A 128162-nucleotide genomic window follows, 5' to 3' on the forward strand; every position below is an offset into this window, starting at 1 on the left:
CATAAATATGTGATTCTTCAGAATTTGTATTAGTCTATGCCTGATGAAGAGACCTGTGTAGTCTCGAAAGCTTGCAGTTTGTTACCTTTTGATGGCTAACTGAAAAGCCGGTATCAACCACTGAGGACTCTCAATTCTAAATATTTCAACCACTGAGGACTCTCAATTCTAAATATTTTTCTATCTACTGGCTAACACGGTACCAAGATATATATCTTTCCTGTATCTTTTGAATAGTGTCGTCCATTTTTGACAATCAAATTTTGATTAGAAGTAGTGATGAGCGTGTATACTCGTTGCTCCATTTTATTAAACTAAATGGCATTTCAGGGTAATTTAGTTGGGATTCACTGATGTAAATGGACTAGTTTAACTGTAGAAAACACTTTACTATATTAATTTTTTTAATGCACATCCTGCTCACAAAAAAGCCTGTTGGTCACTCAGACTCTATGGAATGGTTAAATATCCAATTAACCAGACATTATTAACAACAGATATTGCACATTAACTCTTTAAAAAAAGTTTTAATTATTTCAATGATATTTACGTTTACACACATCTAAGAAAAATCATTTTCATGTCATTCCTTCTGATTTTATTTACATTTTGGCCTATTAGATGCATTGGAAAGCAAACTCAAATGATTAATACAGAGCATTCATGCTAAATCAGAATTTTTCAGAGGCAAATTGTTTTATTACCAAATACCACAGCGAAAAAAAAAATCTTAACATGCCAATGTCTTCAAGGAATTAATGCAAAACAAACTAATAAAACGGTGCTCCTTGGCACTTCTTGCATTATTTCACTCGGCTAACTTCATTGTAAACATATGGGAATGAAAATGTTGCGACTCTTACTTACAGTGAAGCTTTTGTCAGTACGGCCCATGCCGCTCATGTAAATATTTTGTATATTATTCTTTTAATATAGTAACATGTGATAATATGTACCGTTGGGGTAAAAAAAGAATAAAATTGTAAACTAGCATATCGGCCATATTTCTATACAAGCAATGTGGTGTACTCTGTGCAAGAGCGTAGAGCTTGCACACATATATGTAAACTTTTGGATATAAATAATTACACGATTCATTTATATGAACAATATTTAGCTAATACCAGTAAGAAATCCTGGTGAAGACTTCGCAAGAAGAAAAAAAAAAAAAAAGAGAAAAGCAAAAAAAATAGCAAATCTAGTGATGGGTTTCTAATTCAAGGATAGTCCATTCTCCATGGGGGGAGGAACACTCGTCAGGTGAAAAGCTAGTCACTGTGACACTTGTAGAGTCCTCGAATGGAGATGATAAATCGCCCCATGCTTTGCCCTGAGATTTGGAATTTTCTCTAGCTAAGAGCAATGTCTGATTGATTAGATACTGTGCTAGACTGAGATCCTCAGGGACCGAGTTTATGATATCAACGTCTGATCCATGATCAGCTAGCAGCTGTCTCAGCAGTGTCCAGTCCCTCTCTACAAACTGCTGATCTTCAAACTCAATATCCATTATTCTAGCTTCGGTCTTCAGCCTCTGCTCAATGCCGTCGGCAGGATCCATCTCATATATGGGAGAAAGGGACTTTGGAGGGCGATGGTCATACATGCAGGTTTGTGCCATTGAGTCAATATCATCTATGTGCCCTGAAATAATTCATAATACTGCACATTGTAAAATAGTTATGCTCTTTTACCCATAGTCACTGAAGACGAACATACGATCAATTAAGACAGCAAGGTACATAGACATTTCACAAACATAGATTTCTAAACAGCAATTTTTTTTTCCTTAAAAAGCTACTGTTTAGAAGTTAACAAGAAGCAGCAAAATAACCCCTAGCAAGCACATTTCTGATACAGAAAATGGGTTATTTGAGGAACGACAAATGGTTTGACGAAGCAATACACAATATCACAACCCTGAACTGTGGCTCCGTTCACACATTTATAATGGACACTACTGTGGACAGCAGTAATGATACATAAGTGTAATTAACTGGCACCACAATGGGTACATGGGTTACATGTTCAGCAGATAATGCTAACGGTAATGTAAGGCATTCCTAATAATGAGATCGGCCTTCTCCAATTAGAAATCTCCAGGTAACTATCTTAAAAAAAGAAAACTGTTTGGATATTAGGAAAAAGACGGGAACAAGCAAGGGTCTATAAAAGCCATTTAAAAAGGGACACCAAGTTGTAATATGGGAGCACAGTGAAAACTAGAAAGGGGCCACATAACAAAAATCTATTCAAACGAGGATTATAAAAGCTTCAACTAATCTGCATTTTCCATTTTTCAGCAATTTATAGACCCATACAATGCACGTTATAGTGGGGGAATTAAAACAGCTTTGACAAAAGAACAAAGCCAGATGGTAATTAAGAATGTGCATGACTAAGCGGTTTTAAATGTATAATTACATACTTGAATATTTTTAATTGGAGAAAGAATTATAATGTAAAATACTGAATGAATGAATTAAATTATTTAGTATCTGGGATTGTTTATACATGCATAATATGATGCAAAGTATTGCAGGACAATGACATACACAAGGCAATACCTTCTGGAATGATCTACATCGGAATAGAATACAGTTAAAGGCGTTGTCCAACTTTAGGGATAAGTTTCTTTTTGTACTTAAATGTATGCAATTGGTGCTAAAATCTTTTTCACAATTAAGTTTCATAAAGTTTGCATCATTTGGCTTTTACAGCCCCTGTTTCCCTACAGATTCAACTTTGATGTGTTCTGTGGTCATAATTCAACTGAGGAGCTTAGAAAAAGACAGACAGGGTTACAAACTCTCCCATTGGACTGCCAGAACAAGCTCACTGATTGATTCCTAGTTAACTCATTCAGAAATACAGAATATAGCTTCGGCAAGAAAAGACAAACATTTCAAAATTTTTAATGAAACTAACTTACATACCGTAAATGAATTTAGTCAAAAATAGATGTCCAAGTAAAAGCAAGTTCTCCCTAAAGATGGACAGCCGGTTTAAATAATTTTCTTACTTATTATCAATACATTATAGGTGGGAGGGTTTGACAATGGGAAAGGTCTTAAAGTGACCCTTCTACCTGGTGGCTATAGGCTACCTCCCACTGCCCAAGATTAGAGTTAGGGTAGTCCTGCACTCAAGCAAATGGAGGGCACCAGGTGGGGCAATGATAAATGTATAGTCACTGTTAAGTGCTTGGGTGGAGGGTCACTTTAAAAGGCCCCAATACACAGTAGATAAGTAGGCAATATCAGCCAATTTTGTATAGGAACTGGTTATGGAGGCACAAGTCTGCCCCGACTGATGTTGTTGAAAGAAAGTATTGGTCATGTTAAATTATTACCCCTAGATCCAGTGAGGTAAACCACTGCCATGTGGTTTCTGGAGGTAAGATATTCCTTTTTTGAACTGAAAAAAAAAACCACACATGCGTTGGCAAATTGAGCTAGTTATTTTGTCCCTTGGATCTCAGAAATGCACAAGACAGAATCTATTTTCCCTTTCCTTCTGTGTGGCTCCACTTTAGATTACCTGATGTTTTATTGTCAGCAGCCAAAGATCAGGTACTGCATCAAATACACAGTAAAATCTATAATTTGTATTGCTTTATGTATGTCATATTCCACCCTGTCCAGGAAAAAAAACACATTGGAACAATTTAAGATTTCGTTTTATGCTGTTTTTCCTATTGTGTGAGCAGTTGTGGTCATTCTATCTGAACAGAAGCTATATATACTGAACGTTTCAAAATACAAGAGATAAAACTATAGAAAAGTAATTTTAAAAAAATGAAGGCGTTACCAAAGCAAAAAGGAGATTTTTGTGTACTCACCGTAAAATCTTTTTCTCCGAGTCATCATTGGGGGACACAGGACGAATGGGTGTTATGCTGCTGCCACCAGGAGGACACTAAGTTAAACACACACAAAAGATTAACTCCTCCCCTGCAGTATACACCCACAGACTGGACAATCCAGAGCCAGTTCGGTAACAAAGCAGTAGGAGTAAACCAGTTATCAAACAGAAAACATGTCAAAGTCAACAAACACAGACTGAAAAAAAAAAAAACAATTGAGCCAACTAGGCTAACAGGGAGGGTGCTGTGTCCCCCAATGATGACTCGGAGAAAAAGATTTTACGGTGAGTACACAAAAATCTCCTTTTCTCCTACGTATCATTGGGGGACACAGGACGAATGGGACGTCCTAAAGCAGTCCCTGGGCGGGTCACCAGAAGTTATGAGTGCTGTGCGAGCCTACAAACTACATATGAGACACAGCCGCTTGTAGAATTCGCCTACCGACGGAAGCGTCTGCCGAGGCCTGAAAGTGCACATGGTAGTGTTTCGTGAATGTATGGAGACTGGACCATGTAGCAGCCTTGCAGACCTGTGCTGCCGATGCCTGGTGCCGGATGGCCCAGGACGCGCCGACTGACCGGGTAGAATGAGCCTTGATCCCCGGAGGTGCAGCGTGACCCTTGACACGGTAGGACTCTTGGATGGCGGAACGAATCCACTTGGCAATGGAGGCCTTGGAAGCGGGTAGTCCCTTCCGTGGCCCCTCCGGAAGAACAAACAAGGCATCTGATCTACGGAAAGACGCAGTCCTGGAGACATAACGTCTGAGACCCCTCACTAAGTCCAGAGTGTGGAGCGCCCTTTCCGTGGGGTGGGAAGGCGCAGGGCACAGTGAGGGAAGAACAATTTCCTCATTAAGATGGAAGGAGGAAACGACCTTCGGAAGAAAAGTCGGACATGTCCGCAGAACTACCTTATCCTGGTGGAACACGAGGAAAGGAGGTCGGCACGACAGAGCTGCCAGCTCAGAGACACGTCGAATAGACGTGACAGCCACGAGGAAGACAATCTTCCAAGACAAGAACAGCAAAGACACCTCGTGCAAGGGCTCAAAAGGTGGCTCTTGAAGAGCACAGAGAACTAAGTTCAGGTCCCATGGTTCCAAAGGCATCTTGTAAGGCGGAACCATATGAGAAACCCCCTGGATAAAGGTCCTGACCTGCAATCTGTTTGCGATCCTTCTCTGAAAAAGGACCGAGAGAGCAGAAATTTGGCCCTTAAGAGAGCTGAGTGCAAGACCCAAGTCTACGCCTGATTGGAGGAATTCCAAAATGTGAGGAATAGAAAAACGGAGGGGGGAACGCCTCCGATCCCTGCACCAGGCGAAGTATGCCTTCCAAGCGCGGTGGTAGATGCGCATAGAAGAAGACTTGCGTGCACGGAGCATGGTAGATATCACCGTCTGAGACAACCCCTTCTGCCTCAGAACCCAGGACTCAACGGCCACGCCGTTAAACACAGGGCCTCTGCGTTCGGGTGGTAAATGGGCCCTTGAGACAGGAGGTCTGCGCGATTCGGCAGCCTCCAAGGTACGTCTGAGACCAGTTGAACCATCTCGGCATACCATGTCCTGCGTGGCCAATCCGGAGCGATGAGGATTACTGGAATCCGTTCTGCCTTGATCTTCCTGATAACCTTCCCCAGAAGGGGAATTGGGGGAAAGATGTATGGGAGACTGAAGCCCTGCCATGAGAGGACGAGAGCGTCGGCTCCGAAGGCTGAGGGGTCGTGAGACCTGGCCATGAAGACGGGAACCTGACAATTGAGGCGGGATGCCATTAGATCCACGTCCGGGGTCCCCCAACGAGAGCAGATCTGGTGAAAGACTGCGGGATGAAGAGACCACTCTCCGGGATCGAGGCTGTGGCGACTTAGAAAGTCCGCTTCCCAGTTTTCCACACCTGGTATGAAAACTGCTGAGAGTATGGAATGATGTGCCTCGGCCCAACGGAGAATTAGCGTCACCTCGACCATGGCCGCCTTGCTGCGAGTGCCCCCTTGGCGGTTGACGTAGGCTACTGCAGTAGCGTTGTCGGACTGGACTCTTACCGCACGTCCGGAGAGGAACTGCTGAAAATGATGGAGGGCTAGTCTGATTGCCCGAATCTCTAAGATATTGATGGGTAGCTGGGACTCCTGCGGCGACCAGCGACCCTGGGTCGAGTGGCGCTGGAACACTGCACCCCAGCCGAAGAGACTGGCGTCCGTTGTGACAACCAGCCAGTGCACCGGAAGGAAAGACTTCCCCCGAGTCAGGGAGGACCTCTCGGTCCACCACCTGAGGGATTGTCTGATTTGGCGAGAGAGAAGGAGACGGCGGTCGAGCGAGGCGGGATTCCTGTCCCATACTGCCAGAATGGCGTGTTGTAAGGGCCGGAGGTGAAAAACCGCAAAGGGCACTGCCTCCATTGCCGCCACCATCCTGCCGAGTACCCTCATGGAGAAGCGTAGGGAGTGAGAGCGAGGTTGAGCAAGCTTCCGGACTTCTCTCTGTAGAGTAGATACCTTTTCCGGAGGCAAGAGTACTAGACCCTGAGAGGAGTCTAAGATCATGCCCAGGTAGGGTATGGTTTGGGCCGGGACTGGGGAAGATTTTTTGAAATTGAGTTTCCAGCCCAGGCGTGAAAGAGTATTTATAGTGACATCTACCGCCTCTAAACAGGACCGGAAAGAGGGTCCCTTTATAAGAATGTCGTCCAGGTAGGGCAACACCACTATGCCTCGAGCATGGAGAATGGCCACGGCAGCCGCCATGACCTTGGTGAACACCCGAGGAGCGGTGGCCAGCCCGAACGGTAGGGCGACAAACTGAAAATGGTGGCCCTGGACCGCGAAGCGGAGAAAACGCTGATGAGACGGCAGAATGGGAATGTGCAGGTAAGCGTCTTGAACATCTAGAGATGCAAGAAACTCGCCCTCTTCCAGAGAGGCAATTACCGAGCGGAGGGACTCCATTCGGAATTGACGTACACGGACGTACCTGTTGAGGAGTTTGAGGTCCAATATCGGACGTACGGAGCCGTCCTTCTTTGGTACAATGAAAAGATTGGAATAAAAACCTTGGTACCTTTCGTCCTGAGGTACCGGGATGATGACCCCGTCGTCCCATAGCGATTTTATGGCCTGGAAATACTGACGGACCCTTGCTCTGGGAGGAGGGGACTGAAAGAAACGAGATGGGGGAAGAGAGACAAACTCTATCTTGTAACCGACGGATACCAGATCGCGGACCCATCGGTCGGGAACTACCGAGAGCCACGCGTCCCGAAAGAAGAGTAGGCGGCCGCCAACTCTGTCGGTGTCCTTTGGCGTCTGCCAAGAGTCATTGAGGAGGAGACCTGTTAGATCTGGACCCCCTGGACCCCTGTTGTCTGGGTCTGCCTCTCCAAGAGGGAGAAGGTTTGTAAGATGGCTGGGAGGTTCTGTCCTTGCGCTGACCTCTCCCGACGCCAGGTGGCGCGGAGGAAGGATTAGACCAGTTGGAACCGAAACGGAAAAATCGGCCTCGGCCCTGTTGGTTGCGAAAGGGACGAAAGGTCCGTTGCTGGGGAAGGAATTTGCTCTTTCCCCCTGTGGAGTCTGCGATCATTTTATCTAGTTTGTCCCCAAACAGACGTTCACCCTGGTATGGAAGGGACGTGAGAGATTTTTTGGATCCTGAGTCCGCTTTCCAGTCCCTGAGCCAAAGGGATCTGCGGACCGTGACAGCATTGGCCGCTGCCTGTGAGGCACAGTTGGCCGCGTCTAAGGATGCGGAAACTACAAAGTCCCCCGCTCTGGCAATCTGAGTGGCCAGGTGAGAAACCTCAGGGGGTAAGTCGGCATGAAGTGCAGTAGAGGCTAAAGACTCGGCCCAATGGGTCATGGCTTTTGCAACCCATGTGGCGGCAAAAGAAGGAAAGAGAGAAGCCGAGGAAGCTTCAAAAGCCGAGCGAGCCATCTGATCAATTTGTCTATCCGTGGGATGCTTGATGGACGCGCCCTCGGAGGAAGATAGAACCGCCTTTGTGGCTAGCCGCGACACTGGCGGGTCCACGGAGGGTGACTGAGACCACTCCTTAGCAAGGTCCTGAGCAAACGGATACCTCAATTGCATAGCCTTCTGACCTGAGAAGCGTTTATCCGGACGGACTCTATGGAGATCGACAATGTCCTTGAATTGAGGATGCGTGGGAAAAAACCTATGAGCCTTTGTAGTCCGCCCAAATGACACGGGATGAGCCGCCTTAGACGGGGCTTCCTCCTCTAACTGTAGAGTCTGACTTACAGAGTCTATGAGAGAATCAAGGGTCTCTTGGTCATGACGGTACTCTGGGGAACAGGACACGCTGGAAGCGTCGTCCAGAAAAGATTCCCTGCTATGATCTGGGGATGAGTGACGAGAGACTTCGCTCTCTGAACCAGAAGGCTGATCACGGACCGGAGATATTACCCTGGACTTCTTTCTATATGAGTGAGGGCTTCTGGAAACGGTACGACCTCTGGGCCGTGAGGGGTTCTTAGACCGCGTTACATCATCCTTGGAAGTACCCTGGGTAAGGGACGGCTCACGGAGGGACTGTATCGTCCTTTCCAAGGATGCCACAGATCGAGCAAGGGAGGACGCCCATGCGGGGGTACTAGGCTCACTACATTCCGGGTCAGAGGCCGGATTATCCTGTGCCGCGGGCATTTCACAGGCAGAGCACAGCGGGGTGGTGTGACCTCGGGGCAGAGAAATCTTGCAGGAGGTACACACAGCAAAAATAACAGAGTGGGTCTTTCCAGTCCGTTTTTGCCTAGACTGTGACATATTTGCTGTGGAGTGAGCGTACTGGCAGGGGGGGGAGGCAATCCTATTGGGTGCGTCTCACCTAGGATCCGCGGTGGCTTGGCAGGGAGATCCTGAAGCTTTCCTCCTGTACTGAGCGCTGCGGTGCTGCAGAGCCGCCAGCGCACTTCCTGGTCCAAGATGGCCGCCGAGAAGTGAGAAGGGCGCTTCTCGGGAGCGAGAAGCGCCCAGGGAGGGGGCGTGTCGTGGGCGGGCGGCGGCATGCTTGTAGGCGGGCGCTGTAGTCCGACCCAGGCCTGGGAGCCGCCGAGCCCTCTCAGAAAGTAACGCTGCCCAGCGGCTATAGAGCCGCACGCTGCCCCGCGGCTGCAGAGCCACCCGCTGCCCCGCGGCTGCAGAACCGCACGTTGCCCCGCGGCTGCAGAGCCGCACGCTGCCCCGCGGCTGCAGAGCCGCACATTGACCCGCGGCTGCAGGGCCGCATTTAGAAGAGAGTAAGGGGGGGCCCCCTGCTGCCAGCTGGTCGGTCCCCGCACTTACCTTGTGCGATGGGACTGATGCTCCATCCACCTTCACCATGATAGGGAGAGGGTGGAGAGCTACTGCCGCCATGTATCAGCCACTATATTCAGTGGTGGTGCAGTGGGCGGCTGCGCGGACGCCCTGTCAATTTGTCCGGCTGTGCCCTGGCTCCAGGAGACTTAGGTGGATGATTAGTCCCCATGGTCGCCTGAGAAGGATGGAAGGAGATCGGGACGCTAGGGAACCGTCGCCACACTGAAAGGTGAGCCAGGGCTGGCATCCATCGTTGCGGGAAAGGATACAGGAGGAACGCTCCGTGTACTTGCCCGTTGTTGGTGCGGGAGAGATCAGAGCTAAAAAATTTGCCTGTCGCTCCCTTCTTTCCGTTAAATCAAAAACAAAAAATTGGTGGGGTCCTGAGGACCCAAGTGCCTCCTGAGACACTAAGTAAGAACTGGCTCTGGATTGTCCAGTCTGTGGGTGTATACTGCAGGGGAGGAGTTAATCTTTTGTGTGTGTTTAACTTAGTGTCCTCCTGGTGGCAGCAGCATAACACCCATTCGTCCTGTGTCCCCCAATGATACGTAGGAGAAAATCAAATTCTAACTTCCATGGTAACTTGGGCAATTTAGGAATCTAAAGGTCTACAGGTAACGGACAAAAGATTATAGTGGCAACTCCATTTTTATCTGTATTCCTTTTCATACAATGTTAGAGGGGGTAAGTTTTGGAAATATAATGCCATGGATGTTAGGTTAGTCGAGCGTTGTGACCGTATCTATACATGCGTATACAGTGGGGAAAAGAAGTATTTTATACACTGCCGATTTTGTAAGTTTTCCCACCTAGAAGAATGAAGTGGTCTGTAATGTTTATCGTAGGTACACTTAAGCTGTGAGAGACCGAATCTAAAAATAAAAACTAGAAATCACATTGTATGATTGTTAGATAATTAAATTGCATTTTATTGCATGGAATAAGTATTTGATCACCTACCAACCAGCAAGATTTCTGGATCTCACAGATGTTATTTTTTCTTTAAGATGCCTCCTACTCTGCACTTATTACCTGTATTTATTGCACCCGTTTGAACTCTTTACCTATATAAAACACCTGTCCACACAAAGTCACACTCCATCCTCTCCACCATGACCAAGACCAAAGAGCTGTCTGTCTAAGGACACCAGGGACAAAATTGTAGACTAGAACAAGGCTGGGATGGGCTACAAGTAAATACGCAAGCATCTTTGTAAGAAGGCACTAACTGTTGGCGCAATTATTAGAAAATGGAAGAAACACAAGATGACTTTCAATCTTCCTCGGTCTGGGGCTCCATGCAAGATCGCCTTGTAGGGTAAGGAAGATTCTGAAAAAAGTCAGAAACCAGCCAGAACTACATGGGAGGTCCTGGTCAATGATCTGAAGAGAGCTGGGACTACAGGCTCAAACATTACTGTTAGTGACACACTATGCGGTCATGAATTAAAATACTGCAGGGCACACAAGGTCCCTTTGCTCACGCCGGAACATGTCTAGACCAAGTTGAAGATCACCAATGACCATCTGGATGATCTGGAGAGGCATGCAAGAAGGTCATGTGGTCAGATGAGACCAAAATAGAACTTTTTGGCATCAACTCCACTTGCAGTGTTTGGAGTAAGAAGAAGGATGAATACAACCCCAAGAACACCGTCTCAACCATGCTTTTCGGCAAAGGGGACAGGATGACTGTACCATATTGAAGAGAGGAGGAGGATGGGGTCATGGATCACGAGATTTTGGCCAACGACCTCCACCCCTCAGTAAGGACATTGAAGATGGTTTGTGACTTGGTTGGGTGACCCAATTGCAAACAAAAGGTTTCTGTACCAAATATTAAATTCTGTATTTCTATTGTATCAAATATTGATTTCATGCAATAAAATGCAAATCAATTATGTCAAACTCATACAATGTGATTTTTTTTTATTTTTATTTTCTATCTCTCACAGTTTAAGTGTACCTATTATAAAAATTACAGACCTTTCAATTCTTTGTAGGTGGGAAAACGTGCAAAATCGGCAGTGTATCACACTTATTTTCCCCACTGTATATGGACTTGGCGGATAATAAATAAATAAGATAGTGGCACTTAACATGTAGAGAACACTGACCAGTAAATCAATGTCAACTATAATTACACAAATTAAATAAGTTAATTTATTTACAGAAATAGGGATATTTATATATAATCTCAGGTTTGGTTCAGGTAAAGGGCCAGTCAAACACCAACCTACCAAGACCTTGTAATCAGAAATCATTGACTGAAAATCAGCGATTTCACCGCATTCTATTACGAAGTCCTCGGTTCATGAAGAAGTATCTGAAAACATTTACAAGTGCCTGTACAAGGTGAAACTATTCTGTCAAGTAAATGTATTATAATCTTAAATATATTGAAAAGGATACTGATCTGTAATAATTATATAATTTCCTTATAGTTAATGAACACTGCATTGGGAAAAAAAAGTAAATTACAGCTCTATCAGTTAATGTTCATTACCTGCAGATAAAGCAGTGTTGGAGCTTTCAGTGGAAGGTGCTTGGTTGTCTCTGCCTTGGTAGTCAAGAAATTGATTCTTACAAGCATTAGAAGCTATTGAACAGCAAAACCTTTGTGCATCAGTGGGCATTTCTGTGTACAGATCTAAATGGCATGGCCGCGCCTGTGACTTAAGTTCACTTTCCGCTGATTTGTAGAAGCCCTTACATGCAGCGGATTCTTCAGTTTCTTGTCCACCAACTACATTTTCTTCCAAAACCTCATGATTTTTAGGCAAAGAGGTATGTTTATTTGCCTTCTCTGTCTTTCTACCCTCTTCATTCTTGGAAGAACCGTTTTTCTCAAATACGTCAGAAGGAGTTACTGATCCAGCTTTTCGTGCATGTGAATGGTGAGCATCCCCATCATCTGATCCTAGTTCTTCACACTCATCTACAGAAAGAAGGACAGACCTCACAAAAGGTTTGTTGGCAGGCCCCTTTTGATTTTCACTGTCACCTTCAGCCATATCGTCGAATGCTAAATTTATGATGCCCTGAAAAGGCTGCACAGGAGCATCTGGTGGACCTTGCAGGACTGCGTTTTCTGCTTCCGATCGCTCATCTTCAGTCTCATCAGCTGATGAGGAAAGGTGTTCTATCTCCTGGGAAAACTGTACACTGCTGCAAACAGCGGCGTGATTTGCACCGTGTCTTGGACCATCCCTTTGCAGCCATGGTTCGGTTCTTCTTCTAGGTCCTTCATCATCACTAGTAGAGTTGACACGGAATAACTCTGCACTGTCTTTTTTCATTTTGACATCAATTCTTAAACTACCATCATAACCCTTCAGTTCTTCCGGAGTACTAGTATCACTACTGCTTCGCCCAAGGAAATCATGACAGCGCATTGTGCTACACTTTGAGATTCCTCTTTCGTTAGAGCCATCATCATCTTGGGAGCCACCAGCATCGTAATCTTCAGACCTTGGTTTGATGTCATCAGAGGATGTACTTGCACTACCACTCTCTGATTCTGGACTCTCACGTTCATGTAGCATGCTTGAGTGATTATTCCACTGGCCTATGAAATGCATATCAGAGTTCTCATGGCTATCATTTACCTCTTCAATGACCAAATCTCTGTGATACCCAGAGACCTGACCTTGTGTAGAACAGTTGACAAAATAATCAGTGCCATTCACTGTAGGTTGTCTACTACTGGAGACACCTTGTAAACACAGATCTGTATCATTATTACGCCTTTGCATATTTGTGCTACTTGTTGGAGACGTTTCCAGAAATGCCATATTTTCTCGCTCTTTTTGTTTTGGAACTTTTTCAACTTCTTTTACAGAACACAACTCGCTTTCACTCGAACTGTCAGCACATTTCGAGTTCTCGGAGTCACATATATTTTTACAGTCTAACTTCTGCTCGCTGGACTTATTCAAAACAAGCGCATCACCTGACCCAGTCTTGTGAACATTTACCGCCTTTGTTTCATTTCTTACTTCAGTCAAACCTTTTTTAGAATTAGATCTTTGAGGAAGAACAGATGCTGGATCATTATTTTCTTGGCAATGGCAGTGCTCTAAATTAGGCTTCTGGATCAGAAAGTCTTGATTGCCCATTGAAATACCCTGACAACACTCATGTGCAGATAATGGCACATCTTCACAATGGTCTCCTCCTTCTACAATCTGACAGTTGCCAGCTTGTTTGCCTTCATTTAGTACAGACACCAGGCCCTCGGGAGCATCCGGTTTAGCAGGGTCTCTTTCAATACACAGTGCAGGCTGGCTGTGGTTGTTTTTTATTGCAGCAGATGGATTCTTCTGAGTAGGCTTATGATTCTGAATGGAAGCTTTAGAAGTGCACTGTACTTTGGCTTTGGCATCTTTGAGATTTTGAACCAAAGTTTTAATGCCTCCATGCTTATTACTTGGTTGTGTTTTGCTCGCAGAAACAGAAGTGGGTTTTGTAGTCTTTTTATTCAAGGACACATGCTTGTCTCCAGAGGGAGACGGCGTTACCAACTTTGCGTCTTGCCTAGCTTCAGGTTGCTTGGTGGAAGTAGATTTCGGCATATTAGAGGCATCTCCTGGAAAGATAAAACATGAAAATGTTTTATACTAAAAAATGAAAATGTTTTATACTAAAAAGGATGGATACACCAGAACGAGGTCCAAAATGGTGTATTTATTTAGGAAAACACGGTTTTAAATTGTGAACGGCAGGATAAAAACAGTGAACATAAATTATTGCAATAGTCTTTTGTGCAAGAATGGTGCAGAGACCGGGCTCGATATCTCCCATTCTCAGATCAAGGCAGACTGAGTAAATGCATAACAATTTATAATAGGATCATTTATTGGAGAAATAAATATGCACTTGACACTAGCCACAACTATATTAACCCCTTCCTATAACACATGTACATCAAATTGTCAGGCGCCGTCCAGGTGTATGGAACAGGCTCAGGTGGTGAGCGCTCTCCATGTACAGCAGATTCTGGCTGTGTTACACAGATTCAGTGCAGAAAATAATCTGCAGCATGTCAATTCTGTGCATTTTTGCCCTGCACTTTCTGTCATTGACTTCACTGGAATCAGTAAAAAAACGCACATTTTTGCAGCTGCATTGTTCCCGCCAATAGATGCAGAAATGGTTCAGAAATTTCACCCAACGTGTGCACACCCTTAAGTCGACGTTGTGTCAAAGGAGGAAACTAACTGTGGTGTTCCGATGGGCTGCTGAAGTTCCCCTGTCACCACCATTTTGGTACTTCTATGAAGCTCAGACGTTGGTTCGGCTTCATAGATCAGGACTTTCACCATATACTGTGATACAATATGCTTTAATTCTACCATTTAAACAAAAAAAAATGTGGTCATTCCCATTTCACATATCAAAAATATAAATAAAGGATATATTTGATACTGATGTGTCAGTAAATAAAGTAAGATCTATGAAAATCAAAAATTATTTTACCCATTCCCCATTCAATAAACTCTGTAGTGGAACAAAAGTCAAGTTACTAGAATTGCCATTTGTCACCTCATCTACAAATAAACACAAAAGGGAGGGAGAAAAAGCAGATTCTCAAAATAACCCTATATGACTATTGCTATGCAAATAGTGAATTCAGCATCACCAAATAGTAGCAGGCTGCGGATGTCAAATTCATTGATGAAAATCTCATCCTCAACACTGGCACTGTAATAAGCAGACAGACCCGAAAGTTATTGGAGTTATCTAAAAGATACCTTGCTTTTTTGACAGAGCAGCTGGGGCACTTTTGGGTCGTTGAGCAGTGCAAACGGCAAGTTTGTTTCCCTTCTTTTTCTGAAGTCCTGAATCATTGCCTCCATCAGCAGACTTTTTTGTCGAAGAACTACGAAAGTGAGAAGAAAGAAAACTAAACACAAAAATGTAGAATTTTCAGCGTATTTGTCACATTAAAATATTTTAATAACACTAGTACTATTGCCTTCATATTTTATAAAAAGAAGCTGTACTCATTTTCAAGTTAACATTAGTGAATAAGGTTTGGCCTTGCTCAAAAGTCAATGTTTTAGTATTGGTCCTCAAGGTCAGGAGGGAGGTGCAAGGTCCTAACGGTGAAGCTGAATGCATGGCATTACTATTTCTCAGGTGGACAGTATATCTGCTCTTTTCTTAGAATAGTAGACATCAGACAGAAAGTCATGGTCTCAAACTTATAAAAAAAAAACCTGAAAAGTTATCTCAACAGACCTGCTCGATTCCCGACTTTCCGCTTCAATAGTCTTGCGCTTGGCTGTGGTCCCATTGGAAATCCTAACAGTTGGCTTTGATTTTGTGCCTATTTAGAGACAAATGATACTGACGAGATTAGAAAGTTCAAATTGTCGCTTAGTTGGCATTTTTGCTTGGAAACAAAAGTATAAAGAATGCTAGAAAGAAATCATGTCAAATTGACAATACAAACAAAATGTGATCAAGCAGGAAGAGGTCAGAAACGCACTACCCAATTTTGCAAAAAAAAAAATTCAGGATAACTTGGACCTTAGTGTTTGAAACTCTTGATATTTCTTAGGAGTCCAGTGGGCGGTCCTAGTCAGTGACTCACAGTTATATCTGTATGCATGCTCAAGCAGGGGAGGGAAATTAGGAAATAAGGTACAAGCTACGCCAAATCTTAACACAAACTCATGCAAAAACCTGGTAAGCTTCACTTGTTCTGTAACTGTATTTTCATGGCGACAGGTCCCTTTAAAATGTCAGCCACAAAGCTATTATTGATCTATAAATTAACTGCGAACATCACCCTTTCTTTACATCTCCATAAAAAGCAGCATATCCTAGAAGATCACCTAGTGGCTGCAGCCAATCAGAGGCCTCAGAGATCAGATGACGGATGAATGAAGCGTCGTCCCGTCCTACCCCGATGGAGAGCACTGGAGCAGTCTGGGCTAAAGCCACAGGGATTAGAACTGGAAATATGTGCTCAATGTCACCACTGTAATAATGGCCAGTACAAGAAATTGTAATAACCAGTCCTAATATACATCACATTCCATAATCAGACCACACAAGAAGTATTTTATATGGTTTGTGTATCCATGTATGCGAGCAGACCGAGCTTATGGGGCAGGCAGAAGCAGGCAATCAATGCTTTTCAAGGGAAGGTCTCCACAAGACAATCCCTAGTTAAAGTGAATATGCCATCAGAAAATTATTTACGGTATATCAGGATTTTGTTAATTGTATATTTTTACATAGCACAATCTGCACGAAAAATAAAACTAGAAATCTTGCAGTTTTCACACTGGTTACTGGGGTTTTTGTTTAGACTCTAATTTCTTGTTTCAGGAATCCGCACATGTACATTAGCCACAATGACCCTATCTTTTGTACTGAAGCATCTAATGAGCATGTGCAAAAGTCATTGTGAAGAGGGGAAGCAGGGAAAGCTGAGATCTCGCCTATTGTGACTGGTGGATACTGTGTTGTCAGCTGTGGTCATTGTAATCCTGACTGTTGAAAAAGGTTACAGAAAAGACAAGAATTTTGAGTATAAATAAGACTTAGTGGCCACTGTGAAAATTGCAAGGATCCTAATTTATGTATTTATTTTTGTAAAGCACCACTGCAGCGGTTCTAGTGCTGGAGTGGTGCTTCTAATGTACAGTCCCTGAACCCGGTCTCATACTCACCCTCCGGCGTCTCCAGCTTTTTCCAGTGATGCTCCGCTCCTACAACGCCATCTTGTGACTAACTTTTGATTGGCTGGAAGGCACAAGTTACATCACAAGCTGTCAATGCAAGGCTACGAAAGCCAAAACAAGGCTTGTATTGAGCTGTGACACCAGGCTAGCTCCAGCAAACACTGGAGTGATCTGACAGGTCACAAGTTGCTGGAGACCAAGGGGAGCAGTGGTGATAACGTTGAAGACGGCAGTAGGAGAGAATAAAAGTAGGGTCAGGGACCTTATATTAGAAGCACCACTTCAGGGTAAGAAAAAAAACAAAAGCCCTGGAGTGGTGCTTTAATAAAACATTGTGCTATGAAAAAACATTGCAATTTTTTTTTTTTTTAAAGTACATGCAACAGAAAATCCTAATTTAAACAGGCAATTTGATGATCGTGTCTCTTTAAAATGAGTTCTTGGTTTTTAACAAATGTCCATGGGTCCAGCTTCCCCGGTAATCGGCAAGATATTGCTAGTTGCTGGCACAATAATGCGGAAGCTGAAGCGTCCTCTGGAGTGGGGGCTTCTCCATATGTTCCGTACTGCTGTGATTTACAGTTATACAGACTCGTACGAAGCTGAACTAGATGGACTCTGCTCAGCAGAATTCGATGGGTTCATGTAAAATTCCCTGTCCAATGGAAAAAAATCTGTCGCCCTCTGTCCACTGAGATAATCCTGCATGCTTAACCTAGTAAAGCATGCATGTCATCTCGTGCCATTCTGCTTGACAAATCAAGATATGTGAAAGCCAGGAACATTTTTTGTCTGAATGCAAAGTGCCAAATGCAAAGTTTGCTTGCCGTTTCTCATGGTTTGGATACACCCCCCCCCCTAATTACAAAATCAGATTGGACCTTACAAGGGTCCTGCTGCCTCAACAAACTTTACATAAATCAACAGTATAGGCCAATGAGAAACGTTATAATATAACAATATGTTAATCAGAGAAATCTGGTACTTTCTCCACTTATGAGCCACTTCTTCCCTCATTAGCTCACCAGCCACTTTTTACAAAAAACAAAACAAAAAAAATCACATTTGAACTGCCAGCACAGTGAAGTGTCAGGATACATCTCCTATTATCCTCTGTGGAGAGAGGAAGGGGCACGAAGAGTGAAGAGCACTCACTACGGAGACAGGCAGACACAAGGCAGAGAAACATGCACATTTTAGCTAATTAGCTGGGTTTCCGCGACATCATTATTGTGATGTGACGCACACGTGATGTCACGCCAGTGCGGCCCTGTCCTCTACCATACACCACAGGCTGAACAAAATGCTAGCCCCCCCCCGCCAAAAAATGAAATAAAGGGGGGGTCTCATGGCATTACAGATCTTAGGAATATTGTTGTTATCAGATATGCACATTGGTCTTTAATTTAGGGTTCAATCTCAGGTCAGTTTAAATGTCCATGGTGAGCTATTTTTAGAAGCTCTGGTTTTAACTGGTGTTTTGGCGCCCATTTCAAAGGATTTTTATTGGTGGTTATGGTTGTTGGGCAGATTTATTCTGCTATATATTTGCCAGCTTTTACCAGGGAACATCATTCCGCTGGAGAAGTGAAGAAAAGAAGAGACCCCTTTCCAGGATGGAAGAATTGCTGCAGCAGCTGATCTCCAGAGCCGGCGCTGAGGGCGGGGTTGACTGGCTAAGGAGCTGCCTCGCTATAGAACCTTATGCGGTAGCATCCGAAGCCGTCTCCCCCCCTCCCTTACCGGCATCCCAGGCTGAGTCCCCGTGTCAAGACGCTGCAGAGCCACCATTGGTCATCAGAGCTCCAGGCTCTCCGGCCCTGCCGTTACCTCAGGATGGACCGGGCCCGTCGCAGAGGACCAGACGCCGCTCTCAAGCGCCATCCAGGAAGCCTCGCGGTGCTGCATCCAGGAGATCTCGCAGCCCAGCGCGAGAGCTCACACAGCGTCCTCAGCCGTCGCCAGCCGCGTCATCAGTGAGCGTTGGCAGATCAGGGGTAAGATGCAGCCGTACAAGCGCTGCGGGAACCCCTCTGTCAGGCGCCCTGTCGGCGATGGCTGTGGCCTCCTCCAGCATCCCAGCTCCCGCACCGGATCGCGTGCTCCCGCAGCGTGAGGACTCCATCGGGTCAGGATCAGCTGGCTCGCACCGGCGCTCGCCCAACATGGAGGGCTGGAGTGCTGGCAACTCTTCTGGACGCAGCAGCGACGCCATCAGTAGGGGTGAGAACATTCATGTGCCCCTGTCTGTCTCGCACTCTGAATTTAAAAACATGATCAAGGATGTGGTTTCAGAGACACTGGGGGAGGTTTTTAAATCTCCTTCTCCCACAGTTGTCAGTTTTGACAACAGTCCTGGAATTTCCACATCCTCTACGCTAATTCCTCAAAATCACTTTAAAGAAGCTCTGACTTGTGAGCTTTCTCCCCTTGGTTTTCATCTCAGCTCAGCAACAAAGGAGCTGATTTGGAGTAACCAATACATTGATTTATTTTCTCTGCTTCCTCGCAGGGATCAGCCGGGTAGGTTGGAGAGGCGCGATGAAAAATCTGATTCGGATGACGTTAAACGTGGTCACATCAGATCTTTCAACAATTGGATACAGGCCTTTTCAATTTACTCGGCGGTCCTGGGCGAGAAATCACCCAATTTATGTAGTAAATTGTTTCAACACATTGACATAATTTTGGAGGCATACCGCAACTTTGGCGGTTTTGCCTGGATTAATTATGATGAATCTTTTAGGCAAAAGTTAGCTGTTCATCCTGACCTCTCCTGGGGTACGAAGGATGTGGGGCTTTGGATTAATCTGATGCTGCCTCAGAGACAGTCTTCAACTAAACAGGTGTCATCAGCCCTCCCTAAGAAGGGCGTCTGTTTTGCTTTTAATGACTCTGTCTGTAAGTGGAATACTAACTGCAGATTTCGACATGAGTGTTCATTTTGCGGAAATGCGCACTCTATGTCACGATGCTTTAAAAAGCAGTCCGCTCAGCAAACACTTTCCAGGGACAGCAATGCAAAAAGCCTCGACCCCAGTGAAGCTGGAAAGACTGGTGTACTGGCTAAACAAGTACCCAGATCTTCTGAGCAGTAAATTAATTTTTAACGGGTTTTCTAAAGGTTTTTTTGTGCCTTCTTTTAAAGGGATCGGTTGTAAGTTGTTAAGGAATCTTCCCTCTCTGGCGTTTAATCCCGAAATAGCTAGAGAAAAAATTTTTAGCGAGCTGGAACTTGGTAGGGTCGCAGGTCCTTTTACCTCCCCTCCTTTCCCAAATTTTCGTATTTCTCCGTTAGGTTTAGTACCCAAAAAAGATACGGGATCTTTCCGCCTGATTCACCACCTATCGTACCCCACTGGTTCATCTTTAAATGATGAGGTAGATAAAGACGTCTGTTCTGTTAGCTACTCATCATTTGATTTGGCCATAGACATGCTTAGGACTATGGGTAAGAACGCTCTTATGTCCAAATCGGACATTAAGTCGGCGTTTCGGTTATTACCTATAGATCCTAACGGTTTTAATTCATTAGGCTTTTATTTTGAAAACCAGTTTTTCTTTGACAAATGCCTCCCTATGGGTTTTTCCCTGTCTTGTTTTTACTTCGAGAGCTTCTCATCATTTTTGCATTGGATACTGGAATCTAATTCCCCCAACGTCAATATTTTGCATTATCTAGACGATTTTTTGTTTGTAGGCCCCCCTGAATCCTCAATTTGTTTAGATACACTTAATAGTTTTATTAAAATGTGCGAGTATTTTGGCGTTCCCATTGCCCATGAGAAAACCGTTTTTCCTTGTAATTGTATCGAGTTTTTAGGCGTTACGTTAGACTCGGTTAAAATGGAATCCAGACTCCCGCCGGACAAAATTGTAAAATTATCCACTGCACTAAATAATTGTCTTACCAAAAAGAAGGTGATCTTAAAGGATCTTCAATCTTTACTCGGCCTACTAAATGTTGCTTTGCGTATTATTCCAATCGGTCGAGTCTTTTCTAGACGGCTTTATGATGCTACCAAAGGATTAACGTCTCCTACTTCTCATATCAGAATTTCTTCTGAGATGAAGGAGGATGTAAAAATTTGGTTAGAATTTCTTTCAGATTTTAACGGAAAGTCTTGCTGGCAAACTGCTTTTATTTCTGCTGACTCAATCCCCTTCTCTGTTTCAGTGAATTCCACTTCCGGCTGTGGTGTTCTTTTGTCACATCATTGGTGTTATGTTCAGTGGCCATCTCATTGGTTGGATTCTCATATCACAAATAATGAGATGGTGCTGGAACTCTTTGCAATTTTTTTGGGGCTCTATTTATGGGGCTCTTTGATTCAAAACTCCAGGATTAGCATCTTTTCATTGAATCAAGGAGTACTTCTCTCCATAAACACCCTGTCCTCTAAAAATAAATGTGCTTCTTTGATTATAAGACAGTTGGTTTTAACATGCCTAAAATTTAATATTTGGATCAAAGCGAAACAAGGTGTGAGTGCATGGGCTTCAGTGGCGGGTTCACTGTGCAAACATGAGCGGTCAATTTTTTGCTTACAGGTACCCAACGCAGATTTGGAGCCAACTCCTTGCCCGCAGTCAATTTGGGAGCTGATTTCGATTTGATTCTTCAGTGTATTAGGAATTCCCTCTCTGCTAGATCATGGGCCGATTATTCGGCCGCGTGGCTTAGATGGGTGAATTTTTGCGCCCTTCATAACTTAAATTGTAATGTATCCAATGCCTTATCCGGCCTGCAGTTTGCAGTATCTCTGTCTGAATCAGGCCTCTCCCACTCAGCTATAGCTAAATCCATTGCAGGGGTATCGTTTTTTCTAAAATTAAGGGGTAACCCCCCGCTAACTAGTTTTTTTCCCTTAAAACAATTTTTGAAGGGCTTGAAGAGATCTAACTTTAAACCAGATTCAAGACGCCCGATCTCTTTCCAGCTTTTGAAGGAATTATGCTTAGCGCTCCCTGATGTTTGTAGTTCTAGAGAGGAGAGCCTTTTATTTTATTCAATATTCACACTCACATTTTTCGGTGCCTTGCGGGTTGGCGAGGTAGTCTCAACTAAAAAATCGGAACCTTCTGGTCTGTTCAGGTCTGATGTCAGAGTTGATAATTCTCAAGTAGTTTTATTTATTAGACAATCAAAAACAGACCAGATGGGCAGAGGTTCTAGGTTAATTATTAACTCTTTCCCTGAGCCGTTAATCTGCCCAGTATCTAGTTTAAGGCGTTGGCTTACTATTAGGCCAGATATTTCAGGCCCGTTATTTATTCATTTGGATGGTTTACCTGTAACTATATTTCAATTCAATGCAGTTCTAAAAAAATGCTTATGTTCTTTGAATTACCAACACCTTAGGATCACTTCCCATTCTTTCCGTATAGGAGCTGCTACCGAAGCAGCCAGATCAGGCTTAGAGGATGCTTCAATACAGAAATTGGGTAGATGGGAATCTAATAGATTCAAATTGTATGTTCGCCACGAACTTTACGATTACTAATTATCTATTTATTTTTCAGGTCCATTCATAGTGTGGATTATTGGACACTCGTATATTTTTTGGGCAGAGAAGAGGGCCAGGCAGAGAGTTTATACTGAGAATTTATCATTTAATTCTTCTCAAGTTCAGATCTTCTGGCACAGTGTTCGGGGCATGAAATGGTCAAATTTTTGTTTTGAGTTTAGAAAATGTATTAACATGTTTCCTTTTCCAGATTTAGTGATTTTTCATCTGTCCGGTAACGATCTGGGCAAAATGAGAACTTTAGATTTATTAGCTTTTATGAGGTCTGATATTTGCAGCATTAGACAGTCTTTTCCGTCTGTTGGTCTTGTTTTTTCTGAAATTGTCCCCAGAATTTTATGGTCTGATTCTAAGTTTTTATTTTTGGATAAGATTCGTAAAAGAATTAATAGGAGTATGAGTAAATTTTTACCATTAATTGGCGGTTTTTCTTTTCGTCATGAGGATTTAGAAGGGTTTTTACCAGGACTTTTTCGGAATGATTTGGTCCATTTATCAGTTATTGGATTGGATATTTTTAACTTAAATTTACAATCAATGGTTGAAAAGTGGCTGTGTGGTTATGGGGGGGGCCTCGCCTCTTTGAGGCTTGGCTCTTGGGAAAATCGCCCATTGGTATGGGCGGATTGGATTTGGTATTTTTATGGAAATATGGAAGTTGTGATTACATTATTTATTTTGTTTGTAACTGGTTTAACCCTAAATAAACATCACGGCCATTTTTCTTCCACTCAATAAATTCTGTGTTGTGTTTTTATTTATTATTTAAGGAATAGATCTTGTAATGCCATGCTAGCCCCCCCCCGCCAAAAAATGAAATAAAGGGGGGGTCTCATGGCATTACAGATCTTAGGAATATTGTTGTTATCAGATATGCACATTGGTCTTTAATTTAGGGTTCAATCTCAGGTCAGTTTAAATGTCCATGGTGAGCTATTTTTAGAAGCTCTGGTTTTAACTGGTGTTTTTGGCGCCCATTTCAAAGGATTTTTATTGGTGGTTATGGTTGTTGGGCAGATTTATTCTGCTATATATTTGCCAGCTTTTACCAGGGAACATCATTCCGCTGGAGCAGTGAAGAAAAGAAGAGCCCACCCTCCCTCCCCTTTTCTTTGTTAAGTCCCCGTCGTGATGTTCTTGTTTGTGGGAAAATCGCCCATTGGTATGGGCGGATTGGATTTGGTATTTTTATGGAAATATGGAAGTTGTGATTACATTATTTATTTTGTTTGTAACTGGTTTAACCCTAAATAAACATCACGGCCATTTTTCTTCCACTCAATAAATTCTGTGTTGTGTTTTTATTTATTATTTAAGGAATAGATCTTGTAATGCCATGGCTTTACGGGTGAAGGCCAATGGGAATCCCTACAAAAGAGTACCCTACTAAAGAGAAACATTACAAAAACAGAATCAATGTCAAAGCTTAGAACATTCTCCGAGAAGTTTCCATGGACAGATGAAAACATACATACCATTGTTATGCTTGTAGATAATTAAATGAAGGCTATAGAGAAGAGCAATCTGTAGTTATAGTGAAACATGGTAGGGGATCCATAACGTTGTAGGGCTGTTGTGCTGTCTCTGAGGCTTGTGGCATTTAACATGTTATCCGAACAATGAAATCAGAAGATTATCAGAGCATTTCAAAGCGTGTGCTCCCAAATAAGAGAATACCAAGTATAAATGGAACAAAAATCGGTCCCACAGCAGAATAATGACCCAAAGCGCATGTCCAAAACATCATAAGAGTGATTAAGAAGGAAAAAAAGAAAAAGAAAAAAAAAGGAGGCCTTATGTCAATTCAAATGGAAAAATCTTTGGAGAAAGCAGAGATCTGTTTGTGGGAAAAGGAATATTGCAAATATTCAATAGCTTCAGAGAACTGCACTGAATGAGTGGATGAAACTCCAATCAGACAGGTGCACGAGGCTCAAAGATGGCTACAAAAAGGTCTGTAGGCTGCAATGGTTGTCAAAGGTTTCCAAACACCCCGTATTTGTGTGGGTTTCCTCAAGGTTCTTCAGGTTTCCTCTCACACTCCAAAGGCATACTCATAGGGAATCTAGATTGTGAGCCCCAATGGGGACAGTGATGATCATGTATACAAAGCGCAGGAAAGTTAATGGCACCATATAAGCGAGTAAAAAAAATAAATAAATCTACCAAGTATAAGTGAAGGGTGCCTTTAATTATGTCCATGTCAATTGGTTTAATCATGCATGTAGTAATTTCAGAAGACAGGTCAACTTTTCTATTGAATGTACTTGGACATATTAAAATATTCTAATACTACACAGGTTGTTCTATAGCCACTAACTACTGAAGATATTTTTTTTTTATTAAAGTAAAAAAAGCCAGTAATAAAAAAGTAAATTTCAGTTCTTCGATACAAAAAGTGAAACACATATATAGAGCCATTACAAATAGAGTGATCTATTTCAAGTGTTTATTTCTGTTAATGTTGATTATTATGGCTTACAGCCAATGAAAACCCCAAAGTCTTCTCAGTAAATTAGAATAATTAAACACCTGCAAAGGTTTCCTAAGCATTTAAAAAGGTCCCTTAGTCTGTTTCATTAGCTCCACAATCATGGGGAAGACTGCTGACTTGACAGATGTCCAGAAGGCAGTCATTGTCACACTCCACAAGGAGGGGAAGCCACAAAAGGTCATTGCTAAAGAAGCTGGTGTGGAGGAACGGGGTCAGTGGGTGCTCTCGTCCGCTTGCCCTTTAGCAAGACTGCATGGACCAGGGCTCATACCACTGAACGTCCGCTCTATCTCCCGATGGGCAATACACTACACAGACAACACAGGGTTAAGGTAAAACAGTGTGGCAATACTTTATTGAACCACAACACACAATAGCAAATGGAACAATCTAAGCAATTACCCCAATATAATGCACATTACAGGGCCTCACCCTTCCGCTGACTCGCCGAGATAATGGTATATGTTATATCAGAGCTCCCAGGGTCGCTATTCCACCTGTGATACACACACAAAGAAGAGATAATGACAAGGGTAGGGAGATGACCAAGAACTGTCCATAGAGTCCATACAAGGTCCAAAGCCAGTTGACTTGATCATCACCACCTGGCTTATCTGAACATCTCCATGGAACCAGGCGTCCAGCGGGTCCCAACCCTGGCTTTCTCCAAACATCCATGGTTCAGAGATGGTCACCGGATCAGATCTGTGTCCTTCCAACTGGAGCCTAAAACCCCTAGGTTGTTTCCTATAGAATCATAGATCAGTGTCCCTCGTGATGGTGCCATGATGAATTGGCTGCAGTCTCTTGTCTGTTGGGTGGTTTGCAGAATGTCTGGCTGGTAGCTCTGTGTTACTTCAGACTCTCAGGATGTGATCTCTGAGTCTTTTTATACCCAAGACATGTAAGCTATTTTTAGAATTACCCAGGGTCCTTCAGTCCAACATCAAGATAAGGTAAACAATAGTGATGGGATCAAGTAGCACTATTAGGGTATGTGCACACGTTCAGGTTTTTTCGCGCTTTTTTTGCGATAAAAACGTTGTAAAAACTCATGCATTATGCATCCTATCATTTAGAATGCATTCTGCAATTTTTGTGCACATGATGTGTTTTTTTCAGCGAAAAAAACGCATCGCGGGAAAAAAAGCAGCATGTTAATTAATTTTGCGGTTTTTTCGCGTTTTTCTCGCTATTCTATGCATTGGGAAAAAACGCAGAAAAAACGCATCAAAAACGCGGTAAAATCGCATGCGGATTTCTGGCAGAAATGTCCGGTTTTTGTCAGGAAAATTTCTGCCAGAAATCCTGACTTGTGCACATAGCCTTAGCATATCAGCACACATCAATAAACAAAGCTTAACACACCCTATGTACAGTCACTATTACAGACTTACACAGTATCCTACTATATAATTGTCTAAGGGGTACTTCCGTCTGTCTGTCCCGGATATTCATTGGTCGCGGCCTCTGTCTGTCATGGAATCCAAGTCGCTGATTGGTCGCCGCAAAACAGCCACGACCAATCAGCGACGGCCCAGTCCTTTGATCCGTCACGTAGCCGTAGTATTTACGCCATTTGCGCTGATCGTCGTCGTGAATAGAGCACTTACGTTTGCAGCTATGTATCCGGCCAGCGCTGCTGCGCAACTTTCGTGACGCCGGTTCTCCTTGGCGGGCCCTGTGTCGGATGGGTTGGAAAGCGGCCACCGGTGGTGCACCCTTGGCGTGAGGATGACGGCTTCTCCTCACCAAGGAGCTCCCCCCTGCTGCTTACATGTGCGCCGGACACTTAATAGGCACCGAGTACGGAGAGAAATACGGGGGCCTGGAGAGCAGCCCCGAACCGGCGCCATTTTCTGGCAGAGGAGGCCCGGGGGGTGGGCCTATGTGTGGGTGAGATTACATGGAGAGATGGCGCAGCGCGTGCACGGCGGTGTAAATAATGTGCGGACACTGCAGGGAGGAGGCAGTGTATACCGGCCATTATCTGTACTGTATAGGGGAGGGGTGTATATATGTATACATAGTGTGTATATATAATATATACCTGGTGTAATGTATAGCAGCCACATGGTATATACCACAGGCCACATAGTACTCCTATATACTACGTGGCCTGTGCTATATACTATGTGGCTGCTATATACATACATATTCTAGAATACCCGATGCATTAGAATCGGGCCACCATCTAGTGTTAGATAGTGTATCAGTTGGCAAGTCAGTCTTCTTGTGACCCACCAGACATAAACACTTAAATTCACAAGCCAATATAAAGCCAGTTCTTTTGGTTTGCAAAAACATGGTTGTCTGGGAAATTAAGATACAATCTGGTTTCTTCACAGCTGGCTGTTCACAGAGTGCTGTATCCAAGCATATTAATGTAAAGTTGAGTGGAAGGAAAAAGTGTGGTAGAGAAAGGTGCACAGACAACCGGGATAACCGCAGCCTTGAAAGGATTGTTAAGAAAAGGCCATTCAAAAATTTGGGGGAGATTCACCAGGAGTGGACTGCTGCTGGAGTCATTGCTTCAAGAGCCACCACACACAGATGTATCCAGGACATGAGCTACAAGTGTCGCATTCCTTGTGTTATGCCACTCATGACCAATAGACAACGCCAGAAGCGTCTTACCTGGGCCAAGGAGAAAAAGAACTGAACTGTTGCTCAGTGGTCAAAGGTGTTGTTTTCAGATGAAAGTAAATTTTGCATTTCATTTGGAAATCAAGGTCCCAGAGTCTGAAGGAAGAGTGGAGAGGCCACAATCCAAGCTGCTGGAGGTCTAGTGTGAAGTTTCCACAATCAGTGATGGTTTCGGGAGCCATGTCATCGGCTGGTGTAGGTCCACTGTGTTTTATCAAGACCAAAGTCAGAGCAGACACACCAGACTCAACAATGCAGATGAGCTGAAGGCTGCTATCAAAGCAACCTGGGCTTCCATAACACCTCAGCAATGCCACAGGCTGATCCCCCTCCATGCCACGCTACATTGATGCATAAGGAGTCCTGATCAAGTATTGAGAGCATTTACTGAACATACATTACAGCAGGCCAACATTTCAGATTTTAAAATCATTTTTCAAGCTGGTGTTATAAAGTATTCTAATTTACTGAGATTGACTTTTGGGTTTTCATTGGCTGTAAGCCATAATCATCAACATTAACAGAAATAAACACTTGAAATTGATCACTCGGTTTGTAATGACTATATAATATACAAGTTTCACTTTTTTCTTTTTTCTTTTTTTTTAACTTTTTGATGACATTCTAATTCTGTGCGAAGCACCTTTATAAGCGATGTAACATTATTATAATAATACAGTTAAATAACCATTTCTCAGCGCTGAGACAACCTGGCACACATATTGGTTTGGCTAAAAAAATAAATAAATAAAAAAAATAGAGAGCTAATGTCTGAAAAGTTGTGAATGTAGACTGACTGATACAGGCTGTGCCTCAGGATCTGTACAAGATAAGTAATGTATTTTCAAACATACAAAACTTTTATGTCGATCAATTCTAGATATAAAGTGGTATTCAGAGGAGAACCTATTCTTCATGCGTGTCTGAAAATTATTAGGGAATCAATCCAACAATTTAGCATCCAACTGTGAGACAATTCTAACAAGGCACCATTTATCTCCATCATTGAAACACTAGAGAATCTTGAATCTCTCAAGATGGTTACAAAGGATGAGTCAAGACAATTATCAAGACAATAGGACACTCTAGGCTGCGAGATCGACCAAAATTTACATAATGCCTATGAGCAGGATTTGTTTGCTTCTGAGCAATCATAATGATCAACTAGTTTAAGTTCACACAAAAAAACTTGTTACATAAAATGGTCATAAAAAAAAGTTTGTTAACCATTAAATAAAATATGCAGCTATAATCCTGCAAAAATTATGTTGTGTAGAATTACAGTTCGGATGAAAGAATGTAAAGATATTTGCAACTATTCTTAAACTATTAATCATCTGTTTGGGTTTTGAAAAATAACTTTGTAAATGGGCCTTAAAGAGAACCTGTCAGCAGGAATATCCGTGTTAAACTAAAAGGTATTGGCAGAATGGCGCTGTCACACTGATTTAATACATACCTTAGTGTAAAAATCTAGCGCCTGGTTTTCGTTAAATCATGATACATTTTGGGTTTCCTCATCTCTTCGGGGCAGGACTATGGGTAGATTCTTCACCTCGGTTCTATACATCTTCGTCATTTAAATTTGGGGTTGGGGCCGTCCTAGATGTGGTCAGCGTGCTCACAGATTCAGCTGGTGGTGGTGCCTTCATGAAAATGGCGGTGGTGCATGCGCAGATTGACCTCCAGCAGTCTTCAGGAAAATGGCGGTGGAAGGGGTCACATATGCAGAATGAGATCTCTGCTCGTCATTGAGCAGAGATCTCATTCTGCGCTTGTGCCACAAGGCAACAAGCGGTCAATCTGCACATGTGCCACCGCCATTTTCATGAAGACCACCAGCAGTTGAATCTGCGAGAGCGCCGCCCACAGCTAAAACGGCGTCAGACCAAAATTTAAACGATGGAGCTAATGAATACAACCGAGGGGCCATGGCTAAGCCCTCTGAGCCCAAAACCCTACCCACAGTCCCACCCCAGATCATGAAGAGATGAGGAAACCAAAATTTATCATGATTACTAGTGTTGAGCATTCCGATACTGCAAGTATCGGGTATCGGCCGATACTTGCTGTATCGGAATTCCGATACCGAGATCCGATACTTTTGTGGTATCGGGTATCGAAACAACATTAATGTAATAATGTGTAAAAGAGAGAATTAAAATAAAAAAATATTGCTATACTCACCTCTCCGACGCAGCCCGGACCTCAGCGAGGGAACCGGCAGCGTTGTTTGTTTAAAATTCGCGCGTTTACTTGGTTACGTGAAGTCCCGGCTTGTGATTGGTCGCGGCGGCCATGTTGCCGGGACGCGGACCAATCACAGCAAGCCGTGACGTAATTTCAGGTCCTTGCAGGATTTTAAAATTACGTTCCGGCGTTGTGATTGGGCGCGTCGTGGTCACATGGGCGACGTAACCAATCACAAGCCGGGACGTCACGGGAGGCTGGACACGCGCACATTTTAAAATGCGCGCGTGTCCAGCCTCCCGTGACGTCCCGGCTTGTGATTGGTCGCGGCGGCCATGTTGCCGGGACGCGGACCAATCACAACGCCGGAACGTAATTTTAAAATCCTTCAGGACCTGAAATTACGTCACGGCTTGCTGTGATTGGTCCGCGTCCCGGCAACATGGCCGCCGCGACCAATCACAAGCCGTGACGTCACGGGAGGCTGGACACGCGCACATTTTAAAATGCGCGCGTCCAGCCTCCCGTGACGTCACGGCTTGTGATTGGTTGCGTCTCCCATGTGACTGCGGTGCAACCAATCACAACGCCGGGACGTAATTTTAAAATCCTGCAGGACCTGAAATTACGTCACGGCTTGCTGTGATTGGTCCGCGTCCCGGCAACATGGCCGCCGCGACCAATCACAAGCCGGGACTTCACGTAACCAAGTAAACGCGCGAATTTTAAACAAAGAACGCTGCCGGTTCCCTCGGTAAGGTGCCGGTTCCCTCGGAGAGGTGAGTATAGCAATATTTTTTATTTTAATTCTTTCTTTTACACATTTATATGGATCCCAGGGCCTGAAGGAGAGTTTCCTCTCCTTCAGACCCTGGGAACCATCACGAATACCGTCCGATACTTGAGTCCCATTGACTTGTATTGGTATCGGGTATCGGTATCGGATTGGATCCGATACTTTGCCGGTATCGGCCGATACTTTCCGATACCGATACTTTCAAGTATCGGACGGTATCGCTCAACACTAATGATTACTTAACGAAAACCAGGCTGCAGATTTTTACACTAAAGATATGTGCACAAGTTGAGTAAAATGTTTGCATCTCTTGGCAGGAGAAACGCAGCTGCAAAACCGAGCGGTTTTGCTACTTTTTAACCAATTTGAGTGAAGTCAATGGTGAAAAACCCAGGGCAAAAAACGCATAGAGAATTGACACATGGCAGATTATTTCCTGTACCAAATCTGCAAGTCAAAATGAAGCATTGTGTGCATGACACTTCAGGTTTCTCCATCACTTTGCTGGCATCAGGATTGTTTCAGGTTTTGCTAGCAAATCTGCATGGAAAAAAGACACCAAATCTGCAATGTGTGCACACAGCCTAAAAGGTATGTATTAAATCAGTATAGCAGCGCCATTCAGCCCATTCCTTTAGTTTAACATGGATATTCCTGCTGACAGGTTCTCTTTAAATGGTCAATGTATGTAACAGTGTTGTTGGAAAGTAATCTGCCAAATTCGAGAAATCCTTTTATGTAAAGGAACGAGTCATGTAGGAAAAATAAAAACAGCCAATAACATGCAGATTTGCACTTAATTTGCAGGTTAATAGGCTTCTGAAGCAGCCAGGTATCGCGCACTGATGGCCCCTCTGCAGGAAAAAAGTGAGCTTTATTCCTCCTGCTGGCCTCAAGCTTTCAGTCATAGGGATGGGCCGGCTATCAGTCCGTGCATAATCGCGCCCTGACTGCCAGCCGATGACTGAAACCGCGCCGACCCACACCTATGAATGAAAGCAAGACACCCAGAGGAATAATGTTAATTTCCTCCTGGCAGCGGTGCTCTCAGTGCAGGCCCTGGGCAACTTCAGAATGACATTAACCTGCAGATTAACAGTATTTTTTTTTTTTTTACATGACAGGATCCCTTTAAAAACAATGTGGTCTTAGCCACCCCCCAAAAAAATCACTCCAAAATGCTAACCGCTAGGCATCTATCTTGCCGTCACGTGTATCCAGTTTGGAGAAGGCGAGAAATCTCTATCTGCTCTTCTGTCTCTCAAGCTGCATGCACGGATAACAGAGGGGTGAGCTTCTAGTTCTAGGCAGGCCGTTAGACAAAAGCAGTAACACAGCCAAGCACTGAACGGGAATTTCTCACACCTATAGTGCTGGAAGAATGATGACAAACAACAACCCTCTCACTCGTAAAAGAATGAATTGCAAGTTACAGAGCATGAGAACTGGGACAGTGCCTGGACATAGTAGACTGGTATTTGCACCAAAAGCAGTTTTAACTTTTGTGGAGGATGAGGGCAGCCACTTTTGTACAGGTTTTGTGTGAGACGACAGCCATCCTAGAGACTAGCCTGTTTTTCTTTGGCCATATAGACTAGATACATACATAAAACAGATGAAGAATGAATGAAGCTACGGCTTTTCCTTTGAAAGCCAAGATTTTCGAAGAGACTAGATTTCCATATATTAGTTGTGTCTATTGTTCTACACCAGAGACAGATACAACTAATGCAAAAATGTGTACATAGCCGGATTAAACAATGTTGCATGCAATGTTTTTAATCTGGCTCTAGGACCAGTCCAGTGCGATAATTTGTGTGTAGAAATCTATGGCATCACTTTGCTTTTGGCATTTCATCATCAAGCCAGAAGGGCAAGTGGCCAAAAAAATAAAACAAACCCATAAAATAGTTCTGTGTAGACGTGGCCTTATTTTGCATAATCAGTTAACAGAAATATCACAATTCACTTGTATGGATTAAATAATATATACGATTTCTGCCTAAATTTAACGTCCGTAGCTGTCCTCACATCACCCCTTGCGATGCTCTGAACCAGAACGTGTACATGCAGTGATCTGAACATGATTTACTTGCGTCATCGACCATACTGTGCCTACAACAGCTGTCAAAACCATGCGTAAAATAAAGCCGTAATGCATACTCACCTACTCCTGGATCTTTTGAACAATCTAGGCCATTTTTTATAGCTTTATTGACTGGTGGAGAACTTGTTGCAGAATTCGGATGCTCTTCAGCTACATGTTCCTGGCTGTGTTCCCCTGAAGAGGAGCTTGAGTTGGGAAGTTCTCCGTTACAGGTTGCAGACTTAACGCTTGGCAAAGAACCTTTCACTGGAGAAGCTGGATCTTTGTCTGATTTCTTCAGGGACTTGACTTTAGTTGGTGGGTTGGAACTCCCATTTGTCAGTTTGAGCCTAGTTCCCATCCTTATAGAAGAAGCCGGTTTTGGTGTGCTGGCAGAATCTCCTTTGGAAGCACTGGTTTCAGTTTTGGATTGGTCATTATTTTCTATTTTGGTTTTTAAACTGATTTTTGGTCTGGCCGTGGCTATTTTTTCTGTTGATTTTGTCTCTTTAACGCCTTTTGCTACAACTTTCTTTACTTCCTTTCCTTTTCCATCATCCTCTTTTGCTTTTCCGGATGAATTCCTAGTTATGTGGCTTGTATGCCCAGAGGCGCCTAATGAATCAGATTTCATCTTCCTGTTACTGGATAGAACCCTGTCTGAAAGCCTCGTATTCTCAGTTGTCCGATATTCTCCCAACTTCACACTTTTAGATCGGTTTTGCTGTAATGAAGTAGAGGTAAATGAGTAAACACGTATTTACATATGTTAACTAGTGATTTTTTTTTTTGATTTTTTTATCAAGAGGTCAATTGAGGTTTCATTGATACCATTGGTCAACATGACATCCCACAGACCAAGACTATGACTACTGCAGTGCCACCTTGGATTTTGCTCCACTTATTAGGAGATTCTCTGTGCTATCCCTAATATTAGGACTCCAGGCACAATCTACCATGTTGTCAATAAGGCATAATCCATTACAATTGTCTTGCAGCATTTCAACCCCAGCACCTGCCTTTTTACTTTAAAGGGATGTTCCAAAACACTCCTTCCACATTTCCTCTATGCACCAAATTTGCAAGTTATTTATTTTACCCAAGATGTCACGCTCCTTAGATTAGCATTACAATTACAAGACCCATAAAGAAAATTGATGACATACTGTGAAGTTCCATTTTTCGCACTGATCCCTGGTTTTCCAGCCAGTGTTTAGAACAGGACATCTCACTGGTCACCTGTCACCAGTGTTGAGGGCAGGGCAGACTTTTTTCCACTAATTTCTAACTTGTTGAATCCTTTAAAAGATTAGCGTTTAAGGGTATATTCAATTAATGTTTTGTTTTTTTTCAGGCAAATTATGCCCGGAACCCACCTGAAAAAGCATTGCGAAACCACCACAAATAATGAACATAATGCACAACAATGTAAAAACGACACTGGTGTGCGCATGTTCTGTCCTGGGACACTTCTTTTAACCATTTTGGGGTTCATAAACCATTGGAGGCTACAAAGAATAACATGTTAATTCTTCAGGCAGCTTCCGAACAAAATCTACTGTATAGTTGAAAGTTTAGGTAAAAGGTGAAAGTGACTGGGAAGCCACATAAAATGATGGCAAAACCATCAGCAAAGCCACTTCAGGGACAAGACCACCACCTGTAACAGTCTACACTACAGCATGTGAATTCGGTCTAAGGCCATGCTTATGAGGTTTTGTTGCAGATTTTCACAGGATCCATATGCTTGGGTGCAGGCATATGCATAGGGTGCGGGCAGTCCTAAGGTCTGTGGGTAATTATAATATAACTTTTTACTATTTGTGATCATGACTTTATTATGATATGCAGATATTATCAGGGCTATTTGTCTCAGATGGAGTTTTATTATATACCCGTATGCATTATCTGCTCTACAAACATTTGATCCCGTTTTATTATATTTTCATAACCTACCTATGGATGTTGCCTTTCATGTTTTGCATTTCCCCGATTTCACTCTATACTATTTGATGTTTTTAGAATGGTTTAATATTATATTTACGGTACGTGTGACACCTTTTCTGGAGGGATATATCATTTTGATCGTGCATATTTTAGGATTTGTATAGTCCTTTGTAAATAGGTTTTCTTCCAGAATCCATATGAGACAACATCTGCGCTCATTTTAGGGCATGCTGTGGATTACTAAATGTGTATCACGTTGTGGACAGCAAAATTCACATGCGACACATGTAGATTTGTTTCCCCTTCACAAAATGTGAAAGCTAAAGTTTTTTGCTACTTCTAAAATAAGGTCCAAAAAAGTAGGAAAAAAGCATAACCCAACTGTTATAAATGTAGTGTTCTAGTAATTTAGCTTCAATTGCATTTAGTATCCACTCTACGGGCTAGCACACGATCCTCATTAGGAACCAAGACATCAATTCCATTTAACAAAGTTGAGGCCTCATTCAGACATCTTTGTTTCAGGTGCGTATTCTATCCGTGGTTTTCGCAGATAGAACACATACCCATTCTTTTTTATTATCATTATTATTATTATTATTATTTATTTATGAGGCTGTGCATATGTCTTTGTTTTGTTTTGTTTTTTTTGCAGAGACCATGTGTCTGTGCAAAATTCATGGAGACTTGTTTGTGGTTTACCGGCATCCCATATGAAATAGGACCAATAAAAGTCTGAGTCCATGAATATCAGTCCATGTAATGTCCGTGAGTAACACTACAAAGGATAGGAGAGGCTTTGTAATCCATTTGTTTATCCATAAGTGAAAAACACTGATGGTCAAAAAACGGACCTACTGACCGAACACAGATTAAACTCTGATCCAAAACACTGATGGCACTCGTAACGTTTTTTCCCCGCACGTGAACAAACAAGGACGTCTGAATGAAGCCTGATATATGGTTTTAGGAGAAAAGACGCAGGATAACCAGCATTTTACCTATTTAACCTCTGTTCATTCTGGGACTTTTCGGCCCAATGGGCGGGCATATCACTGATTGACAGCTGTCTATGTATAAGTGTGCATAGAGAGTTCGCCATAAGTTACTGATAGGACCAAACATCCCAGAAACAGCAGAGGAATACATGATGAAAACATTAAAATTATACGGAATCTTTTCTCACAAATCTATATATCAATCTGTTCAGCACCACCCCCGTTGCTTTAACACAATGCATTTTCATTGTTACAGGTCCCCTTTAAGGTTTCCAGTCAGTGAAGAAAACCATTCTAATTGTTCACTGAGAGAAGTCAATAGATTTTCCTCCATCAGGAGCAGGAGTGGAGACATTATAGAGAGACCACTAGTGCCCATTCCTTCAGAATACTGAGCACATCATACTGTTCTATTGTATTAGGACACATGTTAAATATTAAAAGGGTTTGCCTGAAATAGAAATAAAAAAATATATTGTTATGAATAATTTACTCAATACCTTGAATTCGTAAAATCAAACTTGTTTTGTTTAGGGAGGTAATCACTATAGTACATTAAAATGGCCACTGTCTTGTTACACTTACAGAAACCTGCCCTAGAATAGTAATAGAACATGTGCCTGTGAGCATGTGCAGCAGGAGGCTGTGCTGCTGTAACCTGGAGATAACCTATACTAGGTCACAACAGCCAGGCTTCCTCCGGCACATGCTCAGAAGCATCGGACCAATCCGAACATTCTAAGAGAACTTTCTATCAGTGCATAAGATGGCAACCATTTTAAAGCAGTATAATGATTGACTTCCTAGACAAAACAAGTGTGACTTAATTACCGTAAATAGTATTTATTAGGAATTTACTTATAAATTACATTTTCTTCTTCCCCCTATACCCAGGCAAAGCCTGCATAATGACAACAGACAATACTTTGCCCTACAGCTAAAGATCTGCTCATTGTACAAGGCAAACAAAAGCAAAACACTGAAGAGCTCTGGAATTAAAATTGTGGGAAATGATCACAAATTTTGCTATAAACTAACACTTTGTCCAATAAAATTACAGTGTGTGTGTGTGTGTGTGTGTGTGTGTGTGTATGTGTGTGTGTATATGTATGTATGTATGTATGTATGTATGTATGTATGTATGTGTGTGTGTGTGTGTGTGTGTGTGTGTGTGTGTGTGTGTGTGTGTGTGTGTGTGTGTGTGTGTGTACGAAATAAATACATTATATATATATATATATATATTTTATATACAAGCACATATGCACACCATTTCTGCACATTGCATCATTGGATTTTAAAAAAACAAAACAAACTGATTTTAGTCTTACCTGTGAACTTGTGAACGTGGGTTTCTTTGCGAGTCTTCTATCATCCCCTTTGTCAAACGCAACTAGATTGAGGAAAAAAAAAAAAAAAAAAGAAGACCGTTAATAAATGCAGAATAGCGGCATGAGCCAGTACCATAACTCCATCAGGTTTGGCTATGGAAATAGACTATATTTACATGTCCACATTTTCCAGAAGGGAGGCATTTAGACAAATATCCAGTGAAAACATTCCTGGAGCAGAGCCAGGATCGTCTGGGAAATCATGCACCATTTTTTCTCTCTGATGCACAATACCATGCTGCAAGCGATGCACCTCAGTGATGAAGGCGCCTGACACAGCAGCAGTCTATACCGCAGTACAGGCACATGAGTGGCTTCTACTACACCGGATTAGCTGCTGACATTTCTTCTGGGAAATCCATGCCGGAGAACGGAAGTGATAACATGAGAGTGCTGACTGATGAAGCAATTATAACCCGATTCCATAAGCCATGCACAAGGAGAATATGTGCTGCTTGCATTATATATGACATTGACGGGCAGATTTTATTTGCTTCTGTGCAGGTATTCTAAGCTACATGTTATCATTCTGCTACAAAATATCAGTATATATATATTATATGTCATATTGCTGATTTAATCTAAAAAAAAAAAAATAAAAATCATAAATGCTATTAGTAAGAGTCCGCTCATCCCGCAGCCGGAGCATGAAGGGATTACCGTACAGAATGCCGAATTTCTCATTAATGTTTCCTGACACTTGACCAGTCCTAAAACACACAGGGTCACTCTGCTGACGCTTTACAATTAACCATTTTATTTATCTTGCGTGAGACATTTCCCTACACACATCTACCCGACAGGAAAAATAAAAAATTTTTAAAAAAACAACACTAATGTACAAAGGGATGAGCAGATGCGATGCAGCTCGTACGGATCACTTTGATCGGGAGGTAGATAATTGCACAAGACATCTTTCTTTGTGCTGGTTAAAAGCTAAGCAGCAATTATGGAATTGGGTTCAGCAGCTCATTGACTGTAAACTGGAAATTAAATTGCAGCTGTACGGTAATGTATGCAAATATTGTGTAAACATCCAGATGTATAAATAAATGATTTTTACATATTGATGCAATTTTTAAAAAAAAAAAAAGCCTGTGATGGCTACAAGCACAAACACACGAGAATGTAAATCCACAAACCTGCTTGTATTTGGTCCTGATCACTTGGCCGCATCAATTTCCAGCCGTCCGTGTGCCGTACAGCAAAAAAAGACTGGACCAGGAAGCTCCACAGCTTATCACGCAGAGCCTGGATCTTGCACGTAAAAACCTATGTTCAAGCAACAAATCAGCAGCTGTTCAGAAGCTCATTTCTATGGCAACCAGTCATTCTATTCCTCGCCGGCGGAATCTACTTACTCCCCGAGCAATGTCAGTGATGTCACCGCTTTCACTGTACTGCCTACTGCTGTACCAATGGCTCCCCTTCCTGCAGCACTCCATCCCAAACCAGTGGGAATGGGAAACTGCTGGTGACAGACGGGAGGAAACGCCATCTTAAACAAACACACAGATTTTCTTCGTTGGCAGCTTTCTGCCAGCTGACTGCAAAGTCAAATCCTCCTGGGAGCAATAGTGAATGTGATTAAGAGTCCAACACTTATGTTTCGCTTATGATGCGGCAGATTTACCTACGTTGTCGCCTTCTCCTGATACCTCTACCGTAATGTAACCCATTAAATTATGTTTTTTGTCTTTTTCGTCTTTTTTTTATTTTATTATTATTATTTATTTTTTTTTTACACAAACTGGGAGAACAGAGCACACAATGCCGTCCGAATGTCTTGTTTTAATTGAATTTGATAAATCTCAATCTATTTATCACTGGAGCCTCCGGGCTGTGCTGCCATTTACTGCTCTGGCTCGCAGCATGGAAGAGGTTAATTACGGATGCTTTTACCCAGTCTCTGCAGAGCAGGGATCTCTCTATAGTGCCGCATGCCATTTAAAGGGAAAGCTCTCGTATTTTTTTATGTTTTTTTTTTACACCGATACATTTAGACAGATGTGGATTCTCATAAAGCCTAAAGATTATGGAATGTAATTATTATTTGGACTAAATGTCTACATTGGAGTTTCAAGATTTTTTTTTTTTTAAATAAAAAAGGGACACTAATTGATATGGTAATGCGAAACAGTGATAAAACTATAGTTAAACATTTGCAAGTAAATTATCATTTCATATCACTCTCACCGTTTTGCTAGTTCAAGATCAAAATCGGTCACATACATATTTATGGCTCTGGTCTGTCGCCCTTTTCTCAGTGTTTGCAGCTGGTCATACATCTTATTTTTCTGCATTGCAGTCTATTTTGCACAATGGATGCGGTCACTTTATGAAAAATAAAAAAGAAAGGACCTGGGAGCAGTGCAATTAAAAAAAAACAAAACAAAAAAAAAAAAAAAAAAATGAAGGCTGAGAAGAGGGCAAAATAGGACAAGCTATTAATATCTGTGAAACATTGTATTGCAGAATAAAATGCAGATAGGGACTCCTCTGTACACCGCACACATGGCTGTGCTGTGTGAGGCCGAGGAGAGGGTTACCACCTCCCATACTATACATTCCTGACCGGGTGTCAGCGATCCATAAAATCGCACATTCCCTACACATGAACCAGAGCAACACTACAGGTGACACAGTCAGTGCCAAGTGTATACTGACGTGCATGCATTCTCATGGACTGCAGCTGTCACTCCACAGTTAAAAAATCAATTACAAAAAGTGTGTGTGGCCCAGGCCTTCTAAAAGGCACATTGTGTGCCCTAATCGCCCACATTAACCATTTAATGACAGACACTGCTCTATTATAAACGTGAAATACATCCATGACTCAAGACACATGAAGTTTAACTTATACTGTCATTTTGATGGTTAAAGCTCTGAAACATAATATTATTTAATAATAATAATACTACTACAAAAGGGCTATATGCACACGTTGCGAATTTGGTGTGGAAAACGAATGAGATTTCTTAATTCTCGTGCACATGTTGCTTAACTTTTCTATGCTGATTTGCAACAGATTTTAAGGGTAGGCAGCGCTTTCGATGTGTTGTGCACCTGAAAAATGTTTGCACTTGTTTTGGGGGGGATTGACGCCCCATGGTCCTGGTTGTCACAGCGTAATTGCTTTCCTCACGGGGAGAGTGATGTCACGCTTGGAAGCGATGGAGGATTCATTTTTGACAGGTAATCAGCACATACAACACCGTTTTGACTCCAGGCCAGAAGGGGGAGCTCAACACCCGACTAAAGGGGAGCTGCTCTCTCTGGTGGGAGGAGGAGTTAGTTGCCAGGCAGTTGCTAGGCAGTTGGGAAGAATTAGTCAGTTAGTGCCGGACAGCAGACTGGAGCAAGTTACAAAAAAAGTAGTAAAGCCGCACCCTATAATTATATAGTCTCTATGGACATCAGGGCGCACGTCCTCACCAGGGGGTCCATCCCAGATAGAACATCCAAATCCAAACTGAAGAAAAGGACAGCGCCACACCGGATAGTGAAAAGCAGCTCACATATTTATTCTGCCTCCTGCGGCAATGTTTCGGTCCGAAGACCTTTGTCAAGGGCTTGACAAAGGTCTTCGGACCGAAACGTTGCCGCAGGAGGCAGAATAAATATGTGAGCTGCTTTTCACTATCCGGTGTGGCGCTGTCCTTTTCTTCAGTTTGGAGCATACTGGAGCAGTCTGAGGCAGAGAGACGTGTGAGGGGCCGTACAGCCTGAGGTGCTGTAGCTCCTAGATAGCGAAAGACAGAAGGAAGAACAACCTTTAGCTAACATGCCGGAGAGCGAAGCACAGGAGAGTGACAACAGGGTAGAATAGCTGCGACTGGGCTACCTCCCTGATAGAGCGCAGATACCGGTAACCAGACGACCGAGGTTGTGTCATACTCTAGGAGGCACAGCAGAAACCGGTAGGACAGCTAGACTACACGTAACCTGTCCGCCCTAATGCCCAGGAGACAAAGTGACACAGAGCCCGGGTCATGATGGAAACCCTGTAAAAAGGCTCGAATCACCTGTCATACGGGTTGGTATCCCACTTCAATAAAGGACAGAGATAACGGAGAGGACCTTGCTAAGAAGCCATAGGCAGTAAGGGGCTATAATACCACCACGCTAAGAGGAAGGCTTTTAACTCCACCTGGTAAAGCTGGACTCTCAACTCGCTCCCAAGCCGGCCGGACCCTGCCTGTACCTGTGATCTGGTGTCCTGGACTGTGGCTGCCTGCTACCATCAGTAATCCATGTAAAAACACGACAACTGCGTCCTTCGTTCTTTACTGTGCCACTCACCATCTTCTATCTATTCACCGGGAGCCCTGGGGACCTACTTCACCTGTGGGAAGTTATACCATCTGGCTGCCATAACATCACCCCAGAGGACCCCTTTAAGCAGCGTTGGTCATCCCTGACCAAATGCCACAGGTGGCATCGCAAACTTAATTTCAAAAACCCCTTTAAAGACCATCCCTTTTACTTGGGCCATGGAACGGGGGTCGCTGCCACCGTGACCACCCCTTTAATTGCGACCAGACCCGGTACCAAGTACCCCATGGCCCCAGTGGGCGTTCCAGATGCAGCACATGTCAGCAGACGGCTATTGAACGCAGGTGATTCCGCATGTGTTTACTGAACCGTGCTGATTCACTGCGTTCAATGAAATTTATGTTATGGAGACTCGCATCTCCACAAGATAAATAGACCTGCCGCGGTCTGGCCGCTTGTCCGTCTCCGCAGGTAAGCAGCGGGCATCTCTGGACGCACAGCGGGCATCTCTGGACGCACAGCGGGCATCTCTGGACGCACAGCGGGCATCTCTGGACGCACAGCGGGCATCTCTGGACGCACAGCGGGCATCTCTGGACGCACAGCGGGCATCTCTGGACGCACAGCGGGCATGGGATTTCTTGAAATCCCATCCACTGTGCTGTAACATATGGACGCTGTGAAAGAATGCAGTGACCAACCAGCAGCGATTACTGATCGTCTGCACATACCCTAAATATGCAGCGTGTCAATTCTTGCAGCGTATTTCGCCATGCTGATGAGTGGGGGAAAATTCACATGTCAAGAAGGAACGTATTTTAAATAGCATTTTTCCTGCCAACACATCAGGATTTCTGAACTCCCTGAGCCGCATCTAGCGTTGTCATGAATACAATAGGGGAAAACTGCACTAATAAAAACCCAATGCAAAACATGTGGGTTCTTTTTTTTTATTTGTTTGCTTTTCACAGATTCTCTATGCATGCCATTTGGGAAAAAATATCCTTAAAAATAATAATAAAAAAGTTGCTAAATGGTGGCATAAACTGCATGCATTCTTGGGTCTTTTTTCTAATATGGAGGGAGTGGTGCAACTTTCTACCGTGCTACTGCCAGCAGATACTACCTTGCATGTTTGGCAAAAAGTAATGTACGGCTTGTGTACACGACGTCTATCAGGCTATTTCTTCATTCAAAATAATAAAAGATATACACAGACACAGGCTTTTGAACATCTTTAAAAGACATCAGGTATCTAAAACCACTAAGTAGAGAAAAGAAGTGACCTGACCGTGAAGTTTTCTGCTCAGAAGACGCTTTGCATTTTACAAGTCAAATGGAAAATCACAACCCCCCCCCCCACACACACACACACACACCAACAACAACAAAAAAAACCTCAGGAACTGACCCCCCAAAAAAGTGACACAAAATGCATCTGGAAAAGAAACACCAGAGATTCTTGAAGCATCTTCTGCTTGAAAAACTCAGGGTTCGTCCGAGTTTAAAAGTAGTCATGTGCATAGATTTACATGACCTGCGCCTCATTGGCACATTCATCCCCCACCTCATACTTGAAATACATTTTTTTTTTAATGCATGCTAGATCCATTTTTTTGGTCCATGTGAGAAACACAGAAAAGTTTTTCAAAGCTTCTATTAACTGCTTAGTGAAAAAAAAAAAACAATAGTGAAAAGATTATGTTTTGGAAGTAAAGGGATGAGACTAGCATATTGTTGGTCGATATGCAGGCCTGTATGTCTGTATACCAAGCGGATTGCACATAGGCAAAGGAAAAGGAATGCACGGTCTTGCGTGTGGAAAAAGAAAACAAAACACGACACTGCACTACTCCGAACAGCTTTTCAGATCAGACTGCGTTAAATTTAATAGGTGTGGAAAAAACAACAACAAAAACAACCATGTGTGAAAAAAGCAGAATTTTGTGTAAAAAAAAAGAAATTAACCTGTTAATTTTGCGTAGATGAACCTGTGTGGCTTACTTTTTTATTGGCAAGCTGACGTTTAGGGTACATACTACAGTTGTTTGCCTTCTTCTGCATTTAATTTGGCCTATTGGTGCAAAATATGTAATGAAAATGCTAAAATGATTTTTAGCCCCAAACCCATGAATCTAAGTATTATAAGAAAAAAAAATGAACCCCAAAATTGGACAGCCCCTTTAAAAAGGAATAATGGAAGGGAATTTCATTTGAATTCATATTTGAAAAAGTTACAAACACTACTCACAAAGAGTTCCTAAAACGAATTCTAACCTTTTTCAGATGAATTAATGCGCCCTTCTCTAAACTCATGAATGTACATATCCAACTCTTCACTGCTTCAGTACTTTTTGCACAACTTGCTGTTCTCTAATAAACGAGCTTAAAGACAAAATTCACAACAGATGTTTGATCCATGAATCACCTAATTTCTGGGTTCAATTAGAATTGGTATTAAACAGTCATCATCATGCTGGTCACATTTTGACATCATGAGACCAAGATGACACCTAACGAATGATCAACAGTACCCGCCATTGTGAGGCTTCACGCACGATGTGCTCCAACAGAAGTGGCCGCTGAGCTCAGAGTGTCAGAAAGTCATCAGCAGGTTATAACAGCGATACAGAGACTAGAAGAGTCCCAGAAAGACAGAGAAGTGGATGTCCGTTGGCCACAGCCAACACTGATGACCACTTCATTGTGAACAATGTCCTTCAGGACCTGAGGATGAATGTCACACAAGGCCAGGTATACACACATACATGCATATATAAACTATCCAGTCATAGGCTTCATTTCATAGGAGAATATAAGTTACACTATAGATTGCAGGTATAAAACTCTGGGCGCGCTATAGGGATCCCTATTAGTGCTGAGTGAGTATCCTCTTTACTCGAGTTTCTCCGAGCACGCTCGGGTTGTCTCCGAGTATTTCAGCGTGCTCGGAGATTTAGTTTATGTCGACGCAGCTGCATGATTTGCGGCTGCTAGACAGGGAATCCCCACATGTATTCAAGCTGTCTAGCAGCCGCAAATCATGCAGCTGCGTCTACACAAACTAAATCTCCGAGCACGCTGAAATATTCGGAGACAACCCGAGCATGCTCGGAGAAACTCTGGTAAAGAGGATACTTGTTCATCACTAATTCCTATCACAACAACCAATCTATGCTGGTTCTCAATGACCAATCACACCAGTTTAACAAAAAGAGTATGTGACCAGAAAAGACCAAAGCTGCTCATGCATTGCTAAGGCTCTATAGGATCCTCACCAGGTGATGGATCAGAAGTAGTTACTCGCTTATCTTACCCAGCCCTGTATTCTCACCTTTGTTTTAGTGTGGCTAGGGTTTGCTGTAGGTGTAGTTGCAATCCTATCACTCCATACAGACACATCCCCCATTTACAGCTGCCTTCCTCTATTACAAGGTATAATGTAGTGCTGTAATTCTTCATATACAACTCAGACCTTCTTCTGTAAAGGTACCTTCACACGAAGCGACGCTGCAGCGATAGCGACAACGATGCCGATCGCTGCAGCGTCGCTGTTTGATTGCTGGAGAGCTGTCACACAGACCGCTCTCCAGCGACCAACGATGCCGAGGTCCCCGGGTAACCAGGGTAAACATCGGGTTGCTAAGCGCAGAGCCGCGCTTAGTAACCCGATGTTTATCCTGGTTACCAGCATAAAATGTTAAAAAAACAAACAGTACATACTTACATGCGTCCCCCGGCGTCCGCTTCCTGCACTGACTGAGCGCCGGCAAGTAGCAGGGCACAGCGGTGACGTCACCGCTGTGCTTTCACTTTCACTTTGCGGCGCTCAGTCAGTGTGGGAAGCGGACGCCGGGGGACGCATGTAAGTATGTACGGTTTTTTTTTTTTACATTTTACGCTGGTAACCAGGGTAAACATCGGGTTACTAAGCGCGGCCCTGCGCTTAGTAACCCGATATTTACCCTGGTTACCAGTGTAAAATATCGCTGGTATCGTTGCTTTTGCTGTCAAACACAACGATACACGGCGATCGGACGACCAAATAAAGTTCTGAACTTTATTCAGCGACCAGCGACATCACAGCAGGATCCTGATCGCTGCTGCGTGTCAAACTAAACGATATCGCTAGCGAGGACGCTGCAACGTCACGGATCGCTAGCGATATCGTTACAAAGTCGTTTCGTGTGAAGGTACCTTACACCTTAGACCTCTCTCCTGTTCTGTTCACTATACACCATAATCTGCTGCCCAGCATGAAAACCAGATCCCTCTGGAGACAATGCAGGAGGGAGAGAGCTGGGGAGCAGTGCAGATAAAAAGGAAAAAAAAGTGATCTGTGATGCCCAGTACAAAAGAGAGGGGGAGAGAAGATACAAAGATGCTCAAATTATGAGACGTCACACAATCATAGTCATGTGACTGCATGTGTAAATGGCCTAGAGACAATTACAGACACTACTCTAGTAAAACTAATCTTACTACATGCAAATAATTTGAACATAGCCTAAAAGTTATGTTCCCACACTGAGTATTTGGTGAGTTTTTGTTGTTTCAGATTTTCCACGTCTATTTGGTAAACTTGGTTACTTCTACTTCCCTCTCTTGTATCTTTTGTGTTATGATCGCGTTTGAAGCTGCAGTTTTTGTCTTTTTGGTATATCACGTTTTAAATAAAGTGGCTTTATTTGTTAGGCTATGTGCACACGATGCAGATTTGGTGCAGAATTTTCTGCACAAAATCTGCATCTTCTGGCAGAAAACGCAGCTGACAATTCCTGCGTTTTTTATGCGTTTTTCATGCGTTTTTTGCAGTGCAGTTTTGGTGCAGTTTTTAAGTGCGTTTTTTATGCTGATTTGTCAGCGTTTTTTTTAAAGCTAAATAAAGAGATAGTTAAAAAAATATATATCATTTATGTGATGTCATTTCCTAAGGTGACGTTAACCCCAGTTAATAAAGGAGAGGCGTCTATAAGACGCCTATCCATTATTAACCCCTCAAAAAAAATTGGCGTAGGCTCCCGCCCAATTTTCATGTCCAGAAAGGGAACGCCAGCGACTGCAGGCTGCTAATATGTAGCCAGGGAAGGGATCTTCCCAGGCTATGAATATCAGCCCACAGTGGTCTGCGTGGTCTTACTGGCTATTAAAATAGGAGGACCCCAGAAAAAAATGACATGGGGTCCCCCTATATTTTATAGCCAGAAAAGGCTATGCAGACAGCTGCGGGCTGATATTCATAGCCTAGAGAGGGGCCATGGATATTGCCCCCTCCCCGGCTACAACTACCAGCCCGCAGCCACCCCAGAAATGGCGCATTTCTAAGATGCGTCAAATCTGGCGCTTAGCCTCTCTCTTCCCACTCCCGTGTAGCGGTGGGATATGGGGTAATAAGGGGTTAACGTCACCTTGACATTGTAAGGTGACGTTAACCCCAGTTAATAATGGAGAGGCGTCTATAAGACGCCTATCCATTATTGACCCCAAATTACTGAACACAAAAAAAAAAAAAAGACACAGGAAAAAGTATTTTAATATTCTAAATTTTACCATACTTACAAATCCCTTGATGATCTGTAGTCTTTTCCGACGTAGTCCATTAATATCGAGTGTCCCACGACAATCTGCCATGGAGAACAGCCACACCAGGAGATGTGACTGCTCTCCACGGCTTCCAGGCGCTAAAGCTCCTTCAGTGTGCCTGCGCATGCGCGCGAGTTTACCGGAGTCTCTCGCTTTACGACACTGCTGCGTGAGAAATTTCACGGCAGTTCAATTGCCGTAAAGTGAGCTCCCGGAGTTCATTTAACTCCAGGAAACGAACGGGCAGCTCTGATACACTGCAGGAGCGATTAACTCCTGCAGTGTATCACTGGAGGACGTCGTGGGACAACCTATATTATGGATTACGACGGAAAAGATTTTTTATTTATTTATTTATTTTATTTTGGGACAAGGATGATCGTGGATGGTGGCCTTCGGTTACGTATGTGGTGAGTATGTACTACATGTAAATGTGTGTTTGTGTTTTTAACCCATTGTAGTCAGTCGCCTGACGATGGGACAACTCTCCCGTCATCACATTTCGATGGGAGAAATAGTCCCACCCGACGAATGACTACAAGGAGTCACTACTGACAGACATACACACAGACACACAGACAGACAGACACACAGACACACTATACATACCATTTCTACCATACGCCTCACATCGATCCCCATCCGACGGTACGACTCCATTTTCGCTACACTCCGCCCACACACTTCCTCCACATTACTGACGTCACTTCCTTCTGCTGCGGTTTTGACACCCAAATCCGCATAAAATCTGCAGATGGTTTTTACATCTGCAGTTTTTATGCAGATTTGACCCACAAAATGGGAGTCAATGGGTGCAGAAACGCTGCAGTTCTGCACAAAAGAAGTGGCATGCACTTCTTTGAAATCTTCAGCGTTTCTGCACGGATTTTTCTGCACCATGTGCACAGCTTTTTTTTTTTTTTCACACTGATTTACATTATACTGTAAATCACAGTGCAGTTCTGCAGCGTTTCTGCTGCAGAAAAAAACGCTGCAGAACTGCACTAAATCTGATGGTGTGCACATAGCCTTATACTTTCTCTTAGGACCTGTGTTTTTAAAACATTTCCGCAGTAGAAGTAAATGTTTGTTTTTATACCTACGGATTTTCTGCATGTAATGCAATTTTATGGAGAACATTTGCACATAAAGCTCAGCCTACCCATAAGAGAAATTGACATCTTGCAGATTTAAAAAAAATAAATAAAATTGCACCACAGGTCAGTTTATGCAACATTAATATATATAAAAAAGCAACACTTTCTATAAATCTCAACCACTTTGCTGGAACGGCAAGATGCTACATTTTTTGCGCATTTAAAATATGCAGAGTCAGAAACTCTTAACCCTAAAGATTGCAAACCTCTGAGATGGACCGTATCTTCTGTAACAAAAGATGCCTATATTTTTTATATAATTTAGTTTTAAAAGCATGACATGGAACATGCACAATAAGCTGGGGGTAGGATTTGTTCTGTAATTACTGAATAAATTACTCACATAGAAAAGTTATAATGGTGTCATGTAGTTCTCGAAAGACATTACGCGGAGGAGGAACTTTGGGCAGCTGTGCCTTAAAACACAGCATAATGGGAGCACTGACACTTACCATCTCATTTTCTGTTGCCAAATATAATAACTCATCCAAAGCCATATACAGAGAGGAACAGTTTTGAAACGAAATGTTTTTCTCAATTTCATTAAAAACATATTCCAAAAGATATGGTCGGCTGCTCATCCCTTGGGCCTAAATCAGAAGAAGAAAGGCAATGCTTTTTTTTTGTTTGTTTATTTAAAAGAAATTCAACATACAGTAGAAAAAAAATTCAATTGTATGGAGCAGAATACAGTTCAACCCAAAAGCAGTGTCAAATGTACGACAGCGGTTCCTGAGAGCATGGGGAAAAAAAAAATAAAAAATGAACGCAAAGTGACATTCGGGAAAGAGGACACAGCGACAATCACTTTGGCCACACTGGCTGTAATGGGTTTCATTTACACTACTTTTATAGTGGTGTTGGCGGGGGTATACAGAGCTCAGCATGGAGATCACCAAGATACACCGACTAGAGGGTTGAAACAAAAATCTGTAAAAAAAAAAAAAAAAAAAAAAAGGGAGCAGAAAGTGAGGGAATGAATCGGTGGAGAAAAGAAAAGGCTTTTGCAGATTCAATCCTCCCTATTTTTGTTTCAATCCTCTAGTTGTCGTGTGTTTGTGATCTTGGTGCTCCAGATTTTGAATAATTCAGCATAAGATACAGAGGAAAGATAGCTGCGGTTTTTCTTTGGTGCAGGCTTGCTGTCAAAGAAGGATAGCCAACACATGCCACCCTAACTGATGACTTAAAATTCTGAATGTTTAATGTCTGGTTATTTGTAAAAATTGGTATTCAAGACAACAAAAAGTGATTCCAATGAAAACCATTAGACACTGTGTATACGTCTGCAGCCAATTCTTGTAAGTGTTATAAAAATTAATGTATTACATGAACGTAATCAGGGCTGTCATTCTGTATTTTACATTTTATTATGGGTTTTATACTAATTACCATTTAGAAAAAGTTGGAAAAATATTTGAAAAGTTAGCTCTCAAGGCTGAACTGACAAAACATCTATGTAGGTTCTGATCACATTTTGTGCCCCATATGAAGCTGATGCTCTTATATGCCATACTGGAAATGGTTCACCTGCTATATGTAAGTGTGCACAGGGAGCTACAGCAATACATGATCCAGGAATGTATAGTTTAAAAAACAAAAAGCAATTGGACAAAAAAAAAATATATATACTATCTTACAGTATATCACATGGAATAGCCAAATATAAATACAGAATTGACTTAGCTTTTACCTGTAACAAGTGAGCAAAACTTTCACTTTTCATTATTTGGGAGAAGTTTGCCACCATAAATTTCACACATTCCTCCTGCAATTCTGATGCCAAACTCCGTGCCCTTTCTGCCCACTTCACTCCAGGAAGACTGCTGATCAGCCTGTCACTTTCCATCAACAGAAAAGCTGCATTCCTGTAAGACTGAACAACAAAAAAGATTTTGTGAAGCAACTCTGCAAGTAATTTACAAAAGAAATCACCCGGCACCATCTGCTTTGTTAATAGTGGCAGCACTAACATTTGGGGGGAAAAGAAGCAGACAATATGGCATGTCAGACTTCGCACACTTCAGTATGCGCAGAAGTGTGCCATGATTTAAAAAAATGGTAACAGAACGACTGTCAAATTATCAGACAATAGAAAAGGTGCAGAATCCTCCGCCTGACTGACAACACATTACATATTCTTACCCATCTTTATTGTAACTTAATACGTTGCTGATTAACAATGTACAGTTTAGAGAGGAATAAGGGAGGTTTCTGGAACAACATATGAATAATTATTCTTAAGGCGTCATTCAGACGTCCGTGTTGCACAAACGTGTTCTATCCATTTTTTTTTTTTTCACGGTTAGAACACGTACCCATTATAATCTATGCTGCTATTCATATGTCCATATTTTACGGACCATGTGTTCGTGCAAAACTTACAAAAGACATGCCCGTTTTTCTCCGGGATCACAGATAAAAATGCCGATGCTACACAATGGCTCCATGGAACAAAAATGTACAGCACGCAAGGATTGAGAAGCTTTGTAATGTGAGGACTTTGTAACACTGATGGCAAAGTCTGACACATGCATAATACATGGATGACAATTCTTTCAGGTACATGTTTAAACCAGGACATATAAACGAAGCCCAAGTGTTACTCTTGGCACTCCCCCAAGGAGCCGACTAAAGAGTCTGCAATGCTCTGAGGAGTGCTGCGTGTCATTCTACAAATAGAAAAATTATCTTACCTTTTAAACTAGATTAAAAACACTATTTATTAGCATCTACCTAAAGGTCCCAAACAAAAAGTGGAGAAAGGACAAAAACAACCAGATATAAACAAACTGGATATATCTGTTATGATGCATAACAGGGGTTTTACAGCACAACTCAGATATTGGATCCAGAACACACAATTAGCGCTCTACAGATATGGTTTAATCTGTGAAAAGAAAAAAAAACAACCTCCAAATTGCAAACAGGTTACAAGCAAACTGCAGTCACAAATGGGTTAGGCCTCATGCACGTCAGCTTTTCGCACACGAGTGCCGCCTTTGTTTTTTACAGATAGACCAACGTATGTGTGTGTTTTGGGGCTGCTCTCACATTTGTGATTTTTGGGCGGACTGAGTGGTCTGTACTAAATTGCGAGGACGTATCTAATGTTGATCTGAGTGTAGGATCAATTTGCCAATGAAAGTCTATGGCTACGTTCACACGTTGCATTTTTGCTGTGTTTTTTTCATGCAAATTTTAAGCTGCGTTTTACAGCATCAGCAAAGGCTATGAGATTTCAGAAATACCATGCACACATTGGTGTTTTTTCCTGACCGATTTGGAAAATTGCTGCATTTTTGCAAACTTCAGCATGTCACTTCTTTTCAGCGTTTTTTCACCCAGAGAAAGCGATGAGTAAAATCAAAAACACAAATATCAGGTTTGCCTGAGTTTTTGATGCAAAAACCTTAAAGAAAACCAATGTAAAACTGATTAAAATGATACCTGGGGTGAAGAAATCAGTCTTGTGGTTCTTGTGTAATCAGTGTTAGGCCGGGATCACACACAGCAAGATACGTCCAAGTCTCGCAGGTTAGAAACAAGCTCTGGCACCGGCACTCCAGAGCGGAGCGTGCGGCCGCATAGCAATACATGGAGCTGCACGCTCCGCTCTGGAGTGCCGTGCCAGAGCTTGTTTCTAACCTGCGAGACTCGGCCGTATCTCGCTGTAGTGTGACTCCGGCCTTAGAAGTTTTCAATTAATGAGATGCCAGGGTGGGACTGTAGGTAGAGTCTCTTATCTTCCTGCTCTAAGCCAGAGAAACCAAGTAGAGACCTGCCCACAGGCCGCCCCCAAAGCAAACATGTTCCTCATCATAGAGACAGAGAGATAGACTGTGCTTCTGGGCGGCCTGTGGACAGGTCTTTCCTTGGTTTCTCTGGCTTAAGGCCCCGTCTCACATAGCGAGATCGCTAGCGAGATCGCTGCTGAGTCACTATTTTTGTGACGCAACAGCGACCTCCATAGCGATCTCGCTATGTGTGACACGTACCAGCGATCAGGCCCCTGCTGCGAGATCGCTGGTCGTGTCGGAATGGCCTGGACCTTTTTTTGGTCGTTGAGGCCCCGCTGACATTGCTGAATCGGTGTGTGTGACACCGATCCAGCGATGTCTTCACTGGTAACCAGGGTAAACATCGGGTTACTAAGCGCAGGGCCGCGCTTAGTAACCCGATGTTTACCCTGGTTACCAGCGTAAATGTAAAAAAAAACAAACAATACATACTCGCCTTCTGATGTCCGTCAGGTCCCTTGCCGTCTGCTTCCTGCTCTCACTGACTGCCGGCCGTACAGTGAGAAGTGAGAGCACAGCAGTGACGTCACCGCTGCGCTCTGCTCTCAGTGTACGGCGGCTCAGTCAGTCAGAGCAGGAAGCAGACGGCAAGGGACCTGGACACCGAAAGGCGAGTATGTACTGTTTGTTTTTTTTGGTAACCAGGGTAAACATCGGGTTACTAAGCGCGGCCCTGCGCTTAGTAACCCGATGTTTACCCTGGTTACCCAGGTGCTGCAGGGGGACTTCGGCATCGTTGAAGACAGTTTCAACGATGCCGAAGTCGTTCCCCTGATCGTTGGTCGCTGTAGAGAGCTGTCTGTGTGACAGCTCCCCAGCGACCACACAGCGACTTACCAACGATCACGGCCAGGTCATATCGCTGGTCGTGATCGTTGGTAAATCGCTAAGTGAGACGGGGCCTTTAGAGTAAGAAGATAAGACTCTGCCTACAGTCCCACCGCGGAGCACGAGCATCTCATTAACTGAAAACTTCTAACACGGATTACACAAGAACCACAAAACGCATTTCTTCACCCCAGGCATCATTTTAATAAGTTTAACACTGCTAACCTGACAGTCTGTAGTTTACTAAGCAAAATCCTGCTGACAGGTTCGCTTTAAGGAAGTTGCATCATGATTTTTTGGGGGGCACTAAGCTTTACCAGCATGCACAAAAGACAAAAAAAATGCAGCAAATATGCAGCAAAAATTGCAGCAAAACCTGTTTTTTGGCAAGTGGCTTCTTTACTGCAGAGACAGCAGGTTTTGCCTGCAGAAAAAAAAAAAAGCTGCAAAAACACAACGTGTGAACATAGCCTATAGGTCTGTATAAAAAAGCAGGCCAGAAATCGGAAAAAAAAAAAAAAAAAAGATGAAAGTTGGTCTTCTGAGAAAATCAGTCCAACGTGTGCACGAATCCTTACACTGAAGTCTATGGAGGAAGGGATGAATGCACCTTGTGATCTACAATAAAAATCCAACGGAGATTGATTTTATTTTGCAATCCTGACAATCATTAGATACAATGTCACAATGAGAGACTGCCATCTTCATGTTGTACAGCACAATTTCGAGGGATTCTATCAAAACTTTTCTCCTTCACCGATTGGCCGCCGATAGACACCAATATAACAACCGGTGTACTAACAGTGAGGAATTATTGGGGTGTGCTATGGGATGTTAAACTTTAATTTTGTTTACTTCTTCCATTTGTGATCACCATAGGATCATCGTCCTGTATCACGACACTTGTTTGGAAACCACACCCAAGTGAACGAAAGCCTAGATGCAGGCTGAGTTATACGTCATAGCGGCTATTTCTACCATCCTGACATCTGCAGAAAGCGCATAATATAGTATTCTTGTACAGTATTTAGGATCGCTCCGAGACCCGAGCGATCACATTAACACCAGGATGACTGTCATTGCTGCACATTTTAAAACATGTCAGTCATTTGCAGACACTGGTCTCCACACTACTGGCACAGAGAATTAATTTTTGATCCTGGAGGCACTGACCTATTTAAAAACCCTTGTTAACAAAAGACAGGAACAGAAACACTGAGCTAGCAGCTAATTTTAACTTTGGTCTAAATAAATAGATTATAGATAATTCAGTTTATCCAGTGAGCGCCACATCTGCCGGGTAAGCAGAATTAACTCTGTCTATGATGTTGTACCATTCTATTAGGTTTTTTTTCCGGCTTCCGTTGAGACACTACCTTATGTTTGCAAAATTTACTATAAAAATACAGACAAAACTAAAGGATTTGGCAGCATTTACAGGATACGAGGCAAATCTCGTTAGGTTCAGGATTCACATGCATCACTGACTGCGTCCAATTTAATATATTAGAAAAACTCTGGGGTAGCCAAAAGCGACTGAGCATGGAAGCAAACGTTACTGCCCGAGACCACCAGTTTATCAATACTGCTGGACATCCTGCCATATAATAGAGATAAAGACAATTATCCAGTTATACTCACAAGTGACTGAACCAAAACATTAAGGCAGCTTGTCTGCAAGTCGGCTGGCAAATTGGCAAAGCTTCGCTCACACCAGCATTTCACAAAATACTTCTCAATCCATCTAATTTACGAGGGTGATTAAGCAAAAGGAAAAAAAGAAACATGTTATACAACTGGTAGGTTTTGCAATATTATCAGCATATGTAAATACACTTTCATCCAAGCTAAACGCAGCACAATATGCCTACAAAATACCATTTTTACATTTCCCCCTGGACTTACCGCATACATGAAGTATACAAAGGCTCCTCGCCCACAGAATGAGCAATATATAGACACTCCAACACAGACTGCTGCATCCCGACGACAGGCTAAAAACACAGGAAATAAAAATAAATGTAACTCAAAAGGAAGAGGGAAAATTACATTTCAAGTATTTCGGAAAAACAATAACGAATATGATAGAAATAAATCACGTCAGCGTTATCACCAACAAACAGTTCCCACGATCCGATGGTAAAAAGTGTTTCTGAGATGGTTTACTTCCTACTGGTACGGCTCAAGAAGCAAGTTTATTGTTACAAGAAAACAAAAGACTGTCTATAATCCTCAAAGACGGACACTCCTACAATATGTTTACCAGCGGTAAAAGGAACACAAACACTGGGAAGACGAGGTTACAATGTTTGTGCCGAAAGACCGGTTTAAAGGGACTTCTATGCGTTTTCACATACTGGACTCGCATAAGTGAAAGATGAATACTTTGTGAAATCGATTATGGGACCGTGTACCGTACATTGTTATGTGGAATAAAATAACGTACTCTACGTAGCTGGAGGCCACACATCCACATCCGGTAAAATTTCAATATTAAAGTACCTTGAGAATATACTGTAGATCTACTGGACACACGCTTCTTATCTCATGTGAAAGGCGGCGGCGTCTCCAATAAATCTATTTAATACTCAAATTATTTAAAAAAAAAAATTCAAATGGTGGAAAACCCTCTTTTTTGTTGTTGTTGGTGTCATTGGGGTACACAGGACTACTAGGGGGCAGACACTAAGCACTACTTCCCCATCAGCTATGCCCCTCTTGCAGGCATGGAGCTAATCAGATTTAGCCCAACAGTCATCTTTATTTTTTATATAGCGTTTGCATATTCCCCGGCGCTTTACAGACATTATCATCGCTGTCCCCAATGGGGCTCACAATCTAAATTCCCCATCAGTATGTCTTCAGGATGTGGGAGGAAACCGGAGAACCCGGAGGAAACCCACGCAAACAAGGAGAGAACATAATCTCTTTGCAGATGTTGTCCTTGGTGGGATTTGAACCCAGGACCCCAGCGCTGCACTGCTAACCACTGAGCCACCGTAGGTAGGAGTCAGACATAGTGGATTGGCAGGTGCAATTTTTTCTTGCCTTCTGTTAGGTTGGGAATACACAGATCGAAGATCATCCCGTTGCCTCTCTGGAGGGCAAGTAACCACACTGCTAACTATGCTACAACTAGAACAAAAACGTGGCACAGCTCAGATTGACTTCCCTGTAGCCCACCAACAATATGGTCTTTTAGAGTAATTATTTACTTCATTTAACAAATGTGGTCATTATGTTTCACAACTTCTCCTACTGCAAACTGAATAACTCAATGACAGAAGGAGGGTCACAGCTGGTAGGGGGAGAAAACGCCTAAAAGAGAAACCGTCATTTTAATTTCCATTTAATTATTTTCTTAATTTTTAAATCAATAGTACACATGCAAACTTTGTAACGTTGTAATTTATATCTTATCAGAAAAATTAGCTCCTTTCACCTCCTAGAATGACTTTTCGCTCTATTCACCGAATTCAGGTTTTCCATTGCCAAGATAAGATGATAGTTGGTGCTTTAAACATTCTATGGAGAGGAAAAGATACGAGAGGAGCTAAAGGCAGACACCGACATTCTGCTGCAAGTTCTTCTGAAACGTCAGTTACAGTTCTTCATAGAACTGAAGACAGATTTTACCCAAAAACTGAAAATTAATGATCAGTCGGGACGATCCGGAAGAAGCATATTTTTGTAATAAGAGACTAGTTGGCCCGTGCAAAATTTTCGCACATTGGTCGTCGGGGGTGCAGGCAATTTCCAAAAAAGCAAGCTGGTCAGAAGAAAGTCCATTAAACCTTTGTAACGGTCAGCTCTACGTTGTTTTTGATGTGTGCGAATACACGCTAACCTGGAACCTTCTATTTTTACATAACTGTCTACAATGTACTGTTGAAATAATTTACCTGAAGTATACTGAAACCATCTCTAACTGCTAACCGATAACAATAGTACTGCAGTTGAGTAGTGACAGTTCGTACAGCTGAAGCATGAACATTGACATGTTGCCTTCCTTCACTCCAACCTGCTTCACCACACGGGAAAAGCAATGGGTAGCACATTGGATCAGAATGTGGACTCAAGTAAGAGATTTTATGAAGTTGCCCATTTGATTTTGAGTAGATAGAAAAATCAAATTTGCCTGGTGGTGCACCGTCATAACTAAGAAACACAGCTGCCACTTCACTTACTGTGGGATCATTAGATCTGCCTGGATGGAATGCATTAGTAGTAGTAGTAAATTGTCATTGCAACTGAGAAGCATCAGGTGAAACATCTTTGATATACCGTACTTGAACATCTGTGCATAAGGGCTATGGTTTGTTAGCATGGTTTGCAATTTATCCATTAAATCTTGTCGACATTTTCTATTGGCTGGATTGTCAATACGATGCTGCAACGCAGCGACAAAAATCGAGAATGAAAAGGCCTGCGTAAGTTGGGTTAACCCCTTCAGGTGGTTGTAAACTTCCCACCATGTGATAAACCTGGCCATGTATTTTGAAACAATATGGCCCCCTGCCAGGAATATTGACAGAGTTCACTTGAACTGATGCAAAAGCCAAAGCATTCTTAAATTGCCCTATATTTATTAAATACTTTTGAGCTACATGACCATTCTTTTCAATAAGTGTCTGAAGTTGTTATACAAACATTAATGGCATGTAATTGAACCTTTCTCTTGTGGTAACAGATGGAAGCAGATTGGTCACGACCGACTTCACCTAAATAGAGCTTTGCTGAACAATGTGGACATACTTTATCCATACTCCCAACACTCTGGGTTTTAACTTCATTGTCTGTCTTCCTAGTCATCCTGCAAAGTAATTCCAAACCCAAATAATGTCAGATCTGAGCTCAAAATGCAGCTTGAAATGTACAATAGGCAGTGAATGTTTCCAAATGTGTTTGCATATGTGACTGACCAGCAGTGAAGTGTGCAATCTGTTTGGATTTGTTTGTGATGTCTGTAAGCAGCTTTGTGGTAGTGTGCTTTGGCGTAGTGTGGTGCCATCTGCAGGTCACTTTTCCTTACTGCTGGTTTATGAAAATTAATGTTTAAACTGTATTTTGTGATCACATTGAGGGTGTGTGGTTTGTTTGGCTATTTTCTTGCTGAAGGGGGCAAGTTTACCTTTCAAATGGTGTATCATTTTTGTGTGTGTGGGTGCAGTATGAACGGCGATACAAAGGAATCACGGAAAAAGTGTGTTTAGAAATAATATAGAAGGATTATAAAGTTTCTTATCTTCACATGCACTATTGATTTAGGAAATAAAACTATAATGACAGTTAATCTTCAAGTACTAGTGGCAGCCAGCTATATCTATATTCTTGTGTCCACCAATGGACAGTAAGAGAAAGTAAAAAATTAGCCAGGGGTCAATAGCAGTTTTATTACCCGTAATATTGACCAGTAATACAAGACAGAAGAGATATGCCGCACAAGAGTATTAAATGCAGGTGACTAGGAAGCATGGGAAAGACAGCAAGAATCAGAGTATAGAGTGAAAAAAAAAAAAAAGAGTGAAAGAAGAAAACCGATAGAAAGCAGACAGAAGAAAAACATTTATTAAAAATATATTCTATAAAGTTGATGCGTTGTATTAAAATGGTTTTCCCACAATTACAATTTATCACCTAAAAAGTGCACAGAAAAGGGTCTAATGTCAGCAACCCCGCCGATTACAAGAAAGCTCCATTCACTGTCGACAGAATTGGTGTCTTGACTACCATTAATCATAATCGGTCTTATTAGAGAAATGCAAATAAAAATTAAGAGTTACTCTTCAATCGTGTATGGGGGACTCAATCAACAATTTTCTTGTAAAATCCCATCCGTTGCCCACCCAGTGAAGAGGTGGTAGGTTGTAATTTTAGACCTTTAATAATTCAAGACCTTGCATTTATTATACAGATTCTAGATCCTAAACTACGAGACAAGGAAGTGGTTTCCCCATTTGCGCACGCTTATGTTAGGATATGCGCATGCAGTCTTTTTAAGAGATCAAAAACAAGCAGTTTCCTAGTGGAAGCTGCTTCAGGATACGCTTCTTTTGAGAGATTTGGAGACTTTTTCATTTCCTCAAGCAGTTGTGAAGAGTTTAAGCACGCTTTGCAGTGTTTTGATTGGACAGTGCCTAGTTTGTTGCAGATTCCATCAGGAACCACTTGTTGGGGGTATGCAATTTTTTCCCACCAAAATTTTTTTTTTTTTTTTTTTTTTTTTTTTTAAACCCGAAAATGTGGAAAGAAAAAAAAAAAAAAGTCAAAAAGGCTGAACATATGGACAGCAAAGTGATTTTACAATAATAACTAGGAGGAGTCTTTCAAGTGATATTTCAGGAATTTTCGAATCTGTGCCCAAAAAAATTCTGTGAGCACAGATCTCAACTAATCTTCACGATCAGGGCACAAGTTTAATGAGGCTGTCCGATCCAAAATCAATAAGGCTACAGTCGGTCATAAGTCTGCAGTCATCCAGTGCACCTACTGTGCGCTGCAAGAATTCGCCGGTTAAACATACTCCCGGTCAGTGGGAACAGCCTCATTCCATACACTTGTATGGAGCGAGGCCGCATCTACTGGACGGGCTCTGGCTGGGAGTATGTATAACTCATACATGCCCTCCAGTCGGGGCTCAGAAACCGGCGAATCCATGCAACATACAGTGTGTGCACTGGGGGGGGGGGGTCATAAGTCACAGAGTGACTGCAAACTACTATTTAACCATTTAGATTATTCTATTATTCACAGTGGCATCTACAAACATATTTGGCATAATGTCTGTAAAAATAATTGAGAGAAAAAATAATTTGTTCTGTTCCTGAAACGCCTAAAAGAAAAATCATTTTTGGTCATTGCACTTTCTAAAAAAAAAATTAAAAAAAATGTAAACACTGATCAAAAAGGAGATTTTTGTGTACTCACCGTAAAATCTTTTTCTCCGAGTCATCATTGGGGGACACAGGACGAATGGGTGTTATGCTGCTGCCACCAGGAGGACACTAAGTTAAACACACACAAAAGATTAACTCCTCCCCTGCAGTATACACCCACAGGCTGGACAATCCAGAGCCAGTTCGGTAACAAAGCAGTAGGAGTAAGCCAATTAACAAACAGACAACGTGTCATAGTCAAAAGACAGACTGAAAAGAACAATTGAGCCAACTAGGCTAACAGGGAGGGTGCTGTGTCCCCCAATGATGACTCGGAGAAAAAGATTTTACGGTGAGTACACAAAAATCTCCTTTTCTCCTACGTATCATTGGGGGACACAGGACGAATGGGACGTCCCAAAGCAGTCCCTGGGTGGGCCAACAAGAAGTTATAAATGCTGTGCGTGCCTACGAGCTACAGATGAGACACTGCCGCTTGTAGGATTCGCCTACCGACGGACGCGTCTGCCGAGGCCTGAGAGTGCACATGATAGTGCTTCGTGAATGTATGCAGGCTGGACCATGTAGCAGCCTTGCAGACCTGCGCTGCCGATGCCTGGTGCCGGATGGCCCAGGACGCGCCGACTGACCGGGTAGAATGAGCCTTGATCCCCGGAGGTGCGGCGTGACCCTTGACACGGTAGGACTCTTGGATGGCGGAACGAATCCACTTGGCAATGGAGGCCTTGGAAGCAGGAAGTCCCTTCCGTGGCCCCTGCGGAAGAACGAACAAGGCGTCTGACCTACGGAGAGACGCAGTTCTGGAGACGTAACGTCTAAGACCCCTCACTAAGTCCAGAGTGTGGAGCGCCCTTTCCGTGCGGTGGAAAGGAGCAGGGCACAGTGAGGGAAGGACAATCTCCTCATTAAGATGGAAGGAGGAAACGACCTTCGGAAGAAAAGTCGGACATGTCCGCAGAACCACCTTGTCCTAGTGGAACACAAGGAAAGGAGGTCGGCACGACAGAGCTGCCAGCTCAGAGACACGTCTAATAGACGTGACAGCCACGAGGAAGGCAATCTTCCAAGACAAGAACAGCAAAGACACTTCATGCAAGGGCTCAAAGGGGGGCTCTTGAAGAGCACGGAGAACTAGGTTCAGGTCCCATGGTTCCAAGGGCATCTTGTAAGGCGGAGCCATATGAGAAACACCCTGGATGAAGGTCCTGACCTGCAATCTGTTTGCAATCTTTCTCTGAAAAAGAACCGAGAGAGCAGAAATTTGGCCCTTAAGAGAGCTGAGAGCAAGACCCAAGTCTACGCCTGATTGGAGGAATTCCAAAATGTGAGGGATAGAAAAACGGAGGGGGAAACGTCCCCGCTTCCTGCACCAGGTGAAGTATACCTTCCAGGCGCGGTGGTAGATGCGCATAGAAGAAGGCTTGCGTGCGCGGAGCATGGTAGATATCACCGTCTGGGGCAACCCCTTCTGCCTCAGTACCCAGGACTCAACGGCCACACCGTTAAACACAGGGCCTCTGAGTTCGGGTGGTAAATGGGCCCTTGAGACAGGAGGTCTGCGCGACTCGGCAGCCTCCAAGGTACGTCTGAGACCAGTTGAACCATCTCGGCATACCATGTCCTGCGCGGCCAGTCCGGAGCGATGAGAAGTACTGGGATCCGTTCTGCCTTGATCTTCCTGATCACCTTTGTCAGAAGAGGAATTGGGGGAAAGATGTATGGGAGTCTGAAACCCTGCCATGAGAGGACGAGAGCGTCGGCTCTGAAGGCTGAGGGGTCGTGAGACCTGGCCATGAAGACGGGAACCTGGCAATTGAGGCGAGATGCCATTAGGTCCACGTCCGGGGTCCCCCATCGAGAGCATATCTGGTGAAAGATTGCGGGATGGAGAGACCACTCTCCGGGATCGAGGCTGTGGCGACTGAGAAAGTCCGCTTCCCAGTTTTCCACGCCTGGGATAAAGACTGCTGAGAGTATGGAATGATGTGTCTCGGCCCAGCGGAGAATTAGCGTCACCTCGACCATGGCCGCCTTGCTGCGAGTGCCCCCTTGGCGGTTGATGTAGGCTACCGCAGTGGCGTTGTCGGACTGGACTCTGACCGCACGGCCGGAGAGGAACGGCTGAAAATGATGGAGAGCCAGTCTGATTGCCCGAATCTCTAGGATATTGATGGGCAGCTGGGACTCCTGCGGAGACCAGCGACCCTGAGTCGAGTGACGCTGGAACACTGCACCCCAGCCGAAGAGACTGGCGTCCGTTGTGACAACCAGCCAGTGCACCGGAAGGAAAGACTTCCCCCGAGTCAGGGAGTACCTCTTGGTCCACCACCTGAGGGACTGTCTGATTGGGCGAGAGAGAAGGAGACGGCGGTCGAGCGAGGCGGGATTCCTGTCCCATACTGCCAGAATGGCATGTTGTAAGGGACGGAGGTGAAAAACCGCAAAGGGCACTGCCTCCATTGCCGCCACCATCCTGCCGAGTACCCTCATGGAGAAGCGTAGGGAGTGAGAGCGAGGTTGAGTAAGCTTCCGGACTTCTCTCTGAAGAGTGGATACCTTTTCCGGAGGCAAAAGTACTAGACCCTGAGAGGAGTCTAAGATCATTCCCAGGTAGGATATGGTTTGGGCCGGGACTGGGGAAGATTTTTTGAAATTGATTTTCCAGCCCAGGCGCAAAAAGGTATTTATAGTGACGTCTACCGCTTCTGAACAGGACCGGAAAGAGGGGCCTTTTATGAGGATGTCGTCCAAGTAGGGCAACACCACTATGCCCCGAGCATGTAGAATGGCCACGGCAGCTGCCATGACCTTGGTGAACACCCGAGGAGCAGTGGCCAGCCCGAAAGGTAGGGCGACAAACTGAAAATGGTGCCCCTGGACCGCGAAGCGGAGGAAGCGCTGATGAGACGGTAGGATGGGAATGTGCAAGTAAGCGTCTTGAACATCTAGAGATGCAAGGAACTCGCCTTCTTCCAGAGAGGCAATTACCGAGCGGAGGGACTCCATACGGAATTGACGTACACGGACGTACTTGTTGAGGAGCTTGAGGTCCAATATTGGACGTACTGAGCCGTCCTTCTTTGGTACAATGAAAAGATTGGAATAGAAACCTTGGTACCTCTCGTTCTGAGGTACCGGGATGATGACCCCGTCTTCCCATAGCGATCTTATGGCCTGAAAATACTGACGGACCCTTGCTCTGGGAGGAGGGGACTGGAAGAAACGAGATGGGGGAAGAGAGACAAACTCTATCTTGTAACCGAAAGACACTAGGTCGCGGACCCATCGGTCGGGAACTACCGAGAGCCACGCGTCCCGAAAGAAGAGTAGGCGGCCGCCAACTCTGTCGGTGTCCTTTGGCGTCTGCCAAGAGTCATTGAGGTGGAGACCTGTTGGGTCTGGGCCCCCTGGACCCCTGTTGTCTGGGTCTGCCTCTCCAAGAGGGAGAAGGTTTGTAAGATGGCTGGGAGGTTCTGTCCTTGCGCTGACCTCTCCCGGCGCCGGGTGGCGCGGAGGGAGAATTGGACCAATTGGAGCCGAAACGGAAATATCGGCCTCGGCCCTGTTGGTTGCGAAAGGGACGAAAGGTCCGTTGCTGGGGAAGGAATTTGCTCTTTCCCCCTGTGGAGTCTGCGATAATTTTATCTAGTTTGTCCCCAAAAAGGCGTTCGCCCTGGTATGGAAGGGACGTGAGAGATTTTTTGGATCCTGAGTCCGCTTTCCAGTCCCTGAGCCAGAGGGATCTGCGGATCGTGACAGCATTGGCCGCTGCCTGTGAGGCACAATTGGCCGCGTCTAAGGATGCGGAAACTACAAAGTCCCCCGCTCTGGCAATCTGAGTGGCCAGGTGTGAAACCTCGGGGGGTAAGTCGGCGTGTAGAGCTGTAGAGGCTAAAGACTCGGCCCAATGGGTCATGGTTTTTGCAACCCATGTGACGGCAAAAGAAGGGAAGAGAGAAGCCGAAGAAGCTTCAAAAGCCGAGCGAGCCATCTGGTCAATTTGTCTATCAGTGGGATGCTTGATGGACGCGGCCTCGGAGGAGGATAGAACCGCCTTGGTGGCTAGCCGCGACACTGGCGGGTCCACGGAGGGTGAGTGAGACCACTCCTTAGCAAGGTCCTGAGCAAACGGATACTTCAATTGCATAGCCTTCTGACCTGAGAAGCGTTTATCCGGACGGACCCTGTGGAGATCGACAATGTCCTTAAATTGAGGATGCGTAGGAAAAAATCTATGAGCCTTTGTGGATCGCCCGAATGACACGGGATGAACCGCCTTGGACGGGGTTTCCTCCTCTAACTGTAGCGTCTGACTTACCGAGTCTATGAGAGAATCTAGGGTCTCTTGGTCGTGACGATACTCTGGGGAACAGGACACGCTGGATGCGTCGTCCAGAAAGGATTCCCTGCTATGAGCTGGGGATGAGTGACGAGAGACTTCGCTCTCTGAGCCGGAGGGCTGATCACGGACCGGAGATATTACCCTGGACTTCTTTCTAGATGAGAGAGGGCTTCTGGAAACGGAACGACCTCTAGGCCGAGAGGGGTTTTTAGGCCGCGTTACATCATCCGTGGAAGCGCCCTGGGTAAGGGACGGGTCACGGAGGGACTGTATCGTCCTTTCCAAGGATGCCACAGATCGAGCGAGGGAGGACGCCCATGCGGGGGTACCAGGCTCACTACATTCCGGGTCAGAGGCCGGAGTATCCTGTGCCGCAGACATTTCGCAGGCGGAGCACAGCGGGGTAGAGTGACCTCGGGGCAGAGATACCTTGCAGGAGGTGCACACAGCAAAAATAACAGAGTGGGTCTTTCCAGTCCGTTTTTGCCTAGACTGTGACATCTTTGCCATAAAGTGAGCGTACTGGCAGGGGAAGAGACAATCCTAATGAGTGCGTCTCACCAAGTTCCGCGGTGCTTGGCAGAGAGATCCTGAAGTCCTGTGCGCTGTGGTGCTGCAGAGCCGCCAGCGCACTTCCTGGTCCAAGATGGCCGCCGAGATGTGAGAAGGGCGCTTCTCGGGAACGAGAAGCGCCCAGAGAGGGAGAAGAGGGAGGGGGGCGTGTCATGGGCGGGCGGTGGATTCCCTGCTATTTGCCACAGAATGTCCGTGGTGGAATCCGGACCAGGGACGGTAAACAGTGCCACCGCCCTAACAGAGCGCCGAATTGCCCGTGCTCCGCGGCTGCAGCGCCGCATTAGAAAGTGGATCCCTGAACGGGCGGTCCCCTGTCAGCTGGTCGGCCCCCGCACTTACCTTGTGCGATGGGGCCGATGCTCCATCCACCTTCACCTTAGTAGGGAGAGGGTGGAGAGCTTCTGCCGCCGTGCAACATCCGCTATGTTCAGTGGTGGTGCAGTGGGCGGCTGCACGGACGCCATGGTAATCTGTCCGGCTGTGCCCTGGCTCCAGGAAACTTAGGTGGATGATTAGTCCCCGTGGTCGCCTGACAGGGAGGGAGGGAGATCGGAACGCTAGGGAACCGTCGCCACACTGGAAAGTGAGCCAGGGCTGGCATCCATCGTCGCGGGAAAGGATACAGGAGGAACGCTCCATGTACTTGCCCGTTGTTGGTGCGGGAGAGATCAGAGCTGAAAATTTGCCTGTCGCTCCCTTCCGTTAAAAACAAAAATTGGTGGGGTCCTGAGGACCCAAGTGCCTCCTGAGACACTAAGTAAGAACTGGCTCTGGATTGTCCAGCCTGTGGGTGTATACTGCAGGGGAGGAGTTAATCTTTTGTGTGTGTTTAACTTAGTGTCCTCCTGGTGGCAGCAGCATAACACCCATTCGTCCTGTGTCCCCCAATGATACGTAGGAGAAATGTAGTTTTTATTACTACTATTTTGGGATAAATCCTATAGTTTGGCATAAAAAAAAGTGTTTATACAGCCTCATCGATGGGGAACAAAAAAAAAAGGTGTATGATTCTTAGAAAATGGTGACCCAAACCAGTTTTATTTTCTTTTGTCTACAAAGTTCTGAAAATGATGAATCGTTAAAGAATGTTCCAGTTTCATGAAAGTTATTTCCCCAGTAAGAAAAAACAAACAAAGAAACTGTGCTATAATCACCCAGCCTGGCTGAGTAAAGAAGATGGGAATACCCATACCCAAAGACTATCTAAAGGATTAAAAAATGACTACCTTGAGCACTACACATTTAATATTATGAGATTTTAGATGACACATTGAATAAAAAAAAGTTTAAATCTCTTGCAATACCCCCAACTCTGTGTTAAGACGATGAATATGCACACTAGCGCCAGCTAGCGCTAACTATTGCTGCTAAACAATGGGGAAAAAGTGATGCCATTAAAAAAAAAAAAAAAAAAAAAAAAAAATCAGAAGAGAAAAGTACGGTAAATAAATGTTTTAAATAAGAGGCAAATGCAATCAATACAATTCTGCAGGAAATGGATCCTCCTACAAAATCATCTGACAAAGACATTCTATTGCTGGCTACATCTTCACACTTGGATGACAGCAGATGACGCAGCAGCGCTATAGACATCTGCTCCTACATAGCACTTCTAAAAATGTTACTGCTGACACACCGCCGACGACAGCAGCCATGGACTACAGCCGGAGGAGAGCCAGTTACAAGTGCTACACGGAGAATTGGCACTCAGTGGTCTATCTACTCTAGTTATGTTCAATACTAACTGCAAACAACAAGGGTCTCCCCATTAAGAAGTTACAGCAGCTCATCCTCGCTGAAGACCCAACCTATCCATGGAGTAGACGGGCAGTGCATTGATTTTAATGGGCTCCTTGTAGTCCTCCATTGCACATACAGTGGTGGTGCTGCAGGTAAACTCAATACAGTTCTTGCTGTGGGGTTTTCCTGCAGATTACAGCAGCGGTAAAGCACCACATAAGGACTTCTATTCAGAGAATCCAGCAGAAGCAAAAAAAAAAAAAGTGTAGAAAATTGACTTTAGCATCTTCTCCAAGTTAATGATTAGTTCATCATAATAGACTTGCTCAATAACAAAGGAGCAGAAAATATCTTGCACTGACACACGTACCCACTGAGAATAGCTCCGAGCAGCTCAGTGATGATAGCTTTTAGCTGACTGACAGCGCAGAAGATCAAATTATATCCTGTCATGTCAGAACCCTCTGTCTCAGCAGTCTCTCTATATTATATAATATAGAATCATAACTCTGTTGGCTCCTATTGTCAGTGAGCATTATCCAGTCATACTGCTGCAGATCAGCAATGTGATCTAACACGTGCACTGCAGCGGACCTCCGGGAGGAGGCAGGCGAGTATGTCATGGAGAGGACCATCCTACGTGTTACATAGCCATTATACCATTACATGGGATGTGTGACATGGACCATAGATGTAATCTAACGCAAAGACGAATTTACCTAAACAGGTAAGAATAGAAAACTACACCACTTCTCAAATAAAAGTAAATACATGTACCTAGGTCATTAATATTTAGCCAAAAATTGGGGCAGTCACAACTAAAGGTTTCTTTCACGCTCTCTAATGGCAGCAGAGCAAATTTCATCATTTGAAGAGGTCAACCTTTATCACAATTCATAAGACCCCCACGAACACTAACAAAATATGACATAATGACATGGTGAAGCTCTCGAATGACAAATATTCAATGTCTATGAGGTGGACCAAAATGGTGCTGTATTCATCAGTCCCACAGATCCTGAAAGGAGGGGCACTGTGCACACGTGACCACCACGACAATCAATTTGACACCACTTGTGGAGACACAGATTAAATATTAGAAAAAAAAAAAACTTTTTGACAGTGAGGGTGATCAATGAGTGGAACAGGCTGCCATTAGAGGTGGCGAGTTCTCCTTCAATGGAAGACTTCAGAGGCTGGACAGACATCTGTCTGAGATGGTTTAGTGAATCCTGCATTGAGCAGGGGGGTTGGACACGATGACCCCGGAAGTCCCTTCCAACTCTAACATTCTAAGATTCTATGACCCTCCAGGGAAAACAAAGATTGGCGTTTTACTTAAAACTGCATGAATCCTCATCTTACCAGACACCAGTTGTCAGGAAAGTATCGGGAGACCCCATACATCAGATTAATCAATTATTAGAGGAGAGTAAAAAGATTTGTGTTGCCCTGGTCAGGTTGCCACGGAGGATTGGACTGTACGCCGGACCAGGGTAGTCTTCATGTTTGAGACTGGCATCCTGTGCATCTCTTGTGATTATAAGCCCAGCAACAACATGACAAATGTGGGGCCCAGTGAGCACAAGTGGCACCTAGTATTCCAGGCCGAAAATGCCGGCTGCCATGGAGGAGTGTCCTAACCCGCCGCCATGGAGGACTGATCCAGTGCAGCACAAATCTTTTTCCTCAACTCTTTCTAATATGTATAGGAGAAAAAGAATATAAAGGGTGATCCTACTGGAGTTGGCTCACAAAAAAAATATATATTATATTTAGAGACTAGTTACCGAATGTATTAAAAAGAAGTGCCACTTTACACACGGATTTCGTGGTCAGAGTTTAAACAGAATGATACCCAAAGACATACTGATAGGGAATTTAGATTGTGAGCCCCAATGGGGACAGCGATGATGTCTGTAAAGCGCTGCAGAATGTTATGTAAGCATAATAAATACCATCATTCACCTATTGGAATATGTCCTAGTTACTGCGCAACCAATGTGTACTACATTTTATCTTTCTCATGTAAAATACCCAAAATTAACAACAACACTAACTAAGTGTTTATGGTTACAAAAATATAAGTTAGAGCGGCAGATTTTAAGTTAACGTTTCACCTTGAGCCACCAGTCCTAAAAGGTTCTCAAGTGAGTTTTATATACTTTATCTATGACTGTTATTGGAAAATGTTGGTAAAATTATTCTTGTACGATTATTGGACAGAGATAAAATCACAAGTCAAAATAGATTGTAGATTCAGTACCTTAAGGAAAAATTTACAGTAATCTCTTTTCAGAGTGTAAATAGCGACTTCACGAAGCCCCTCCAACCCGTACATGTCAGCAACCGAGAGTATCTGACTACAAGAAAAGCAGAAATGAATGAGGATCGTCATCACCATGTGGCAAGAAATAAACCTACACTGATAAATGAAGTCAACTTTTTCAATAGCCCTTTTCATATAGTTGTGTTTAAATATTTGATCAGATATTATATAAAACCTAAAATAATAATAAAAAAGCAACTGGTTTAATGTGCCATATGCAAATAATGTAGGATAGTCAATTTCAAGTTTGGTTTTAAAATGGACAGTGGCACAAGTATAAGGCGGTGCGAAAGGTGATCAACCAAACCTAATGAACATAGATATCAAAAACCTAATGATCACAGGACATAAAAGGAGTATTTTTGTCACAGTTATCTCATTTGGAGATTTCAGTCCAGTAATAACTAGAATAACTAGAAAGTTTATCTAATCCTGCAGAGCCTGTAGAGAGGGCCAAAGGGAATTTCTGATCAGAAAAATGATCGATTGTTTAAATTAGAAATTTATGGCAAACGTGTATTTTAGTATATTATGCATTAAAAAAAAAAGCACAGAAATATTGGAAGGTTCACACTGGTCACTAGGCCTGATCCTAGATCCTGTGCAGCAGCCAAATGAACATAGGAAACAAGAGAATGACTCCGACTCCTTGACCTTTATAGAGAAACGAGCTGGACCATACAAGAGCAATAGGGTCTTATCCGATAAATCAGTGAAGATAAAGGACGCGGTATCTGTTCACCGTGTGAGGTTGTGTAACCCACAACAAAAATTAATACTTTGGGAGGTAGTCGTACCAGCTGCTGTGACCCCCAACAGGATGGAGGATCCAACATAATAATCAGTTACCGGAGAAGAGTGGGTAGTTTACAACCGTTCTCCTGATGAAGAAGTCTGCCAAACTTCGAAACATGTTGAGAATAAAACCGCATTTCGTTATGAAACTGCATTTCAGACCTTTATTGTGAACACAGAACCAGCAGCGCAGATTAACCCACTCTTCTCCACTACCTCACTGACTTCTGTAATTAGTGGAACCACATTGTGGTTCTCCTGAAGTTGGTTAAACTTTGAAAAGCGTTGAGAATAAACCACATGATCTATTCCCGCATCATATCCTCCAGATTTCTTGACTCCAGCACAGCAGACTACTACTCCTATCCTCCATCATTTGTTCTACACAGTAGGATTTCCCATCCTGAGAGTACTGCAGCAGCTGTTATACCTCGGGTTCCTCAGTTGTGGGTTAAACAATCCCAAAAGGTGAGAAATTCCGCTACCTCTCACATAGACCAATTTCTCCACCAGATAAGACCCTATTGCGCTTGGTGCCTCCGGCTCTCTCTCATTGACCTTTATGGAAGTTTACTAGACTTTTTTCTATTTATTTTTCTCTCTAAGATGTTTGAGTTGCTAGTGGACCTAGGAGGAGGTCAGTTGTGATATCACCTATGGTGTCTGGTGGACCCTGTGTGATCTACTGTACACAGATGTTACCTGTCACTGGGCTCGGACTGGCCCACCGGAGAATTGGAGGATTCTCCGGTGGGCCCAGGCACTGACACCTGCTGGCATACTGCTGGCCCCCCCAGTGTCTATGGGGCCCCTGAGTCAAGGGGGCCCACCCTGTGCCAGTAGCAGCAGCTGGAGACAGCATCCTGTCCCTGCTGCTAAAGCAAAATGAATATTCACGCTTCCCCACGCCCCAAACAAAAAAAAAGTGTCACCTACCCATTAGTCTGTAAAAGACAGCACTCATACGACACGGGTCTCATCGCTTTTTTGTATTTTGTGGACAATTTGTTTGCAAAAAAAAATAAAGCACACGCTTGATTTCGCTCCTAGAGCATTATGTGCATGTGAAAAACAGACATGTAAATGGAAACTTATGCTCAGATGTCTTCGTGAAATAAAATAAAGTCACAAGATTACAGAAATTTTTTAAATAGATAGTAATATGGAAAAATCACATAATCCATCCATCGACCTCAATACGGGCTCAGAACTGCACAGACCAGATCATCTATGAGGACGTGCACTAATCTCTAGTTTCGCATCACATATAGGTAAAGAAGGCAGCCTGCTGAAAAGCAATGCAACTCTTAAGGCCCCGTCTCACATAGCGAGATCGCTAGCGAGATCGCTGCTGAGTCACTAGTTTTGTGACGCAACAGCGACCTCAGTAGCGATCTCGCTATGTGTGACACGTACCAGCGATCAGGCCCCTGCTGCGAGATCGCTGGTCGTGTCGGAATGGCCTGGACCTTTTTTTGGTCGTTGAGGTCCCGCTGACAGCGCTGAATCGGTGTGTGTGACACCGATCCAGCGATGTCTTCACTGGTAACCAAGGTAAACATCGGGTTACTAAGCGCAGGGCCGCGCTTAGTAACCCGATGTTTACCCTGGTTACCAAAAAAAACAAACAGTACATACTCGCCTTTCGGTGTCCCTTGCCGTCTGCTTCCTGCTCTGACTGAGCCGCCGTACAGTGAGAGCGCAGCGGTGACGTCACTGCTGTGATCTGCTCTCACTGTACGGCGGCTCAGTCAGAGCAGGAAGCAGACGGCAAGGGACACCGAAAGGCGAGTATGTACTGTTTGTTTTTTTTGGTAACCAGGGTAAACATCGGGTTACTAAGCGCGGCCCTGCGCTTAGTAACCCGATGTTTACCCTGGTTACCCGGGTGCTGCAGGGGGACTTCAGCATCGTTGAAGACAGTTTCAACGATGTCGAAGTCGTTCCCCTGATCGTTGGTCGCTGGAGAGAGCGGTCTGTGTGACAGCTCCCCAGCGACCACACAGCGACTTACCAACGATCACGGCCAGGTCATATCGCTGGTCGTGATCGTTGGTAAATCGCTATGTGAGACGGGGCCTTTACAAGAGCCTTCTCCTTATCTCGCCCCAGCTACAGCTAAGCCCATACGTGATAAATGAGAAAGGGGGAATATATAATATTATCTCCGCAAACCAATTCCTTGCTGATAAGCCTGCTGAAATAAGATGCAGATTCAGCTCTTCCTGCATCATTTAATGGTTACAGGGATCTCACCATAATGTTTTATGGTCAATGTGCTCTATAATTCATGCTCATTACAGTCCAAATAAAGGGCTTTCATACACTGAAAATAAAAAAAAATGTTACCCAGCATCAGTGTTTTTTGGAAGGTCCATAATTCCTCCATATATGAAGTGCAAGATGACGGTCATGTCTGCTGGTTTAACACTGGGAAGATAAAACATCAATAAAGGCATTTATCATACTACAATGGTGTTAATACTTATGTCTGAACATAATATCTTTGCCTGGAGTATCGTTTAAGAGGAAAATTAAGAACTGCAATTGTTTGTTGTTGTTTTTTTTAAACACACTGGGAGCAACGGCTCCTGTTTAGTGGTGGCAGAACTAGTTGGTGCAGCAGTTACTCTGCCAAAGAATATTTGTAAAGGGATATTCCAATTGTTAAAAAAAAAACAAAAAAAAAAAACACCACCTCAGATTTTTAGGGTCTACGCATCCTGTAATTATTGAAAAACCTTCACTGATTACTTCCATTGGTAAATAACCTGTTCTGGTCACAAGATGATCCCTCATGTCCTCAGTATCTTAAAAAAAAAAATAGTGCCAATACAAAGTGACCAAACACTTGAGTAAGGCCAGTTTCACCGTCAGAGTACGGACCGATCATGGGGCTCCTGAACCAAACAACAGCCTGATATATGCCCATGAGGCCGTAGAGTTTGCGTCAGGAGGCCCTGAGGCTGGTCCATGCATTGTGGTCCAAGTACTGACTGCGAAACAGATGTGAGAAACTGGACAAATCATCAATTTACCAAGAAAGCTTTCAAACTTTAGAGGCAAATAGCAAAGGAAAATGTATAACCGCAAACAAGAGATTTAGTATTTAAAACCAAAAAGAGAACTCTTGGGCTACGTTTCCGTAATATAATAATATAAGCTTTTGGTGGATTTTGACGAGGTGTATTTTTGCTGTGTCAAAAACGCAGCGTCCTACAATTCTAACAAAGTGCATGGGATTTATAGAAATCTCATGCTTACTGTGCTTTTTTCCAAATCCACAACATGTCAAATCTCTCTTGCGGCTACGGTGAGTATTCTGAGCAGAATTTTCCCAAAGAATTGCACTGATTTTGGAAATTTTGCATGTAGAAAAGCACATGTGTTTTTAGTGTGTTTCTATGGCAGAAACACATCAAATCTGCATGTCCTCTGCAGCTAAACGTCAAAGTTCAAAGTTTTAGGGTATGTGAACACGCTGCGGATTTTGCTGCGGATCCGCAGCGGATTGGCCGCTGCGGATTCGCAGCAGTTTTCCATGCGTTTACAGTACTATGGAAAACAAAATCCACAGTGCACATGCTGCGGAAATAAAACAAGCGGAAACGTAGTGTTGTTTATTCCGCAGCATGTCAATTCTTTGTGCGGATTCCGCAGAGGTTTACACCTGCTCCATAATAGGAATCCGCAGGTGTAAAACCGCAGGTGGAATCCGCACAAAAACCGCAGGTAAAACGCGGTGCTTTTTACCTGCGGATTTCTAAAAACAGGTGCGGAAAAATCCGCAGAGGTTCCATCTACATGTGCACATACCCTTAATCAAAGCAAAAAAAAAAAAAAAAAAAAAAAAAAGGAACGTACCAGAAACAAAGCAGTTTTATTTACAGCATAACACCAACAAGGGTCAAAAAACACACAAGAAAACATAGAAGGAAAGAAAAAAACAAAACAAAAAAAAAAAAAACACGCCAGTGATCTAATTTAAATAATAGGTGTAGAAATGGCAAAAAACATTCAGCAACATCAAAAACACAAGAAAAGTTCATCGTGGGAATGTAGCATTAGGGCTTGTTCACATGTTGCATTTTTGTCGCAAGGGTAAAAAAAAAAACAACAACAAAAACACAAAAAAAAACCACTTCACTTTAAAGTACCAAAACAGCAAGTGAAACTTCTGAAGCCTTATGCATATGCTGCTTATTTTTTTTTTTCTTTGGGGGATGTGATCAGAAGGTTTTTTTGTTTGTTTGTTCTTTTAAATCGGCAGCATGTCAATTCATTTAGCAAATTTGTCACATTTTTCACCCATTCAAATAAATGGGAGGGAGGGTTTGGTGTGAAAGGCATAAAAGACAAAAGTATTTTAAGCCGCATTTAAACTTGCCATCCCTAGAGTATTTGCAGTAGATTTTTCTGCACAAAAAGACAACGTGTGCACATAGCCTTAGACAATGTATTCTGCACTGAAGGGTCTGTTACACAGATGTAAACCAAGCCTTTGATAGAACTCCCAAACATTTCTGCAGCTGCAGATAGTACATATTGGAGACGTGATGGCACTTCCCGACTAAATGAACAAGAGAGTTTAATATGGGATGTAATTACCCTTCAATCTTGATTAGGTCTCGAGAGGTCTCAGCCCAACATCCACTCAACATAGCAGCAAAGTAAGTAGATCTGGCACACAGCACAGCCCTGTAGAGAGAACAGAATAAACTCCAACAATGTTGGCTTATAAACCCATAATAAACTCTCTAACGTAAAGGCTTATGTCTTTAAGATTACTTTTATTAAAGTGTTTGCACCAAGATGTGAAGTGATCTATCTTTGGATAGCGGATAACTTCCTGATCACTGGCGGTCCTCAACCGATCCCCACGAGGAGGCTCTGAAGAGCCTGGTCTGGACAGATTGAATGAAGGTCAAGCACTCGCACCTCTACTCCATTCACTCTCCCGAGTGCTACAATTGCCAGGGAGCACCCCTCTCAGAGACCTAGGAGTAATGGAAGTTGCACAAGTAGACCTCTCAGTCAATTTTTTTTGTTTAAGGTCTATTGCAATATATTAGCGGTCATTAAATTTACTGTTCTCTGCTGGCTTTGTCCAAGTCTACACAACAAAGCTGACCAGTGAACTGAAAAACTCAAAAAGTGCCAGCCAGAGGTAAGCCGTCCATTACTGTGCGAGATAAATGTATACCCAAAAGGTGAAAATTAACATGATCAAAGGCAAAAATAAAATAAAAAAAAAACTACAACAAAAACAAATGCATGTAAGAATTTCAGTAGAAAGAAAAACGTTTCATTTACTTACAAATATGCTTCCCAGCTTCAGATCTGTGATACGGTGCTATGTGTGTAAAGACCCAAAGGGACTGTCCTAATTACCATTTTTATCTGTTCCCCAAACACAAAGTACAGGGATAGAGCCATAACAGGCTCAGGATAGCACCAGATTACACAGAAATCATAGGAGTTCTCTTATGAATGGAAAACATTGCACTGACTGAGAATGATAAAACACCATCCAAAACCCAAACACAATGGTCAGTGGAAAACAAAATGAAACCGACACCAAGCTTCTAACGCCCATAAACACAGATATTTGGGACATAACTAACTATTCCAATTTTTAATGACAGAATCCAATGCATAATGACAAAAGTCCTGGTCCAATCAAAACCAGTGATAATCAGAAGCTATGTCCCTGCACATAATGCATAAAAAAGCAGTTGTATTGCACAATGTTGGATTTTTTTGTCAATAAATAATAACCATATAACCTCATGTATGAGAAATAATGGAAATGCATAAAAGGATCACAAAAGTCTGCTGTGCACATCAAACAAAGTGTGGGTAAAAGATCATATAGCACTTCTCAACTATAAAAGAAACAGGAGCTCATGGCTAAACGTGTCAATGGGTAGAAGGGGTGCTTGGATCAGCGAGGGTATGCCCTAGTAGACAACTCTGTAGTTTACTTTTACACAATAATGTAAGATCAAGTATCCATTTGACAGTGTATTAAAAAAAAAAACCACACACACATCAAAGTTGAATAGAGATAATGGGTGTATAGAAAAAAGATGCAACACAACAGGTGCACTAAATCACTTTTTTATATAAAAATATCACTCGTTAAGTAAAAGTAATTTTTTAAAAATGTAAATACCGAATATACTTGAGTATAAGCCGACCCCCCTAATTTTCCCACAAAAAACTGGGAAAACTTAATGACTCGAGTATAAGCCTAGGGTGGGAAATGCAGCAGCTACCGGTAAATGTCACAAGTAAAAATAGATACCAATAAAAGTAAAATTAATTGAGACATCAGTAGGTTAAGTGTTTTTGAATATTCATATTGAATCAGGAGCCCCATATAATACTCCATAAAGTTTATGATGGCCCCATAAGATGCTCCATACAAAATACTCCCCATATAATCCTGCATAAATGTTAATAATGGCCCCATAAGATGCTCCATAAAGATATTTGCCCCATATAGTGCTGCACAAACGTTATGGCCCCATAAGATGCTCCATACAGACATTTGTCCCATACAATGCTGCACAAACGTTAATTATGGCCCCATAATATGCTCCATACAGACACTTGCCCCATATAGTGCTGCACAAACGTTGATTATGGCCCCATATACACATGACCCATATAATGCTGCACAAATGTTATGGCCCCATAAGATACTCCGTACAGACATTTGCCCCATACAATGCTGCACAAATGTTAATTATGGCCCCATAAGATGCTCCATACAGACACTTGCCCCATTTGCTGTTGCTGAGATAAAAAAAATAAAAATCACATACTCACCTCTCCGTCACTCAGGCCCCCGGCACTTAACAATATTCACCTGACTTCGTTCCGGCGCCGCTCCATCTTCAGCGTCTTCTGCACAGACGATCAGGCGCGGTGACGTGGTTAGTGCGCGCCCTCTGACCTGAGCGTCACTGCAGAAGACGCTGAAGACGGAGCAGTGCCCGGAACGGGGACAGGTGACTATCGCGCAGCGCTCCCCTCCCCATTATACTCACCTGCTCCTGAAGCGGTCCCTGCAGGTGGTTGGTTCCCCGATGCCACAGCTTCTTCCTGTATTGAGCGGTCACCGTTAAAGCTCATTACAGTCATGAATAAGTGGGTCCACCCCTATGGGAGGTGGAGCCGCATATTCTTGACTGTAATGAGCGGTACCATGTGACCGCTCAGTACAGGAAGAAGCTGGGGCGTCGGGGAAACAGGGACCTGCAGGGACCGCGCCAGGAGTAGGTGAGTATAATTAGACAGCCCCCGCTCCCCCTCCCGTCCCCTGGGTATGACTCGAGTATAAGCCGAGAGGGGGACTTTCAGCCCCAAAAAATGGGCTCAAAATCTCAGCTTATACTCGAGTGTATACGGTATGTTATCTACCCCTGTACTCAAAGACCTAAACAAAAAAGGTTATATAAGGTGTTAAACTAAATGGTCTTTGCTCACTGCACAATAAAAAAAAAAAATATATATTTATTCAATAAAGAAATAGATCACAGAATCATTGGCATGTAAAAGTTTGAGCCCCCCTGGTCAAAATTACTGTTATTGTGAACAGGTAAGCAAGTTGAAGATGAAATGATCTCTAAAATGCCTACAGTTAGAGATGACACATTTCATTTGTATTTTAGGCAAAAAAATTATATTAGAATATATATAGCTCAAAAAAAATAAAGGGAACACTTAAACATCAGAATATAACTCCAAGTAAATCAAACTTCTGTGAAATCAAACTGTCCACTTAGGAAGCAACACTGATTGACAATCAATTTCACATGCTGTTGTGCAAATGGAATAGACAACAGATGTAAATTATTGGCAATTATCAAGACACCCTCAATAAAGGAGCGGTTCTGCAGGTGGGGACCACAGACCACATCTCAGTACCAATACTTTCTGGCTGATGTTTTGGTCACTTTTGAATGTTGGTTGTGCTTTCACACTCGTGGTAGCATGAGACGGACTCTACAACCCACACAAGTGGCTCAGGTAGTGCAGCTCATCCAGGATGACACATCAATGCGAGCTGTGGCAAGAAGGTTTGCTGTGTCTGTCAGCATAGTGTCCAGAGGCTGGAGGCGCTACCAAGAGACAGGCCAGTACACCAGGAGACATGGAGGTGGCCATAGGAGGGCAACAACCCAGCAGCAGGACTGCTACCTCAGCCTTTGTGCAAGGAGGAACAGGAGGAGCACTGCCAGAGCCCTGCAAAATGACCTCCAGCAGGCCACCAATTTGCATGTATCTGCACAAACGATTAGCCACAGAACACCAGGATTGGCAAATTCGCCATTGGCGCCCTGTGCTCTTCACAGATGAAAGCAGGTTCACACTGAGCACATGCGAGTCTGGAGATGACGTGGAGAGCAATATGCTGCCTGCAACATCCTTCAGCATGACCGGTTTGGCAGTGGGTCAGTAATGGTGTGGGGTGGCATTTCTTTGGAGGGCCGCACAGCCCTCCATGTGCTCGCAAGAGGTAGCCTGACTGCCATTAGGTACCGAGAAGAGATCCTCAAACCCCTTGTGAGACCATATGCTGGTGCGGTTGGCCCTGGGTTCCTCCTAATGCAGGACAATGCCAGACATGTGGCTGGAGTTTCAGCAGTTCCTGCAAGATGAAGGCATTGGCCCAAAATAAATCCCAAGGAGACCAAATAAGGTTAGCTTTCTCTACAGCATTGTCATTAATGATGAGGAAAAGTGCCTGATCTTAAATGTATTGAAATAATGAAAGACAACTTGGTTTTCAGTTCATTATAGGAATGTAAAATTATTATGTCGCCGAAGTTAAACAAACTAGACTGAGTCCATACCTCTGTCATTGAGTTGTTTAGACTTTCAGGGAAATTCAGATGGAAAAGGAAGGAAGTAAGAGCGGAGTTCGGTGATGCTAGATTAATTTTTTAGAGCAGACCAGCCATATACTTCGGGTGTGCATCATTGGACCCAAAAGATCTTATTGGAGGATTGTAAGCCCCATTCCAGATCAGGGAATTGGGGTGAGCTGGGGCTAACCAGAATGTTTCAATCTCCAACCATTTCATATCGGCAGGTTTAGAAGACCACAATGGGAGGTGCCCAATAATAATGAACAGAGTTAGGAGCCACTAGGTCTCCCATCTTTTTAAATCGGCCAACATTACAGACTTTGGAATTCTATGACGTCTTCCTGCCCATATGAAATTTAAAGTGACTTGAAAAGTATGTAAATCTCTGAGGGGAACTGATATGAGTAAAGTCTCAAAAAGATATAAATGTTTTGGGAGAATAGTAATTTTTATTGCTGAGATGCGTCGAAATAGTGAGAGAGGGAGTGATTTCCATTTCGTCAATAAGGATCGCATTTCTTTATATAGTGGAGGGAAATGGCTCTCAAATAGACTGGAGTACGAAGTTGTTAGATTAATTCCTAGGTATTTGAGTGAGGTGGAGCGACAGTGGTATTTAAAGTTACTCTGAAAATGATCTAGATGGGAGTCATTTATGTTAATTGGGAGGGCTTCAGTCTTAGTTCAAGTTGTTTTATACCCTGATAATTGGCTGAATTTTAAAAGCAGTGAATGGAGGTTGGGTGCGCTGCATGAGGTTTCGTGAGTGTTAGGAGGATATTAAATCGGCAAAAAGGGATAATTTGTCTTTGTCTTTAACCCAAATTCCCTTAATACCTGGTGATGCTCTGATAGCAACAGCCAAAGGCTCAATGTAACGGACGAAAAGTAGGGGAGAAAGCGGGCACCCCTGTTTGGTGCAGTTTTTAATGTTAATTGGTTTAGGGGAGCTACGAGGAAGCTACTGTATATCATAGCTGAGGGACAAGAGTATAATCCCTGAACAGCTTTTTTTTTTTAAAAAAAGGGTGCCATATGTCCCAAGGGCTTTAAAAGTATGTGCACAGGTCCGGATTTCTTGCAGAAATTTCCTGAAGAAAACCGGAAATTTTCTGCATGAAATCCGCATATTTTTTTTTTGCGTTTTTTTTAGCATTCTGCAAGCGTAATTAGCTTGCAGAATGCTAAAGTTTTCCAAGCGATCTGTAGCATCGCTTGGAAAACTGACTGACAGGTTGGTCACACTTGTCAAACATAGCGTTTGACAAGTGTGACCATCTTTTTACTATAGATGCTGCCTATGCAGCATCTATAGTAAAAGATAGAATGTTTAAAAATAAAAAAAAAATGGTTATACTCACCTGCAGGCGTCCGTTCCTATAGATGCCGGTGTGGTTCAGGACCTTCCATGACGTCGAGGTCACGTGAGCGGTCACATGACCGGTCTCGACCAATCACAAGACCATGACATCATCGCAGGTCCTTCACCGCAGACCAGCTATAGAAACCGAAGCGGCAGCATGCAGTGGAGAGGCGGGAAGACATCGAAGGTGAGTATATGACTATTTTTTATTTTAATTCTTTTTTTTTGACCAATTATATGGTGCCCAGTCCGTGGAGGAGAGTCTCCTCTCCTCCACCCTGGGTACCAACCGCACATAATCTGCTTACTTCCCGCATGGTGTGCACAGCCCCGTGCGGGAAGTAAGCAGATCAATGCACTCCTAGGTGTGCGGAATCCCCTGCAATTCCGCATTTTAATGAACATGTTGCTTTTTTTTCCGCGATGCGATTTTTTCGGTGAAAAAAGGCTACATTTGCACAAAAAATGCGGAATACACTGAAAATAATGGGAGGCATATGTTAGCGTTTTTTTTCGCGTTTTTATAGCGAAAAAACGCGAAAAAAACGTGAAAAATACTGAACGTGTGCACATGGCCTAAAGGGCCAACTAAGGCAATCAAACGCCTTCTCGGCATCTAAACTCGACTGCCCTTCTGGTATTGTCGCCACCTTGTCTTAAAGGGACAAATCCCACTTGATCTTTGTGGATCATATAAAAAGATAATCATTGATTATGACGTATTGCAAACATTTTTGTAAATATTTTAACATCTGATTTGAAAAGGGCAATCGGTCTATAGTTTATGCAGCCTAGTCTATCCTTGCTTGGAATAGAATCCGTGATCAGGGATCGGTGTTCCCTTTAGAAAAGAATTGAAAAAGGGGAATTACTGAAGGGATAAGTTCATCTTCGAAGGTATTATAGTATATGTAGGAAAGACCATCAGGTCCCGGGGTCTTCCCATTTGAGTGGTTATGGATTACATCTTTAATTTCCTCTTCGGTAATCAAGTCATTTACTGAAGTCATTGCTTCTGAGGAAAGAGGAAGCAATTGACAAGAGTCCAAAAATCAACCAATAAGGTTACTTCTTGGGGTTAGATGGGAGAGTAGAAGGAAAAAAGCAAAGTTGTGAGAAATGGTCATGAAAAATGTCCGCAATTTCTTTAGGGTTATGTGTAATTTGATTATTTTTATTACCCAAGACATGAGGGGTAGTCTGTTCTGTATGATCCTCAAGTTGTTTAGCTAGTAGCGTGTGGGGCTTGTTTTTTTGTTTTTTTTTCATAATATCTTTGTTGAGTATAAAGACGTTTGTCTACACGTTTCAAAGCTAAGTTTTTTAAGTGAGCCCTAACATCTACAAGTCGTTTAAAGGTTATTCTGGAAGGATTAGAGATTATATTTGCATCGAGAAATTTTTATTACGAAGTCAAAGCTTCTTGTTTACCCCAAAGCACGACTGACCCACCCCCATGCTTAATGGTTGGCGAGATGTTCTTTTCCCGATACGCTGTGTCCTTTTTTTCTCTCCACACAAACCTTTGAGGATTGTGGCCAAAGAGATACAGTATATTTTAAGCTCATCGGTCCACAGGACTTGTTTCCAAAATGAATCAGGCTTGTTTAGATGTTCTTTTGCATACTTCTGACTCTGAATTTTATGGTGACGTTGCAGGAGAGGTTTTCTTCTGATGACTCTTCCATGAAGGCCATATTTGTGCAGGTGTCTCTGAACAGTAGAACACATGTACCACAACTCCAGTATCTGCTAAATCTTTCTGAAGGTCTTTTGCAATCAAGCGGAGGTTCCGATCTGCCTCTATAGCAATCCTACGAGCAGCTCTCATTGAAGTTTTGGTTGGTCAATTTCCAAGGGTGGCCAAACTTTAGCATGGGACCATTTTGTATATTTAAATGTAAAATATGAAAATATATATATATTTTTTGCCTAAAATACAAAGGAAATGTATTATCTTTAACTTTAGGCCTTTTAGAGATTATTTGATCTTCAACTTGCTTAACTGTTCATCAAGAACAGTAATTTTCATCAGAGGGCCCAAACTTTTACATGACACTATACCAGAGAGTATAACAAGTGAAGTCATGGCCTGCATTGGGGTTGAATGTATCGACATGCCTTTAATTCGGTCTACGGTAAAGGAATATCTGTCTGCACCATTCTGTAAGATGATCTATAGAAAACAAAATCCCCTATATTCCATGCAGTACACATTATGGTTAATGACCAACATAAGCCACTGTATATGTACTGACATTTTAATCTACTTCAACATATACCAGTAGTAGAACATGAACAGTAACAAAGAAAGTGGCATTAGAAAGATTACAACCCGTTATTGTCATTTCTTCCTTTGTACAGTATTTTCTATTAATGGAGTAATAAATCCGATCAGCTTCTTCTGCTCTATAACATCCAGCCTGGAGATCAGATACCATTTTTACCATGACTGGTTCTGACTGGCAGCACTAAACAACTGCTGACCATTAAATATTTACTGATCAGCGGTCATTTAATAGCCTGTTTACACAGACAAACTGCGATAAACAATATTCATTTAACGACTGTAAAAAAGGACCTGTGCTGCTAAGATTAGAGGACATGGAACTGCCAAGACCAATGACCTGGGGCAGAGACCCTAATTCCAGCGATGTATGACTTACTGGGCTGCTCACTGCAGTTTTGATATACCGGTAAGTAATGTTTTATCTGCTGCAGATCTAGCAGTTCTCTAATGCTGAACTCTGTATAACCCCACCCACAACACTGATTGGTGATTTTTCTGGGTGCACTGTGCATATTCAGAAAGCTGTCAATCAATGGTGGAATAGGTGGTCACACAGAGCAGAAAGACTACATGGCACACCACACGACAAAGTCCTCTAGTCATAATACCCGGATTTTTTTTTTTATTGAAACTGCAACAACTTAGTAAATGACAGCTGGAATCAGGGTCTCTGCACCTACTATACATCATGCTGCTCTCAGATTACATGGCAAAGAATGATTGACAGATTCCCTTTAAAATATGCGTGTGCAGGTGTAGAATATATGGTTATTCACGTTATAATTTAGGCTTCTTTATTGCAAAAGCTCGCAGCAATTACAGGGTTAAGCGAAGATTGCCTTGATCCTTTTTTGTCTGGTTTAATTTAATATGCTATGACCAAATTTGCATTCTGTCTTCTCCACGTAAACTGCGATTATTAGAATAAAGTAAAAGATTAAAAAAAGAACATAAAAAACAAAAGCAATGACATTGGGAAGCTCCAGTACCTGTGTGCATGAAAAGCAGTTTCTTCCACTTGGATAGCTACGTCAGAAGAAAAGGATTGTTTGAAAAGTGACAGCAAATCTTTACCAAGGTCAGATGATGCTTCACTTGCAGTAAGGTCTATAGTTAGAAAAAATATATAGATCTGTATTAAAACACAAATATGTTACAGATGACTGCATTAATGGTGTAATCGATGAATGAATCACTTAGTCTAATATTTTTAGCTGATAGAAAAGCATCCTGAAGGCCCAACAACATAACAGGACAGAGCAGGCAGGAGTTCACATAGGACCTGCACCTTACCACAATGGTGCTTGAAAATTTGAGAACCCTTTCCATATTTCTGCATCAATTTGGGCAATTTTCTTCATAATAATAATAAATAAACCATAACAATAATTATAAATATAGCATTGATTCCATGGTGATGTACATGAGAAGGGGTTACATAAAAATGACAGATATCACTTACAGTAAACAAACTAACAATGACAGACTGATACAGAGGTTAGAGGACCCTGCCCTTACATTCTGCAGGATGATAAAAGTTGCTCACTTTTTTTTTCTATTTATATAAAAAACAGTTCCTCTTATAAAAAAAAAAAAAAAAAAACAGTATACTTGCTTTCCGTATCTATGTGCACCAGCGAGACCGGTGCCAGGTCTCCCATAACATTGGCTACAGGGCTAATGTGGAATAACAATCAGCAGCCACAAATGGCTACTGTACTCTAACTTCTTCAGGTTGTCCAAGGTTTGCGCCTTTAAAGTAGTGAGAGCTCAGCAGGCTAATAGCGCAGCCAACTGTTATTCCACATGAGCCCTGCAGCCAATCGCCAGTCACTATGCCTGCTGAGCTCTCACTACTTCCATTTGGTCTGAGATTTGTCCAAAGACGCGAACCTTGGACAAACGAAAGACGTGAGAGTACACTAGCCATTTCTGGCCACTGATTGGTTGCAGACTCTAGTGGAAAAAGAGGGATTTTTGGTTCTTACCGTAAAAATCTCTTTCTTGGAGCCTTCATTGGGGGACACAGGTAACCATGGGTGTATGCTGCTGTCACTAGGAGGCTGACACTATGCAAATAAAGAAGAAGTAGCTCCTCCCCGGCAGTATACACCCTCCGACAGGCACCAGGCAACTCAGTTGGTGCAAAAGCAGTAATAGGAACAAGTAACATTAAACTCAACCTATGTACCAACCCACAACAACGGCACGTTGGCCAATACGGTACAACTTCAAGGGAGGGTGCTGTGTCCCCCAATGAAGGCTCCAAGAAAGAGATTTTACGGTAAGAACCAAAAATCCCTCTCTCTTTCTCGCTTCATTGGGGGACACAGGTAACCATGGGACGTCCAAAAGCAGTCCCTAGGGCGGGATGTTCTGCAGAAAAAGAGGAATTAGGTCGGCCGGTGAGAAACCGCTGCCTGCAGTATCTTCCTACCCAGGCTCGCATCCGCAGAAGCCTGAGTATGCACCTTGTAGAATTTTACAAAGGTGTGAATGGATGACCACGTTGCGGCCTTGCAAACCTGCGAGGCCGAAGCTTGGTGACGAACTGCCCAGGAAGCTCCCACAGCCCGGGTAGAGTGAGCCTTCACCCCCAAAGGAGGCAGTTTGTCTTGCATACGGTATGCCTCCAGAACCGTAGAACGGATCCAACGAGCAATTGTGGACTTGGAGGCGGGGAGCCCCTTCCGACGCCCGAGACGATGAACAGAGGATCGGCCTGGCGAAAGGAAGCAGTTCTGGAAAGATAAACCCAGATAGCCCTGACCACATCCAACTTGTGAAGAGATTTCTCCAAGGGATGATCCGGGGAAGGGCACAAGGAAGGGAGGACGATGTCCTCATTGATGTGAAAGGCCGAGACTACCTTCGGTAAGAAGGAAGGAACCGGTCGAAGAACCACCTTGTCCTGGTGCAGGATTAGAAAGGGAGAATGACAGGACAATGCTGCCAGTTCCGAGACTCTCCTGATCGAGGTGATGGCGACCAAGAAGGCCACCTTCCATGAAAGAAGCGAGAGAGAGATGTCATGAATCGGTTCAAAAGGCGCACGCTGGAGAGCGTCTAACACGAGGTTGAGGTCCCAAGGCTCAATAGGAGGACGATAAGGGGGAGCTATATGAGCGACCCCCTGAATAAAGGTCCTCACCTGCGAAAGGGAGGCCAGGTCTCTTTGAAAAAGGATGGACAGAGCGGAAATCTGACCCTTCAAGGGTGCCGAGGGAAAGTCCCGAATCGAGACCCACTTGAAGAAAACCGAGAAGAGATGGTAGGGAAAAAGTCATAGGAAACAGACTGTTGTCCTCGCACCATCGGAAAAAGGCCTTCCAACATCTGTGGTAGATACGCGAAGAAGCCGGTTTTCTCGCTCTTATCATAGTCTGGATGACGCTGTGCGAAAAGCCCATGTCCTTCAGGACCGCGGCCTCAACGGCCATACCATTAAATTCAGAGACCGAGAATTCGGGTGGAAGAGGGGCCCCTGCGAAAGATCCGGACGATCCGGTAGTCTCCATGGAACGTCCGATAGCATGTTCACTAGCTCCGCATACCAGGCCCTGCGAGGCCTATCTGGAGCTACCAAGAGTACAGGGGCCCCTTCTGTCTTGATCTCTTTTACGACTCTTGGGATCAAGGGAAGGGGTGGAAACAGATAAGGCATCTGGAACTGGGTCCACGAGATTGTCGCATCCGACGGCCATCGGATCCCGAGATCTGGACACATACTGGGGAACCTTGCGGTTTTCCCGGGAGGCCATTAAGTCGACGTCTGGAACGCCCACCTTTGACAAATCTGGTTGAAGATTGAGGGGAGACCATTCGCCCGCCATGAGGCCTTGGCGACTTAGGAAGTTGGCTTCCCAATTGTCCACCCCTGGGATGTGGACGGCTGATAGAGAGGGAATGTGGCTCTCTGCCCAACAAAGAATTTTCGCCACTTCCATCATGACCTGTCTGCTGCGAGTCCCTCCCTGACGATTTATGTAAGCCATGGATGTGGCGTTGTCGGACTGAATGCGGTCCGGCATTCCCAAGAGGAGGGACTGCCAGCGGATAAGGGCTAGGAAGATGGCCCTGATTTCCAAGAGGTTGATGGGACGACGCGCCTCTTGAGAAGTCCAGCGGCCTTGGGCCGTGAGATGGAGAAAGACCGCTCCCCAACCCAGGAGGCTGGCGTCGGTGGTGATGATCTGCCAGCGGAGGGGAAGGAATGACCTCCCGCGCAGAATGGAGGTGGATAGCGTCCACCAAGTGAGAGACTGCTTTACCTTGGGAGAGAAGAGAAGCGGGCGGTCCAGGGAAAGTGGGTTCCTGTCCCAGGCAGACAGAAGGGCCAGCTGGAGGGGGCGAGAGTGGAACTGAGCATAGGGAACCGCTTCCATGGAAGCGACCATTTTCCCCAGAACCCTCATGGCGAAGCGGAGAGGCAGAGGGCTCGGACCCTTTAGTGCTACGATACCCTGACAAAGAGAAAGGAACTACTCCTTGGGGAGGAAAGCCTGGGCCTGAGAGGTGTTGAATTCCATGCCCAGGAACTCCAAATGTTGGGTCGGACCCCAACCCAAGGACTTCTGATAGTTGATTATCCAGCCGAGGCGAACGAGTGTGTCCAGAGTAAGCTGGAGGCTCTGGCGGCAATCCCGACAAGACGGACCCTTGATCAGGAGATCGTCGAGGTATGGGATCACGAGAATCCCCTTTGAGCGCAGGATGGCCATGACCGCTGCAATGACCTTCGTAAAGACCCTGGGATCAAACGCCAGACCAAAAGGGAGAGCCGTGAACTGGTAATGATGTTCCTGGATCGCGAAACGGAGGAACCTCTGATGTTGTAAGCAAATCGGGATGTGGAGGTACGCATCCCGAATGTCCACGGAGCACAGAAATTCTTTTGGTTCCATGGACGTGATAACCGAGCGTAGAGATTCCATTTTGAAGTGTCGAATTCGGAGATGGCGGTTTACCTGCTTGAGATCCAAAATTGGACGGAGAGAGCCGTCCTTCTTTGGAACCACGAATAGGTTTGAGTAAAAACCCGAAACCGCTGGCGAGAAGGGACCGGAACTATAACTCCTGAGGCGAGGAGAGAATCGACGGCCTGCAGGAGCCCTGGGAGACGGGAGGACGAGAGAGAAAGAAACATCTTCCTGGGGGGGCGAAGAAAATTCTATCTTGTAGCCTGATGTGACGATCTCCCTGACCCAGGCGTCGTCGACTACCGATAGCCAAACCTCCGAGAACAGAAGAAGCCGGCCTCCCACCCTGGAAGGATTTCCAGGTGGGGGCGACCCGTCATTTATGGGAAAATCTGTGGCCTCGAGGTCCAGAAGGATTTGAGGAGCGGCTCTTGGTTCTCCAGTGCGGGGGAGGCCTGAAGGAAGGTTTCCTCCGTTCTCCTTGGAAGACCGGTCCTGACGGGCGTGGTTCCCTGAGGAGGTAAAGGACCAAAAGGGATGAAAGGACTGGGGGCCCTTCTTGTTGAAGGGGCGCCTAGGCCTGGACTGAGGTAAGGAAGTACTTTTACCGCCGGTAGCGTCTGAGATCATTTGATCCAGCTGTGTGCCGAAGAGTCTGGAGCCCTGGAAGGGCAGACCAGTGAGGGATTTTTTAGAAGCAGGATCTGCGTTCTACGCTTTAAGCCAAAGAACCCGGCGAATGGCCACAATGTTACTGTTAGCCCTTGCCGAGCAAGCAGCCGCATCCAGGGAGGCATTCATGAGGTATTTACCCGCAAGAGAGATCTGATCCGCTAAATCAGACAGTTCCTCAGCAAGAGCTGAGGCTAAAATGCCTCTGCGCAGGGTCTTGGCCCAGGCTGACACCGCCTTCGCTACCCATGAAGAGGTGAAACTAGGGCAGAGAGGCTCCAGAAGCCTCAAACGCCGATTTGGATAATGCCTCGATTTGTCTGTCCGTGGGATCCTTAAGAGATGCCGCATCCGGAATAGACAAAACAGTCTGTGAGGATAATCTAGACACAGGCGGGTCGACCTTAGGCGACTCGGACCATTTGCTAACAAGGTCCGGGTGAAAGAGGTATAGGACGTCCAGCCGTTTCCTTCCAGGGAAACGTTTACCAGGATTCTCCCAGTGTCTAGACGTAGTGTTGTCAAACTCCTTGTGATTGGGAAAAACTCTAGAGGGACGTTTAATCCGTTTAAATGAAACGGAGACGTCCTGAGAGGATGTCTCTTCCTCCTTGAGCTCGAGCGTCTGAATAATAGCCGAAATAAGACTATCAACCATATCCTGTGTGCCGGAAGTCTGATCTGAATCCGAGTCAGATTCCGACTGAGAAGTTAAGTCAGACCCGACGTCCGCCTGCGAGGAGGGGGAACGGGCAGAATGGGGTATCCCGGTGTGTCCCGGTGAACTGGAAGAGGAGCTCGACAAGGTCCTCTCTCTGTATCTTTTTCCAAGTCTGCCTCTGTGAAGGTCTTGGACAGGTGCGAGCGAATCGCCATGAGAGGCGTTCGTGGCACTGGTGGCATTAGATAGAAGCGGGAGACTAGTCAAGTCAGACACTGACAGACATTGCAACGGCTCACTCCGGGGGAGCACTCATCCCGAGACATAGGAGCTTCCTGAGGGACGGACATGATGGGAAGAGCGCAGGACGAGCAGAAAAGCCCACTTTTTCTTACAGCTGGCGCAGGCGTAGTGGATGACCGTAGTGGTATAGCCAGGGGCCCCTGCGGGGGTGGACACAGGTGGAGATAGAACCACTTGCAGTAATTGCAGGGACAATACTGCAGGGAGGAGTGCAGGCCAGGGGAAGAGCAGCGCAAGCCTACCGGAACCCAGCGACAGCGGCAGTGAGGTAGACTGTGTCCCCCGGGGATCCTGGTGCACCACGCGCGATGGAGGCCAGGCAGGAAGAGGAAGTCGGCTCCACTGAGGTAATCGCGGGAAAACCGCGCCGGAAGTGGGCGTGGCCAGGCACCGAAGAGGGAGTGAAAATCTTCCCGAGAAAAAAACGCCCCCCCCCCGTCGGCGCTGTATCCCGGGGAGGCGTGCCTGCGGGGACACGGGGCCAGACAAGACGCTGGGGGCGTGACAAGCCGGCAAACAGAAAAGCCACTGAAGGAGAAGAAATGGCGCCTGCCCGAAGAAAAACGGCACGAAATTTGAAAAGAGCGACCCCCTGTGGTGGTGCCTGCCGCGCTAGTGGCCGAAGAAAACAGGGGGGATCGGCGCTGATGGTGCGGCGCAGGAGAGGTACCGCCGTCCTGTGCTCCCTGCTAAGTGGCAGATAGGGGTCCCTTGGGGTGAGGGGGAGAGGAGGGGGAGGGGTTACCGCCGCGTTGTTGATTGAAGATCCCCTTACCTGAGGACGAGGAACGCGTCAGGAGCCCTCGTACCGAGGAAAGGGTCCTGGAATGAAGTCCTCCTTCCCGCGCTGTTTCAGCCAGCGCAGACGACTGTGTCAACCCCTAAACAGGGGGATGGGGACACTGGATGTGACCACCGTCTTCCTCTCAGCCCACTCCGAGGAGGGGGGGGGGGGGGGAATCAGGGCAAGGACTGGCCACCAATAGCGAGACATGAACACCCCAGGGTGACATGAATCGCAGTCCTGCCCAGCGGATCCGAGAGGGTGCGATGTGGGAGATACCACACTGCTCTCTCGGTCGCTTACTGTGGGGAATCAGGGTGAGAACTGCACCCTGTAGCCCCAAAGGAAGCATCTCAAACAAAGGAAAAGAATTAATTAACACACACAAACCCTGAAAAGGAAAAAACAAATGCGGATCTGGTGTTAGATCCAGGTCCACCTCCTACAGACACTAAGCAAAAACTGAGTTGCCTGGTGCCTGTCGGAGGGTGTATACTGCCGGGGAGGAGTTACTTCTTCTTTATTTGCATAGTGTCAGCCTCCTAGCGACAGCAGCATACACCCATGGTTACCTGTGTCCCCCAATGAAGCGAGAAAGAAACATTGTCACAGGAGATCCAACGGCCGGTACAGGAGGCAAGTATACAGCATTTTTATTTTATAAGGACTACTTTATTTGGAAAAGGGGTTGGACAACTCCCTTTAAAGAACGGGATCTATCAAAGTCTGATCTTCACAACACGTTTGTGTAAGTGTCTAGTGGCACAAAATAAAGGAGATTTCGGCAGACTTCAGAAGAAGAGTTGTTGATGCCCATCAAGCCAGAAAACAATAAAGAACTCTCCATAAAACAATTTGGACTCCACTAATCCACAATCAGACAGATTTTGTGCACAAATGGAGAAAATTCAAGACTATTACTACTTCCCAAAAGCAGTCATCCAACAATGATCACTGATAAGAGCAAGGCTTAGAAAAGTCAACAAGGTCACAAAGGGACCCAAGGTAATGCAACTAAAGGACTCCCTCACATGTCAATGTTCACGAGTCCACCATCAGGACACTGAACAACAACATTGGTACGCATGACAAGATTGCAAATAGAAAGCCACTACTCTCCCAAAAAGAAAATTTGCTGCCCATCCACAATTTGCTAAAGATCAACAGGACAAGCCAGAAGGCTACTGGGGCAATGTTTTGTAAATGGATGAGTATATTGGTTTCAATAAGAAGCATTAGGTTTGGAAAAATGGAAAATGCTGCCCCACAGCATAAAAACCCCATATATCTGTGAAACACGGTGGTGGTAGTATCACGGTTTGGACCTACTTTGCTGCATCTGTGCCAGCACGCAATGGAACAGTGAATTGTCAATTATAGCAGCAAATTGTAAAGTAAAGTGTCAGGATATCAGTCGACGAGCTGAATCTCAAGAGAACGTGCTCATGCAGCAAGGCAACGTGCCACAGAACTAACACCGTTTTACAGAAGAGTGCTTAGAGAAGATCAAAAGTTTTGGAATGGCCAAGTCAAAGTCCTGACATTACAGAAATGTTGAGGAAGAACCTGAAGCGAGCAGTTCATGGGGGAAAACACACCAACATAATTTTTATTTATATAGCGCCAACATATTCTGCAGCCCTTTACATTTTAGGGGGGCTTGTAAAAACAATAAAGAATAACACATCTACTATATAGTTGTCTAAGGGTCACTTCAGTCTTTCCGTCCTTCTGTCTGTCACGGAAATCCCAAGTCACTGATTGGTCGTGGCTGTTTTGTCGCGACCAATCAGCGACGGGCACAGTCCGGTGGCAAAATGGCTGCTCCTTACTCCCCGCAGTCAGTGCCCGCTCCATACTCCCCTCCAGTCAGCGCTCACAGGGTTAATGGCAGCGTTACACCGCGTTATAACGCACTCTGTTAACGCTGCTATTAACCCTGCATGACCAACTTTTTACTATTAATGCTGCCTATGCAGCATCAATAGTAAAAAGATCTAATGTTATAAAAATAATAACAAATTTAAAAATCATTATATACTCACCTTCCGTGGGCCCCCGGATCCAGCCGAGGCCTTTCCCGCTCCTCGCGACGCTCCGGTGACCGGTTCATGCATTGCGGTCTCGCGAGATGAAGACGTAGCGTTCTCGCGAGACCGCAATGCACTCTTGGGACGGAGCGTCGCGAGGAGCATCGGTAAACGCCTCGGCTGGATCTGAGGGGCTGACGGAGGGCGAGTATATCACATTTTAATTTTATTTTTTTTTTCTAACAGGGATATGGTGCCCACATTGCTATATACTACGTGGGCTGTGTTAGATACTGCATGGGCTGTGTTATATACTACGTGGGCTGTGCTATATACTACATGGGCTGTGCTATATACTACGTGGCTGTGGTATATATTATGTGGGTGGACAATATACTACATCGCTGTGCTCTATACTACGTGGCCTGTGTTATATACTACATCTCTGTGCTATATACTACGTGGCTGTACTATATACTACGTGGCTGTAAACTACATACATATTATATATAGAATACCCGATGTGTTAGAATCGGGCCACCATCTAGTAACTCATATCAAAAGGAGTGAGGGCCCTACTCACAAGCTTACAATCTATGAACAGAGTTGAAGCAATTTTATACGGAAGATTTGGCTAAAATTTCTCCAATCTCGATGTACAGGACTAATCAACAATTACTGGAAATGTTTTGCTGCAGTTATAGCTGCACAAGGTGTCACATCAGATGCTAGAAGCAAAGGACTTGTGTAAAAATAGGGTGTAATTTTAGGTCAAATTAAATGTAAAAGTATGAAAAATTCTAAAGTGTTCACAGACTAACTATATTAAGGTCCACATAATCTGGAGCAGGATTTCAACGGCAAATCTTTATAAGGCCCCTTTCACACATCAGTTTTTTGCCATCAGTCACAATTCGTTGGCTCGACGCATATCCTTCGCAGATTGTGAAAAACTGATGCGACAGATTAGTTTTTTCGACGGATCCGACTAGCGGATCTGGCTAATTGGATCCTAAATAAATCGGAACATGCTCAGTTAAAAAAAAAAAAAAAAAGAATCCGTAGCCGGATTCCGTCATTTGACGGATCCGGCGCCCATAGGCTTCCAGTCGAGCAAACGACGGACGGTTATGGATCCGTCGCTGTCCGTTTTTTCGACGTACACAAAAAAAAAAAAAAGTTACTTTGTCCGTTGTCTCCGGATCAACAATTTTCGATGGATCCGGCGAACGAACGATGGATGAAACGTGAAGTCATCCGTCGCTAATAGAAGTCTGAGAAAAAAACGGATCCGGCGGCATCAGTCGCCGGATTTGTTTTTTCAAAATTCGACAGATTGCGTCTGATATAAGAAAAAAACTGATGTGTGAAAGGGGCCTAAGCGGTGTTCAATGTGGACTGCGTTATACACGGGAAAGCAACGGAAAGAAACCATTTATTGCATCAAAGGAATTCCATGTGTATTAGGTAGACAGTGCGTTGCTCACTGGAGAACCCTGGAGCTGTCAGAGGTGGATATATTATTGGAAATTTTATATAGAAATAGGGTTTTTTTTTTTTTAATTACAATTGTAAAGAAAATTCCCATAATGGGATTAAAAAAAAACAACAAACAAACCGATATTTAGAAAAAAAAAAAAGTGTGCAAACATTTTAGAATGTAAAGTCATCAGGACACTGCCCACGAGCGGGACCTGCAGTGGCCAGGAGCAAACAACATAGATCCATAGCTTTAGGAATGGAGCATAAAAGAAAAAATAGAATTATTCTTACCGTTAATTCGGTTTCTAGGAACCTTCCACGACGGCATATGGAGGTTGTCTCTTTGCCCTAATGGGGAACAGGAAACACAGAGGTTAAAAGGACCTCCCACCTCCCACTTGCCAGTGACTTACAACTGAGACCATTGCACTGGTTTACCTTTAAAATCCCAGAACTAATCCAGGAATATATATCGGGTGGGAAATTAGTGCCGTCGTGGAAGGTTCCTAGAAACCGAATTAACGGTAAGAATAATTCTATTTTCTCTAGTCACCTTCCACGACGGCATATGGAGGAATACCAACTAATTTTGGCACTAGGGAGGGACAACGGCCTGGAGTACTTTGCGGCCGAAGGCTAAGTCCTTGTTGGACAATACATCTAGTCTGTAATGTTTAGAGAAGGTATGGAGTGAAGACCACGTTGCTGCCCTGCAAATCTGCTCCGGAGATGCGCCTGCTCTTTCTGCCCAGGAAACCGAAGTGGATCTTGTTGAATGGGCTTTGATACCTACTGGAGGTAACTTGTTTTGAGCGAGATAGGCTTCCGTAATAGCCTTCTTGATCCATGTAGCGATGGTACTTTTGGCTACTTTTTTCCCTTTGTTTTGTCCTGAGAGATGGACAAACAGGTTATGATCAATTCGGAATGTACTGGTGTGGTCCAAGTATTGTAAAAGAATACGTCGAACATCCAAGGTGTTGAATCTTCTTTCTTCCGAGTTTGTTGGATTGTGGCAAAAGGTTGGTAGAAAAATCTCTTGAGAACGGTGGAAGTCAGAGATAACCTTCGGAAGAAAGGACGGATCAAGACAAAGCACAATTGAATCATCTCTTACCAGGAGATAAGGTTCTCGTGTAGACAAGGCCTGTAATTCACCAATCCTTCTGGCTGAAGTAATGGCAACCAAGAACACGGCTTTATAGGCTAGGTTTTGTGGAGAACAAGATGATAGTGGTTCAAAGGGTGGACCTGTCAGACCCTGCAGAACTATATTGAGATCCCATGGGGGAACTATGACCTGTTTTCTAGGATTCATTCTAGTAGCCGATGTCATGAACCTTTTAATCCAGCGATGACTCGCTAAATCTTGATCAAAGACCGAGCTAAGTGCAGAGACCTGGACCTTGAGGGTACTGGGCCTGAGACCTATTTCCAAGCCTTTTTTCAAAAAGTCCAATATGATGGGTATATTAGGCTTGAGGGGGTCTGGAAGGTTAGGCAGACAGAATGAAGAAAACTTTTTCCAGATCTTGTTGTAGATGGCGTTGGTCACCGGTTTTCTCGATTTTTGTAGGGTAGCTATGACAGGAATTGATAGCCCTTTAGCTCTTAAAACCTGGGTTTCAGCAACCACGCCGCCAAGCTCCACTTCTGAGGGTCTGGGTGGAGAATGGGACCCTGAGAAAGAAGATCGTGTTTTATCGGCAACATTACTGGTCCATCCACTTGTAGTTGGGTAATTAGGTTGAACCAACTCCTTTTGGGCCACAATGGAGCTATCAGGATAGTTGGAGTCCTTTCTAGGCGTATCTTCCGTAGAACCTTGGCAAGGATGGGGATTGGCGGAAAAGCATAAGCTAGATGAAACGGCCAATCTTGGGTTAAGGCATCCAACCCCCTGGGATTGCCTCTCGGGTTCAGGGAAAAAAAGGTTTCGACCTTTGCGTTCTGGTGAGAGGCAAAGAGGTCGACGTCTGGATGACCCCATCTGTGAACTAGCATGCTGAATGTTTGAGGATCCAGGCTCCATTCGCCAGGATGGATTTCCTGGCGGCTTAGGTAGTCTGCCTGAATATTTGTAGTTCCCTTGAGGTGGATTGCCGTCAGGGATAGTAAGTGCTTTTCGGCCCAAGAAAAGATTCGAGCGGAGATTTTTATTAGACTGAGGGTTCTTGTACTGCCCTGGTGCCTGATATGGGCCACCGTGGTCATGTTGTCCGAGTATATCTGTACATGATGACCCGAAATCTGATGCCTTGCCGCTAGTAGAGTCTCTTCCACAGCCTTGAGCTCCCTGAAATTTGATGATTTCTCGGAAATCGATTGGCTCCACTGGCCCTGATAGGGGACATGGTTCACTATGGCTCCCCAGCCTCTCTTGCTGGCATCTGTTTTGATGGTGGTTAGAGGAGACTGAATCCAGCATACTCCTTTCAGAAGGTTCCTGGGCTTCATCCACCATGTTAAAGAGGCTTTCACTCTGCCCGGAGTGTGGATCCTCTTGGCAAGAGTGCCAGGTCGACCATCCCAATTGTGTAGAATGTGGGCTTGCGGCAGAGTCCTTGAGTGAGCTTGAGCCCAAGCCACCGACTGTATGCAGGCTGTCATGGAACCCAACAGCGACATTCCCTCTCGCAGAGTAGGGGGATCTCATTTCTTTGAACTTCCTGATTTTTGTTAGTAGGGGAAGCCTGTGATCGTCCGGGAGGAAGGACATTTGTCTTGCTGAGTCCAGCATTACTCCCAGAAATCTCCTGGTTTTTGCGGGTTGAAGCTGAGATTTTTGTAGGTTCGGAATCCAACCTAGGGATCTCAGAATGTCTAGGGTGGTAGAGACATGTGCTATCAGGGTTATCTCGGTGGAAGCAACTATCAGAAGATCGTCCAGATAGGGCACTATACAGACACCTTGCTTTCGGATAAATGACACTACTTCGGCCATCACCTTGGAGAACACCCTCGGTGCTGATGAAATGCCGAAGGGAAGGACTCCAAACTGATAGTGCTCCACCCGATGATTTCCCTGTATCGCAAACCTGAGATATTTTCTGTGTCTCGGGTGAATAGGGATGTGGAAATACGCATCCTTGAGATCGATGGTAGCCATAAAAGAGTGATGTTCTATCAGAGGAATCGCAGATCTTACGGACTCCATCTTGAACTTGCGATATTTCACGTGCTGGTTCAGACCCTTTAAGTTTATAATAATCCGGACGTCTCCTGAAGGTTTGGGAACCAGGAAGAGTCGGGAGTAGTGTCCCTTTCCCCACTCTGATTGTGGGACTGGGGAAATTACATTTGATCTGATAAGGTCTTTGAGACCTAAGGACAATAGACTGCGATCCCTTGATGATGGAAGGGAAGTGACTTTTAGACCCTGAGGTGGGGGAGAAATTAACTCTATTAACAGGCCGTCTCTGATGACATTGAGAACCCAGTGGGAGCTGGTAATATCCTCCCACTGAACCACATATTTCGAGAGTCTTCCCCCCACCGGGTCGGAGTCATTGTTTGTCCTGCTGGGATTGTTGCTGCTGCTGCTGTTGCGGGACAAAGATATTCTTTCCCCTACCCTTTGCGTAGCTCCACCTGCCGGTTTTTCCTTTGCCTCTTGCTTGAGAGGACTGAGGTTGTGGGCCACGAAAAAAACGTTTCCTAGGCTGTTTTTGCTCAGGGAGCGCCTTCTTTTTGTCGGTGGCTTTATCGAGAATATCGTCTAGGGCAGGACCAAAGACGTAGTCTCCTTTGAAGGGTATGGTGCAGAGCTTAGACTTAGAGGTGATATCCCCACTCCAGAGCTTAAGCCAGAGGGCTCTTCTGGCAGAGTTGGAAAGTACGAGGGATCTGGCGGCGACTCTTACAGATTCCAGAGAAGCGTCCGCCAAATACCCTGTAGCTTTATGCAAAATGGGTAGGGAATCCAATATCTCGCCTCTTGAGGTACCTTGAGATATGTGATTCTCTAATTTTTCAAGCCAGCAGGAGAGAGCTCTTGCCACACAGGTGGAGGCGACGTTAGCCTTAAGGACAGCTGCAGAAGTTTCCCATGATTTTCTGAGGAGACTTTCGATCTTCCTATCCATGGGATCCTTCAATTGAGAAGAATCCTCAAAGGGGAGTGCAGTTCTCTTGGCGACTCTAGCCACTTGCACATCGACCTTGGGAATATCTAATTTAAGGTCATCCTCAAGCAGAAATCTGTGCTTCATTTCTGAAGGGGTACTGAGACGCTTCTCAGGTAGTTCCCATTCCTGATTAATCATACTGATGATATTGGCATGAACTGGGAAGCCCACTCTCTTCTCCGATGAAAGACCACCGAACATCTGATCCTGTATGGACTGCGGTACAGGTTCCTCTTCTAGTCCCATGGTATTACGGACAGCAGAGACTAGATCCTCAATATAGTCTGAGGAAAAGAGGTATTTCCTGACCTCAGCTTTAGGAGATACTGGATCCTCCCAGCCAACAGATGAGGCATGAGAGAGATCCGAATCAGAGTCAGATTCCACAACCTGAATTTTCCTCTTTTTAGCCGGGGAATGAGGTTGTGGCTGCGGAGATGGAGGTGGGGGTGGAGGTGTAAAGGCTGCCAGAGAAGATTGTACCTCCTGTTTTACTAATGAGCGAATCTCATCCAATAGTGATGGCTGCTCAGCTCTTATTATCTTGTCTGTACATGACTGACAGAGTTTCTTGTCCCAGTTAGGAGGACATTTAGAGGAACAGATAGGGCACTTCTTTCTATAGGCACCTTTAGGGGCAGGTTTTTCTCCCTGAAATATATAAAGGGAGAGAGGGGTGAGGCCTTCTAACCCCTGCTACACTCCTCCCGGATCCCATCCCTGCGAACACTTACAGAGGCAGGGGTGGCGCTGGGCTCCGCAGATACGGGGCATGAAGAACCTTCCATACTGAAGGAGATAGCCTTACCTCAGTGGTGGTTCAGCAGGCTTTTATGGACGACGTCCAAGCACCTGCTCCAGCGATTAATCCCCCTCCCCCTCCGGAATCCAGGTGAGGGAGCTGTGCGGTCCGACACGCCGGCCGGCGAAACCCGGAAGTACCGGCTTCTGAATGCATGAAGAAACCGGAAGTGACGCGCGAGAGCCGCTGACGTCACTTCCGGAACGCCGAGCCGACCATGGAGGAGGACGACGCCGGGCAGCTCCAGGAGGAGCCCGGTCAGGGAACCCCGGCCTGCTTTGCCCTCGTGGGGGCGCGGGAAGGCCGGGAGGGGGTCCCGAGGACCTGCAAGCAGGACGACGGGAGCAGCATGAGGAGGAGGCCAGAGGCGACCATCTGCTGCCCGGCTAAACAGGCAGCGCCTGCAAGGTACCGTAGCCACCGGCCACTACAGCACATGAGGAAACCTCTCCCTGTCCCATGGGGAACAGGAAAGACACTGGCAAGTGGGAGGTGGGAGGTCCTTTTAACCTCTGTGTTTCCTGTTCCCCATTAGGGCAAAGAGACAACCTCCATATGCCGTCGTGGAAGGTGACTAGAGAAAAATAATTTCATTTATTGATTGATCAGAATAGCCTTGATTGCAGTATGGATTAGCATTAGGGCTGTGGAGTCGGAGCCAGAATGAAATGGAGCTACTCCTAAAATATATAATAGAGTACAGCAGTACAATGCAGGATGTGCTTTGTTCAAAATTTGGGAAAGTTATGAAATGCCCTATAAAGGTCTGTTCTGTTCCTGATCTAAGGATCTCTGCTTTTAGTTGAGATGAATCTGTGCTGCACATTATGTACATGCCCAGTAGTGACCAGTGCTGTAGGGTCGGAGTTGAGATGAATCTGTGCTGCACTTTATGCACATGCTCAGTAGTGACCAGTGCTGTAGGGTCGGAGTTGAGACGAATCTGTGCATGCTCAGTAGTGAGGCAGGGTTGTGGGATCGGAGACGTGGAAATTGAGGAGTCGGAGGTTTGGCTTACCGACTCCACAGCCCTGGTAGCAATAGTGAAATACTGGACAGTCAATCTGAGACACACCTAGCATGTCTTATAAAATGGTCAGGGTTAATAAATAAAAGGGCGCCAGACAGTTCAAGTGAACTTTCAGAATGAGCTGTGGTATTTGTACAAGAGGAATAACACTACTTCTCGCTAATATATGAAATGTTTCCTACAGCTCCTGTCTGGGCTCGCTCAAAGAGCAGAGTACGGACTAAGCCATACAAAGCAGGTACTTTAGTTACTCTTTAACTTCTCAGGAAATACAATCATTTACTAAAACAAATATGTCTGTAGTTAATCCTTATACATAATGAAGAAAGAGCGAGAGCAAGAAAAAGACAAGAGAGCGAGAAAGTAAAATGAAAGAAGACCTTCATATAACCACAAATGCTTCAATACATCAATTTAACCCAGCCAAAATAGTGTCAGTTTAAAGATCCTTTTTGAATATTGATGGATTTCATTACTTCAATAAACACAAGTCAAAAAAAAAAAAGTTGTCTTGCCAAAATCCATCTAAACCTGCCGGCTGTTTTGCCATTAGTCATTTTGTCACTCCGCTGAGGAGATATGCCCTTTCTTTTTTGGCGCCATGTATGCTTGTGGTCCCTAAAGGCTTATCACAAGAATTTTCTCTGGGGCATATAGTCCTCCCCGTCTAACGCTGCCCGATCACTGGTCAGCAGTATCCGAAACCGGCTGATCAGTGAGATCTCGCAAGATGCTGCAGAGTTGTGATTGGCTAGCAAAAAAAATAAAAAAGCAGCAGCACTCTAGCTTTAGCCGAAGTGTTTTCATTCATCAAACATGTCTTCTAAATAGGGACACCTTAGATGAAACTGGAATCCTGTGGCTTTCTTTATTTTTTGGATTGTAAGCGTCTCTGGACCAGAAGGGAATATCTCTGCAACAGAGACAGGTTCAGGGTAGTGCACTAATTTTTTTTTGCCCACATTACACAGATACTTTTTAAAAGTAAGCATTTGGTGCTATAAATAATTTTTGCAATTAGGTTGCATTAAAAATGCTGAGCCATTTGCCTTATATATCATGTGTTGTGCCGTCTATTGCTGGCTGCAGAATGCGTTATACCGGGGTTGGCCACGTTATCTTTATCTATATGTTGGATACATGATTTTGTGGCATTTACTATTATATAACAGGTTCTTCTCCTGCTCGTTAGCTTTACTGTCGTCACAGACTGCACAGCTCTCCAGTCCATAAAATAGCTGCTGATGGAGGAGCATGTGACCAGACCCATCCAATTAAAAAATTCCTTACAAAGGAAAGCGCTTTCCTATTGGAGGAGGTTGATGGACAGATCTGGTCACATGCTCCTCCATTAGCAGCCATTTTATGGACTGGAGAGCTGTGCAGACTGTGAAGAAGGATATCCTCTAACAAGTGTAGGATAAGAACCTTCGATAATTATAATAAATGTACACAAAATCATGTCCCCCCATACACCTGTTAAATTAATGATAAAGTTGGCCAACCCCTTTTAAGCATGAAAAGGGCATCTAAATATGCGCTTTCTAGGATGTAATTGCCATCTGTACAGGCCACTAGTGTCAGCTGGTGGAAATCTTACCATCATAGTTATGGTTTTCCTCTGTGTCTATCCCCTCAGCAACAAAATCATTACTCTTGGGAACGTTGTCATTTTTCACAGTAGAATGTATCGTACTCCTTCCATCGCATAAATCATGGCTGTCTTCTGGATTTAGCTGGGGCTGATCTTTTACCATCTGAAGAATGTGATCTTCTCGATCTTTAATTTTCCATGGAGAGGAGTATACCAGCCTGAAAAACAGCAATAAAACAGTAATAATTTACATTAATACATTTAAACATTTCTTAAAAACAAATAAATAATGGTACCTGTCAGCAAGTTTATGCAGCACCAAGCTTGGGCAGCACGATTTTCTAAAATGTGCAGTAATCCACATGTGTTAATTCATAGTTTTGATGCCTTCAGTGTGAGTGTACAATTTTCATAGTCATGAAAATACAGAAAAATCTTTAAATGAGAAGGTGTGTCCAAACTTTTGGTCTGTACTGTACATCTACCAAAATGGTACCAAGCAGTCCAGTGATACATCGCAAGAACCAGGGTCCCTACCCATACATCTTTCTGCTCACAGACTACATAGTAGAAACCTGCTGACAGATTCACATTAACACTGGTTGAATGAGAAGTGTTGGGTAGCTTCCCTTTAGCATCTTTGCATTTGGATGCTATAACTGAGGACAGGAGTGAGCGAGATGAGAGCAATCCATAGTTTAGGACACATGAACTCACTGTACAACTTAGACCTTCTCTCCCTGATCTCAAACTTCATCAAGCAGAAAATGCAGGACTGTGGTATACCCTGCCAGACACCTCATTCTGACAAGAGATTATCTTCCTTTTTCCAAGCTCCTCTGTGCTGATTTATGACCACATGAAAGCTGAGATGAACTTTGTGGTCATAAACCAAATGAGGGGCGGTTAAGAGAGCAAAGATAAACTAAACTATCCCATTTCAGTATTTTTGCTTTACTTCTATCGACTATGAGGTTACATGACGTCTTGTTCATTCTTATCAAAAAAAGGCAGAATTTAGCGAGTTTTTATCTTGGGGGTTCGCTTAGTTCCACTGGTCAGCGAGTGTATGAGACAGCCATGCAGAAACTTGCTTGCGATTGCTTCTGTAAACTGAACGATTATGGCAAAATGAGCATCCAGGGCTTCCCCACTGACTAGACTAATCTTGGAAAGTGTGAGCTGGAACTTTTCATTTATTTGAACCATTCTTGACTTTTCATTTTAGAAAAAACCCAAAATGTCCCATGGAATGATAAATCTTTTCTTACAACACTGTGATTCCTCCTGGAAAAGCATGCATAAATTGACAACTGGGTGATACTATACTCCTCGTCAAATGAGTGTACATAACCCCAACTAGTAACACCCAATTGTCAATTTATTCCACAATTTCTAGTAATAAAGTCTTGCACACAGCAGAGTCCTAAGGAAAGAAAACGCAGAATGACTAGGTTACTGGGAATACGATGATCTAATAAGACATAAGTCAGGAGACCTTACAGATATACTTTAAATTACGGACTATGTTTTCACAAGTACGATATTTTTTTCTGCAGTGTCATTCTGTAAACCAACCCATTCACCTGTACTAAAATGTACTGGACTGTGCTGCACAATTCACTAAAAAAAAAAAAAAAAAAAAAAACACGATAAATAACTACAAATCTTTATCTTGTGAAAAGAGGGGAAATTCAAAAAAAAAAAAAAAACCTTTTGTACTTACTTTAGAAAGGTTTGCATTTCAGATGGCTCCACGTTCTGCACAGTGAAGAGGTCCCCTGCGTCCTGTCTTGTGACCCACATATAGAATTCTGGAGCTCTCGCCCATAGCACGGCCTTGTGCACTTTAAATTGTGTTTGTCCAACATGAAGAATTGCATCTGTATGAATCTCTTCATTTAAAAGTCTGGAGAGGAAAAAGCAAGCATTTTGAGTTGAGCAAAAGTATAAGAAATATACAACATTAAAAGAAGAGCAGCTTTTTAAAGGGGTCTTAGCATTGTTAAGTTTGGGCCAGAGGCGCGATGAAGCTGCAGGTCCGAACAATCAATCAGGAGCGCACTGTCCCCTGGCAATCAGGAGAACGGTAGGCTACTGATTGGGAACATGGGACATCCCTTCATTGGGGTGGACAGGAGCCTGGTTCCTGTGTACCTATAACATTCTGCCTATCGGTATGTATACTTTATATATATGCACATATGAATTTTGACACCGTATGCCAATGCTGTATGTAATACTTGATGTGATTATATGTATACTAGATGGCAGCCCGATTCTAAAGAATCGGGAGTCTAGAATCCATATATACTTTATTTATTCAAATGTAAGAATAATACAATTAATAAATAATAGTAAGAAAGAACAAAAAATGGCTGCACTCACCAGCTCTTAACAATTCTTGACAGTACGGCACATTTCTGATTGGTTGCCGCCTGCCGCGAGCGACCAATCAGAAAAGTGCCGCGCACCACGAAGGCATATATCTTTGTCCACCCTGAGCGGGTGTAGGACGCTGGTGACGTCACTTATCTCCGGACATTATCTCCGGACAAAGCCACGGAAGTTGGCACAAATTGCCGGAAGTAGTATTCTAGGCAATTATATATTAGATTTTAATGTTATCAGTGTTTACCTTTGAACGTTTATATTGTATTGTCCTGTCACCAGCCATGTGTACGATTAACGGCCGAAAGCCTCTCTGGAACCAATAATCACCCCATGTAAAGGTATCTTTATAAGTTAAAGATTCAGAATACTATGACTTTTATCATATCCTGAACAGTCAAGTTTTTTATGAACCGTTAAGGTTTTCTGGTTGAAGTAAAAAAAACTGAGTGTTTACAGTTTGAAACCATAAAATGTTGAAAAATTATGTCATTCTTGAGTATATCACTCAATGGTGCTCATAAACGTGTCAAATTTGATCTATAATATACTTTAATATACGTTACTTTAATCTTTAATATACTTAAGAACAGGGCCCCAGACATCACACAGGGGGTCTGAAACACCGCACAGTGGTCCAAAATATCGCTGTGCTCTGCCTGGGGCCCCATATGCTGCCTGGGGCCCCTGTGCTCTGCCTGGGGCCCCATATGCTGCCTGGGGCCCCGTGCTCTGCCTGGGGCCCCATGTTCTGCCTGGGGCCCCTGTGCTCTGCCTGGGGCCCCATGTTCTGCCTGGGGCCCCTGTGCTCTGCCTGGGGCCACTGTGCTCTGCCTGGGGCCCCTGTGCTCTGCCTGGGGCCCCTGTGCTCTGCCTGGGGCCCCTGTGCTCTGCCTGGGGCCACTGTGCTCTGCCTGGGGCCCCTGTGCTCTGCCTGGGGCCCCATATGCTGCCTGAGGCCCCTGTGCTCTGCCTGGGGCCCCATATGCTGCCTGGGGCCCCTGTGCTCTGCCTGGGGCCCCATGTTCTGCCTGGGGCCCCTGTGCTCTGCCTGGGGCCTCTGTGCTCTGCCTGGGGCCCCATATGCTGCCTGGGGCCCCTGTGCTCTGCCTGGGGCCCCATATGCTGCCTGGGGCCCCTGTGCTCTGCCTGGGGCCCCATAGGCTGCCTGGGGCCTCTGTGCTCTGCCTGGGACCACTGTGCTCTGCCTGGGTGTAGGACACTGGTGACGTCACTTATCTCCGGACATTAGCTCCGGACAAAGCCACGGAAGTTGGCACAAATTGCAGGAAGTAGTATTCTAGGCAATTATATATTAGATGGGCATTTCCTGAAGGAAATACATGGTGCTTGAACAGCGCTACCAGCTATACAGCAGCACTTTTCACACACGGGACTGGGGGGCGCGCTTACTTTTGCACCCGGGGCCGGGGGCGCACTTACTTTTGCACCCGGGGGCGCACTTACTTTTGCACCCGGGGGCGCACTTACATTTGGTGGGCGGGGACCCTCGGCCTCCGATTTGGTGGGCGGGGACCCTCGGCCTCCGATTTGGTGGGCGGGGACCCTCGGCCTCCGATTTGGTGGGCGGGGCTCCTCAGCCTCCGATTTGGTTGGCGGGGCCCCTCGGCCTCCGATTTGGTGTGTGCTCTGCCTGGGGCCACTGTGCTCTGCCTGGGGCCCCATATGCTGCCTGGGGCCCCTGTGCTCTGCCTGGGGCCCCATATGCTGCCTGGGGCCCCTGTGCTCTGCCTGGGGCCCCATGTTCTGCCTGGGGCCCCTGTGCTCTGCCTGGGGCCACTGTGCTCTGCCTGGGTGTAGGACACTGGTGACGTCACTTATCTCCGGACAATAGCTCCGGACAAAGCCACGGAAGTTGGCACAAATTGCAGGAAGTAGTATTCTAGGCAATTATATATTAGATACTTTTGGTTACCCTTTTATAGCATTGGCATTTGATAGGTATTGTCACAGGCACCTGTTCCTGTCTGATTGTGTGCTGAGGGTGGCACGGGGGATTTTCTATTTGCTACTTTTTCACCTGTTTGATATTAATAAAGCTTTTTTATAACTTTCATGTATTTTGACCTATGACTGCTTTTTGTGAGGGTGGTACATTCGTAATGAATTTGCAGTTGGTCCATTATGGTCCTATTCCAGCCATATAACTGCTCTGACAATTAATCCACTAATGGGATTATTATTTATCCATTACTGGCTGGTACGTATTCCATTAAGTGCTTTCAGAAAATGAAAGCGGGGAATTCCCTATCATTGTACACTACAAGGCTCTCCACCCAAGCTTTTTGCCACTGTCATCCAAATACCAGTAGTTTTGTGTAGTAAAAGTGTTACATGATATTTATCTGGTGCTCCCAATCTTGCACAATCTGCGATCAGCACCAATGCCTATAAGGTTCTACACAATGGCATGCCTGCACCAAACCCAGACCATGAAGAGCCGAGCAAGAAGTCTCTGTCCAGTCCTGCACCTGCATCACTACTCATATCCTATTTACTGTTTGTGCACATTGTGGTGTATGGGGAATTGGATCCGTACAGTACACTGTCCCCCACAGAGACCTGCAAACAGCGATTGCCATCAGCAGACTCCTATGGAGATGTCAGTGCGCTCCTATCCATCCACTACATCATAAGCTACAGATGGAGGCGAGATGGGACTGCAGGCGTTTGCTGTCACAAAACTGCGCAAGAGCCGCAGACACAAACCGGTTGAAATTAATGTGGCTTCATTATTATATCTAAAACATTTCCCCCATTTCATAGAACAAAACTTTATGGAAAACTTGTTCACAAAAGTATTGTTCTGCTAAAGCATGTGACCCCGACTGCCCCGTCTTACTCACTTCTCAAGACTCGCCATAATATAATAATTCTGGCATATTTTTTTTTTTTTTTTTAATAACTCTGCATTGCGCTGTTCCCGTTATTCCTCCTGGAAAAATATAAAATTGCCAAGCGGGTGTTAACCCTTTCTCCTTTTCAGAGGGGATTTTCTCTATATAGATTGGTCAGAGGCGGTGCATGACACCACTCCCCTAGTTGCCAATTCATACATATCCAGGAGGAATAACAGAGGAAGAGAAAATGCACATTTTTAAAGGGGCAGTCCCCTACTTTGATACCGATTACCAACCCTTAGGATATGTCATCACGTGACCAGTATCCGACACCTAGCACCCCTCCGATCAGCGGTGGGATGTAAACAGTGCGGCACGGCTCTGTGCACCGGTCACTGCCAGCGCTGATCGGAGGGGTGCGGGATCAGATAGTGATTACTTCTCCCAAGGTTAGGCCATTCATAGCAGTGCACAGCGCCTTTTACATATAACGCCCCAGAATCGTTATAACATGGGGATACAGGTAACTACTACATCAGATTGGTCAGGAGCGGCAGCAGAGCCCTCCCTATAAGGCGGCTGTGTGGGGGAAGCTTCTCTTTGGGTCTGAAATTGGGGGCAGAGAGGAAACCCTGCATTCTGGGAGATGGTGGGCAACTAATCCCCACCCAGCGAGTATCATGCAGGGGTCGGTCAGTGAGCGCAGGAGCGATGCGTGACACATAGGGACCATACATCACCTGAGCAGATCTCTGCTGAGCCGATCACAGAGCAGATCCCGCAGCCGGCGCCGCTCCGCCACGTCCTTGGCACGAAGCCCCCTCGGTTCTGTGCAGCCGGAGGACGACGCCATCATCTGTGGTGGTCAGTGGGGATCATTACCTGTGAATGCAGACTCCATATATTGTATAGTCAGTGGCCAGAACCTCACAGCAGCAGCCACTCATACAATCCCTGCACTGAGCGCACTGTCTGCACTGGGCGCACTGTCTGCACTGGGCGCACTGTCTGCACTGGGCGCACTGTCTGCACTGAGCGCACTGTCTGCAGCCACAGCTGCCTGGCACTAATCAGCCCTGGCGCCGTCACCAAGGCAACCCCAGGGGAAACACAGCAGAGGCAGGAGACGTCACACCGGCAGGACGCCCGGGCCGGCACCGGAGGGAGCAGGGGGCGCAGGACGGAGCTCAGGACAGAGCACCGGCAATATCGCACTTTGTTTTCGAACCAGGACTCCTGGCCGGCTCGATTACGTCAGTCCCGGAAGTCACGCCCCTAAACAGTAACATTGACCAATAGTAACCATCACTCCGACAAGGCGTGCATTTCTATTGGTCAACTAAGAATAGCTGGCCGTGAAGGCGGGAAAATGGCAGCTATTAACCCACTGTGTGCTGCAGAGAAGACGTGCGTCACCTCTGCGCTTCTCGTGTGCACATACCCTTAGGTTTCCACTTCCTCGTCTTTATTTTGTCTTTTCCTGTTTTCATTTATACCTGATCCATAGTAAAGGTTTTTTTTGTCTCCCTCCAAGGTGTTTTTCTTGACCAAACAATTGTAAGGGCACGTTCACATAGAGGGTTTTATTGTTTTTTTTTTAACCACTGATTCAACAACAAGCTTTCCATTTATCTGAATGAGAGAATGCGCCACTAGTTCACGTATCGTGTTATTTTTCCCCGTCGTGTTCTTTTTAGTGTTCACATGGAGGTTTTTTTAATGGGTTTTTTTGGGCGAAAAGTTCACATCTAAAAATCATTTGTAAAAGACGCGGTTTGTGGCGCTAGTCTATGCTGTGTTTTTTCAGTGTGGTTTTTATGTATTTTTAATTACAATACAGGGTGCGACAATAGGGAATATTTAATTTTATTTTTTTTTTACCTATTTTAACTGCAAAAACCGGGATAAAAATTGTATCAAAATTTGCCACGATTCACACATGGAATATGCAACTATTTTTTAGCACACTTCAAACGCATGACATCCGCACTATAGCGGCATTTTATCATTCAAATCAGAAGCTTGTAAGCAAATTTGAAGATGTTTTTATGTGAATATTGGCACAGAAACTTCATACAAAAAACAAACATGTAAAATAACTCCCTGTGCACATAGCTAACGGAAAAGTGTGTTTTCCACTGTTTTTATTGCAGTTTTATGCATGTTTTTATTTATTTTTATTTTTTTTTTTGGGGGGGGGGGGACGTGAACAGCAGAGTGGTGTTACAAAGGAAACTAATCTACAAAAAGTTAACTGTGCTACACACAGCAATATTTATAAGGCATCCGAAACACAGAAGGTACAGGAAAAAAAACAATAGATAAAGGTGCAAGGCTGCCCCCATAAATTGCATAAAAATAGTATTTATTGGCTATACAAAATAGAAGACAATTACATAATGTTACAGACAGATTCTCAGGTACATAAAAAAGCGGATGGTGGGTGATGATTGAGCAAAAGGATTTAATGAGCTCATATATGTGTTATACACCCAACCCTGATGTGAGGCAGTCAGATCGCGTACTGGACAGGTGTGGAAATGTATTGGCACTCCAACTCCCAGAAAGTGGAAGGAAAAGAGTAAATGAAGCATCACAGACCTGGATTAAGTGGGACTAAACTACAAAAAAATCCTAAATGGTGAAGGAAGCATTGTTATTTAAAGGGGTCGTTCTACAAGCAAAGTACATTGCTATCAATAGGTCTTGGAATAATAAGTTCCACAATTGGATGTTTTAACAAATGCTGATGCAGCGCCCCAGAGTCCTGGTCGTTGCAGTAATGTCGCTCTGCCACCAGGGGGAGTGATGTTACGTCTGATTGCACTAAAGGAGTTTCTCTGACCAGGTAACACACACACTGCACCTCACACTGCAGCCACCAGGGGGAGTGGTTCTATCTAGTAGGCCACTCCTCACGCTCTGGTAAAACTGGGGGTTGGACAGGAAGACAGGGAGAAGTAACTGGGAAGAGCTAGAGAGAGGACCTGTCAGGGATGGGATCCTGACAGAGCCCTAAGAAAGGACAAAAGGTGAGAAAACGGGAATACAGCAAAGAGGCGATAGGACCAGAAGGAGTCGTGCTGTAAGATCGAGGCAACATCTTTCTGAGGCGCAAACAGTCGGTGGGCGGAACGCCGAGCAAGTAAGAGACTCTAAGCATTACTGCAAACCACGGCAGGGCAGCCAATTATAGGTTGGCTGTCTCACCCAAAATCACCTAAGCAGACAACGGAGGCAGCTGTGGGAGAGGGGCGACTCTAGGGTCCCGGAAGAACTCCAGGCCTACCCCGTCATACGGGTGCGTCCTAACCATATCATCTGGGGGACGGAGAGAACGAACATCAGAGACAGACAGAATCAGTTGTGAGGACTATCCCGGGAGCTCAGCAGGGAAGGACTACAGCACACAGGCGCAAGAAGGTAGACACTGATTCCCACCTGCAAAGGGAACTCCTGATGTGCCTTTGGACCGGCCGGTCTCAGACAGCCCTGTTAACAGTGCTCTGGATTGGGTACCTCCAAACCTTCAGTAAAAATGTAAAGAGACTGCAACCTGGTGTCCTTGTTATTTACTGCGACCGGCACCACACCACAACAGCATCACTCGCCACCTTCATTGGACGCCCCTCAGCAGGGTCACGGGCCGGGTCTAGCCACCGTGACAACCCCAGAACTGAGGCTATGTTCACACGATCCTTTTTTTGCTGCGGATTTTTCAGGTCCTGTTTTTGAAAATCCGCAGTGCAAAACCGAGGTGCTTTTGCAGTGCTGATTTTCCTGCTTTTTCTTCTGCGGATTCCTCTGCGGGTTTTCAACAGCACTTTCCTATTGGTGCATGTTGAAAACAGGAGCGGAATCCGCAGAAAGAATAGACATGGTCCTTCTTTTTTTCTGCAGGCAAATCCGCGCGGATTTGCCTGCGAAAAAAAGGATAGTGGGCACAGCGGTTTTTGTTTTCCATAGGGTAACATTGTACTGTACCCTGCATGGAAAACGGCTGCGGATCCGCAGCCTAAAAACAGCTGCGGATCCGCAGCAAAAAAAGGATCGTGTGAACATGGCCTGAGACAGAGAGGCCCGGTACCGGGTACCCCTCGGCCCTGCGGCAGTGGGGGCGCTCCAACTTGGCGTCACGAACAGGATCTACTTAAGCCTGAAGAATCAGGTCATGTGTGCCTTGGAACTGTGATTTATTGTGCTTGGACTGTGACTTATTGCAAAGACTGTGAATTGCTGATTGCTGCCAAGAGCTCCCGCCACAATTCGCCATTGCCGCGTACGGAGGGAGGAGCCTTAGCTTCGTGGGCGGAATTGGTCAAAAGAAGCGCGGGACAAGAAAGCGCGGTAAAGTGCCAACTCCGGAAGAGGAACTCCAACCTCCAGCAGGTTAGTGGGAGGAAGGGACAGCCATGTCTGAGTCGGGAGGAGCGGAGGCGGTCGCAGCCGTGGACGCAGGGGCAGCTCCGGTCCCCGCAGCGGACGTAGCCGCGGCCCTAATACCACCACTGGTTGCCGCAGAACCCGCTGCCCCCATCGGCCAGTCGGACGCTGCCGCTACCACAAAGGCCATAATGCCCTTCTCTATGCCGTACCTGCCCGGAGCGGCCTGGCTCCCACGATACTCCGGGGAGTCGCATACATTCACTGACTTTAAAGAAGGGATCTGCAGCCTGCTCGAGTTCTATCCCCTGACAGAGCCTCAGAAGGTCCATATGATAATCGGCCAACTCTTTGGGGCGGCTCTGAGAGAAGTGAAGTCCTGGCCCGCCGTGGATAAGGGACCGGCACAGCAGGTTTTTGCAAAGCTTAAAGCCACCTTCGATACCCGTACTGCTACAGAAATTAAATTGACTTTCTATGGATGCAAACAGAGACCGCAGGATAGCTTACGGGACTATGCCCTTAATCTCCAGGAGGCGCTGCGGGCCATTAAGCAGAGTGACCCCGGCAGCATGCAAGATGAGGATAAACTCCTGAAAGAGCGGTTCATTGAGGGGCTCCTGTGCAGTCACCAAAGGGGCCAATTACACTTCCTGGCCATGCAGAATCCAGACTTGACTTTTGCGCAATTCAAGGATAAAGCTATCCAGGCTCTGCAGGAGCGACAACCCAGCCGGGCAATACCACCCAGGCGTCCCGCTCTCACATACCACCAGGAGGTGGCGTCGGATGCCCCAGTCACTGCCGAGACCGACGCCCAGAGCCTAGAGGACGACTCCCCTGCAGGACTCCGCCTCCAGATGCAGGAGCTGACCAAGAGCGTTGCTGCCCTAGCCCGGACGGTGCAGTCCCTACAGGAGGCCCCCAAGGAGAAGATCCAGCTGGCCTCCAGACCAGAAGATGTCCCCTGGATGCGACAGAGGAGGACTCCGCCGACCAGAAGCCGGGACGACGATCGCTTCCATCGGGATGGACGACCCATCTGCCGCCGCTGTCACCAAGTGGGCCACCTTGCAAGGTACTGTCCTTTGAACGAGCAACCCCTGGGGCAAAGGGCCAACCCCCAGGAGTAGGACGATCAGGCCCACAGCATTGGAGAGCCAAATACGTTGGAGGGCGACCAGTTCTTCCTGTTGTGATCGACGGTATCCCCATGAACGCTCTGCTGGACACCGGTTCTCAGGTGACGACTATGCCTTACGTGCTTCATAAATGGTATTGGGAGGACACTGATATTACTCGTGGCCCCGATGACGATTTCACCATCATAGCCAGTAATGGTCAGCCGTTGCCACAAGTGGGATATAAAGAGGTCACCATCAAGGTGGGGCGGGTGGAATTGAAGGCCCAAGGGATTGTAATTGTTGATATTGACCGCCGTGAATGTAATCCCATGATGACCATCGGTACCAATGTTATAGAAAATTGTCTTGCAGAAGTTATTGTCTTGTTACAACAGGTAGCAGAAACCGCTGGCTACAGTGAACAATGCGCCCTGCAAAAAGAAATCAGAGCTCTGATGCAGAGACAGCAGGTAGAGCTGACTGGTGGTGAAATTGGTCGTGTCACTGTGAGTGATTCAAACCCTATTGCGATACCCCCCAGGAGTGAGATGTTAATATGGTGTCGGGCAGCCATAGGCCTCCGGGGAAAGGACTACCAGGCCCTGGTAGAACCCATGTATTCAGACAATAGGCCTACTCTCCTGACAGCTAGGGGGGTGGTCGACGTCCGCCAGGGGAGGGTGCCCGTACGTGTCCTTAATTGTGGGGAGGAAGAGGTCCACCTCACCAAGTATGCCACGCTTGCCAAACTGTTCGCTGTCAATAATAGTGTGATACAGACACCTGGACCCTTGGCCCCGTCTAACCTGGCGGAGGACAACGGTTCTGCGGGGCACTCGAAAGATTGGTGTCGGGAATTGCATGTGGGCACTGACTCCACCCCATCCCATCAGAAACAGGGGGCCTACAGGGTGGTTCACGAGTACGAGCGGGTATTTAGCAAACACCCCTTAGATTTTGGACAGGTGAAAGGGATCCAACATCATATCCCCACGGGAGATCACCGGCCCATAAAAGAGAGATACCGCCCTGTACCCCCAGCTCATTACCAGTGTGCCAAGGACATGTTGCGAGAAATGAAGGAGGCTGGGGTGGTGAGAGACAGTTGTAGCCCCTGGGCAGCTCCATTAGTCCTTGTTAAAAAGAAAGATGGCACAATGAGGATGTGCGTTGATTACAGGCAGTTGAATCGCATTACACATAAGGATGCATACCCACTGCCCAGGATAGAGGAGTCTCTGGCTGCCTTAAAATCTGCTAACTACTTCTCTACCTTAGATCTCACCAGTGGGTACTGGCAGATTCCCGTGGCGGAGGCGGACAAAGAGAAGACGGCCTTCACGACACCGATGGGTCTCTGCAAATTCAACTACATGCCCTTCGGATTGTGCAATGCCCCGGGGACGTTCCAGAGGATGATGGAGTGCTGTCTGGGGCACAAGAACTTTGAAACCGTACTGTTGTATTTGGATGATGTCATTGTCTTCTCTAAGACCTACGAAGACCATCTGAAACACCTGGCTGAGGTGTTTGAAGCCCTGTCCAACTTTGGCTTAAAGGTGAAACCGTCCAAATGTCATCTGCTGAAACCCAAAGTGCAGTACCTGGGCCATGTGGTGAGCGCTGAAGGAGTGGCCCCAGACCCCGACAAGGTCACGGTGATCCAGGACCGGCCGAAGCCCAGCAACCTCCACGAAGTCAGGCAGTTCCTCGGGCTGGTAAGCTATTACCGGAGGTTCATTAAGGGCTTCACCAAGAAGTGCAAGACCTGTTGGTGGGCCAATCAAAGAAGACCAAGGGGAAGAACACCCCATTTGATTGGAACGAGGGGCTGGAAGGATCCTTCACTTGCTTGAAGTCAGCACTGACGGGAGAAGAGGTACTGGCCTACCCTGAATACGACCAACCGTTTGTGCTCAATACGGATGCCAGCAATGTAGGATTGGGAGCCGTGCTGTCCCAGGTCCAGAAAGGCAAGGAGAGGGTAATCGCTTACGCCAGCAGGAAGCTTCATCCCACGGAAAGGAACCCTGACAACTACAGTTCCTTTAAGCTGGAATTCCTTGCCATCGTCTGGGCAGTGACAGAGAGGTTCAAACACTACCTGGCCTCGGCGAAATTCACCGTCTTCACGGATAACAATCCGCTGACGCACTTGGATACCGCCAAACTCGGGGCCTTGGAACAGCGGTGGATGGCCCGGCTGTCCAACTACGACTTCACCATCAAGTACCGGGCAGGACGCAAGAATGCGAATGCCGATGCCTTGTCTCGAATGCCCAATTTGCCAGAAATGGGGGAGGACCCGGAGGCACTTGAAGAGGTAGCGCTGCCTGCATTCCTTCGCCCCAAAGCCGCTCAGTACTCCCATCATGTGAAGAATAGGCACAAGAACCAACAGGATGCCACGCTGAATCCCCTGCCCCATCACAAATGGGCGGAGACCCAGGATGGTGACCCCGTGGTCCGTCGGGTGAAAGAGCTCCTGACGCAGGCAGGGTTGCATCCCGGCTCCGATGACCCGCAGGAGACACGACAGCTGTGGAAGGGGAGAAGCAAACTGTTTATCCATGATGGCAAGCTAGCTGTGCCGGAGGAGCATCGACCCACGTACTCGCGAATTGGTATGGCAGATAGTGGTGCCAAGGCGAGATGCGCCCATGGTTCTGGGAGCCTACCACGATGGAGCCGGACACTTCAGATGGAGGAAGCTAGAGAGGCTACTCCGAGGGAGGTTCTATTGGATTGGCATGAAGAGAGCCATTGAGAAGTGGTGTCGGGAGTGCGGTCCATGTAGCCTACGCAGGAAGGACCGTGGCAGCCAACGTGCTCCCCTGCGGCCTATCATCACCAAACGGCCGCTCGAACTGGTCGCGCTGGATCATGTGAAGCTGACACCTATCCGGTCAGGCTATGTCTACGCTCTTACCATCGTAGATCACTACTCCAGATTTTTGGTGGTTGTACCTGTCAAGGATCTAACAGCCAGGACGGCCGCCAAGGCCTTCCAGCAGTACTTTTGTAGGCTCCATGGCTACCCTGAGAAGGTACTGACCGATCAGGGACCAGCATTCGAAGCAGAAGTGTTCCAAGAGTTCTGCCAACTGTACGGGTGTAAGAAGATCAGAACCACACCGTACCATCCTCAAACCAATGGGATGTGCGAAAAGATGAACCAAGTGGTGATCGACTTACTAAAGACCTTGCCCGTAGAGGAACGGAACCTGTGGCCAACAAAGTTGCCTGACTTGGTGGACATATACAATCACATCCCAGTAAATTCCACCAACTGCACTCCAGCGTACCTGATGCGAGGAAGGTCTAGCAAGTTACCCGTTGATCTGGACATGGGGGTCCTAACCCCCGAAGATACCTCGCCGGATGCCGATTGGGATACAGAGAGGCAGCAAAGGTACAGGAGTGCGTGGAAAGAAGCCTCGCTCAGGCCAGGCAAAAACAGGAAAGGGACTACAACCAGCATGCTCCTGCGATTCCCTTGCCACCTGGTGAGCAAGTACTCAAGCGGAAGAGGAGGCTACACAAGCTTGACGACCAATGGGAAGCGGAACCGTATACCATCCTGCCGTCTGATTTCGACAATACTAAGGTCTGTCTCATCAGCAAAGATGGGGGAGAAACCTCAACGGTCATATCCTGAGACCACCTTAAATTATGCCCTGATAATTTGAGAGAGAGAGAAACAGATCCAAGAACCTCCCCACCTGTAGAAGAGGAGAAGATGATACATACTGTTCTTGGCGATTTTCCCCAGTCCTGGACTCAGATAAATCAGGCCATCGTGGTACCTGTCCTAACGTTCCATCAACCGGATCCACTAGAACTAACGGTGGTGCCAGATCGTCCGGACCCGCAACCTCAGCAGATCCCGCCTGAGGAAGCCATGCCAATTGTTGAACTGGCAAGTCCTCCCTCTGCTATTGGCGAACCTGCCGTACTGTTGTGAATTTGGATTCTGGGCTCCCCCGGTGGCTACTGGTGGAATTGAACTGGTGTCTTCATCTTCTCTGTTCACCTGTTCCCATCAAGATGTGGGAGTCGCTATATAACCTTGCTGCTCTGTTAGTTGCTTGCCGGTCAACAATGTTATCAGAAGCCTCTCTGTGCTTGTTCCTGCTCCTAGACAACTACTAGATAAGTTGGACTCTTGTCCATGTTTGTTTTTGCATTTTGTTCCAGTTCACAGCTGTAGTTTCGTTACTGTGTCTGGAAAGCTCTTGTGAACGGGAATTGCCACTCTGGTGTTATGAGTTAATGCCAGAGTTTTAAAGTAATTTCTGGATGGTGTTTTTGATAGGCTTTTCAGCTGACCATGAAAGTGCCCTTTCTGTCTTCTGCTATGTAGTAAGTGGACCTCAAATTTGCTAAACCTATTTTCATACTACGTTTGTTATTTCATCTCAACTCACCGCCAATACATGTGGGGGGCCTCTGTCTCCTTTCGGGGTATTTCTCTAGAGGTGAGCTAGGACTAATATTTTCCTCTGCTAGCTTTATTTAGTCCTCCGGCTGGGCTGGGCATCTAGAATCAACGTAGGCATGCTACCCGGCCACTGCTAGTTGTGCGTTAGGTTTAGTTCATGGTCAGCTCAGTTCCCATCTTCCAAGAGCTAGTTCCTATATATGCTTATGCTATGTTCTCTTGCCATTGAGATCATGACAGTTTGACCGGCCCGCAAAGTGTTAATTGTTTGGGCTGAAGCAGGAGAAAAAGAAGTGTTGAAGGGAAATTTTTTTTTTTTTTCCCCTCAGAGTTTTGCTGCCTAGCCCTTAATTGCTGTCTAGCTGCTTCTTACCTCCTCTTAACCCTTGAATGGCTCTGTGTCCACCTGTTTGTAATGGATCTTCAGAGTGTAACTGCAGGTTTGAATAATCTCGCCACGAAGGTACAAAATTTGCAAGATTTTGTTTGTCATGCACCTGTATCTGAGCCGAGAATTCCTTTGCCGGAATTTTTCTCGGGGAATAGATCTGGGTTTCAGAATTTTCGAAATAATTGCAAATTATTTTTGTCCCTGAAATTTCGCTCTGCCGGAGACCCTGCACAGCAGGTCAGGATTGTGATTTCCTTGCTCCGGGGCGACCCTCAAGACTGGGCTTTTTCATTGACACCAGTGGATCCTGCGTTGCTCAATGTGGATGCGTTTTTTCTGGCCTTGGGGTTGCTTTATGACGAACCTCATTTGGAGCTTCAGGCAGAAAAAACTTTGATGTCCCTATCTCAGGGGCAAGATGAAGCGGAAATTTACTGCCAAAGATTCCGTAAATGGTCTGTGCTTACTCAGTGGAATGAGTGCGCCCTGGCGGCGACTTTCAGAGAGGGTCTCTCTGATGCCATTAAGGATGTTATGGTGGGGTTCCCTGTGCCTGCGGGTCTGAATGAGTCCATGACAATGGCTATTCAGATCGATAGGCGTTTGCGGGAGCGCAAACCAGTGCACCATCTGGCGGTGTCCACTGAGAAGTCGCCAGAGAGTATGCAGTGTGATAGAATTCTGTCCCGAAGCGAGCGGCAGAATTTTAGACGGAAAAATGGGTTGTGTTTCTATTGTGGTGATTCTACTCATGTTATATCAGCATGCTCTAAGCGCACTAAAAAGCTTGGTAAATCTGTTTCCATTTGCACCTTACCGTCTAAATTTATTCTATCTGTGACCCTGATTTGCTCTTTGTCATCTATTACCACGGACGCCTATGTCGACTCTGGCGCCGCTTTGAGTCTTATGGATTGGTCCTTTGCCAAACGCTGTGGGTATGATTTAGAGCCTTTGGAGACTCCTATTCCTCTGAAGGGGATTGACTGCACCCCATTGGCTAATAATAAACCACAATACTGGACACAAGTAACTATGCGTATTAATCCGGATCACCAGGAGATTATTCGCTTTCTGGTGCTGTATAATCTACATGATGATTTGGTGCTAGGATTGCCTTGGCTGCAATCTCACAACCCAGTCCTCGACTGGAGAGCTATGTCTGTGTTGAGCTGGGGATGTAAGGGGGCTCATGGGGATGTACCTGTGGTTTCCATTTCATCATCCATTCCCTCTGAAATTCCTGAGTTCCTGTCTGACTATCGTGACGTCTTTGAAGAATCCAAGCTTGGTTCGTTACCTCCGCACCGAGAGTGCGATTGTGCCATAGATTTAATCCCGGGTAGTAAATACCCAAAGGGTCGTTTATTTAATCTGTCTGTGCCTGAACATGCTGCTATGCGAGAATATATAAAGGAGTCCTTGGAAAAGGGACATATTCGTCCATCGTCATCTCCCTTAGGAGCCGGTTTTTTCTTTGTGTCAAAAAAAGACGGCTCTTTGAGACCATGTATTGATTATCGGCTTTTGAATAAAATCACTGTTAAATATCAATACCCATTGCCGTTGCTGACTGATTTGTTTGCTCGCATAAAGGGGGCCAAGTGGTTCTCTAAGATTGACCTTCGTGGGGCGTATAATTTGGTGCGAATCAGGCAGGGGGATGAGTGGAAAACCGCATTTAATACGCCCGAGGGCCACTTTGAGTATTTAGTGATGCCTTTTGGTCTTTCTAATGCTCCGTCAGTTTTCCAGTCCTTTATGCATGATATTTTTCGCGATTATTTGGATAAATTTATGATTGTGTATCTGGATGATATTCTGATTTTTTCGGATGACTGGGACTCTCATGTCCAGCAAGTCAGGAGGGTTTTTCAGGTTTTGCGGTCTAATTCTTTGTGTGTGAAGGGTTCTAAGTGTGTTTTTGGGGTACAGAGGATTTCCTTTTTGGGATATATTTTTTCCCCCTCTTCCATTGAAATGGATCCTGTCAAGGTTCAAGCTATTTGTGATTGGACGCAGCCCTCTTCTCTTAAGAGTCTTCAGAAATTTTTGGGCTTTGCTAACTTTTATCGTCGATTTATTGCTGGTTTTTCGGATATTGCTAAGCCATTGACCGATTTGACTAAGAAGGGTGCTGATGTTGCTGATTGGTCCCCTGATGCTGTGGAGGCCTTTCGGGAGCTTAAGCGCCGTTTTTCCTCTGCCCCTGTGTTGCGTCAGCCTGATGTTGCTCTACCTTTTCAGGTTGAGGTCGACGCTTCTGAGATCGGAGCTGGGGCAGTGTTGTCGCAGAAAAGTTCTGACTGCTCCGTGATGAGGCCTTGTGCCTTCTTTTCCCGTAAATTTTCGCCCGCTGAGCGGAATTATGATGTTGGGAATCGGGAGCTTTTGGCCATGAAGTGGGCTTTTGAGGAGTGGCGCCATTGGCTTGAGGGGGCCAGACATCAGGTGGTGGTATTGACTGACCACAAAAATTTGATTTATCTTGAGACCGCCAGGCGCCTGAATCCTAGACAGGCGCGCTGGTCATTATTTTTCTCTCGGTTTAATTTTGTGGTGTCATACCTACCGGGTTCTAAGAATGTTAAGGCGGATGCCCTTTCTAGGAGTTTTGAGCCTGACTCGCCTGGTAACTCTGAGCCCACAGGTATCCTTAAGGATGGAGTGGTGTTGTCAGCCGTTTCTCCAGACCTGCGGCGGGCCTTGCAGGAGTTTCAGGCGGAGAGACCTGATCGTTGCCCACCTGATAAACTGTTTGTTCCTGATGATTGGACCAGTAGAGTCATCTCTGAGGTTCATTCTTCTGCGTTGGCAGGTCATCCTGGCATTTTTGGTACCAGGGATTTGGTGGCAAGGTCCTTCTGGTGGCCTTCCCTGTCACGAGATGTGCGAGGCTTTGTGCAGTCTTGTGACGTTTGTGCTCGGGCCAAGCCTTGTTGTTCTCGGGCTAGTGGATTATTGTTGCCCTTGCCTATTCCTAAGAGGCCTTGGACGCACATCTCGATGGATTTTATTTCAGATCTGCCTGTTTCTCAGAAGATGTCTGTCATCTGGGTGGTGTGTGACCGTTTTTCTAAGATGGTCCATTTGGTTCCTCTGCCCAAGTTACCTTCTTCTTCCGAGTTGGTTCCTCTGTTTTTTCAAAATGTTGTTCGTTTGCATGGTATTCCTGAGAATATCGTTTCTGACAGAGGGACCCAATTCGTGTCTAGATTTTGGCGGGCATTCTGTGCTAGGATGGGCATAGATTTATCTTTTTCGTCCGCTTTCCATCCTCAGACGAATGGCCAGACCGAGCGGATTAATCAGACCCTGGAGACATATCTGAGGTGTTTTGTGTCTGCTGACCAGGATGATTGGGTTGCTTTTTTGCCATTGGCGGAGTTCGCTCTCAATAATCGGGCCAGCTCTGCCACTTTGGTGTCCCCGTTTTTCTGTAATTCGGGGTTTCATCCTCGATTTTCCTCTGGTCAGGTGGAATCTTCGGATTGTCCTGGAGTGGATGCTGTGGTGGAGAGATTGCATCAGATCTGGGGGCAGGTGGTGGACAATTTGAGGTTGTCCCAGGAGAAGACTCAGCTTTTTGCCAACCGCCACCGTCGTGTTGGTCCTCGGCTTTCTGTTGGGGATTTGGTGTGGTTGTCTTCTCGTTTTGTCCCTATGAGGGTCTCTTCTCCTAAGTTTAAGCCTCGGTTTATCGGCCCGTATAAGATATTGGAGATTCTTAACCCTGTTTCCTTCCGTTTGGACCTCCCTGCATCCTTTTCTATTCATAACGTTTTTCATCGGTCATTATTGCGCAGGTATGAGGTACCGGTTGTGCCTTCCGTTGAGCCTCCTGCTCCGGTGTTGGTTGAGGGTGAGTTGGAGTACGTTGTGGAGAAAATCTTGGACTCTCGTGTTTCCAGACGGAGACTCCAGTATCTGGTCAAGTGGAAGGGATACGGCCAGGAGGATAATTCTTGGGTGAATGCATCTGATGTTCATGCCTCCGATCTGGTTCGTGCCTTTCATAGGGCCCATCCTGATCGCCCTGGTGGTTCTGGTGAGGGTTCGGTGCCCCCTCCTTGAGGGGGGGGTACTGGTGTGAATTTGGATTCTGGGCTCCCCCGGTGGCTACTGGTGGAATTGAACTGGTGTCTTCATCTTCTCTGTTCACCTGTTCCCATCAAGATGTGGGAGTCGCTATATAACCTTGCTGCTCTGTTAGTTGCTTGCCGGTCAACAATGTTATCAGAAGCCTCTCTGTGCTTGTTCCTGCTCCTAGACAACTACTAGATAAGTTGGACTCTTGTCCATGTTTGTTTTTGCATTTTGTTCCAGTTCACAGCTGTAGTTTCGTTACTGTGTCTGGAAAGCTCTTGTGAACGGGAATTGCCACTCTGGTGTTATGAGTTAATGCCAGAGTTTTAAAGTAATTTCTGGATGGTGTTTTTGATAGGCTTTTCAGCTGACCATGAAAGTGCCCTTTCTGTCTTCTGCTATGTAGTAAGTGGACCTCAAATTTGCTAAACCTATTTTCATACTACGTTTGTTATTTCATCTCAACTCACCGCCAATACATGTGGGGGGCCTCTGTCTCCTTTCGGGGTATTTCTCTAGAGGTGAGCTAGGACTAATATTTTCCTCTGCTAGCTTTATTTAGTCCTCCGGCTGGGCTGGGCATCTAGAATCAACGTAGGCATGCTACCCGGCCACTGCTAGTTGTGCGTTAGGTTTAGTTCATGGTCAGCTCAGTTCCCATCTTCCAAGAGCTAGTTCCTATATATGCTTATGCTATGTTCTCTTGCCATTGAGATCATGACACCGTACCCACTGTTGGTAACAGCAGCTCTGAGAGCTCCAGCCTGCCAGTGCTACCCAGACTCACTAGAAGCGTAGCTAGAAGACAGTGCACTACACCAGCGGTAGCAAGCATAGCGGGCCCTGTTAGGCTAATAGCAACCCCTGCGCTGCGAAGGTCCACACGCAGCACTCAGAATCAAACTCCCCTCTGCTACAAAACTTGGAGGTATTAATGAGGGCTGCTATTTAGTTGAAAATGTTTGTGTGCATATCTTTTGTTACAGGTTTTAAAATGGACAACGGAGTAATGGACAGTGATTGCTCCAAAAACTTCTAGAAGGGGACCCCTTTGTTTACCCGGGGTCCCCGCTGTTTCAACCACTGAACTGAGAGTCATAAACTGTGCATGACCTAACTTTCGCAACGTTCAAGAGTCCTCACCTCCCATAAAGGGAAGCACTGTTATGTTTAATTGTTTATGATATTTCAAAATGTTGTGTGTTTTCTGTTAACATGTATTGTTGTACTTGTTTTCCCAGTCCGGGAGTACTGGATTTAACCGGGGGGGAGTGCAGCGCCCCAGAGTCCTGGTCGTTGCAGTAATGTCGCTCTGCCACTAAGGGGAGTGATGTTACGTCTGATTGCACTAAAGGAGTTCACCTGACCAGGTAACACTCACACTACACTTCACACTCCGGCCACCAGGGGGAGTGGTTCTATCTAGTAGGCCACTCCTCACACTCTGGTAAAACTGGGGGTTGGACAGGAAGACAGGGAGAAGTAACTGGGAAGAGCTAGAGAGAGGACCTGTCAGGGATGGGATCCTGACAGATTCCTAAGAAAGGACAAAAGGTGAGAAAACGGGAATACAGCAAAGAGGCGATAGGACCAGAAGGAGTCGTGCTGTAAGATCGAGGCAACATCCTTCTGAGGCGCAAACAGTCGGTGGCCGGAACGCCGAGAAAGTAAGAGACTTTAAGCATTACTTCAAACCACGGCAGGATAGCCAATTATAGGTTGGCTGTCTCACCCAAAATCACCTAAGCAGACAACGGAGGCAGCTGTGGGAGAGGGGCGACTCTAGGGTCCTGGAAGAACTCCAGGCCTACCAAGTCATACGGGTGCGTCCTAACCATATCATCTGGGGGACGGAGAGAACGAACATCAGAGACAGACAGAATCAGTTGTGAGGACTATCCTGGGGTGCTCAGCAGGGAAGGATTACAACACACAGGCGCAAGAAGGTAGACTCTGATTCCCACCTGCAAAGGGAACTCCGGATGTGCCGTTGGACCGCCCGGTCTCAGCCAGCCCTGTTAACAGTGCTCTGGATTGGGTACCTCCAAACCTTCAGTAAAAAGGTAAAGAGACTGCAACCTGGTGTCCTTGTTATTTACTGCGACCGGCACCACACCACAACAGCATCACTCTCCACCTTCATTGGACGCCCCTCAGCAGGGTCACGGGCCGGGTCTAGCCACCGTGACAACCCCAGAACTGAGACAGAGAGGCCCGGTACCGGGTACCCCTCGGCCCTGCGGCAGTGGGGGCGCTCCACTGAGATAATCTTATAAACATGCCACTGCTATGTACTGTGTAATTGCTGTGTCTGACCATGCAGAGATGCTCCAGTTCATGGTCAGTTCGTACCACATCTCCTGGCCAGAGAAGGGGGGAAGCATAAGTCATTTTTGATAAGTGAGTATACAGAAAAAAAACAGCAAGGGCTCATAATTTCTGCTTTCTGAAATAACATGTTTCCCAGCCTCAGATAACATTTCTCTGTTTGTTTTATCACAGCAGCCAGTATTTCTGCTGAGACACCTGTCCTGTGAGCTTATCATAAACTATGTCAGTGACATATAACCTCAGCCACTGTTGGAGCTCCTCAGTCCGTGATTTGATTTATGTTAAGCTCAGAGGGATGGAGACATGGAAGAAGCACTCACTCCTGTGATACCTCGGGAAGGGAATTGTGTTACCTCAGAAAGCAGCATCTGTGAGCCCCTGCTGCTTTGTCTGTATACTCACTTATCATAAGTGAATTGTGTTGTCTCCTCCTGGCAAGGAGCTCTGGTCTGTGTTGACCATGAACTGCAGCAGCTCTGCGTGCTTTGACTCTCGGCACAAGAACAGAAAAATTTACATGGTTGACATGACCAAGTCGATTCGTTTCGACTGCACTAAGCAGTCCTACTCATGACTAATGTTCAAATAACTTGCAGTCATTTATATATATATTTTTTATATTTAAAAACCAGTGGACCAGTTTGCACAGTAGCGAGCCTAGAAAATGTGTGGCACCACAGCCGGACAGGAAACACTAATGGTATTGACAGTAAATTGCATGTACAAATTTAGACAGCAGGGAAAAAAATCCTAATATAAAACATTTGAGAGCAATACTAATCAAGAGCTAAAGTGCATCGTGTACTCTCTACATAAACATGGGATCAAAGCATGCTGTCAGAGTAACATAGTGCATAAGATTATACTAAAAGACTCCCCCTGACGATGGCATGCCGCCGAAACGCATGTAGGGGAAGTGGCAACATCGCTGTAACACAGGTAAACCATGAGTTAGAGCTTTTAGTATAATCTTATGCACTATGTTACTCTGACAGCACATCACAGAAGAGGCAGAGGGAGCTTTTGTAGAGCTGCAAGGCCGTTCTGTTTTGACGGGCAGCACCAGGAAAGCTCCCTGTGCCGAGATTTGCGCCTCCAGCGCACAGTAAATTGTTATACCATGGGGTCTGGTGAGTAGAAATAAAGGGGGGTGGACTGGGTCCAGGCCCCCCCTCTTTGCTTCTGCTCACCGGGCCCCATACACCAGTAAGGGCCTGATTGTGTCCCTGCCTGTGATTACTATGTAACCCCCTGATGTACTGTTGATTTGTGAACACAAACATTATTATTTTTCTATGCGGTTTGACAGTTTCCAGCTCATATGAAAGTACATATTGTGCTGATTTTTTTTTTTAACTTTTATAGTCATGAAGATTTAATATCCATTTTCCTACTAGTCATCGGTCTAACTAGAAATGACAGTTCAGTGAGCAGGAAATGTAGACAGCGGTGCATCAGGTGTGTGTTCTGCATCTGTGACATTATGACAAATGAGACTTACTTAGCCAGGGCCCGGAATAAGAGAGTTGTCAGTGCTGCTTTCAGGCCTGCACCGCTGCTTATCTTGATTTAGCAGGGCAGGTAATATGTATTTATATTCCTCTGTAGGATGATTTATTAAATGTATCAAATGTAATGCTTTGTTTCTTTGCATGCAAACAGCTGATATTCTGCTGAGTAAAATACAAACTATAATACAATATACGGTATATATTCTACATAAAACCAACAGCTCTCCATCTGACCTATGAACCACTGTTTGTGCCATCTGACATTTATTTTACTTGCTTGCTGTATATGTGATTCACTGAACAGGACATCAAATTCCCCCAAAACATCGCAAAAAAGTAGCCATACTACCAATACCTGTCACAGTTCTAAAGTACTGCAGAGTGCAGCAGGCCCCCATAATTTAAAGTGAACATGTGGAAAAGGCTTTAGGGCTCGCTCACACTGACGAGTAGCATTTGATGATTGTCTCATGCGAGAGAATCGGATACTATATACAAATATATGCTATGAGCGTGATCTGAGTCTTATCTGAGTGTGATCCGATTCTCTCGACTGCGAGAATGGATCACAGGTGCGGAGATGATGGAGAACTTACTGTAATTTCTCCATATATCGCACTGCACTCGGATGACATCCATGTGCATTTTCATGTTTAGCAGGCACCCATAGAATTGTATGGGCGTGCGCTGCCCAATATACGCTCCCAATCACAGCATGCAGCAATTTTTTTTTCTCATGCCGACTGTGCTTCATGCAATGCAACAGATCAGAACTAAAGGCAAAACTGATTTAAAAAAATGCATTAGTTGCCCTCATTTATTTCTTATTTTTTTTACTATTAACCCCTGGCGCTTGACCAGATACCAACCTAAGGGCAGAGACACACTGCCGTATTTATCGTGCGAGAATGGCATTGTAAAACCCGTACTGGCTGTCGGCTCTCCTCACCTGAGCTTGGCAGCTGCATAGTAATCCATCATGCTGTCATGCTCGGGTCAGGAGAGGTGCCGGCCAGTCCGTGCAGTGCAATGCGATTCTCGCACGAGAAATACGGCAGTGTGTCTCTGACCTTAACATGTTAATCCGGCCACCAGTGCCTCACTTGTCCGAAGCAAATACTGATGCACTGGACAAGTGGGAACGATCCTATCGCAAACAATGGGATCAGTTCCTCCATCAGTTTCCATCTGATGTTTGCGGTAAGTGCCAGAATTAAATGAAGACATAGAGCTGGACATATGAGGATCCAGCCTAAAAATGGTGCTAAATATTAAAAAAAGTAATGCCAATTTTCCACTGCACCAACATTCTTGTGTCTACCATCAATATTTGTGCTTTCTGCTCCATCTCTATGGACCTGTAAGTTCTGATGTTTTGGTCATGGCTGCGGTCAGTGATTGGCTGCAATAGTCACATATCCATGCAAAGGGAATAGAAGGATACAACTTATTTGCAAAAAACAGACTTGGTAAACGAGGAGGAGGTGTTGCATTGTATGTAAGAAAAGCGTATATCTGCACAGAGATTGAAGCTTCAGAGACTGGGAGTTCTGTGGAAACTGTTTGGGTTAGGCTACTTTCACACTAGTCCGTCGGTACGGGCCGTCGCAAACCGTCGGCCCGATGAACCGACGGACAGTGTGTTAATGTAGCACAACGTGGGCAGCGGATGCAGTTTTACAACGCATCCGCTGCCCATTGTGAGTTCCGGGGAGGAGGGGGCGGAGTTTCGGCCTCGCATGCGCGGTCAAAAATGGCGGACATGACGCACAAAAAAACGTTACATGGAACTTTTTTTGTGCCGACGGTCCGCCAAAACATGACGCATCCGTTGCACGACGGATGCGACGTGTGGCCATACATCGCAATGCGTCGCTAATGCAAGTGTATCGAGAAAAAACGCATCCTGCGGGCAACTTTGCAGGATGCGTTTTTTCTCCAAAACGACGCATTGCGACGTGCATCACATGACGCTAATGTGAAAGTAGCCTAAGAATACAAGGAGAGAACAACGGAAAGGACACCATTGTAGGCATTTACTACAGGCCGCCTGTGCAAGCTGAAGATATGGATGAACTCTTTATGCATCAAATGGCCAAGTTCTCCAACAAATATGACATAGTGGTCATGGGAGTTTTCAACTATCCAGACATTTGTTGGGAATCTCTCTCAGGCAAAACTAACAGGTCAAGCAAATTCTTATCCTCTCTTCCTGCCAACTTTATCTTCCAAAAGGTAGGGGAGAAAACAAGGGGATCTGCTACCTTGGATCTAATCCTTATAAACAGGGAGGAAACGGTTGAGGAGGTAAGAGTGGCTGGGACCCTAGGAGGTAGCGACCATGCTATTTTGCAATTTTGGATAACTAGAGGAGGAAGACCTGTAAAGACTCAGACTTCAAATTTAGATTTCAGAAAGGCAGATTTTAAGGGACTCAGAAAGAGAATCGGAGGGATCCAATGGCTGGATATCCTTAACTCCTTAAGCCCCAAGGGTGGTTTACACGTTAATGACCGGGCCAATTTTTGCAATTCTGACCACTGTCCCTTTATGAGGTTATAACTCTGGAAAACTTCAACGGATCCTGATGACTATTTTACTTTTTCAACGCAGAACTGGCTGGAATTGAGATGGGACGCCATGTCGCGTTTGGAGAGCCCCTGATGTGCCTAAGCAGTGGAAACCCCCAATTCTAACTGAAACCCTAACCCTAGCCCCAACCCTAGCCCTAACCCTAGCCCTAGCCCTAACCCTAGCCTTAACCCTAACCCTACTCCTAACCCTAGCCCTAACCTTAGCCCTAATCCTAACCCTAGCCCTAACCCTAGCCCTAACCCTAATGGGAAAATGGAAATAAATACATTTTTTTAATTTTATTATTTTTCCCTAACTAAGGGGGTGATGAAGGGGGGTTTGATTTACTATTTATAGCGGGCTTTTTTAGCGGATTTTTATGATTGGCAGCCGTAACAGACTAAAAGACGCTTTTTAATGCAAAAAATAGTTTTTGCGTCTCTACATTTTGATAGCTATAATTTCTCCATATTTTGGTCCACAGAGTAATGTGAGGTCTTGTTTTTTGCGGGACGAGTTGACGTTTTTATTGGTAACATTTTTGGGCACGTGACATTTTTTGTTCGCTTTTTATTCCGATTTTTGTGAGGCAGAATTTCGAAAAACCAGCTATTCATGAATTTCTTTTGGGGGGGGCGTTTATACCGTTCCATATTTGGTAAAATTGATAAAGCAGTTTTATTCTTCTGGTCAGTATGATTACAGCGATACCTCATTGATATCATTTTTTTATGTTTTGGCACTTTTATACGATAAAAACTATTTTATAGAAAAAATAATTATTTTTGCATCGCTTTATTCTGAGGACTATAACTTTTTTATTTTTTCGCTGATGATGCTGTATGGTGGCTCATTTTTTGCGGGACAAGATGACGTTTTCAGCGGTACCATGGTTATTGATATCCATCTTTTTGATCGCGTGTTATTCCACTTTTTGTTCGGCGGTATGATAATAAAGCGTTTTTTGCCTCGTTTTTTGGGGGTTTTTTTTACTGCGTTCACTGAAGGGGTTAACTAGCAGGACAGTTTTATAGGTGGGGCCGTTACGGACGCGGCGATACAAAATATTTGTACTTTTATTGTTTTTTTATTATTTAGATAAAGAAATGTATTTATGGGAACAAAAATTTTTTTTTTCTTTATTTAGGATTTTTTTTTTTTTTTTACACATGTGAATATTTTTTTTTTTTTACTTTATAAATATGATATGACACTTTGCACAGCACTGTGTCAGATCAGCGATCTGACATGCAGGGCTGCAGGCTTACCAGCGCTTGCTCTGAGCAGGCGCTGGTAAGCCACCTCCCTGCAGGACCCGGATGTAGCCCCGCGGCCATTTTGGATCCGGGGCCTGCAGGGAGAAGGAGGTAAGAGACCCTCGGAGCAACGCAATCGCGTTGCTCCAAGGGTCTCAGAGAAGCACGCAGGGAGCCCCCTCCCTGCGCGATGCTTCCCTATGCCGCCGGAACACTGCGATCATGTTTGATCGCAGTGTGCCGGGGGTTAATATGCCAGGGGCACATAGCACTGGATGTCAGCTGCAATAGTCAACTGACACCTGGCCGCGCTCTGCCGCGCTCTGAGTGTGGCCGATCGCATGTGACGTACTATCCCGTCACTGGGAATTTTAGTCCGAGGTCACCTTGACGGGATAGTACGTCATATGGGATTAAGGGGTTAAGGACAAAAATGTCCAGGAAGGTTGGGAAATCTTGAAAAATTAGATTTTCAAAGCACAATCGTTAACAATTCCAAAAAGAGGGCAGAATACAAAGCATTTAAGAAAACCAGGATGGATGAACACAGAACTTAAACACATGCTAAAAAGGAAGAAAGAAATGT

General features: G+C 44.9%; 1 protein-coding gene across 2 annotated transcripts; it reads right to left on the reverse strand.

The window, feature by feature from the left end:
- Positions 1-512: 512 nt before the first annotated feature.
- On the reverse strand, positions 513-106740 carry BTBD8 (BTB domain containing 8). 2 transcript variants are annotated; one of them, XM_077278582.1, is made up of 19 exons: positions 106503-106740; positions 106220-106447; positions 101954-102136; positions 100234-100445; positions 82813-82930; positions 73900-73989; positions 71641-71721; positions 68434-68530; positions 54519-54607; positions 54255-54357; positions 49679-49861; positions 48438-48575; positions 38113-38242; positions 36911-36972; positions 32716-33358; positions 15441-15528; positions 14951-15078; positions 11704-13785; positions 513-1644 (listed from the first exon to the last, which is right to left on the reverse strand). In XM_077278582.1, exons 2-19 carry the CDS (start codon positions 106333-106335, stop codon positions 1199-1201), a joined length of 4989 nt encoding a protein of 1662 aa, XP_077134697.1. In that variant the 5' UTR covers positions 106336-106447; positions 106503-106740; the 3' UTR covers positions 513-1198. The 2 variants fall into 2 exon arrangements, with proteins under 2 accessions (XP_077134697.1, XP_077134698.1); XM_077278583.1 differs by having other exon boundaries at positions 106485-106729.
- Positions 106741-128162: the final 21422 nt, after the last annotated feature.

The sequence above is a fragment of the Ranitomeya variabilis genome, chromosome 8 (genome assembly GCF_051348905.1).
Source record: "Ranitomeya variabilis isolate aRanVar5 chromosome 8, aRanVar5.hap1, whole genome shotgun sequence".
Taxonomy (NCBI): Eukaryota; Metazoa; Chordata; class Amphibia; order Anura; family Dendrobatidae; genus Ranitomeya; species Ranitomeya variabilis.

Excerpts from the sequence above, each read along its gene's own strand:
- BTBD8 (XM_077278582.1), bottom strand. The coding sequence starts at position 106,335 with ATGATGGCGTCGTCCTCCGGCTGCACAGAACCGAGGGGGCTTCGTGCC. Across the intron at positions 54,358-54,518 it reads TTGTATACTTCATGTATGCG|ATGGATTGAGAAGTATTTTG; the intron begins GTAAGTCCAGGG and ends CTCGTAAATTAG. Across the intron at positions 36,973-38,112 it reads TCAGGACCAAATACAAGCAG|TTGCGTTTGACAAAGGGGAT; the intron begins GTTTGTGGATTT and ends TCCTCAATCTAG.